Genomic DNA, 144,179 nt, shown 5'->3' on the forward strand with positions numbered 1-144,179 from the left:
GTGAGAGAAGTTCTATTCCTATTGAAAGGTGTCCATAGGAATTGGAAATGTGTGGTAAAACTGATAGTTAAGGAAGAGCTGAAAATGAAATCTGTATCGTTTGCTTGCTGTAGTGTTGCTTTTTGAGCCTTGCCCTCCTGATCTAACTGAAGATATCCCTGCTCATTGCAGGGGGCTCGACTACGTGACCTTTAAAGGTGCCTTCCAACCCAAAACTGTTCTATAAGAATCAAGTCTAACTGCTTGGTCTAAGAGTCATACATAATTTAATGCAGTAAAACAAATTTATATTGTAGGCAAATATTGAATCTGTTAGAATATGGAAATCATAGAATATCCTGAGTTGGAAGGAACCCACAAGGAACATTAAAGTTCAGCTCCTGGCCCTGCACAGGACAGCCCCAAGAATCACAGTAAAATGGTCTTTAAAATATTTAAGATCATTCTAGTTGAAATCATTTCCCAACCATGCCCTTAGCACATGAAAAATTGCTATTGCAAGGAAAGAGTTCTGTTCATGAGAGGAGACTAATTTTTTTTTTTTTTTTTAATTCCTACGTTGGCAATTAAAGACTGGAATTTCCAGAAATAAAAGCATTTGTACAATCAATCTTCATAATTTGAAATAGAAGGAAGTTTGCCACCATCTGGCTTTGAAAATGACATCTAATCTGCCTTCCCTCACATCTGTATTCTCAAATATCACTTTTTATTTTCTGATGATCCTTGAACAATTTTGAAGCAGCTTATAAAAACAGGTTTGCATCTGAGCTCTTCACTCTGTGCCCACACTCACTGCTAAAGACAGTCAGTTGCTTAGGGCTTGGAGTTCAGGATGCTTTTAGGGGATTTGTTGTCTAGAACTTCTGCTGGGAATTCAGCACTGAACTGAGAAGCCCAAACTGGGTTCTCAGAGCTCACTAGCAGTTCCAGTCTCCAAAGGAATAAACATGATGCTGATGGGGTCATGCCCTGCTGAGTAAAAAGTGTGCAGCTAAAGGGTTAAAAATGTTTTGATTAAACTTAATCATCTCTTATTAAGTTAATGTTACCTTAGCAAATAATTCTTGGATGTAATTAAATCTAAAATTTTCTATGAATAATATTTCTTGAGGCAAAGAAAAAATTATATTCAAAAGATATTTTTCCACTAACACATTTAAATAGAAGTCACCTTTTTCTTTGTGTACTTCACGACCACTTGACACTTCTTTAGAAAGTCAGCCCTGTCCACAAAGAGATAAAACACATTTGCGTTAAAGCCAAATACAGTGAGCCTAATCTGTGTTAAGGCTTTTATTACTGGAACTAAAAAATTATCTGTATTTCACGGAGCAATTATTTCAATGGGACTATTTGTGAAGTCACTAACTGCTTGGTATTTAAGTCCCCTAATTTGGATTCCCTGGCTGACCATCTTCTATACCACAAACTGTGATAAGATTCCACGGATCTGAAATTCTGTAGGACACAAATGTATTCTCTTTTTTCCTGTCTCTCTCAGGCCAGCTGTCTTCTGTCAGGCCATACTGATGAGATAGTCAGGGGAATGCCCACCTTGGAAATACTTCTGAGAGACCCTCACAGCTTCTGTTTTAGATTAGGTTTTGAATTTCTTATTAGCTGTGGAATGGTATCAGCATTTGGAGAGTTTATCATACATGCCATATGGCATGGAAACTTAGTAAAATTTGAAAAGCTGGGGAGCATTTTCTGAAGTGTTACCAGAGTCCACAATGTGGGCTTTAGAACGAAAAAGTTGTAATAACCCTAAGTGCTGACATACTTATAAGAAAAGCAGGTATATGAGATCACCAGTTTGTTATGCAGGCACAGACATAGCAAACTTAAACAATTGGAGCTCCAAGCCAGACAACTCCAACCAGGAATGCTGTAAAGTACTTTGTCAGTAAGAGTAATTAACTAGTAGGAAAGAAATAACTCAAGCTGTGATAATTCCTTGTCATAAGATTTTAGTGTCTTCCTGAAGGAAATGTGACCCAAACATCACTTACTTTGATGGACCTGTTGCCTCTGTAATGTAAAAGGGATGGCTGGGATAGCCACAGCTGGTTCAGAGCAAACGGCAGAGATAAGCTTCCTACCACCTCCATTGATATTGGTGTCTTACTCTCCTTTTGATTTAGCCTTAGTGGATTTAATTATTTTAGTGGAAGAAATACTTTAATTTACTCTATGAAGACTGATAGATATATGCTCCTCTTTGTGCTCCTAAAACATACATGTTATTAAAATATATTAATATATTATCACACATTAAATATTAATGCATTAAATCTATATGTATTAAATATTAATACAGAGTAAGTTAAAATAATTAATAAAATAAAATAATAAACTAATAAATTAAAAATCAAATCGCAATCAACATATATTTAAAATTATTATTAATAATATATATAACATATATAATTTATATAATTATATAGCTATATTTTATATAGCATATATAATATGCTAATTAGTGTGCTAATTACACACTTATTAGCATATTTCCCATATTTTGTGTAGTACTTGGGACATAAACTAACGTCCATGTTCTAAGGGTTTGTTCTTCTTTGCTTGTTTGTAAAACAAAACCAGTGGAAGAGCATAACACATGCAGTAATGCCAGAGCCATTACTCCCCCACAGAGTCTTCTTGAAGGGACTGAAAGGAATTTCTGTTTCTTGTCACACTCACCCATGTAATACATTTCACATCAGGCAGATGAATGCTCATCCTTCAGCAGTGCACTTATGTCCTTTACAAAGTTTCATCCTTGATTTGAAAGTTTCAAAACTCTATGTGATACAGATGGTTCAAACCCCATTGATAATTCAGTGTCTGGTTAGCTCTCAAGTAGACCAAAGATCAAGTAATTAATGTCCTGAGAGACCTGAAAAAGCTTATGCACACATTTGTAAAAACATTCCTATTTGCTGTCAGTGTTCAAACACTTTCAGGAAACTGGACTGCGATTTTGAGCATATGTTTCTTGTTCCCTCATCAGTAATCAGATCCACTGGGGGCCAAGCGCTGGCCTGGAGTGAGGGCTACAAGGTAAAGCACTGATTAAGGATAACAGTTGAGATGCAGTTTGACCCACCAATGGGCCTTCATATCTGTTGCTCAGATAGATTTAGAAATAGAGGTGGATTTACAAAGCAAAATAATCAAATACTTCATAAATGGAATGAAAGTTTCCATCTAATCGGCTGATTTTGCAGTATCTATGTAAACAGTAGAGCTGCTTACATTTTAAATACAGAAAAAGTTAACAGAGCACAGATCTAATAGTCAAAACAGTTTGGATTGATTTTAGTAGTTATTGATATGTGTGTTTTGTGTATGGATCTGGAGAGGAGCTCATCACTGTCAGCAAAGAAAAACATTTCTATCTTTTAGCCCCTTCCCTTCTTCCCCACACAAGGCATTGACTTCAGTCTCAGAGTTCTTTGTGATATAAACTATGGGAACTCAGAAAAAGCATTTCCATAACTTGCAATTTCCAACAAAAGCAATGGCAAATCTGCCACAAAGCATGGCAAAGATCAAAGAGCATCTGTTATGAACAGGATCACAACTAATGGCAGTGAGAGAGAAACGGAGGGATGAAGAACAGCTCCATTTACACCCACAGCCTGAATCTTCCAATCCAACTGAAGGCATGTTTTGCAGACAAACAGAGAATGCCTTCCAGGACGCACTGCAGAACCCAGTCATACTGACAAAAAAATGTTTATAGAGCAGTGATCTAGCAGAGAAATGTTTACAGTACTTTGCTGAACAGAAAGAAGAAAGTCTTTCCACAAAGACTGCGGACTTTCACACCTTGACATGCACACACAAATCAGTAAGACCTGTAATAGGCAAAGTCTATAATGTCAAAATTTCAAAGTCTGTGCTGTGCAGCTTTGCTCACTGGGAGACTTGTAGGCCCCAGGATCAGGTTCACAAAGAGAAGTTCAGGTTCACAATCCCTGAACTTCCCATTCAGGTCCATATATCTTTAATGAAAATTAATAATTTAATCTCCATGTTACTAACACATTATCTCCTTCAAAAGGTACCAGTCACTGGCTCATGGGTCAGATCACAGTCTTTCATTTCATAATATATTAACGTAGTAACAATAGTTCAGCATTCAATATGAAACAAAGTTTTTTGTCTATAATATTTTGTTATTTTTCTAATCCTAAATGCTGATGGCAATCATTTCTGCCCAGATTATAAACTGTATCTTCATCTATGGCTGTTCTTATCATAATGTATGTAAGTGGAAAATACAATCTGTAAGTAATAAGAACAATATGAAATTTCACAAGGTCCTTATCATTTTATGTCATTATTCTTATCATTGTATATTTCTCTCTTTTTTAATGTAGGAATATTTTTTAGTTAGTGTGGGTTTTTTCTTCACCTTTTCTTATTCTCTTTGATGACTGAAAGTATTCTGATGTCTAAAATATAAAAATAGCTTGTGGTCTTTTCAAAATGTTGATTTATATTCAAACCTATTATTTTTTTGTTGTTGTTGTTGTTTATCTCCCTCTTTGTTTTTCAGTCATTGTAAGGCTCGAGATTTAAGATGCATGTATTTACTTTTGAAATTAATACAACTGAGCAGAGCGTACCCTGATCTTCTCCCTGAAATGTGATAAAGTTTGTGCTATTGACACTTCATATCATGTCTTTGTTCTTGTCCTTAGAGGATAACACTTCCCTTATCTTCCCAAAATACAAATTTACTTCTGTACTTCCAGGTATATTTGTTTCATTTTGCTTTACTCTTCCTCGAAAATAAATCCCCTTAAAATTCTTTGTGAGGGAAAACTCTGAGGAAGCACAGCTGGTTGGCAGCTGTGAGCCAGGGAAGCCTTTGATTCTCAGAATTAAGGACAATCTGATTTCTTTTGCTACACACACAAGAAGCTTTGGGTTCACAAAGAAAATACAGAAAGAAGGAAATGAATGGAGCAAATAAGCAAGCTTACAAGTGTAGGAAGTTTCTGGTGAAGTAAATATTTGGCTATTTCTTGGCTCACTAGGCTAAAAGCAAAGGAGGTAAATTAAGCTAGGAGGAAGTTTGTACCTCACTCCTCTAAGTAGACAGCCACGGTTCTGAACTGGAATGGGAAGCAAATGAGTTTCAGCTAGAAGCCTGTGCAACACAATTCCACTTACACACCAGTCAATGTCCATTAGGTTTGAATAAACATTCCTTGAAATGTTTTATTTTTAGATATTTCATTGACAGCCACAATTTTCATATAATAATTTAAAAATAAAATCCTAAGATACGCCAACAAAATGGTTACATTCTTAAAATACTAGAACAATCTAGAACGTGAATATCTCAACTAAACCTTACTTTCAACAACTGAAGTATTTCTAAAACATAGTAAATTTTGGTGTAGTCTGAGATCCTACATGGAGCCAGGTGTGGGAATACAGGAGTAAATTATCTGCAGATGGCAAGAGGGAGTACATACGAAAATCAGCCAAATTCACAGCATCTCTAGAATACTTGTCTTTGTAATAACGTATGCAAAAATGTGTTGAATATTCAAAATGGGTAAACACACAATTATACTAAGAGTTCTGGCAAACACAATGGTGGAGATTTTAAAGATTTACTTACTAGGAACAGGACCACATGAAGCCTTGATATTTCACTTTAGAGTACTCTTTCAAGAATTTCTTCAAACCACTGAGAAATACAGGAAGAAATGCAAGAACAGCTCCAGCAGACCAAAGTAATGTTAGCTACTGATTAAGGACAATAGGTGAAACCAGGCACTAGGACTAAAAGATACTCAGCATCACAGTTCAGTGCTTATACAGTAGAAAGTAACATGAAAGTAAGGAGAAAAATTCCTGGATTCTGAAGGGTGGAAAGGATCCTAAAGGCAGAAAGTGGAAAAAAAAAAATCCCATGATCTCCCATTAATATTTTAATAGAATAATAAACATGTTTCAAAGGACAGATTGTGTAGATGACACACTACGGTTTGAAAAATGCTTCATGATTACAGAACACGGAGTTTTGTTACCAGCAATCGAAGAAGAAACAAAGTCAGCACAGAATATTTGTCAGCACACCACTTGCATCAATTACAGCACAGAGTGGCTGCCATTAGGAAAAAAATAAGTATAAGTACAGGTCTAAGCCCACTTAAGCAGCATACATTACATGAGAATGGAGAGATCTTGAGTTTCTTATCCAGCACAAAAGTACTCACTCGTGGTGATGAGTTTTAACATGCAAAGCCAGAAAAAACATCCAATGCCTTTGCAAACTGTCCTGTACTTGAGACTTTGTGGGTACCAACCCAGCTCCATCATGTACCCAGTGAATACTGAACCACAAAACAGAACAAATCCTTCATGTGGAGGTATGTCTTTGCATAATTCCATGCACAGTGACATTTACATTTGCCTATGAATGATACTTAGCCATTTGGACAAAGTGGTTTTCATAGGGAGCACATCCAAGATCAATGTGAAAATTCTATGACAGATGTCAGTCAGGAAAAAGAGTCTATGTGGAAATAGAATCGATGGAGTTGATGGAAACTGAAGCATTTTTCCAACATGAAGACAATTTTGTTTCAAAAGATTTTGGCTTAGCATTCAAAATACATGAGGGACCTGTGAAGACATATGTGAGTCAATATACATAAAGAAACGACACAGACTTTATGTTTAGAGATAAGAAGAAACACAGAACATCATCTTGGAAAACTCTGAAAGACTTTTCTTCCCCCTCACTTCTGATCACTCTAGCAAACAATTATGTAAATCTGTGAAGAATTATGCAGAGAACAATTTCTGGAGAACTGACATCTTGAGACTGAAGATACAGGCTTTCAATTTACATTGCAGACACACGGGCCACAATACCCTTTATATACATAGGATAATTTTTAGTATTAGAAGCTAATTTAAGGCACCTGCTCCTGCCTGCCTCAAAACAAAAGGGACAACATAAAATTTAAGGATAGAAGTGTAGCAGAATTAACAAACAATTCTCAGGCATGAAGACCAACAAAGAAATTCAGAGCTGATATATTGCTGTTTTGTTTTCTTTTATCCTGTCATTTAAAGTGGCTAAAGAGGGCTTTCTAAGACAAAAAGCCCCTTCTTTTCCTTTTTTTTTTCTCCCTTTGATCCTTACCTTTTTCTGACTATCAAGATATTTCTGCATTCCTTCTATAGCTCACAGTGTACAGATCCTCATGCTTCCCTGCAGGAAATACTTTAAAGACATGAACAATTGTATTGTTGTCAATATGCAAGAAGGTAATGGTTATTCACCTTGATCACATGAGTAATCACAGTGACTACTAAATCAAATTGCTTAAACAAAGCTTGGCTCAAGTGTTCATTGCGGATGGCTTGATCTTTATCATATCAGACAACACCTTAAAATCTCTAAGCTGGGAGAGCTACTAAAATTGTATAAACTGTGTAAGAGTAAGAATGGAGAGAACATAAATAACCATCTTTACTGTATTAGAAGAGTGGGATCTTGAAAATGCTCAAGAGAGATTGCAGTATTTCATTCAGGCAGTTTTGGACTGTTCACAAGATTTAGCTATAGACTTAAAAGAAAACTGATTTCCATTTGTCTAAAAACCAGAGATGCTGGTGTTTTAATCAAGTACTTTTTCATGTCAGTGGTCTTAATACGAAATATGTTTTATGCTCAGCTACCTTCCTGGTTTAGAACCCGTCATTACTTGCACTTAGCAGGCGTGCCTCCATTTATGCATCCAATTGTGCCTGACATTCAAAGAATCTTTTTGCTGTCTTCCCTAAGTCTCTGCCTGTAATCATCACTAATTTTTACTGGTTATAGAAGTATTATAAAGGTTTATTAGTCTCAAATCACAAACATATTTGAGATAAAAATACCTTTTTGTACCTTCCCCTGTAAGATATACCCTTTGCCTCTCTAGCTCTGGGAGTACTTAGGGACCAGCAGATTGCATAGGAATCTGACTTCAGTGCAAGATCTTCAGCAAAAACATCCTTCCATTTTTGGTCCGTTGCTAAAAAAACCAGAAATGGCAGCTCATTACCTGTGTTTCTGAATCCAGCACAGTACTAGCAGAGGTTAAGAAATAACCAAACTGAGGGCCTGGCTATCTAGCAAAACACAACAATTAAGTTTCTACAGTGTTTTTGCTGTTATTGTTGGGTTTTCTTTTAAGTTTACTTAAGCAAAAAATAGTACGCAACAGAGATTTCAGAAACACGAATTTTATTGAGATTTATTTCATAGAAAATTTAAATACAAGAGATTAAATACAAAGTCTTGTCAAGTGAAAGCCTGTGAAACTGAGTTCCAATCACTGAGCAAAGTCTGATGGAATTGCTAATTAGATCACATATTTCTCCTTAGCTGTAGAACAAGGAATCACACCAACGATTCCACTTTTCATCTGCAGAATAACTTTTCAATCCCTTTTGTAACCGGTTAGTACAGTACAAGGTACAAATTCCTACTGATGCTGAACAGAAACATTTATGCATTTATAAGCTAATATATGCCTGGGGAATAAAAAGCGTCCAACTTTTATTTTTTGCAATATTTACCATCCATTGAAAAACAGATGGTAGGAGGTAAGCCAGGTTATCTCAGATTTCTTGTGATGGGTTCAGTGGCAGAGACCCAAACAGCCTCGTACGCAGCAGAATACCTACCCCACCGGCAGCCAGCTTTTTTCCCACTTAACTCCTTTTTTTTTTTTTTTCTGCTTGGAGTCAATCCAGCCCAGTTCAGCTCTTTTGTAGGAGCTGAGGAACCAGTATTGATTTCCCATTTAAGCCAATCTTGCATGAGCCCACCGCTGCCTCCCTCGCTGTGAGTGCGGGAAGCGCTGGAGGAAACCAGCTGCAGCGTTTTTCAACGCGCAAAAAAATTGCTTCTCCAGGCTGGATGTGAGCTGAGTTGCAAATCAGAAAAAAGAAAAAAAAAAAAAAAAAAAAAAAAAAAAAAAAAAAAAAAAAAAGGCGAAAATGGCAGCATAGATAGGCTCTCTTTTCAAGTCTAGTACGCATTCAGCGCTGCCTTCCTAGAAAGGATTTCTCCGAAAACAGGGAATTTGCTTGTTAGAGCGAAAGGAGAGGATTCTTATTATAGGCTTCAGTGCAGTTGTCAGCCAAGATAAAAAATCCTTATACCAAAGTGGCCTTAGAACAGTGAAGCAATGAGGGCTTTAAAAAAAAAAAAAAAAAAATAATCAAAATTTTGAGGTTTTTTATGTGTGTGAAAATCTGTTATAACTGCCTTTACTGAGTGTTTATGGATTTGAGATGAAGACTGCAGTGATGCTTGAGGATTCTCAGTCAGGCTCTGTATCATGAAGGTTTTGTTACCAGATTTTGAGTTTTCAGCAGGCGTCCATTGCAATCAGAAGAAAAAAAAATCTCTAGCATGGATATTTTTAGGGAGTAGCAGTGAAGTTTTTCCCCATGTTTTACAGGATAAATAATGCTAATAAAATTGATGCAAACTTTCCAAAGTCACTCAGCAATGACCCTCAAATATCAAGATGCAGTTGCTGAAAATTGGAACGTCGTTTGGTAGAAAATTAGCAGTTATACTTCCTGAGGTACAACACAGAAATCAAATAAAATTTTGAATCGTCGATTGAAAGTCAGAGAGAGAATATTTGACCCCTACACAAAATTACCAAGCTACCCTAAAAATGATACTTTCAAAGTTCTCACTCAAAATGGCTTCACAGCTCTCTGACCTAATTCACTCACTCTCTGTTCTTAGCTGTTCACAGCCTCTAAAACGGGAATCTATATCTGGAGTTTGTCAGGGACAAATTGTTGGAAGCTCTTGCATGGAAACAGGATACTTCCCTCTTTTCCTGGCATATCTGTAAAACATTTAAGGGTAGCTATCCCCAGACACTCCTGTTCCTGATTTTCATGGAGAAAAAAGCCGCCAAACCCAGGTCACGACTGCTCCTGCCCCATATAAACACCAGCGCTGCTGCGAGATTAGTCCACTGTGATTAATAAAGACTGAAAGAACAATCTGCAGCAGCCTGATGGATGGAGCAATTTCGAACTGTACCACATGGATGTAAGAAACCAAAAACAACTTCAGCTTCCTGACGTGGCCTTTCAGGCTGTTAGCAGCCTTACATATGAAGGTGCGAGCTGCTTCTGCACAGAGATTTTGACTAATGGAGGGAAAAGACCAGTTTTGACTGGTTTCTTTTTCTTTACAGAAAGCAACTGGCAAAATGGAGTCCACTAGGATATTATGAAGTTTAGATGTATGTCAGCAACTATATTTTTTTAGTTAAGTGTTCTTCATCAGAGAACTTTATGCAAGAAGATTTCCCACGAGAAAGAAACTGAGAGTTAGGTGGATTATTTTCATGCAGTGGAATCAATAACTGAGTTTCCTTGGTGAGTGGTCAGAAGAGCCAAGGTATCCACACCAGGGAATAATTAGCAGCCTAAGCTGCTGGTTTGATTGATGAGGCTGCTGAGTGATTATTTCTTCAATTTTCCCCAAGTTCAACTCTCATAGACTAGGGTCAGTGAAAAGAGAAGTTAATTTTATGTTATCAGGTACTGATACTCAGCTTCTTTCTGTATTTAATAATATATCTTATTTGCATTTTCAAAGAGTGATCTGAAGGCACTGCTGAGAACGTAAAAGACTTGACAGGAATTTTTTGTGGGAGTTTTGCTGAATTTGTGGCAGCTGGTAGACTTCAGGAAGAATGACAGAACAAGTTCTGCCTAGCAGAAAAAGTACGAGGAGGAGGCAGTAGTAATATTTGGAGAGAGTGAGAAACTTGTGGAAGAAGAGATGAACATCTGAGCTTTATTTGAGATATAGTGCCCAGTGTGAGAGAGGAATAGGAGCAAATGTCAGCAGGAACAAACCAACCTTTCGCTCTTTAATGTAGTCATAAAAAACTTACATGTGGATAAGGAATATTTTAAACAATGTCTCAGATAGGAAATGTCATTCACATCTACTGAAAAAGAAAAAAAAAAAAACCAAGTAAAAAACCTGATGCCTGGGGCTATGCTAATTCTTTAATGTGATGGCATTCCTTTTCTGAGAGCTCTGTAAGCTTTCCAGGCTGCCAAGCATGCTTGGTGCCCATGTCTTCAAGCACTATTCCTGCAAGGTTCCCGAGTATATTTTCATTTTAATGGGTTCTTAAGTCAAGCATCTCTGGCAAAGCTTCCTAAAAAATGAGTGAGAGCTCATGCAAGGGACAATGACATTCTTTAATATTTACTGCACTAAAAATAGCTTCTAAAAACAATACACGGCATACAGAATGTTCTCCTTGTTCAAAAACGATTGTTTTTACCAGTATTTGATGGATTCAGAGGGCTCTTGGTAAGTACAGTTAATATATTTTTCCTATATATTCCTTCAGTATTAACGAGGAAATTGCTTAATATGTAATCTTGAGTAAATATTTCCCCAGTTACATTCACTCCCACTTTCTGATGTGCTTTATTCCTGCCTGAGTATTTTTTCTCCTTATAATATTTTCAGCAGTGTGGATTAATGAGCCTGTGAAAGCAAAGAATAGGAATCCTCTTCCTCTGAAGCCAGCTGCACTAGTGAACTTAGTGGATATCTGACCGAGTCCTGAATGATGATTGTATGAAGACAAGGACATGAGAAACAGAATGAGGCAAAACCACCTTCATTTTCCAAAAACTTAGGAAGTACCATCACTACACAAACAGAGAGAGAGAAGAAGAAGAAAATTAGGGGGAGCGAACCCACAGTTTGTTTCATTTTCCATTCTAACATCACTCCAACTATAAAGAATGACAGTATAAATGATCAAACAACTGTTTGCTAATGCATTATAGATAGTCATACACAATATGGCAGCTTTATACTTGTATATTTACCCACCATGAATACAAAATATACTAAGAGTGACAGGTAATGTAGCCAAAGCTTCTACTCTCTGTAAGCATCTGTGTACTATGAATTATAAATGAGAGTCTTGTGTCCAAAGGTAGCGAGTAATGCAGATAATGCCATCTGAGTAAATGAATAAATGTGAAACAGATGCTTTTTGCATTCAGGGCACACAGGTACAGCCAGGAAGCCACCGGTACAGATTATGGATGCTGGTGAGACAGCTGCTGTCTGCATCCAGTGCCAGGTGCATTCCTACCTGGGCTGCGTCGAGCTGGTTAAAAAAGCCTTTCTCTCACTCCTTTTTTACAAGTTGCTAGAAAGATGAGGTACCTTCTTATGTAGATTACTCAGATGCTTGGATTTCCTCAAGGCTTTCCTAAAAAAACAAATCGGCAACAGTTTTAGGAGAGTCCTGTATAAGAGGTGGTGAAATGGATCATTTAGTTTAAAACAGTCATAAAATAGTTTTTCTTTGCCTTTTATGCAAGCTTCTTCAGGTCAGCCATTACTTTTCATATCAACAAATATTTTGCCTCAAAATGAGATTCCATGTCTGAAAAAAATTACTGCTTTTAGAACTGATTTTAGCATTCAGAATTTTTTTTTCCCCTTACATGTAAATTGATTTATTTTATAAGCAAAGAGACAGGAGCTTGGACTATGGCTAGGGAATTAGAGGGTTCTTCTTGTCAGTACAGACAGCTCCCTTGATACCTAACAGGTAGGTTGAACTCCCTAGATAAAATATTAAACCTAACAGTGCTGACAGTTTTTACTTGTGAGATACAGCTACTGCCATTCCTTAAGTTCAAAGAAGCTCATAAGTTTATATTGCTCTTGCATCTGTCCCTTTTCTGCCTAATGCTACAGTTGTGCTGTGTCCATTTTCATGTGTGCTGAAGAAAAACTTCTGTCCTTTTCACTTGGAAGCAAAAAAGGGTCTCAAACCCATTTCCCTGCAGATTTGTCATTCATGAGTTACTTATGTCCTGTAGGGTTGGTAAAACACTGGTTACCAAGTGTGGAATGAAAGCCTATCCTAATGCAATTTTAAGAAGAAAATGAGCAAATGCAGTAATAAAATGTGTTTCTTGTCTAGCCTGAGTACTTTGAACTATACAAAACTGTCAAAAGGAAAAAGTTTCGAGGACCAGTAAATACCTGTGCCTATTTTACAATGTGCTTTCAATGCCTCTTGCATAACTGAGCATTTCAGTATAATCAGAGATTCATGTAAAGTTTTGGATGAGCCTGACAGATAACATACAGCTTCTCAGAATTTACTGAGATGGTATTTCAACCCTTAAGAGTATTTATGCAAAGCCACAAAGACAGCCATTGCAGTAATTTCATAGCATTCCCTCAAAAGTAAGTTATTTTCCTTTCACACCAAATATCCCTAGCTCTTCAAACTTTTTGGCATGTGTGTTTTCAATCAGGAAGGGGGTTTGCCTGTCATTGGCAGATTTTGACATCAATCCAGATTAATACAGATGATATCCTGAGGAATTCTGCATTTATACAGATGTAATAGAGAATTGAGCTTTGTAAGGCAAAAGCAAAGACTGAAACCAGCCGTACAGATTCCACTCTCTACCATCTTTTTTTTTTTCCTTTTTGTTTCATTGGCTCCTGTGCAAAGTCAACATAAGACACCACCATCGTTCCAATTTGGCGCGTCTACATCCCAGTTTTTCCCTCTGCTTGCAGAAGTGGAAATGACAGTACACCTCCTTTGGGTGTGCAACAGTGAGACAGATGCAATCCAACGGGGACAGCCAAACCGTTCCCTGTCCCTTCAGTGACCCATCTCTGCCACTGAGACATCCCAATATTTTGAACCCAGCAAATAAAGCAACTCTTTATGAGTTACAGGTTTTGACTTAGAAAGCAAGCAAGCATCAAACTATGCAACTGTGAATACCATAATTTTGCTTTCCAAACAGCATGGGTTTTTTTAGAATTATTGAATTTTAACCACAGAAATGTCAATAATCCACAGGTGGCTTGTTCCTATTTTCTTCATGTCCTTTCCTTTCTTTCAGCAAGTTGCCCTTGCATTTATTTCAGTGTAAAAGTTGGAGGGGACAAAAAAGAGACTGGAGGTTTTTAAAAAGTTTGAGGAGTAATTTGCAAAAGTGATAGTTTCTGGTAATGAAGGTTGTTACCTTTGCCCAGGTCTCTCAGTATGATAAAATTGTTTCAGAATGTTAATTACTGAATAATCAGATTCCCTTGAAAATGAAACCTCAACTTTTACTAAAATATCATATTCCTATATTATATTGGACTTGTAGCACAGTCAAATCAACAATTACATTAAAAGAACTCATGCAGTCTTCTCTTTAGAATGAGACTCTATTATCTCAAAAGAATTAGAGAAATATCTGTGATACATTGCCAATATGGAAATACTCATCCCATTGGCCTCTATTATCCAAAAGGAAATGAGAAAACACTTCCATTACATTTTGCAGTGATCCATGCCTTTCTCTTTTTAAGTCAATAAATATATCTTTCACTGTAGCAGTTTGTGCATGTGTGCAAAAATGACCTTCTGCAGTTTGGCTGCTGAGACGTGCTGGGAGAGGTGGCACAGGAAATGTAAAAAGAGATGCAAACCAGTTTATACTGCCAGACAAGTCCTAGCACAGAGCAACAAAATGAAAAACCTGCAAAGCCTCCTGCTACATGCACTATTTTGTTCTTTGTATTATGAGACAGAATCCCTTCCTAAATCAGTCACCCCTAATCAGTTTAATTGAGGCTGATGCTCAAAGCACAGAAAAATGCTATGAAGAGAAGGTCCCTCAAGTGACTCTTGGCCTCTGTGGAAGCACAGTCCCCTCTATCACATCATATCACTGCACACAGCCTGTTGGAAAAAACACGGATTCATAGAAGAGAGGGCATTGGAGGGGCACTCAGCACTCACTGCCTCTTCAAAAAAAAAAAAAAAAAAAAAAAGGGGAAAGAAAAAGAAAAAAAGACTTCAGAAAAAGTGCTTTGAAACTGTGAAATAATCTTTTGAATAAACCACCAGTGGGGAATACCCACAGCCACTGAGGACAGCATGCTGTTCAGCATATCAACAAAAATACATTTGGCCTGCGGCAATGCTGAGGGCAAACATATCCCAGATGGGCTAGAGAGGCCCAAATACCTTCAGAGATGAAAATTTAATTAGAGGAAATGTCACTGCAGTGAACAAAAGGATTGCTTTAGTGATTTTTCATCATTGTTTACTACAAGTGCAGTATAGTTTTAAGTGTTAGGACAGGCTAAGTACAGGAATATTCTTAAGCGCTGGAATGGATATGAAAGAAACGGATGTTGAAGGTCAGAGAATCATCTGCACTTGAGCAGTGATCAAAAGGAGTTGCACCATCAAATATTGGCAGATAGCAATTTTTAATTGCTTCAGCGATGGTAAAAGGTGGTGAAGGTGGGGCTTTCAAGCCACTATGATGGAACAAACTGACCTTATTTTGTTGATTGGGTGAGGGTTCTTGTTGCTTTGCTGTTGTGAAGTCCCAAGGATGATAAAAGCTTGGGTCTCTCTGAAACACAGAGTTATCTCTGAAAGCTGAGATGGCTCACTGCCTCCTTACCTCTTTGATAATCCACTCTCTTATTAATCCTGATTCTTGCACAAACCAGGGAAAAAAACAATCATTGCAGCACAATCACAAGGAATCAGCCCCCTTAAATGAAAATATGTGAGTTCTCATATGAGTTCTGAAAGCTGCTTGGGATAAATTAAGAGAAAATAAGACAGAGTACATCATAATATACTATATAAGACATTATAGAAAGTCTGTCAAACTATAGAATTTTCTGCATTTGGATTTTGCATCTTCAGAATGCAGGGTTTAGGTTTTAATGTGTTAATTTTCTGATATTTTTCTCATTCAACCTTTATTCAATATTTTCTGTTGCACCTTGAGCAAAACAAAATAATCACCTTAAGTGAAAGAATGATCATGATTTTCCATCATAGTATTAAAATACTGTTACTTATAGAACTCTTTTATTTTGCTATTATGTAAAAGGAATTATTTACTATTATATGTTGTCAAAATAATAACAGAAATGGTAATTACCATCAAATATCTCTCACAGAGGTCATACCAATTTCAGTCAATCTTAAGAAGATCTAGACATATAGACAGCTGGAGGGGAGATTAATTAAATTGGGCCACAATATAAGTAACAAAAAGTGAAGGAAGCATTATATAATTACATACAATTATGTATTGATCAGTATATTTTTTGGCTAATAAGGCCATAAAGATGATTAATTAAGTTAATAAAACTTTTTTTTTTAGACTAAAGATTTGTTATTATTTACATTTTTGGTCTAGATCCCTCAGATTTTACTCATGCTGTTGTGAGTTTGTTCTTCTGACTCAGATACAACGATACATAGATCGATTCTCTTTGTGCAGCAGGTACTGTGGAACTTGAAGTCTGCTGAAGAACATTCACACTGATTTTAGCAAAGTTTGGATCAAGCATCTGGAGTACTTTATTTACTTACAAAGTTTACTGGGTAATGTGTGCCTTAATTTCAGGTGATTGATTTCGGCTTCTCTTTGTGCTTTTGCTTATTATCACCTGTTACTCAGACTTCTATATTCTAGCCCAAATAATCTCCCTAGATTTTCACTGCCCAGAGGCACTGTACTTTTTCTGGCAAAAAGAACTGGCTTTGTGTTCTCCTACATTGTCATGTTAGTCCTTCCTCTTTTCCTCACCAGCTTCCTTGTTTTGATCTTTCTGTCTCTTTCTTCCTTTTCTCTTTCCTTCCTTCCTCTTTCCTTCTTTTCTTTCTCTCTCTCTTTCTCTCTCTCTGCCTGTCTGCCTGCCTTTCTGCCTTTCTTTCTATCTCTCTTTCTCTTTCTTTTTAGCAGATACAGCTCTACACAAAGTTTAATCATGTGCAGAAATTTGTTGGATGCCAAAAGACCTGCCCAAAGGCAGGCTCTAAACACATTATTGTTTGAAACCTGCAACCGAGAGTCCAACCAGCCTCTGATTAGGCAATGTGCCATGCTAAGCAGATATTAATGAATCTTGGCAACCAAGTATGAGAAATCAGCTTGCCTGCCATCCTTTCTCTGTTACAGATGGTTATTTGGAAAACCGTCCAAACAACAGAAATAGACCATATGTAAAAAAAAAAAAAAAAAAAAAAAAAAAAAAAGCTTCCCTTTTTATTTTCAGGTTCACAGACTATCAGCTTAAGATTTCACAGTATATATTATTTTTTAATTCAAGATGAGCAAGTACGTCAATATCCAAATGCATCCAAATTGTGTGACACTGAAGAAACCAATACTTTGCTTTATAGCACTGCAATTATAATATTGGTATTATGGACTTCTGGACGATCAACACAGATTCCATCTACAAGCTGAAATGACAAATTTCTTCTGGATCTGCCTATCAACACCCATAAAATGGAAGTACTGAGGTCAAAAATGCTGGATGAAACAAACAAATAGATGTTTAAAGAAATATATCACTAAACTAGGTGAACACTGGATTACATTACTGAGATTCTGAAGAACTATTAAAGACACAGTAACAAAGAACAGACATTTTACTATTCTAGTCTTACCAAACGAGTAGATAATAAATTGATCTTCATCTGATCAATTGATAGTAAATCCATCTTCATCTAAAAGACAAATCTGAAGGGAAACTAAGTCTCCGTATGTAGCCTTCTTCTTCCACTGATTATCAACAGAGTTGATCATCCACTAACTACACAGTGATTAGAAACTGAAGTCAGTATAGTACCTGACACAAGTCGTGAGACAAATAAACCTCCTTAATCAGATGTGGGTGACACCCTCTGCAGAGACACAGGAAATGTAAACATGGGTAGAAAATATCTGTGTGCATCCCATACGTAATCTCCTAATGCATTTCTTGCTAATTATTCTTCTGCAGACAATCTTCATGGAGTTATTTCCCGAACAACTGGACTAGAACAGAGAAAAAAATAATGCCTGAGAGCAAAACAAAAATTCATAAAGAGGCAAAGGGTGACACTTACTAAGAAAAAGAATTCAGAGATGCAAAATATTTCTATTTTTTTTTACATAACTGTGGAGGAACTTGGATAATTTTTCAAAATATTCTGTAACTTATGCACTACATGAACCATTTTGTGACTCTCCTACTCACAGTGAGCAGCACCTCTCACCAAAGTATTTGATCTGAATTAATTAAGGGAAAAATGCTGGCAGGTAACTAACCAGCAACAGGAAATCCCTGCAAAGTATCACTGAATGAGGGAAATTTCTCACATTATGTACAAAGCAGGAAAAGAGGTGAAAGTCTGGTGCAATAGTTTGAGAAGCAACATGAACAGGAATTTTATAGTCTTGTTATAAGGGCCATATCCTAAAAAACTCCCTCAGTGCCAAAACCAGGATGTATGAGAACTTTTGGCATGTAAGTCTTCGCTCTGAATTAAACCCACTCACCATCTGCATAAGTCTGAAGGTAATAAAGTTCACTAGGTGCTCTCATCTAAATTTTTCACAGACCAAAATCTATCTCTTTTTTAAAAAAAAGATGACTGACATTTTCCCCTCTTATTCTAAGAGGGGAAGCATATTGAGAGTCCTAGCATAATCTTCAATGTGTTCTACCTGGTGTACACTTCCTTCAGCACTGTAGAACTTTTATTTTGTTCTTAGTTTCTCTTCTTTTCATTCCGGAGTATGTCATCACAGGAATATTTTTACTATATTGACTTTATAACTTTTACATAGAAGAAAAACCAAATTAAAAAAACCCAAACAGTTAAAAGAAGAATACACACACTCATCTGCAATGAATGTCTGCAATCTATTATTTTGGCTTTATGGACTTTGAGTTGGATAATTTAAACATTCAAGAAGTAAAAGCTTTTCATCATGAGAAGACACTCAAGAAGAGGGCTATGGATTCAGGAAGGTTTCCTTGGGTTTTTATCTGCCACTTCAGAGGAGCAGAGCCTTTTGTGGTGATAGCGAGGAGGAAAACATTATATACAGCAGACGATTTGCTCATTTGATATAATATGCAAAAATCCATATGTTGTCTATAACATCTTCCTTGGTTTTTAGATTCTAACTGTGAGGTCAAGATTTTTCCTTTATGTATTTACAGCTCAAATCTGTACATCTAGAGATGTTGGAATTCTCCAAGTTCTGGTACTGTTTCCTAGAAGTAAGAAAAAAACCCATCTAGGATAGACAGTAGTGCTTAAATATGAACAGTGAATAAATCTGATATTTAGAGAAAGCTTAACAAACCCTACTGGAATAATTTACTCATAAATCCTTTAATATGAAATTCACCTGGGCAGGTAACCCAAGCACTGACACTGGTGTGGACTAGAGGAACATAACCCCAGCTATGCCAAATTAAACCAGAGACCAAATAACTTCTACCAGCTAAATCAGAGGACTGAGCTTTAGAAGCAGTTCTTCTGTGGCTTCTCTATGTGACTGCTTGAACCCACGTGCCAACCTAAATAATTACCTTTTGCTAACAAAACAAGCTTTGGGAAGTTTAATATTTGTAGAGCAAGTTGGCTAGGTCAAGCAGAAGATACTACCAAAGAACAAAGTATTGTTTCATACCAAACAAGCATAGTCTGGCACAGAGTGAATCAAAATGCAGTCCATCATTTGAAAATGAACACTAACAGAAACCATTGGATAATTCTTCCTACACCGAAGGGAAGAAAAAGTTTGTTAAAAATGTCTTAGCAGAAATCATCCAGGAAGTCAAATCACCTGCTCTGAAGAGTTTGACAGAAGAAATCAATATAACTGTGGGCTGGAGAAACTGGAGTCTGTTTTTCACACTGACAAAAGACTAACCCAAACTGACTACCAATGCTATGCCCCTCCCCCCAATTCCTGGGGTTTTTTTTTCCTTTGCTGTAGAAAATGGCATGTATGTCATCACTGAAAGTTAGAAAACATATTCTTAATGAAACAGAGAGAGAAAAACTGTCAAAATGTAAACAAGTTTGTAATGTTTGCATAGAAATTCCAGGTATCTAGGGAGCAAAATGATGAAACAGAATTAATGCTGAAATGCATCAGGCTGAAAGTAATAGAGTTACAGTGCCAGAGATATGTTGGAGGATGAGTTTTAATGAAGTGGAATACTGAACTGTGTGCCCTGAACATAAGAATTAAAGCACAAAGTGATGGTGCAGAATACACAGGAAGCTAATGGTGTGAAAGACAGCAAGAGGCAAAGAGGGATGACATATAAAACTGGTGTTTCTACGGTCAGGATCTGGGCAGAGAGATCTGTGTACTCTGAAAAGGAATGAACACATTGCCTCAGTTTGCTGTGCGGACAACTGAGCTAGGGAAGAGAGCAGGAGAGACATGGGAAACAAAGTTATGCAGATGGAAATTACCATGGTAAAAAGAATCATAATTTGGTTGTATGTACTCATAAAGTAGTAATCCCCAAGTAATTGTATGTACTGAGGTAAAGGAACGGGAAAATCTCAAGCCAACAACCCTGACAGAACTGGTATGTAGGATTGCAGGATTGCAGGTGAGTATCCCAAGCAAATCTATAAAAGCACTGAAGAATCTCAGCAATACTGCCAATGTTCAGAAAGAGAACTGAAGATCATGGTATTACAGCCTGAAAGCTGAACATTCATTACAGGTGATTGAGAACTAATTTATCATTGCAAACATACAAGGTAAGTTTGGAAAGGAGGAAAAAAAAAAAAAAAAAAAACAAAAAAAAAACCCAGAAAGAAACGTGTGATAATGCAGAAATTCTGCATTAACAGAACATAGAAACTGTCAAAAGTTTAGGTACTATTAACGTCTGATACAATAATATGTGACCAAAATTAATTAAAACAAAGGATGAGATGTAGCTGAAGATAGCGAGGTAAATGAGCTGCTATTTAAATGATAGCATATTAGTATGTATTAGCACACATACTAGCATATTAGTATATATTATTAATACAGTCTGTCTATAAACCCAAAGTAAATGTAGTTGCTTTTAATTAAGGCTGTTTTATCCTATCTCAGGTAGCTAATACAGCTCTGAATTGCTTCTGGTTGCTATAGCTCTCTGATTTCAGCTTGTGATGATCTTGGTTCTAGCAGTCTCCTTTCCCACATCTAACACTATTGTGGTCATTGCTTTTTTCACTTGTACGATCAAAGCTAAACTGAATATAAACTATCTTGGTAGTTTGGCTATTTTCTTACATATATTCTTATCTTAATTTCTTTTTTTTTATAATTTAATAGTGTGTACTACACCAAGGTTTCCTAGAAAAGGTAAAATCATAGGTCTGTGCTGTTCAGCTGAACATGTCAAGTAAAAGAATTTTTTTTCTTGGACTGTACATTTAAATCAAGTGTCCATTGCCAAATTTCAATAGAGTCAGAAAAAATCTTTTCCCTCACTTAGGAGATATCGTTAGTTCCTTACTTGGACTTACTGCCTTTCGGTGCTTTTAGCTTTTAATTTTGAGTGGAGATAGTTCTCTTCTATATTTTGAACAAATACCATCTAGCAGAATTTTTTTATTTTATTTTATTTTCATGCACTTCACCAAATTCTTTCATCTCTCTGGCACTTGCTTTTCTGCATGTCAGGATCTCAGCCTTTTTTTCAGCTTCAGTGACATCGAATATCATTTTTTCAGTCTCTGTTGTTGTCTGCTAATTTCTCTATTCAGCCATTCTGCGGCACTCACTCATAGCTAGTTAAATTTTGGGTTGGGGTTGTTAGTGAGGGAATGAAATAAATCAACTCTTTGCATCTCATTAGTGGTTTGAAGGTCCCCCTGGTCAACTGTATGTGTTGATTTATACCACCTCCCAAGCAGCATTTAAATCTTCCTTTTCCTACAGTATCAACAGAATTGAAACCTGTTATTCATGTCAGAAATGTATTGCTCTTTCAGTAGGTTTATGTCATGGTTTCTGCAGCTTCATTTTTGAGACCACAAGTCTCAAGCATTCATTAACCTAAATCAAAGTAGTGCTTGGACGAGTGTCCAGCACATGATCAAGCTGAGTTCCAAAGAACCAGGATGCCCATGAGAGCCACCTCCACTCTCAAGAGAGACAGGCAGCAGGCTCCCCATGGAAAGCCCAGTTCTACTTTCAGCTGACTTCCTTTCCCTCACTCTGAAGGGATGTGGCATTCTTTAATTTCTTGATTTTATTAATCCCTCCTTCATGGCAAGTCACAAGAAGTTAGAAGCCTTTGGTGAGAACCAGAGTAAAAATTCATAAATTCCTTCACTTCCTCTTGTGAATTAAGAGCATAAATACCCACATCACTGTGCTTTTCATCACAATTTGAACACCCTCTCATGACAGCTTCCTGTGCAGTCATTCAAAGCTCAGAGTCGTTTAGTAGGTCTCTGCCTCTGACAGCACCTCTAGAGTGCAGTGAATGCACTGCCAAAGTGATAAAATGACCCTCAACAAACCCCCTCCAGCCTGCTGTACCAACCAGGCCACGTTTTTTACCCAGCCCTTTTTCAATTCTGACTTTCTCACCTTGTTTAGTTGTCCTGGCTCCCTTTTCTTTTACAGTGTTTAAATCCAGTAGTCAGGACAGAGCCTTAAAAATCACTTGCATTGAAAGATTTTCCGGAAACATTTTCCTTTGCTTCTCCAGTGATGCACACATTCCTGGCTAATTAATGTCAAAATAATATTTCTATTCATGCTGTTGCCAGTAAAACGTGCTGCAAATATCCAAGGAAGGTAGTGTACCAATGGCAGCAACCTTAACAGAGCAAAGAGGCAAAGTGAAATTGCACAGGAAGAACAGCAACCCAAAACCTCGATGGCAGAAGCACAGAGAAAAAAGGCACATGCTTGACAATATTATATTAATGCTTTCCATCAGTCTCCCGTGGTCTTTTAAAGAGAGTTAAAAAGTTAGCTCTACCAGGTGAAAGAAAAAAAGCATTTTCTCTGCAGAATATGACACTTCTCTAGACAAACTCACAAATAAGACACCCTGTTCTATTAAATTTTGTAACTATTCGAGCACTGCCATCTGCAAATGAGTGATGGAGGATACCCCAAGCATGTTTCCTCTGCCAGAAAAAAAAAAAAATACATTGACATTTTCTTTTGGTTTTAGAAGAGAGAAATCACTCTGACCATATTACTTGGGTCCTAGAATACACAGCAAAGAATCTGAGGTGCTTGCTTTCCGCTTACCTTGCCCTCAGGTATTTAAATTCTTTTTATCTTCATTTCCATTTCTCCTCTTTCATTTTTACCTCACATTTATATAACTTTCCTTCAAAGCTCCCCAGTGTCTCCATGTCATCTCAGGTGTTTTTCTTGCCAGTTCCATCACATAAATTGCTTCCAAATTCCATTGCAAAAGCTTCTCACCTAGTAACAAGAAATTCATTTTTAGTGCTTTTTCTAATTTTGAAGAAATTAAATGGAAATACATATTTCAAAGCATTCATGACAGGCAGACTATCAGTCTCCACATGCATTCGTTGCAACTTATTTTATGTTTTCAGTGTATGCTTCCAGCATCAGATCAAGATTTGACAAATGTATCTCCAACAGTTTACTTCTCCTAAAAAAAAGATCATAGGAAAAAGTTGGATTATTTTTTTAACAGTGTAGAGGCTATATACTGAAACCATATGTGGTGTTTCTATTAGGGAATATGTAAAGATTCCTTGGTTTTAATTGACATCACATACACCATAAAACATTTTTTTTTCTCTGTGAATATTGACTCAAACTAGTTGCTTGTACAGAGTTACTTTTATTTTTTCGTATTTCATTTGTTTTTTAAGGAAATCAAGGAAAAGCAAACATACCTTGGTTGTGAAAATAAATTATCTTTCCCTTTGAATCAACACAAAAAAGATACTTTGAACAAATCTTCTTTTTGCTGATTTTTAACATTTTCTCTCTTGAATATAAACATTTTAAACCTTCCTCATTTGAATAGCCATGCCAGTTAGGGAAAACCAAGGAAATTTAACAATTAACCTGAAAATTGTAATACTTAGGTGAAGGGATTAGAGGATGGGTTGCAAATCCTGCTGTTGCACCCTACACCCGTGAATGGCAAAGTATCCTTTGGAGTTAATGCAGGACAATTAAAGGGATATTGAGAAAATTAAAGAACTCTGATCTGCTACATTTACGAGTCCAAGCTACTCCTTCAGGTTGTTAAGATTCAGTCAGCCATTAAAGCCTTGGTTTTTACATCTCAGGCGCAATCCCCAAGCTCCATAACTCTAGTGGTCTGAGAGGGTGGGAATGGAGAAAGCAAATGAGAACTCTTACTGGAATTTCTCAACTTTGCAAGAAGTTTGGCAAATGTAAGTTTGGTCTGAGCACCTATGCTCAGCCCCAACTTTCATGGATTTGATCACTTCCTCTGGATTCAATGTATTCCTGTCATGACACATATTTTGGAGGTTAACTGCTAAAGGTCAGAACTGGGGTAGTTCAAGGCTATGTGAAAAGGTGTATTCAAATGTTCTTTGAATATGAACATTTTACCCCTGAATCTCCCAGACCATGAAATCCTCCTTGCTCATGTAACAAGAAAAAAGGCCTCCACTGGTTCTCCATTCTTCCACACAGGAAAAGTGAATCGTGTGACAAACAGAAATCGACAGAAAGTCCTGGGAAAATGAACAACTTTTCAAAACATTGATGACAGCTCTAATTTGAAGGCACTGAAAAAAATAAATATTAAGGAAAGGACATTAATTTCTATTCACAGCATTCTCACGAATTAAAGGTTAAAAACAGGCAGTGCAAACTTACTAGCAGTTGCCAGCTCATATTTAAAACATTGTCACATCAACTTATTCTTTTGAGATAATGTCACTACACTCACGCTATACACAAATCTTGCTTCTTTCCCCTTGCCATTTATTTGCCTTTGTGGCAGTAATTAGCAAAGGTCTCTGATTAACTCAGAGAGAACTGAAGACATAAAACAGGAGCATGAAGTGAAATGAAATTTCTATTGTTATATTTAACCTCCCTCTTACATTTCACTATACAAATAGGAATCAGGAAAAAAGAAATTGAGAACTTTTTTTTTAGATTCTTAATAATATTTTTCTCTTTTTTTAAATTTCATATTTCACATCTGAAGTTTTTTCTGCCTTTTGTCCTTTTTCCACTCAGTAACCTCTCTTTATGGCAATTTTGTTCTGTCCAAATATTAGACTATGAATTTCTAAAGCTAGCTAAAAAGCTCTGAAACATGACTTGAAGCTCCTTCTGCTGTGGGTTTTTGCATCTATTAGATGTCCTGATAAAACCAATTTTCGAGCATTAGTGAAAGGATCAAGCTCAGGAAAATAATTTCAGGAAAGGTTATTGTTATTTGTTTTGGTCCAGGTTTAGCCATATAAGCACAGCATAAGTAATTGATCCAGCATATTTTAGGAAAGCATTCAGGAGATCAAACAAGAAAGAACATGAAATCAAAGATGGAATATGGCAATAACCTCCAAAACCAACTTTATTCTCAGAGAATTTAACAGGGAATCTCACTTTCCAATTTAAGTACGTACTTACCTCTCTCTTTTGCTGCTTTTTCTGGCATCCCTGGGGCTTCCATGAAATGAAGCATTAAAAAAAGCCCAACAAACTATGCAATTTACAGGAAACAAATGACTTGTGATTCATAGCCTGATATCCTGCTTCATACTTAATTGATTCCAGTTAGGCATAGCGGGACAGTAGTATTCTGCATTTTATGGCCTAGCAGAAATGTCAGCCATCTGTTTGCACCTGCTGAAGTTGCTAGGGATAAGCACTACAAATCCTGTGAGCGTCTGGGCCTAGATTTCTAGAGCAAGAAAGTGGTTTTTCTTGGTGGCTTCAACATGAAGGTATTAATAACAAATGTTCAAATGTTAGAGACAAGTTTGAGAGGGAATTCTCCCTCCAATCCAAACAACGTGATCATTCTCATCTAAACCCAACCTTCAGGAGGATTGAACAGACATTTACTCATTGCAATTTTGCAGCTAAGCTATGGTGGATGAACTAAAGTGTAGAGTCTGTATTACTTGGGACAGATGGGAAATTAGCATGTCATAAAATTCATAAAAAAGTGGTTGATGATGCTGTCTGCCTCAAGAAAATAATTACATAATGATTGTCTCCTTTGAGAATACCAACAGACTAGTTAGAGATCAGCCAGTTCTCTGATTTACCTATTAGTAATATTTTTAGGTGTTTGGTATCCTTCAGGTAAGAGTTTTGTACTGATAATTAAGAATTCTAATCCTTAGCTTTAAATTTTTAGATACTTTGTGTACCGGAGCCATAGTGAAACCAACTTAGGGACCTTGTTTCAAATATTTTGTTCTAATTTAGAAGCTGATTGTTTTCTTTTAATGTTTCTCAAAGTGGTTAAAAATTTGTACAAATGTACCTTTTCTTAAAAAACCTCATTTTTTTCCCATACAGCATAAAAGGTGGTGGTGTTCAGCTGGTTCATTAAGAGCTTTGCCTTTGTCTTAAATACATAACCAGTTATGTATTTTCTGGGCTAAATAAAAAAGACCAGCTACACACAGGTTCCTGGGTACAAGAAATATAAACAACTAAAGGCAACTGAAATTCTTGGAAAATATTAGTATTCCTAATGATTTTTTAAAATGCACCTTCAGAATGAAAATTTATATTAAAAAATAACCCCTTTGGAAACTATACAGAACAGCATTTTGATTTACTTTCTGCTCCAGCACAGGTCTCAGTGTTTTGGAGGCAGGTCTAAATGATGGAGCTGACTCTGGAGTGTAAGGGCCCATGAACTAACTCATCCCCTGGAAGAGGGATCTTGGAACACTCTTGTGGGACAGTTTAGATCAACCATTTTTATTGAACTGGACCAATTCTAGAGGAACTATTCTTTCCCACCTGCCCACTTTTCAGAGGTGAGCTTTAAAGCTGTAAGGATGAGAGCACCTAATTTACTTCAGTGCAAACTTTGTCTGGTTGGCTCAAATCAACCTCATCTGCAATTTAAAGTAAAGAAGCGAGCTTTGCAATGAAATAAACGACCAATGTTTATGGAGTTCTGCCTGGGTTTGCTGTCTACCAGCTGTGGGAAACTATCCAGTACCTGAGGGATAGTGCAAGTTGTTAAATTGAGACATAGTGAATGAAGCAGGATTTTTTTCTTTTCTAGAATCCACAAGTGTTCTGTCCTTGTGCTAATGTTCAGATATTAAACTGCAGTCTGATAATCCTTTGTTGTGCTCTGGAATTATAAATACCTTCAAACCTGAAGTTTAAGGATGCTGGTGCATGTGAGGGTTGTCATTAATATATTATGAACTGTTAACAATGGGAAAAAAAAATCTATTTCTTTTTCTGAGAACTCTTCTGTTCTGGGGTACCAAAGACGATCATTATACCTTTTGACTTATTCATAAAGTTAAATAACATATACAGAAGAGACAATGCATTCAACATCTCTTTTGTGCAAGAAATTCAATGTTAAAATCTGCAAAGAAGTAAGTAATTCTCTTAGGAGTGATAAAGCTCAGAGAAATTTACAGAGAAATGCTACTGCAAAATAAACCAGGATAAAAAGATAATGTTAATAATATAAAATCTATTTATTTGCCTTTTGTTAAAACTCTTATTTTTATTTGGGAAAAGAGGAAGTTTCCTCCTTTTGGAAGGAGGGGACTCCATTAGCTCAGAGAAGCCCTTGCAGTGGCTCCAGTGAAGCTTGCAGTAGGCTGTCCTTGGATGCCAGCTGTGAAAGCAGCAACAAATATCTACCTGCTTCTCATCTGCCTACAACTATCCATCATTCTAACATAATATAATCCATTACTAGGTGAATTCAAATAGCCACAAGTCATCAGAAAGGCAGGGATAAGGAAAGCTGCCTGGCTCAGGTCAGACAGCACAGCTGAGGAGTAAAGGGAGACAAAAGGAGTTAAAGTAGGCAAGGAGGCAACAAAGTGTTTTAATCAGGTCAGGAGGTTATAAACCAAGAAAATCAGCTGGTAAAGGGGAAAGTCAGAAGTGCTTATCTGCATCAGTGCAGTCAAATTAGGTCAAAAAGGTGTAAGGAAAACTAAAATTTGGGCAACTGGCATTGCAGTTTGTGAAGGCACACCCAAGTCAAAATTTTACGAAAGCAAACAGTTTCTGCCTGGGAGTAGTGACTCTCAAGGTATTTAAACTACTCCAGCTCTTTTTAAAAGGAACACGTGGCTATTCCCTGAAATCTCATAGGCATCATCAGAATGAGGGGTCAGATTAATGATCCAAATGTCACTTAAGCTAAGGACTGTCCCAGCAGTCAACTGACATACACAGGTACATAAACACACACCCACCTCAAAGCTTTCCTGAAGATTGACAGATTCTCTCAACTTTGCATACACAGATGACATTCAATCCATTATTCCAACCAGCTCCCAAAGGTCTCAATCATTCAAGATTTATATCTTAGCTTGTCGATGGAATCCACTTTATTTCTGGCAAAGAAATACTGAACAAGGAAATTGGAGCTAAGCAGTTCACAGAAATATGAACCTGACTCTTTGAAGAAAATATTTTGTGCCATATTTGCATTTTTCGGACAAAGTTCAAGGAAATCTATTTCTATACCCATTTACTGGTACAATCAATGCAATGGGAGGCTAAAATAGGGAATACAGGATATCTGTATGCACTTTTTTTTCATCATATCTAGGCAATGATAACTCAAAGATTGTCCTCATATCACACATTTTCAACAATTAGCTTTTTTCAGGAAAAACAATTTACTATTCAGGGAACTTGTACGTGAGATATAACCACAAACAGTTTTCTTGAGGAAAATCCTCACTGAGTTGTGTTAGCTCCAAAGAATGAAACAGAAGATTTGCAAGACCGATGGCTTTTCGAAGCTCAAATATTTGAATGTTCTTTAAACACTGGAAGAGCATAAGATAAGAAAGCCTGACTTAATTATAGGTTCTTGATATAATTGCTACTGAGAAACAGCAAATGGGTTTTTTATTATATATATTATTAAAAATATTCTTTTGGCTCTTCTAAAAAGGTTTTAAAAGCAACACTGAAGTTCTTATGACTTTTTTTTTCTTACAGCCTTTTTTTTAACTTCCATGCAGGATGATACCTTCAGCCCTGTTTTCTGACAAGACTGTGCAGAGAGGTCACTATATTTCGGTGGGGAACACAGAGATATTCCACCTGACATGGCATTGTTAGCTGACCTCTAACCACATCAAGATGCCAGCAAGCTGCTCCACTGCCAGTCTCTCTCTGAACATAACCCAAGGCAGTGGTGATGGACTTCATGAGAAATATACAGCTTATTAAACTGGAAATCAACAAGTCACAGAATCACTGATCCTTATGCAGGGGAACAGATATCAGAATTTTTATGCTGGCTTTAATGCTCATTACAAATTCAGCTATTTCCCATTTACTCTAGAGATATAAAGGGAAGAGTCTAAATAAAGTTTAGTCCTTTGCAGGGCCCAACAGTAAAACCCTTCAGCTTATTAAAAAATTAATTCTGTTTGGCATATTCTGTCTGTGTTTAACCCTTCTAAAGAATTCTTATGTAAAGGTCATTTTTAATTTCTGAACAATATCTCCCAGAACAGGCTATTTAAGAATGACAGAATCTCCAATACTTAAAGCCAATGAATATATGCAATATATGCATGCCACTAAATTTAAGCATTTGTATTAGATTTAAAACAAACAGGCAGCTTACTAACCAGATCAGTACAAAAGCAGTTTCTGTAATCGAGTTGGCACCAGTTCACAGAAAATATAATTTGAAAAGGTTCACATTTAAATGAAACTTGCTTTTCATGCTCAAATGTCATTCCAAACTCCAAGGATGAGGTATTAACCCTTCATTCTCTTTGATTTAATGAAACTCAGCACTGAGCTTGAATAACCTTGACTGTACTTACTCACCACAATATAAAAATTAAACAAAACACCCATCTTGCAATCACCTAATTCTAAGAAATACCAACCAAAAATATATGCATAAACCTACAATTTGCAGCTAAACTTGTGCCTTTAACTTTCATCAGGGGTGGGGGAAACCTAATTCCTGACTTTATCAACTGTGTCCTCAAAAATGAGCCACTCACCCCTTTCCAGCAGTGTTTTTCCCCACATTTGGGGAGCCAGACAGATGAAGGCTTTCTCCCCCCCAAAAAAGAGCCAAAACCTCCCAGCAAGGGCAGCTCCACTTCTAGCTCCCCCTCTCATGCATCTGAACGGAGGAGAGGATTAAGCTCCAGACAATGCTGATAGAACTATTCCAAATACAGAGCTTTTCCAGAACATTGCCCTCCAGAGAGACTCGGCTAGTCCATAGAAAATGACCCCATAGGGAAGTCACATGTAAATCCTCCTCTTCTTACAATCAGTCAGACCACTGGAAAACATGCAAACATACAAAGGCACATTAAATGTGTGTAGGTGAGTGCAGAGTACGTACACACAGAGATCTAGTTACACACATAGGCATACATATATATATATACACACACGGATATACACAAACTCATGCACATTTGTGCCACAGCCTAATTTGCCTCGAATTCTGTCTTTCTGTAAAAACTACAGAAGGGAATGGAAAGCAGCTTCTGCTGTATATATATTTATATGCACACACACACACATATATATATACATATACAGCATATTCAAGTTGGCAGGAATATTAGAAACCCAGAATGATTTGTGTCTTCACTTTCTACTTTGCCCCATAGCCACCTGGTTTTGTCATGAGCACTGAACCCAAAATCTGTCAGGAAGAGTGGTCTGACACGTGTCTGCTGCTCACAGTCAAAAGCAGCAGATACCAAAGGACACAGAGGTTTATCTGTGCAAATTTGTTTGCAGAGTTAGAGGTAGATGGGTTTTCTGTGACCCCTATCCATGGCCATCCTATGTAATTTCCAGCAATGGAGCTGAAGAGATCTTACAGTTCCCTCAACACTCAGATTTCTTTTACGAGATGTAGAGCTTGTATTGGTATTTCTAAAACCACCTCCAAATATTATTACTGGGTGCATTTCCAGTGGCAGAGTGGTCACACTGACTTGCTGCAAGACACTTTGGTTTCACTCAGTGCCTTTTCCTTCCACAGGCTCTCTTCATTCTTCAGAACTGAAATGCTTAAAGTTTTGCATGATTTTTATTTTTTTTTAAAGGATGGTACTTCTCATTAGTCGAGCTTTTGAATTACTGAAAGGCTGTGTAACATTTAATTAGTCTTTATCTTTACAAGTAATAAAATGAGTACCTTTAGGTAAAAGAAGGCAGTCCCTGGCGTGCTGCTGGATAACAGCAAGTTTTTGATTTTTTATTCAAACAGCTATCAAACAGATTATAATTTTAGCTTCATTATTTGGCTAATTCACATTTCCTTAAAAGACACATGAGAGCAGGTTTATAAATATTGCAACAAAGAAATTTGGAGTCAACAGTAGGAGAGGTTTCGAAACTGACAGATCAGAACAATACTTGTAAAAATACAGTTTGTATTACCTGTAAACTGTTTGGCATCAGCTAGTTTCATCTAAATAGCAATATTCAAAAACTTCTGATACTTTTGCAATTTTTCTGTTGATTATTGACACACCACATCTTTGTCTTGATTCATCTTCAGTATGATCATATAATTTCCAAATATTAGAGGCCTCCTTTCAAAATTTAGGAATGTTTTAGACTTTGTCGACCAACCAGACTGCAAAACAAAAACCCCACAAGGAAAAACCTAAATTTTAGAGTTTCGATTTAAATTCAAAGTTAGTATCAAGAATGGCTTCTCCCAAAGACATACTGCGAATTATTTCTCAAACCATCAATGTAAAATTTTCTCTCTGAAAATCTATTTCAGATGGAATGCAAACTAGAGTGGTGCTTTTTACCACATGAAAGGTATTTGTGATTCACATCAGTAAACAAACGACCAGGAGTAACTTCTTCTTTAGTACCCGCGACGCCTTGAGTTTTATCTTTCATGCTTTTCAGATTCTGTGCTGCCTAGGGGTGCAGTTCTGAGCCTCATAATAAGTGTTAGTCAGCTCTCTTCACAGAGCAGGGAGACAAAACAAATCCTTTCCCTGTTGAAGACCGAGGACAATGAGTACAACTTTCAGGTCCAAAAGTACAAACAAGGGTGGACTGAAGGGAGGAACAAGAAGGATGAGACCTCACAACCTGTAATTGGACAATTAACCCAAATATGCAAATGGACCAAAACTTATAAAAGTTTGAGACCTCGTGACCAGCTGTGAATTTTGTGACCATTCCAAGTCCATCCTGGGTGTAGCCCCGGTCAGGCTCTTGTCCTGCCCAAGGTGTATCCTAAAGGCCTTTCAGTAAATATCTACTTTATTCTCTAGGTCTGTCCAGTCTCTGTTTCATGTCAGCCTTCCTAAAGGCATCACCTGCATAGAAGTAGTGAAGAACTACTGTGCTACTTGGCAGGTTTGGAGGTTTTTAGGGAGAGACACTCATGACAGGTGTCCTGATGCACCTGCAGGAGGTTCTGAGTGCATAATAAAGAAGAATTTCACTGGACAAAATGTAACCAACTGTGTGACTCAACACAGGAGAGGTGACCAGGGCAACCACAAAACCCTAGCTGAAATGCAAGGAGCAAATTTATTTCATGACCTCAGTAACTGGAGGATCACAAACCAGCACCCGGGTGGAGATCCAGGAGTGGGAACACCATCTGTGGTTTCCTCTGTGTGCTCCGTGACCTCTGAGCTTTCATCTCCCTCCAAAACAGGGAGCTCAGGTGTGTCCCCGAGAGTGCACCCAGGTCTCTCCAAACACTGATGTGATCTTTACACAGGTACTTTACTTCTCAAAACAGAGGACAAAGAGCAGTAGGTGTGATGTGTGGGGTTTCCCACTTGGATATTTTTAGGACCAGGGTATTGCCAGCTGCAAGATCACCTGAGGGAATCTACCCTCTCCTCACCAGTTTTCCTCATTTAACCCTTTCCTCCCAACACCAATCTATGTGGTGCTTGAGTTTAAAACTGTGGCATATGCAAAATGTACATAATCTAAAGTAGATTGGGGTAATCTCCATTTTGGTGACATTTCCCTAGAGGTACACCACAGGTCACAAATACAAAAACCAAAAGTACATTTCAAGACACATAAAAGTACACACGTTATTATATCCTTTGGACTCAGCCATGCTAATTCATAATTCTGACTACAGGATTTCTCCAGACTTTTAATGATCAGACTGAATAAATGCAATTAACATCCACTTTCTGAGACAGAAAAAAAAACTTGCCTAATTCAACTTTTACAATCTATACACAGTTTTTTAAGCTGCAAGTTCATTTCATTGGACTAGTTGGTGCAGAATAAATTCTACCTTTTAAAGTAATGTGACATTAATATTTTGTAACAATGACAAAGAGTGGCTAAAGCAATAACAGAACACTTGCACTTCCAATACACTGAGACACCACATGGAAAACAAAAGGACTTCCAGAAACCCTTTCTGGTGACATATTGAGGTCACAGTGAATCTGTTTCTGGCAGCACCAGGATAACATTTGCAAATTCTTAACTTGTGGGTGTTGTGGAGAACAAAAATGACTGATCATATTAAATAATTCTTGTGGCTAGTCAAGCTCATCCAAGTACTCCTAGTAATGCACAGCACTGGTTATCATTGCTGCTCATTTTGGACTGCTTAGATGATAAACATTCCCTCCACCCTCCTGTTCACTGAAGAACAGGTAATCTGTTCCAGCTCTAGTACCATTTTTGGGTTTTAAAAGTGATCTTCCATTTCCTTTTTGACCACTCTTTTGATCTGTTCCCTTCACTGTTCCCCTGAACTTTCAGTGCAGTCCTTAAGGTTAATGTTCCTCAGGACACAGTAAAAACAGAGTGTATCATTTCAGTTTCTTCAGGAAAAATATAAATAAGAACTACAAGCACAGAAAACTTAATTATGTTGCTTTTTGTTTAACATTGGACAGCTTGTTCATGTGCACAGAAAAAAACTCCAGCCTCAACAATATTCAAAGATATTAAATGGGAATAATTCCCTGATCTCAGTATTTGTAAAGATTTAAAACATGAAAGACAGTTATGCAGTGCAAAACAGGATTTAAATCATATTTTGTGTAAAAAAAATATGTCAGCCTAGTATGTAGTAAATAAAACACATTAGGTAAAAAATGCAACTTAGCAGTATGGCATTTCTTGACCTAAATGTAGAAATGTTCTAAAAGATTCAATTTAATTTCATTTCTAAAAAATCTCTAATTGCTATAGTTCTAAATGGAGACACGTGTAAGCAAAGCAAATAATTAGTCTGTAATGCATACATGACCTGGAATAAATAAATAATGGTAATGACAGGTGAGAAGACACAAATTATGCTACAGCGTTAGCAGTGATCTTTCCACCTTTAATTTGTTTTAAAACAATGAATTTACATTCTAAATGAAAGCAGGAAGATTTTTTTCTCCTTTTTTTATCTTTTTCTGAGAGAGAAGAGACTTCTAAAATGCAACAACGTATGGCAAGAAAGAAGCCATCAGGATGAAAAGGAATTCATTTTCCCTCTCTTGCTGTACTCACTGGAGCAGCCTCGACAATTTATTCTGCTGGGTTTTTTCCCTTCTCTGGGTTTTACATTTACACATGAGTTCAGCATCTTTCTAGCTGATGAAAAAAGAACGTATAAAGGGAACACTTTATTTCTGTTTGAACATGAAAGGTCTGTGACACACGGCTGCTTTTTCTAGCATTTGGTCAATATCTGCAATAAACAACAGCTGGCAGTTTTTTGAGAGGGTCCAGTAGGCTCTGTGTAACCAGGATTTGCTAGACAACTTTTCCCTTTAATTTACACCTATAATAAACTAGTTTTTAATCAATAGACATGGCCAATAGACTTGTTTTTTGTTGGTCTTTAGGTTGTTTTTTTTTTTTTTTTTTCTTTTCTAGGCAGTCAGGAGATAGGAGGGAATAGTTTAATATTAATAACATTCAGTGTATATAAATACAATTTGACCTAGGTAAATGCCAAAAGAAATTTGAAAGCAAAAGCAATATACAACCTCTATAAAGATATATTGCAGCCGGTATTGCATCAGTATCTTTCAGATGTTTTAAATTACTTTTTTTGTGAAAGCTATGGGTGTAGACGGAGAAAATAGTCAGTTATTCTTTGTTTGGTCAAAGTTTGTTACTTTTCCAGTGTCCTTGTTCTCATAATTGGTTAAAGCTTTAAAAACAAGGCCATTATTTCAAATTTTATATTGCATAAAGCAGAATAACATGGAAAAGTCTAATGAAAACGGAAATTGGTTAAGCAATTTACAGCTGGAAAGAGAGAGAATATCAGCTTCAGACTTGTTGAACCAGTATTAACCACAAGGATCTCAAAAAATCTGCCTTTTTTAGCAGAAAACTGCCTTTTTAGTTTAAATATGGCTCAGTGTAGTTCAGAAGAGAGAAAAGTTCTCATTTCTCAACACAGAAGGCACAACATAACTTTACAACTAATTATTAAAAAGAAGACACAGTTAGAAATACAATTACTTGCTACCTTCACCTTAGGATCATTACTGCCAAGGTAGACTAATAACACAATTACTTTCATAAGAAGTTCTTATTTTGCTGAATTAACAGAAACTGGTAGATGTACAATTTAATATGCAAATTGAAAAAGGGAGTTGTAGAATTCTGGCAAGATTTCCCCTTTTATTTGTGTGTGCTCATTATTTTAAAAGGAGCCTAGATATATATCTTGAACTTAACTAACCTTTCTTTCTTTCTTTCTTTCTTTTTTTGCTTTCTTTCTTTCTTATCAGGTAATGGTTTCTCATCATAATTGCTACAAATTGAGATTTCCAAAATTGTTGAAGGGAGTTAAGTGTTCAATTCACTGTAAAAGCCAGAGGGAGAAAAGTGTGTTACACCAAGTCTGAAATTCAAATGTTCACCATCACACTGTAAAATAAATGCCACCTGCATTTAAATTAACTCTTTTTATTAAAGGACTTGAGAGCATCTATGAAATCTTTCATATTTAAAAAAAAAAAAATTGGATTTTTTGGTAAAAAGAAATTGTCATCTAAGAGGTTCAGTTTTTATATAAGAGGTTTCAGTTTTTTATATATTAATCTATCTGTTAAAGACTTTCAGTATTACAACATTATTTTAGAATATTTTTAAAGATATATATATATTAAAAACAACTGAGGTATGGCATATTGTTTTCAATGTTATATGACTCTAGAACCATACTTTGTTTCAAAACAGATTTCAGGTTCCCTGTAAGCTACTTCTTCCCCTTAAAAGGTTTTTAAAGTGTATTTTTAGTGTGTGTTAGTGAAAACAAAAAACACCAAAGAACAATAGATAGTTTCACAGACATGTAATTGTGCCAAGGGACAACTGTGGACATGCGAGGATACAGTGTTACTTTAAGCTTAGAGGATAAATTGTTATGTGAAATATGGCAGTCAGAATTTAGTCCTTGCTTCCCCGGTTGGACATTTTTCATTTCAGTATTCAATTTAATTTTGTTCATTTAAAATTGGAACACAAGCTGAAAGCTAATTTTCCTACATTCCAGCTTGAATTATTAAGCTACCAAGCATAAGTAGTATTTTTTTTTTCCATTAGGAGAATACCTAAGTTGGACCTGAAGACCAGACCTGAGGTCCGTAATGTCAGAAGCATCATTTTTTTGATATCTGCTGATACAACAAAATAGCAAAACCTATGTGTCAAGGTTCTTGATGAAATGTTTGGAGATTGTTTTAAAAGGCCTGCTGTCATTCTGACTGCGATTTTTACTGTAGACCTTCAAAAAGGACATGCTCTTGGAAACATTGCATCATTTCATACTGTTTCCTTAAAACTCAGCTGTCCATTCTAGGTTACTGAGAGAGGATGCCCCTGGAAAACTCTGCTGGAGGTAGGGAGGGGGCTTGTTTCCACTCCTTAAGATACATAGTAAAGAGTTATAAAAAAAACCTGAAGGAAAAGGTCTGCTCTATTTTTTTTCTATTTTTCCACACGAGGCCCAGGACGGAGTTGAAGCTGGTGCTGAGGCATCTTGAGACTTTTTTTTAGACACCGCCATTTTAAGACCATGCCTGCACAAGTATGTGGGAGCACATACAGCAGATTTGATGTTCTGGTTCCTCCTTATGTCGATACATGAAAATAGTTATTATTATTATTGCATTCATGGTGAAGCTCAGATGCCTTGGATAAGGCGTCTTTAAAAAGATGCAGTCATGTGCTCTAAACCTGCTCAGACTTTGAGAAAGTTTTAGTTAGATATGCTTAAAAGTCAATTTATCAATACCTGGAGATTCTTCTGATTAAAAAAGGTTAGGTGTCTCCAGACTTAAGCAGTAGTTGAGCTAGGTTTTAAGATTACACTTAGGTGTCTAAGATTCCTCTTCAAAAATCAAGTTGCTTCTTTTCAAAAATGATGACATGGACTAACTGGCCCTACCTATACCAACAGAAAGAATTTTGTGGAATATGCCCTCCACAGTGTTTTGATATTTATGGAATTTCCCCAACCGGCATTGGTAAAGGTTAGAAGCAGTCCAATCAAATGGGATACATATTGAATCTTACTCTGCCAAATAAAAGTGCACATCACTGCGCACTCTTTTGTGCTTTCAAACCTTTGGAGAAGTCCTTCACTTATGAAAAGTGTAGCACTGTAACTTTCCCATCCTTGTCCCCTGGTGTGTAACATGTACTACTGCCTTTCTACAGACTCATCATCAGGCACTTAGTAGAAAGGTGATGAAGTAATGAGAATTAAAGAATGAAAGTGTTAATAATCCTAGATAAACACAGAGTCCTAACAGTGATTAGAAACATCATTTATTTCATGATATTAGGAAAACCAGTGGATGGCAAATTTAAGATGAACTCTTTGTTGTGAAAAATAATTCCCAGGTTTGCAGCTTTTCAATAGCTACTATGCTCAGATATTTTTTCCTTTTTCTTACTTTTGATAGATATTTTACTATGACCTGATCCTGCTGGATACTGTTAGAATTTTTACAGCTGTGAAAATATTAGGATATTTTCAGGCCAGAATGACAATAGGTGCAAAACTCCTCTTTAATTTTCTCCTAGTGTTTTCAGTTGTCATGGGATCAGGTCTTGGGAGATTAATATTACTGGATAATGTATCCTTAGGTGCCAAAGGCCTAGATCCTGGAAAACCAGATCTCATTAATTAAGAGCAAGAATATGAATTTCTGAAAATAATTAATGTTGCTGAAACTTTCAGCAGGTTAACAGATATGGCTACGAGCATACCTACAAAGAGAACTCATCTCCCTCTCTGACCATTTTTCATGCAATTGACCATAAAATAGCTCAGGATTGGAAGTTATAGGGCTTCATTAACAGTAGTAAGACTGTATTAATGCTCTATTCTCTTCAAGTTAATTAGCCATGCTACACACCTTGAGTACTGTCCAGGCACAAATAACTTCAAACACTTATTCCATATGAAAATATTAGTCAGTACAGTAAAAAAAAAAAAAAAAAAAGAAAGAAAGAAAGAAAGAAAGAATCACTTCAGCGTTCCCTAGAGTCTTCTTTTATATAAAATCCTGTGTCATTATCATCGAGTTCAGGCTACTCTTGCTGAGATCATATCTGTTACTTAAGTATAACCAGGGAGTGCCAGCTACCTCATGTATTACCAGCAATCTAAGAAGTAATGTTCTTGTCAGGAGCAACAGCTGCTCAATTCATCTTACTATGCCCAATCACAACCTTGTATAATAATGCTGTGCTCCTCCAGAGAGGAACAGAATGTTTCCTTTTGTCTTCATTTAGTGTTTGCTATTTTCCCCTTATAAATAATATGCCACAGTTAGGAACCCTCACGCTGGTAAAATTAAAAAAATTGTTTTCTATTTGGCTTTCAAGGACCTGCAAGACAACATGAAGAGCTGGAGCATGTGACCCTTTCCAACAAGAAAAATTGAAAGCCTGAAGTTTAGACTTGGCTACTAATTTGCCTTTTAACAAATGACACATTTGTCTTCTACCACACATGCACTGTTCCTTGCTCTGGTGGTGTCCCTGCAATACCTGTGGGGAACCTACTGCCAGGGAAGAGGGGACTTTGAGATAATATATCTTACTCTGACTATGCAACACTGCAAAGGAGGCTGCTACAACCCTGGCAGCCTCCAAGGAAATATTATTCATTATGTATTTACAGTTATTGGATTAAAACTCTGTAATGTGCTCTGTTCAATTAATAATAATACAGAGCAGAATGAGCTATGAGATGCATTGTGCCTTTTAAAAGATCTAATATAAGAAAAGACAAGCAGTTTGTCCTAATGAATGCATCTAATTGGTGTACTTTATTATAAAACACTGGAACAGCATTTTTCACGAGGCAGTTCTATTTGTAACAGGCTGTCTTCAGCACGTCAGGGTGTAATAAATGTGCTAGAGACTAGAACTGCTGATTAGTATTTCTGGAAGCCCAGGAAGTTAGTAGAGATTGTTTGCCACTGCAGACAGACCTTCCAAACCCTCAAAGGGGGGACCTGCAGCACTGTGATCTGTTAGGGATACACCTATGTTATTGTCCTTTAGAAGCCAGCCCACTGGATATGTGTGTGAAACTGTGGTACCTGAACAGCCAAAACAACAACAAAAAAATTCTAGTACTTTGTTGTACCCCTGGTGACTTCCATAGCACTGATATATAAAAGGGGCTTTCAAGAAATACTGCCTTCAACACAGCTTTCACAGCAATAGCTTGGGACAGAGGTATGGTTTATGTATGACTGTAACTCACTGTCCACATCATCCTTTGTTCATTTTTGATGAATGTAAAGAGGAAGAAAGAAAAGATGCACATGCAAGATTTCTTTTGAGGTATAAGAAACAAAAAGCCCTAGAGGCACTTCTGAAAACACACCTTAAAGCCTTAGAGGGAAACAGTCAACAGTGAATATTCCTTTGGCAGGACCCGTATACACAATGACATGACAGCATTCAAGCAAAACAGTTTAGATAATACCAAATCTATGCAGAAATCAAATCTATGCTGAAGGAATAAAAGACTATGAAAGGAGTTAGCTTTGACCCAGAGTTCTTTTGTTTTCACTCTCAATAACTAACAAGAAGCTTTTCAGGCATTTAAATCCCAGAAAACTGTACCAGTAAATGCAGTTCATTTTATTTTCATGTTTTTTGAAATAAAGGATATGCAAAAAAGCTTCCGTTGGAAAAAATAAACATTCTTTCAGGTGCAGGAGACACTTCAGTCTTTCTAGGATGCCTTTTGTTCTCATCAGTATCTTCATTTCTCTTGGTATTCACTGTTTCAAGACACTCCCCACATTTCTAGCTGGGGCTGGCAGTCCATTAGCCTGAACCTGGGAACGTCTCCCAGCTTTATGGTGTTATTCAGCCTAACAGCATTAATCTGCCTTAATACAGTTTCCTATAATAAGATGGATCCACCCCATTACTTTTACTAATTTATCTGAAAGAACAGAGGCTTCCACCCTGGTTGCTCGGGCATTGTCCTGGTATCTGTAGTGATCGAATCCTGCTGATTCTGTGTAATGTAAAAGAATAAAATATTACAGCCATACAGGGTGAGTATGACTGTGTATTTACCTCCATTAATACTCCTGTCCCTGAGGAAGGCAACTTTATGAGGAGGGAGTAGTACAAAGGAGGTCATGGGTTATAAGTAAGCATGCTTTGTGTATGTATTACTCTTAGGAGTCTAAGTCAGAAATGTTCAAATAAGGTCAAAGGAGAAAGAAGGCATAAGGCTAGGTACAAAATGGTCCATGGTGTGATTGTTTACTCAGCTCCAGTTTAGATTTTGGCTAAGCCAGCTCATGCTAGACTTCATGTTCTGCTGAGAGCAGCGGCATTAGGTCAAAGTGAGAGCAGCAGGTAGGCAGGACAGGTGGTCAGAATGAACTGAAAGGCCACTATTCATCCACCATGGCCTGCAAATTGCCACCTCCAGCAGTCACTGTGTTTTGTATGGCAGTGCCCCCACAATCCACTGGCTTACAGAAATGGGATAGACTGAGCCTCCAAGCCTGAGAGTATAAAACATCTGCCTGAAGATGTCCCCCCTCATTACAGGGTGCTGGACTGTAAAGGTTTCTTTCAACCCAAACCATTCTTTGGCTCTATGATCTTCCCCAAAAAGCTTTTGAAGTGGATTCAGCGGCAGCTGGGCTGCTGAGGTTTTTCTGCTTCCTGGTGTGATATAGGAGATGCACTGTGATGGAAGAGGAAGGGTCAGCACTTTCTCTGTTGGCTAGGAAACCAAGTCTCTTCTTTTCCTCACAGGCATATGATATCAAGAGTTATAGCAAGCAACAAAATCTTATGAAATCTTCATCTGAATGGTGAATAAGTTGATTAACGTGATAGACCAGTCTGGGTAAAAGGTGGTGGAGCCTCTGTTTGTCGTGTTTATTATATTCCTTAATAAGCTAAGGAAATGAAGTTGAAATCATTGAGTGTATTGTCTTGTAAATTTGAAAGATCTGAAAGGACCATGACACAGGGAAAGCTGCATGCATATCCTGCTTTGGTGCCACTCAGTCCTGACTGCCCATTCTGGCCTCAGGATAAATCAAAGTTGATAGATAGATATTGACAGAAAAATGGCAAAAGACATATATATTTCACCGCATATTTACTGTACTCCTTCTACCCCTTTCTGCCCAAGGGTGGGTGTTGTGGGACTAATTATGTTGATTAAACAGGTCCAAGTAACCCTGCAGCAGTGAGCTGTGCTGTCTTTGAGACACTCACTACAGTATCTGGACAACTATGATCTTTTCTTTTCCTTTTCTCTTCCTTGTCTATTACCTACTTTTCAGTCTAATTCCTACTAATACTGATCCTCATCGGTAGACACTCTGTCCCAGATGTCTATGGGCTTGTGTTCTTCCACCTCCATCCCCATTTAGGGGCAGCAGCCAGGATATGGTGTGCCAGAAGGGTGAATGGGAATGAGTTTGGAAGGCTTTCTCCTCATGCCATTGTCTCTTCATGAGACCTTGGGGCATACATTAAACTCCCAAACATTATTTAATCCTGTGCCCCCCGTACTCAGAGTAAGACAACAGCCCTTGCAGATGGTTTGGCATCACTGGTCCCTCAGGAATCCTGATTTCATTGGGGAAATAAGTATTTCAAGAGATAAACTCTTCAGGAGAATTCTGAAATTCTTTGGGGACTTCAACGACCTGACTGTGCAATAGCTGGTGTACAACCTCTTGACATCAAACAGACAGCAAGGAGAAAAGAAACAAAACCCAACAAAAACAAGAACAAAAGCTTTCTCCTTTGTGCCTTTGATGATAGAATATAAAAGAGATTGTGAGTTTACTTTTTAAAAACAGTGGTCTTAATTAGGATTTTTTACACGCTGGAAACAATCTCCCTAATAGATCATAAATAAATTATAGATATTCTACATACACAGTCAAAACACAAACTTGAATTAGCTCAGCCTGATGTAAAATACCTGTGTATCTTGTAAATCAAACTCCGTCATCTAAAGGCATATTTTGCCCTGCCTTTTCAATTGATTGAGCCTGAACTTAAATGTTCCCTTTTGGGTCAGAGGCTGGGATTGGCCTTTTTAACTTGCTTTGCAAGAGCTTCCAGGCCTGAACTTTCTCAAGCATAAATGTCAATACAGTAGTCAAAGTGCTTGGCTTATTCCAGTTAAGACATATACGTATTTCCATATATGGGAAAACATAAATTAAAAAATAATACAATCCCCAAATTCTGTCTATTAATAGCACATATGCCAACATACAAAATAAACTAAAACATATGGGGGAGATTCCTCTACAAGTTATCTCAGGAATACACACTGTACTGCAATTTCTTGGAACAAGTACATAGTACATAAATATTTCTGATGGTAGCTTATGAAAAGGACATGTGTGGTGTATGATTATTACAAACTAATTTTTTTGTCTCTGAAAGGTTCAAGATAATTTTGTTTTCCTCAGAGTTTCTGAAGAAAAGTACAGAATGCAAAAAGATATCTGAAATACGTGCAGGTGGGTCAAAAATAAAATGGAAAATTATACATTGAAAAGAGATGAGAATTCTTTAGTAAAGGGACTATTATTTATATTTCAAATATTTTATTATCCCTTGGCTTTGAGCTAAAACTCAGGTTGTTTTTGCAGCAGGGCTTTCAGAACCTGCACAAATCTTCTCTGGCTGAACAAAGGAAGAAATGAGTAACAGAGGTGAGAATGTGCTCAAATTTCCAAGTCTCTTGCAGTCATCACTTTATTCTAAACACCTTAGAGAACCAACTACATCTGGAATTACTGCTCCTTAAACCAGCACAGTAAGTTTAAAATGCAAGAGCTACCGTACATCGAACTGTGAAAATAGCCACTTTGAATGATTTTCCTTTCCCTAAGAAAGAGACACAGGTCTCTTGTGTTTTGGGAAGTGACTCCTCCCCATCCCAAGTTTCTTGTTTATTGAAATTGAGCTAATACATTTTAAAAAGACTGAAATGTCTGTTTCCTGCTAGATTACAGAGCTTGATTAATTGAAATTTCATGCATCTTGATGTTCATTTTTTACAGTATCTTTGTCATAATTAGGACCTTTTCTCCCATGATCCAAACATGGTCACTTTCTTCTACATAAGTGAATAAAAATGAACTTTTTTTATTTAAGAATTTAATCATTTAAATTCAAGAGTTCCAGTATGGTTTCCTCATATGAGTAGTGAAAGTGCCAAATATTAAATATATTTCATAGCTAAAGTATTTTTTCTTTCAAAAACTGAAAGCTTCATGACTATATCATCACATTGTGTGGATTATTAATAAGATTTTAAAATTTTGGGCTAGCTGGAGTGCAGGGCTAAGAGAGCCTCCCTCTGTTCAGGATACTAGATAAAGTTAAGTCCCATGTGACAGACAACATAATTTTTCCAATTTACTTTATATAATTAATTTCCATATAAATTATTGTGCACAATAAAAGTCAATTTCTAAACTTACCTATTAATTTTGGAACAATTTGAAGAGAAAAAACATCCACTTGAAATTGTGTGACAGTAGATGCAGGGAGAGAGCTTGATGTCTTTGAATCTGAAAAAAAAAAAAAAAGGATTTCTGAGAATTTGTGTTTAATAAATATTTGTCTAACACCATCCCAGAAACAGTCAAGCTTCTCACTACAGTTTTCATTAGGTGCTGTTCACCTTACAGCTCTTCTTCTTTCTGATTGCCAACTGTTTCTGTAAAAACCCAAACCCAAATTCCAAGTGCTCAAATGGGGAATAACAGGTTATTTTCATAATCTGTGCCCGTCTGAGGCACGACACAATGTGAAGGATCAGCTTCCCCAGGCCTTTGTGGCAAAGGTCTCCATATACACAGTGTGAAAATACATAAGGCTATAAATGGGTACCAAAATAGATCTCTGTCTTTCCTATACATTTATTCATGAAATCACTAAGAAGGTGATGCTATAGGTATGTGTGCTTCTGAATACAACAGGTACACTCCCACACCAGTCAAGCTCATATTCTTCTGAGCCAAAAAAACAGATTCCTGAGTGTGCTTTGAAGCCCATGGCCCTTTAGAACTCAGATTTTCAAAAAGAAACCTCTCCAACACCATATCTGCGTCCACATTAATGCATGTGCGTGTGGCAGCCAGGCTCTTCTAGCTCTAAAGTGTCCAAAACACTGGGTGTCACCTCTCTTAAGCCATAACTCCCAGTGGGTTGTGGTGGCTGCATCCAGCTTACTCTGGACTTTGGAGCTGGATGGCAACAGAGTAGTTAAGTGCTGTCTCTAATGGTGACCAGACATCTTGCTGCAATGCAAATACAAATAAAAGTCAATTATCCTACTCTGTAAACTGTGGACAGCCCCGGGCCTGCTGAGCTCTGCTGCACAGCAGCAGGCTGCATGCCAGGATCTCCCCTCCAGCAGGAATGCCTCCCAAGGTTAGTCCTTGAGGCTGACAGATTTTTTGCCACAATAGATTCTCTGCAAGTGATTAATAGCATGCTAAGCTTTGAAATCTTACCTAAGTGGTATAAAGTATTGATTGTGCACATATAATCCTTTAGAAATAAACCACTGACCATGTCTGGGACTAAGAGTGGATCTATCTGCACCCAGACTCCCCTCTGAGACAGAGTTTGGAAAACAAAACTTTCTGAGCCTCATGGCTCAAGCAGAGGGTTTCTCTGACATTTTTGTCTCACCCTGTGCTCGATGCAGTAAGTAACCAAGCATACCCTCCTACTAAATCTTCTCAAACCACTATCAGATTTACCTCTGAACTTGGTTTACTCCCTCCTTTCTATCAATAAACTGTACTGTGTCTTCTTTTTTGTGAGAGAAGTGCATGACTCCATCTGTTACACAGTCACATTGTTTCATAGGAGTTCAGAAACTGAAATAACCAGGCTGTGTCTTCTTCAATTATTTATTTCTCATCTACAATCACTTCATCTCCAAGGATATGAATGTGATATTACTCAGCTGTTTATTCCTCATAAACCATTTTACTACACTTAGGTATGTCAAATCAACATAGAAATCTGTAACAGGCTTATTAAAACAGGTCATTACGGTCATCTTATTGCTCAAGATTGATAACAGGACTGAAAGATAATAAAACAAGATGTTTCAAAAGCAAGCAATAAAAAAAGTCACAAAAGAAAAGAATAAAAATTTTTTATGCAGTGTCAGGAATGTAAACAGTTTCAGAAGCGATATTGTCAAGCCTTGTGGGACCCATCCCTTGGGGCAGACTCTTCTCAAAAAAGACAAAATAGAAATAACTTCACAGTGCAGACTGATAGTTTATTAAAAAGTACAGACAATATTCTGCTCAATAATCTATATTAAATTGAATCAGCTTAAGTATTGGACAGCAATTCTGAAAATATAATACAGAACCAAAATTTGTTCTACCACAGGAACATATAAAATTTGTTACTTTGGCAACTAACATCCTGACACAGCTAAAATTATTTATATATCTATCTATACTCTGAAAACCTTTTCGGGTTTTTTTTTTTTTTTTTTGGGGGGGGGAGTTGGTTGTCAACACTTTGGAAATACTCCTTATCCATAAAAGCAACATACCTCTTTTTTATTGCACGATTATGTTCCAAGCTTTATTTATGGAAAAAGTCTTCCCAGCACAAATATTTACAAATAGGATGATGACATTCTGTTTCAAGAATATGTTCACAGGGGGGTTTGGAAATGCACTTCCTGAGAATATTTTGAGGAGCTGAATGCAGTTTCTTAACTGCTGCAGGTCTGTGACCTTTCTGGTACCTGCATACGTATTCCAGCTAAAGTGAATTTGGAACTGAATGAAAATTCCTGTGGAAAGGAGGTTTCTGTCCTTTTTTTTTTTTTTTCCTTTTAATTTTGTGTCTCAATTTCACTTGTGCTGCATTTTAGTTATATATGGAAGTCCCTTTACAAAATCTGGCCCTTATGTAACAGTCAAAGCTGCCACTTTATTTCTAATATTTTCCATTTTTTTCACATTCAGTTATATGCAACAAATAAGAAAGTGAATTAGATTAACACTTATCTTCTACATCATCATTAATAACAGAGCAACTGAACTCAGTCTTTTTTGGCTGCTGAGATGAATAAATCAGTTTTGAAAACTTCTGCATTAAAAATTAATTTTAGGGAAAAGGCAGGTTAATTTAAACAACACATAACTTCTTGTAGCAGAATAAAAGCAATTTTCATCTTTGAAACTGTTCCAAGGTTTCTGAAGAAAAAAAAAATGAATTTTTTTGCAAAAGGATATAATTTCAATTAATTTTATTATTATTATTATTTTTTATGTTTATCTTGCCATCTTGCTTTCCTAACTGTACATAAGTATTACTGGAAAAAAATGGTTGCTCAGCTTTCCCACCATAACAATTGCTACAAACGCTAAGCAACTTGAAAGCTGTCATTTCATCAACTCTGCAAATAAGACAGTATTTTTTTTTGTCTGCTTTATCTTTGAAGACTAAACTTGATCATTTCATAAATTGAAACAAGGAACAAACCATTCACCTTCTCCAAACTATTATGTGATAGAATACTAAATGCATCCTAAAAAGTGAGCAGAGTTCCAATCTGATGCTGAGTGAGCTGCTTTAAAACAAATTTTGTCTCACTGGTCTTTGGTTTATGATATCTGGTTGAAAGATGACATGTTGTTGGAAGTAGTGATGCACAAGCTCCATATATGCATCAGGAAGTAATAATAACTGTGGAAAGTGGAGGTTGACTGATGAGACGTTGGCTTAAGATTGTAAGTTTTGATTAATTAAAAAGCATAAAAATACATTCTCTTACACACTGGGAATTTAGGGTGCATTTTATCACTCAGAGGAGCCAACACTTTGCAGGATTAGGCAAATACCAATTCTGCAGCTGTTATTCATCAATTTTTGCAGATACTAGATAAAGCTAAAGCAGAGCCTCACCATCTTAATTTTTTTTTCCTAACTCCTAGGCCTTCCATTTTTCATCTTGACAGTGTTTCTTTAGAGAAATGATACAGTATAAACGCACCTTCTGAAGGAATTAAGAGAGACAAATACTGAGAAGTACCGCAGAATTCCTACATTCTTGCCTGAACGGAGCCCACCCCACAAATAAAAGGAGAGGGCAGCTTGCTGCTCTTGGATTCTCCAAGTATCCCTGCTCTGAGAGAAGCAAAGGAGCCAACAGCAGGAGCAATGGAGGTGAGCAAATCACTGTCAATCAAAATAAAAGGGAAATGGACTCACATCAAAATTTTTGGAGCAGATATAAGAATCATTTTCTTATGTTGTCTGACTATAATTCAGGCACGCTTGATGTTTTACCAGAATGTAGCTTTCTTTATCTGATAATTTTAGTGTGCTTTACACATTAAAAGTGCAATTAATAGAATATGTACTGAGAAATTAGATGACCTGTTGTGACCTTTCAACTTACACTGTGACAAAGACACACACTTGGAATTCAGTAGCAGACCACTTTCTGGCATTCACACAGCTGGTTTAATGGAGCTTGGCAATATTTAAATCAAAAGGGGAAAGATGAAAGCTAATTAAGGCCAATATACTAATGCTCAAATAATTTGTATTAATAGAAATTAAGAAGAAAGGGGCAGAAAGAATCCAGCATTACAAGGAATGAACATTTTTTTCCTACTAATTTAAATGCCACTATGGGATAATTTCAATGTTGGCGTGTGCTCACATTGCGTGACTTTTATTAACATGAATTGGAATGCTGAATTTATCAAGAGTAGACTGTAAAAACGTACCACATTATTTTTGATCACAGTTGAACACAACACAGGTTCCCTCTTCATATCCAAGTATCTCAACCACACAGTAAAAACTCTCCCGAATCTTTGCATGACTCCCTGGTGTGCTAAATACTGTATTTGAGGTTAAAAATGTCCTCAAACCAGGAGCAAATGGTCATTTTCAGAGGAAGATTCTCTTTTGCACAAAGGCCCTCCCTTTCCTAAACTCCATCAGCACTGCTGTCCCACAGGCACAGCAAGTGCAGGACTGATGTGGAAGGGCTGTGGTGGCACCCCTGGGTGCTCTGGGGATGCCAAAAGGACCAGCATTAATCCTGCACCAGGTGCACTTTGGTCCCTTGCCCACCACCAGACAGGGCAGGGACCTCACTCTGTACTTCTCCTTTTCACCTCCATCAAAACGAGGGACAGTTTCAAGAGAGTCAGTTTGTCTCCACAGTTCATCTTACTAGGAAATGGCAAGAAATTAGCTGTTTTGGTTTGTTAAAGAATGGTACTGTTTTTCGAAATTCTTGTACCTGCTTTATAGTTGGTTTAATAAAAACATCATGAAGTTTAAAACATACAATGAGGTATGATGAAAACATCTCTGCTACATCCCAGCTTCTGATGAAGATACAAAGAAATATTTCTAATTCTGCTAGTTCTGTTTGCAGTCAGATGTTCTTAACTGTTTTTGAGATGTGAAATATTACAATGATACTAGGAGAATGAAGTAATGTGCCAGTTATCAGTTTCCTCCAAACAACCCCCCATTTTGCTAAATAGAGAAGAAAATTGTGAGTAACTGAAAAACTGAGGTAAGTTTCCACTATAATTTATGTTGGGAATTTACCATCAGTAAATTCAGTTCAGTCTCAGAGATTCAATGACCTTTTCTTCTCTTTTTGTAGTCTCTACACAAATCAGACTACCTCTATGGACACACACCTTGCTACAGTCATCTTCTTTCTTCCAACAAGCACTCACTACAAATGAATATGGTTCATTATCTGTAAAGAAACTTGGTAAAAAAAGTCCCTACATTATTCCACAAGCCAAGATTTTAATGATAATCTTTCACCAAAATAGCGTTTTGAAAACAGATTTACTACCATTAATTTATTAGGGATGGGAGAGTCTTACTTAGAAAACCAGCACCGAATCATGCAACGAAATGAAGAAATGTTTCCTTTTCACCCATTCTGTCTCTCTTGAGTTCACTTAGGGCTCAGTTATGCAAGTCAGTGACACAGCTGGCCCTTGACTCCTGTGTGACAAAATCCAGCCTTACAGAATTTCCTGTTTATATCTGTAACCTGGTTGGTATTCCTGCCATGTGCCCACAAACACTTCCAGGACTGCCTGCATGCTTTCAAAAAGAAGGTCGTAGTTCTTTCAGGATCATCAAACCATCATGAGTGAACCATGAATCAAGATGAAAAACATGAGGGGAAAATGTTCTCCTGAAAGATAAGAAAACCTATAACTTGTGCAGTGCAAGTCAAATGACTCATCCCATAAAAGGAGCATCATTTTTCTAACCCTGGAATGGCAGTTTGCAGATTTCTGTGGCAATTCTGGTTCTCACTGATCTTTGATTAACTCAGGACAGCATGAAGTGCTTTTGTTTCATGGCCAAGGTCAGGCCAAATATTTCTTGTCATCTGCTTAAATAAAAAGATCTCTTTCCAGACAGATGATCTGTCTTTGCAGAGCACATTGCAAAATCTGATCCAGTGTGAATTTCACCGAATTGTACTCTGATATTTATATAGATCTGTATAATAGTGTGTTTTGGAAGGTAAAACTCACATGCTGAAAGGTTAGGAAATGGTAGGATAGGGAGAAGTCAAGGAACTAGCGATTACTATTTTTTTCTAGGATCTCTATTTGCTATCTAAGTCTTGAAAAGTTGCATACAGGGTTATCTAACGGTGCTGTTTGAAATACAGTTTATTCTTTATTAATCTGGCTTCATTTCCCATGGAATACTTCAACTGAAGTTGTTCAAATAATTAATTTGGTAGTAATGGTTTATAATGGTCATAAACTCTATAGTCTCACAGTATTGCATATCCACCCACGGGCCAGAACGAAATTTGCCCTATCTTGATGAAATATGTCATTTTGATTGCACATAAACCTTTTAAATGTTTTAAAAATATGTTTATCTTTTCTATTCTCAAAGCAAAATCTGACATTAAATTAGGAATACAAGTATTGAAAATTTCACAGTTAAAGAAATTATAAGAAAAAGTAGCAACAAAAAGAATTCTATTTGCTTGGTCTACAAATAGCAGTCTACAGCTATTTAAAGAAGCTTTCAGAGACAGTGGCATTTATTTATCATGCAGAAGAGAATCTGCTGTCTTCATGAAAGCAAAAAATACAATGAATTTGAACTGCAATAATAGCTGAGCTAGACAGTACAGAAACATTTCCCTAATAAGACATAGTAACATACCAGAGTAGATTCCAGGAGACTTATGCTTGAGGCATTTTGGAATCTCTGATATTGGAAATCCATAGAAGGAAGTTAGACAGACATCTTCCAGTAGTCTATATTTTCAGGTAGTAATAGAATTATCAGAAGCAGAATGGGTTGGAAGAGATCTTGAAGATCTTCTAGTTTCCACCTTCCTGTTACAGGCAGGGACACCTTCCACCAGGCTGAGAGCCCCATCCAGCCTGGCCTTGAACAATTCCAAGAATGAAGCATCCCTAATGTCCCTTGGGGCAACTGTCCCAGTATCTCACCACCCTCACAGTAAGGAATTTCTTCCTAACATCTAACCTAAGCCCACTCTGTTTCAGTTTGAAGCCATTCTCCCTTGTCATGATACTAACACACTCACTTCAGGTACTGGGAGGCCACAACTAGGTCACCTCAAAGCCTTCTCTTTTTCAGGCTGAAAAAAAAAAAATCAATTCTCTCAATCTTTCCTCATAGAAGTGCTGCATCCCTCTGGATTAGTTAACCCCATGGCAGGCCCTGCAGCACTGTCTTGCACTAAGATTTTTACGAGGCAGAAAGAGCTGCCGCTAGCCAAAATGGGTTATTATCTAAAAACATTTCCAGGTCTTTAGAAATGCTTTAAACATTCTTTTTTTAGAGCACCTAGAAAGGTTTTGAGAGTTTTAGAAATACAACATCAAGCTTATTCTAGTCATTTTATAATTGCTCATAAGCATTTGAAGGTAAGTGGAAAGACCAATAGTTACACTGTTTTTTTATTTCATCTGGCGCTTCTCTGCTGTTTCAGGTTTTGCATTCTCCTTGTACTTTGCTGTTAAATATCCTTTTTATTCAATACTCTGCTCTGCAGTTAATGGCATTTTGAGAACTTGAAGGCCTTTCATACATTTGAATAAACTTTTTAAACTCAAACTCATTAAAAAAATCTCTAAAAACAGTAAACAAAATCTCTTTCACTTACAAGGCACACTCATGTGTTCTCTAGTTTAATACAAGGTTGAGGACATCTTTTTGCCTGTTCTTAAACTCTGCCATTGATGCTTGAAATATGTTCAGCATAAGTCTCCCACTTGGCTCTTAACACAGTATTTTTTAAAAAATGCTTTCAATGTGCCTTCCTGTTCTTTAATGGTGAAAAAAATTATGACATTTAAAAGCGACCCTTGAGATAAGTACTGTGTATAATATGAATTATCAAGCATTTTTTGTGGTTCTGTAAATTCTTCATATTTTTGTGCTTGCTTACTGCTTGGGGAAGGTAACAAAGCCATTTCACTTTTCCTGCTTTCCAGGGGCTTTCTCCCACCTGTGAGAAGTGTGCAGAGCATCCCCAGAGCACAGCAAAGCTGTCAAACTGCTTTGAGCCAACACTTCAGTCACCCATGTCTGTCGTGGCAGGCAGAGGCGGCCGGTGCCATGATGTCCCCAGAGAAGAGTCCTGAAAAGGACACACCTGGTCACACAGGTACATCTGCAACTGCCCAGGTATTTCAGCTCAGCCCAACGATTTCAGCTCAGCCTAGGGATTTCAGCTCAGTTGTGAGCTGAGCCTTCAGGGCAATGCAAAAGGAGAGACAGAGTCTTTGTCTGGAAATTCCCTGGAGCCTTTCTGCTGCTTCCTCCAAGGGGTCCAGGGCTGGAGAACCAGAGAGAGCAGGAAGCCAGGGGGCGGGGTTACACAACTTGGTCAATGCGGTTAAGGATTGAGAAATGAACCAATCAGGGCAAGGATTGAAAACAGACCAATCAGGTAGGGTCAAAAGGAGGAAGTAGGGAAAGAACCAATGGGGGATAACTGATTAACATATCAACCACAAAGCTTCATGGGGGGAACACACTTGCTCCCCCTGACAGAGAGAGCATTCTCCCAGGGTTTCTCCTATAGGGGAACTACCAAATCCTTGAAACCTAAAGATTGCTTTCTCTTTGTCCACGTTACCAACTGGCCTACTGAGCTCCACAGTCACCTTGCGGCCAGGCCGTTTCCAGCTGACCTGCTGGTGCCACTGCGCAAGCAGTGGGTGCAGTCATCAGGGAAGGCGTTTGTGGGGTGCAGGGGCAGCACAGGTGCCCCCCAAAGGCCGGAAGTGCAGCGGTTCGCTACAGCAGCCCACTAAAGCACAAGGCTCGCCACACTCCTGTTCAGCAGCACTCCTCGAAAACCCCACGCAGAGTGTGTCAGCACATGTGCAAGTCATCACAGAAAGAAGTAAGCATCAATTTTGTCATTGTTATCCTTTTTTTATTTTTTTAACTAGCCAGGTGTCAACCTTATTGTTCTGCCAATTCACAAAGCTGGATTGAGGAACCAGCTGAGATCTCTCAGCCAGAAATCCTCATTGGCAGCTTTTCCTAGCACAGGGAGCACTCTTGAACTTGTGAGAGGGTGGCCTGATTACAATAAGCATCTCTGAAAAAAACACACTGCATCAAGTGGTGTCTGGTCCTAGAAGCCCTCAATGTCAGCTGAGAGGAAAAGATAAGTTTTTCTCTCTGTAGGTTTAAATGCCCATTTAATTCTTTTTCTCCAGAAAAAAAGTCCAACCCATTGTTTAACTATTCATATTATTATGATTTCTAATGTTCTTCCTTCATTTCTGAATGCTCACATACATGGCACCTGGCTGTGTATCCAGCAGTTCCCGGTTTGACTTAAACCCACCTGCTGCCATCAATGGCATCCCAGGGAAGTCACTGTTTCTACAGTCGTCTTTCTAAGACGCTGGTCATAATGGTAGACTTTGCCAAGAGGAGAGAAACAGTACTGCAAGATAAATGGATTTCCTAGTTTCATATCTGGATGAAAATAAATTTAACATTTAATGATAATCATTACACATTTCCATCTCCTGTCACAGAAGGATCCTGCTGTTTTGTCTTTTACAATTCCATACCCTCTCCTACTGATGCTACATAAAAAACACTCTGCCATTAATTCCATTTCTCTCTCAATTCCTACAGCAACTACCTTAAATTCAACCAAAGATTTTTATTATTTGATTTTCTCAGTTCAGTAGTTTACTGCAGTTATCCTATTCGGATCAGAAGTAGTAACGTTGTTAGGTTGAAAGCTACCAATGGTATGTCTGTATGATGTATAAGCTTTCAAAGCCTCCTTGAGGAAACTGTGCAGTCTTTTAGTTCTGAAAATTAAATCTCTAATCATGACAAATTTGATACACCAGTGGAAGGCATCATCTAAGGTATGATTTAGATTTAGATCTATATTTATACTGATTAAAGTTTTGATATCCATTCACATTAGGCCTTTGTTTCTTCAAATTTTTCATATATATATATATGTATGTGAGATGTACAGAATGATCTGCTTTGTTTTGAACATATTCAAAAGGCTGTACACAACTACACATTTCTATTTACATGAAAAGCCACCACCTTATGAAAAACGTGGTATCTTCTCTCTCCTCCTTTTCCCCAAAGTCTCTGATATATAAGGGCTTGTATTCTTATATTTACTCATTACAAATTTTTCGGTTTAGGGTCCATAAAATTTGTGTCTGTTTATCTCAGTGGAAGCAAGTTCAGGTCTGTTTACTCATCCTCATAGCTTACACTTATTTTACCCATCTGTTAGGAGGTTTGTAAGAGACCTACACCTACCTGCTTGTGGCAAGTTACATTTTCCTGGTTTACTCTCTCTGATTCTGTGGTTTATTAAAAGCCTTTCAGTTCCCAGGGATAGTAACATCAGTGGTTCAGATTAATTCTTTTTGGTCTTTAGCCAATCTACCGGCTAATTTTGTCACTTGGCTAATTTAGTGATGTGCCAGCAAAATCCACAATTACAGCTAAAACTATTTGTACTTCTATTGCTTGCTAAGCTAAGGTGACTCCGTGAATATCATGTACTACTTCTACCCTTCAGTCCAGAGGAATATATTTAATAAAAAAAAGTGGAAGTGTAATCTATCATCTAATCATTTAAATAAAAAAAAATATTGGTTTTGTTTTTCTCTTAGCAGGACACTAGGCCATATCCTACTCTGAGTTACTCAGTAAAGGATTTTTTCCCCCTGGTTAGGAAATACAGCTTGCAAGAAGACCATTTTAGCCAGAATTCAAAATCCAACAGTGTTAAATCACTGTTGAATGGGGGCAGAGCATGCCTTTATGTACGGTGGCCTTACTGAGATGTGGTACTTTGTGATTTTGATGTTCTTCACAAGAAAATTGTGATTTAAGGGATGTTTTACTAAGCTTTTCCCTAGTTTTAAATGAATAAAAGTTTCCAATAAAATGTAAAAAAAAAAAAAAAATCTTCCATCAAAACAAAGAAATGTCATTTCCATACAGAACCTTTTTTTTGGAAGACAGGATTTAAAAGGCCACAGTCCAAATATGAACCTCATTATAGTATCTGTTTCACATCAGTTTCACCACCCTTCCCATGCAACCTCCATCTTGACCAAAAATGGTTGCATGTAGGACAGAGAGATTTCCCCAAACATCGTTATTGTAGGCTTTTCAATTGAAAATATTTCATAAAAACTTAGAAGCTAGTAAATTAGGAGCCTGGCTGTTTGCTAAAATTCTCCATGATTTCCTTAAGACTTGATAGAACTGCTCAGCACTTTGAGTTGGCACCTGTCAACTTCTAGTAATCAAAACCAAGCCTCCAAAAACATTCAGCTGGCTAAAACAGAGAAAACATGCCAATATCTGGTGGCTTTTTTTTTTTCTTTTCTTTGCTGCTCTGTGGATGATAATTCCTCTTTGCCCTTCTTAGTAAGTGCAAGCATAAAATAGAGAGGCAGGCAAAAAAAGAAGAGTGTCTGGGGAGGAAGGACTGGCAGGGAAGATCCTGCAGCCTGAGCCAGGAAAGCACAGTTCCTGGGGCTGGAGCCAGAAGCAGCAGGTTTGGTACAGAATTAATCCCTGAGCACCTTCTGTTGCCACTGGAAGTATTATGAAAGTGCTAAGGGCTGCACATGTCCACAGGCTGCTTCCCCAGCTGCTTTGGGATTAAAACCCAGCTCCAAAACTCAGGGGATGCTGAAACGTGCCATGTCCACATCTGCAAAGAGCACTGGGGGCTGGTGCTGGTCTGCCTGGGGGGCTGGAAAGCATCTCTCCTCAGCCAGCATCTGAGGCAGGGCAGCAGGGAGAGCCTGTGACTTGCCAGGGGCTTGGCAGCCTGTTGTGGGGAGTGAGAGCAGGGGTGAAAAAGGCCCCTTTCCCAGAAGCGGGAAGCAGAAATAAGGACCAACAGACGGTTATAGAGGAGGGCAGATAAGCGCCTAGAGTGTGAAAAGGAAGAGCTCCCACTTGTTTGCATTGCTGACTCTGACTCGATTTGGAAGCTTAGCTGTCATTATGAGAATTGGATCAAAAACAGTTTTGGAAGATGATGGTATTTACTTGCCAAGCCAATCCCTATCACTTACTCTCAGTGCCAGCTCCCTCAGCTCTCAGAAATAGCCTTCTCTAATTTTCCTTAGGCTGGAAGCAAATACCAATTCAACAGAAGTCGTGGGTTCTCAGCACTTTTCAGGAGTAAGTATTAGATACATGCTGAACTTAAAAACTGACACGGAAGTCGAGATGGTTTGTTTCAGCATTCTGCCTTCTCTGGAAAACAAATTGTTGTAATTCAAAACCGTGCATCTCACTTTGATAGTTTATTTTATTTATCCATGCTGATGCTCCAGGTAGTTCTATTAGGCAGAATTTGACACAGGTTTTTATGGCACATCATTTCTGGCGGAGCTGTGATTGAAGTGACACAGCAGGCTCCCAAAGTGCTCGCTGAGGTACACAGACTTCACACAGACTGATTGTGAGCACAGGTACGGAGGGATTTTCAGTGACACCAGAAGCATTCATCCTCTTTTAGCCAAGCCTTGTGAACTTCCCCTTTCTGATTCTGCCAATTAGAGGTGGTACCCGTGTGCCTTTGTAGGCTCATCACTCGAGAGTCCGGTTTTCATCACAGTAACAGTGGTGCTAATATCAAGTAAGTACATAAATAAACAAATCCAGTGAAGCCTTTATGGGTATGGTTTGTGCTGCAAACTGAGTGGATATTCTCGCTGTTCCTCACTAATTGTTTTCTGTCCAGAAAGCTTTACATTATTCATAGAACCTGTTCATTACTGCAGCACTTGCCTGTATCTACAGATGATCATAACCTTGCCTGTGGTCAGTGGAATTTGCTGGATTTTACTGGTAGGGAATCAGCATGAGATTTTATTTATCTGTTGACAGACTTACCACAGCAGAAGCCCCATGAATTACAAATCTCTAAAAGCAGAGAGGTATATAGAATCTTAGTATATTGACTAAGGGATGTATTTTGCCCTAAAAGATATTTCAGTCCTTAATCTTAAGTACATGTTTTAGTGCTTAGCCCTTCTTTCTTCTGTAGCCCTGAGTCATGTATTTAAGCAAATACCTTGATTAGTACAGTCCTATGCTACATCAGACATTTTAACTAATCACAGCTACTCCAATTAAATTAATGCACTAGGCAAATGGCACTTACCTTTATGAACATAATGAATATACAAAGACATGTGTACTAGAAATACAAAGTGGCTAGCAAACAGTCTGTGGGACAACTTGGGAAAGAAGTCTCACACTTCTGAAAAACACACTCATGCTTTCTGGTTTTATTCATGTTCTTCAAAGTACATTATGTACTAGGTAGGATAAATATACATCTGGAAATGGCATTTGTCAAATCAGAAAGGACAGTAAGAAAAAGAGGGGGGATGGGAACGTTCTATTGCCAGTACAATATTTCAAGTAATGACTGCAAACAAATCTAAACACAGACAGGGTGTAACAAAAAAAGTAGTGGGAAAATGAACTGCACCCTAACCATTTCTGCAAGGAAGAACAATGCCTTTATCTCTTTTTCCACCTTTTTCATTTTGACAGCAACAAACTATTTTCCAGATATCAATGGGTTTCTTTTTTCTACACTCAAAAGTTTCACTAGATTTACATATTTGATATAATTTATGCAAATAACATTTCTCCAATAGTCAATACATTTTACCTCTCAGATAAGAAAATTATCTAAACCCAAGCATTTCAATCTATAATATAATCAGTGAATATTCAGACACAATATTTTAAGGAGTCTAATTAGGGACTTCTAATCATACTTTATTGTTACCAGCCAAGCCCTGCCAACTAGCATTAATGAAACTCAGACTTCAGATGGTTTACTATCAACACTGGAATATGCAGGAATTAATCACCACAAGTAGCCTACCCACACACGTGTCCTGAAATGCATCAGTAAACTTCAAGACCAGCAAGATTCTGTATTTTCACTGTCCCAGTGGAGTCAATGGAAAGTAGACTTCAGGATGTTTATCTTAAATTTATCCCTCTTCCTTTTTTTGGGCGAATTTTGACTTTATGTTTCCTTTCCCTCTGCTATATTTATTTGTATTCTATGAGATCTGCTCCTCTATCCATTTCCTTCCCAGGTCAGTATCTTGATGCTGCAGTAATAGCTCATGAAACCTGACATAAACCTAGAGAACCTTATGAAAACCAAAAGACAAACCTCTATGGTTCCAGTTGGGGGTTTGGGCTGACACTGCCAGTTGTATTTCAGGATTTTCTTTTTCAACTCCCTCAATCTTACTTTCTTTCCCTCCCCCACCCCACTTCTCCTTTTTCCATCTTGTTATTCTATCTCCCAGCTTCTTGGTTACTTCACTTTTACTTTCCTCCCTCTGCTCCAATGCCTTTCATCTCTCCTAAACCATCTTGCAGATCCCCAGTCCAATTCTACCCCTCACTGTTCTAACCCTACTCCATCACTAACCTGTTCCCTCATCTTGCTTTCAGTCTCTTTGACTTCTGTCTGTGCACTTTGAATATTTTCTGGCCATCACTCTGTCAGCCTTCAGGCAGTTTGTTCCACTCAGCATATAGCTTAGCAGATAGTACCTTAGGTGGCTAATTTTGTAAAAGAGGACATATTTCCTACTCATATTCAAAATCCCAGGAACTGGGATATTTTCCACTGCTGGGGTGACCATAGAGGCTCTGTTAGAGACATTGGAAGAGTTTAGTGGCATGTTTGCTTTCCTGAACAAAGCAATCTTGTTTAATAGTTCTGATAAATTATACAAAGATAAAACATGCAAGTACTTTATGGGAATCAAAGACTATTTGCAGGTAAAAGAAATGTGTATAGAGCTCATTTTATTTATTTTGTAGCCTTTTGCTATTGTTATAAAGAAGTGTATGAAACCATATTCCATCAGAAAGACTGTGAGCAAAGAGAAGAAAAAAAGAAAAAAAAAAAGAAGAGGATATAAAAGTAAAATCAGTGAAATTATAAAATAATTTTAAAATATCTGTTGCTTGTATGCAAAAGGATCCTCTAGATAGGAACATGGTAAAAGAGAGCTACAGTGGCTCTCCAAAGAGGAACAAAAGGAAAAACCTGAGGAAACACAAAATAAAGGTGCTGCTCCTGCAGGAAGGAAAGTGGAACAGCAGAATTCCAGTAGCTGAAGGGTCACCTAATCAATTACCTCTGGCTGAAAGAACCCAAAACCTGGGGCTAAATTAACCCATCCAACCCCCAGATGGGGGCTGTAGCACCACCTGTAACTGCTGCTGTGTTCAGAGAGACCAAAGCCATCCAAAGCAGGCAGTACTTCAACTTCCTCTGTCTCTTCGAGTGGCTGTGGCATTCTTTATTTTGTGTCTTAAACTGTTGGGTAGCAGGTGGTATGTACTGTTAAGCTGTTGTCACATCTCATCCCAAAGCTGCTGGTATTTCACTGACTGATAAAGTGTGACCCTTTAATTCAAAACTTCAGGGACAAGTATTGATAGCACTTTATCCTATTAGGCAATCTACCACTCAGAAGAAGATACTGTTCATTATAAATAAGGTTATCAGAATCTGACCCACGGAGTAGTGAGGTAAAACACATTACTATACTAAAAGTGTTAGTTTTATTATCAGTTTTGCTATGCAGGTATTGACAGGTTGCTGTGATAACACAAGAAGTCCAGCACTTGACAGGAACAAAGAAGAATTAGAGAGCAGGTGCATACTGCTATCACTGGGGCAAAGGGAACATGGCTACAAAGAGTTCAGGTAGAATCTTTATGTTGTTGGCAGATAAAGTCTTCAAAATGACAGAAAATAATTGCCTAATAAAGAGTTATAGTACTGCCCTAAGCTGCCGAATGAAACAATTATTTTTATGTAGCTCCTCGTCTTCAGACTCTAAAATACTCTTTGTTGTTCTCTCATCTTTCCCTTGATCTTTGAAGACTTTTCCCTGTATACTTAACAAGTACTTTTTGTTTGTTTTCTCTCCCCCCGATGCTTTCTCTGTGCCTCTCTCTGTGAGTGGCTTCTGCAGTGCTGTTACCTTCCCTGGCTGTAACACCTCGTGGTGGGCTGATCATTGCAGGCATCTGTTACCCAGCACTGCCGACGCGCTGCCCTGCAGGTGCCCCCCTGCTCTCCATTATTCTCACAGGTCAGCACAGTTCACTGGTACCCCGTGATAGATGATGCTAAAGGAGAGCAGATTAGAGCACCAGGAGACAGGAGAATGACTCTGAATCTGATTAGTTTAGGCAGAGGGGATTTCATGTGATCCTAAGATGCAGCTGTAGCATAAAACGAGAGATACTTCTCCCTGTCTGTCATAGTGACTGCAAAATCCCAAATGAGCAGAGACACTGTGGGCAGTTGCTCATTTAATTAACCTGCCCTGACTATTGGGTTCCAGGGTCTAATGTCATTTGATAGAGTTTTCACTTTGCTTCTTAGATGAGATCACCCATGGAGACAGTGGGTGGGCTGGATCTAAACTGTATTTCACATGAGGGCCCAAATGCAGGTCACCTCCAAAACAGCCCGTGTGTCTCTATTTATCCAGAGTGCAGCAATGGAGAAGTGAAAGCTCAAGTCTTTTCTGTTTGCTGTTCAGTATCACGGCTGTAGGCCTGGTAAACCTCTATTCCTCAAAATGACAAATATTTCCAGGTGTGCCCTAACAGGCTTAGGTGCCTCAAGCACACAGTGGTGAACACAGAGGCTGGACAAGTAGAGACAGAAGAGACACAGCCATCACTCTTACAGCCCAAGTCTTATGTTGGAGGATAATTGCAGGTTCAAACTCTTAATCTTTTTTTTTTTTTCCCCTAAGGATTTTTAGATCACCATGCTTTATAAAGTTTTGAGACTCACAGGCATCTACACGTACCTCTAATATAAAATAAAAAAGTTATAAAAGTTAAACTGAATTGAAATTCCTTGGTGTTGGGAAATAAAGCATATCATCCACTTCAGTCCCCTCCCAATCACTACTGAAAAACTTATGCACTTTTTAGGGGATTCAGCAGAAGAGAGTATTTCCTAAGCCTTCACACCTATGGAAATCTTAACATTTCCTTTAAAGTCTACTATGCTCATATTGTGTATTTTAAAATTAAGAACACTGCAAGTAACAGACTTCCAGTATAGCTGTCACTTGCTTTATCTCAGTGAGAGGTTTTTTTCTCTATTTTCCTGATTAGAAAAAACAAAACAATGCAGCTGAATGAAGAATACAAAATAGACAATTTAGCCTACAAATTTTACCATAACTTACTCAGTGTTTATTGTCTGCTTTTAAAATACTGATAAGAAGATAACGATATCCTGAATATATTCATTATCACCTCTCTGGGTCATTTCTTAGAGTATTTAAAATTCACTGTTCACTCTGTACAGTTTGCCACTGGTCAGTCAAAGCACACAGCACCTCGTCTGTTCTCTGACTAGCAGATGGAAAAGAAGAAAAAAGTTCATGGACATGTCAAAAAATTTAGTTCTGCACATGGTAATGCCCACTTGGTAAATTCTTTCTACAGCTACTCATGAAAATAACATTTCTATTAAAATATGATTGATAAGAGGAGGGCCTAATAATGGGAACCAAAATGCATTAGTGTTTGAAGAAATATTCCCTGAAAGTGATATTGATCGTCACTCCAAATTAAGAAAACAAACTATCCATGATATTCAAGGGAGAGGTCTGGCTCTGGCTTACAACGTCCTGTGGGGTAAAGGCAATCATTGCACCTGATTGCCAACCAAGTGCCATATTTTCCCCAAGAACTGGTTACTGAACTAAATATGGATTACTGGCTATTCAGAAGGCTTGAGGTGGCTTTTGTTGCCACACACAAAAAATACGAGAAAGGTTACAAAAGGAATTGGAAACTTTCCAGTCAGCTTTTTTTTGTGCCCTACTGTGCTTTGTTAAGGATTAATACTTTAACCCTTGCAAAGAGAAGACAAAATGCCAAGTTAGATGAACACAGAAGCACAGCAAAGAGCAAGAAGGTCATAGATTCATAAAGGCTGAAGAGAAAATCTTTAAAATCTGAATAATACAATTCTAGGCTCATTGATTTTAATGGACTTTGTATCAGGACATTATTTCTGTTGTGATGGAAATATCTGTATAATATATTCATTTTTACAATCATGACAAGGAGTTAGTGTTTGAAAAGTGCTTTTAATTTTAAAGGAAAAAATATGTCAGTAATTAGAAATTATCCCTTGGCATTAATTTTATAAAGAGTGCCATAAAACCCTTTTTCACATTAAGAAAGAAAATCTAGGCCAATATAGTGCCAATGAAGAACTTGATATGAGTTAACAACCCTGCTAAAAGACGAGGAAGAGACAGCTCAACTCCCTGTTTAGTTTTGACCCCACAGGGATCAACCTTTTCTTAATGGTGCCCTCTGAAAGTACATCATCCAAAAATACATTTCAGCTTCACTGCAATCCAGATTTCTGGCTCTAACAAATAATTTTTCTATGCCAGGCTGATAGTACAAAGGGCTAGTATAAAACCATTTACTTCTTTGTCAGCCTCTTTTGGTTGACAACAATTGAAAGACATCTTTCTTAGGATTTAATTTTTTTTCTTGATACCTGAATTCATAATGGACAGAATTTCAAATACCTAATTTATTTTTGTGAAGCAGGAGAAAACAACAAACCTCATTCCATAACTTACCTAACCAAATAGCAGTGTCTCTTTCCGCCACCTAAGAACCACTAAGTGAAACATTTAATGCAAGTCAAAACGGGAAAAAAACCCAAACCCCTAAAATAAATAAAACAAACAAAAATCCAAACCAATATAAAAAACAAGGAACCTGAAGATCTTTGCTTTTAGAACTATTGCTAGAGAAAGAACTAGAAATATTTGAAGGCAACTTTAGAACTGTTGCTGGTCCTATATCTGTCTTGTTTGTTGCTCAACTTATTTATATCTATTTGGCAGAAGGAGAAAAAATATGGATGTAGAGCATCCACTGGAACATGACATTTCTGTGACAGCATCTCTGTAAGGCAGGATTCAAGGCAATTGCTCCCAAATCCATTGATCCTAGTTATGGGATTGTATGAAGAAGGATTAGCAAGTCACAATTTTAAATGGGATTTAAAATTTACAATGTCTTGGAGATCTCTCTGGGACTTCCATACTGCCTTGCCTCCCCCAAAGCAAAACTCAGCCAAGGAATGGAGAAGACACCAGGCTGGTTTGCCTCCATCACACGCAGGGGATATTGGCTGGAAGGAACAAGGCAGTCATCTGCTAGCAGGAACCTCAGTGGTCTTTCCTGGTTAATTTAAAGACCAAGAAACCATCTGAGGAGACAATCAAATATGAATAAATTCCAAATGCTAAATCTATCTTATAGAAGCAAACACAGGGCCCTAAATCCAGATGTTTTCCATTAATGCAACCAAAGAACTTCATCTGACAGCTGGCTCATTGTGAAAAACGCCTATGAATATAAGTAATAGGAAGCTAATTGTGTTCATTTACGTAATATGAAGTGTTGATTTAAGTAATAGGATGATATAATCATTTGTGCTTGTTTTAAGGAAGATTTCAAGGAAATAGGTACAAAAAAGCGCACCCTTTTAGCCACACGCATAAGGGATTTTGCTACTACTACGTTTTATGCACATGAACAAAGATGCATATATTCATATATTTTCTATATAAACTCTTATTGCCAAGGATGGAGAACAAAATTAGTGTGTAGGCTATAAATCAATGGTCATTTGCCATTCTTTTAGTCTTGAGCAACTTTGCATGGGTTTAACCACTGCTAACTTCAACAACTACAATATACTGTGAAAGTTATTAATTTTCTTTCTCAGACTTCAGAGATGAAGATTTCCACATGTTTTTTATATCGATGGTGATTTACATGGAAACTACACAGTCAAAAGACAAAAAATGTACAGAAAATACCAAAATACATACAGTATAAAACACATAGGACATCTTCTCTTAGCCTAAGGAGAAATGACAATTTTCCACCAGAACTAGTGAAGCAGGAATTCTGATTTATTGATCTCTGAGGTCAGATGTAAATATTTTCAGTTGGCTTGTTGATTTTTGTTCTGCTTGTTTTGTTTTCTGTTGACCTTTTGAATTTATGGAAGGTAAGGTCAAACTGTTAATGCATTAATTCAGTCAGTATTAAAAAGCCCATTTTACATCTTTCTGAGCATCCTTCGAAGCTGATATTCTGTTTAATATCTTTATCGGCCATCTCTGATTAAAAAAAATATCATGGTGGAACTTTCAACTGTCATACAATAGCAGACAGCATATGATAGTTGTGGTCCTGTTTTTTACTTTACCAGAGTTCCACTAGGAAAGGATAACAGGAAAAAAACCTGAAGGGGAAAGAGATAAGTTTGCTTTCTTGAAAAAATGTTCTTTATTAAAGATTCAGGCTTCAACAAATCTGATGGAATTAAACTTAAGCAGTGTGAACACCACGTTTTTTATGGCTTGCAACAAGCTCCAACTGAAAGGCAGGTAGCTAGTATCATAGGTCTATATCTGATATTACGTCTTTTTGCACACCAAGGACTTAATTATCAGAGGACATGCAATTTTTGAGGTCCGTTTTCCTGTAGTTTTAATCTTTTTATGCCCAAATCACTATTTCCTTTCAGAATAGCTGCATGACATTACTGTATTGCAATCCTTAGGTACCATATTAAAGAAAAGCAACGTTACTACTGGTTTACAGTTGGTAAAGTAAAACTGTGCCCATGTTTCCAAGATGGTTGTTTCCCTTAAGTGCTTGCAGTTTCCCACAACAAGAAAAAGTAACTGTAATCTCCCTCTTGAGGTAAGAATTTTACTTCAGTAAAATTTTACTAAATACATTTTTAATGTTCATATTTTGTATTTGTCTACATACATCTATATTTACTTCTATTGCTATTTATGTAAGCCCTATACACACACAGATTTATAAATCAACAGTATTTTGACTCTATTGTGCTTCTCAGACCATTGATTCGGGTTGAAAAGTACTACTTGATATTTCTTAGAGTGAAATCCATCATTGTGTGATGGTCTACAAACTACTTGAGGCTCACTTATTTCAGGGTTTAAGTAGCACTTCGGTGATGCATTGCCTTGTACAGATAGAATTTTACCTTTAGAGAACATCCCACGTCTTTTCTTGTGATAGTTTAACTATGCAGTAGGACTAAGTGTTTTGTGAGATAATACCGTAAAATTTGATGCTTCCCTCCTTCTCAGTTATATATATGTATTTATTCTGAGTGGACTTTTTTCTTATTTGAAAGAAGAAGAAAAAGAGGGATGATTTTAAAGAAAAACATAGTCCTTTTTTTTTTTTTCTTTATATTACCAACAGTGCTGAGAATGAAAATCTCAGGAGAAGTGAGGTGCAATCTGATGCGTAAGGAAACAAATCAACGACTTTTTTTCCTTAATTATACCATTGTGAATTCCTGATAGCGGAAATATCATGTCATTTTTCAGGAAACCAAATACAGAAACGTTCTGAAAGGTGGCTGATGCACACAAATTTATTATCGTTACAGCTGGGCATAGCACCAGGTTTTCTTTTTTCCTCAGAAAAACAAACCGGCTTTTATCTACCATCAGCTTCAAAAAACACTGAATAAATCCTGCAATTCCCTGGGTGTAGGAAGTTGAAATAAGATTAAGATTAGAGAAATGTGTGTGAAAAGGAACTAATTGAAGAACAGGAGCACTGAGAAGAAAGGATTAAACAGATTATAAATTGAATGTATAGGGAATTGCTTCACGTATGACCGTGAGTTACACAGAATGAACTGCTATGTTGTGGAGGGGCTCCTGTGATGGATCAACAACTCCCAAGACAAAGCAAGAAATTTTTTTTCGTTCCTGAATGTATCCAAGTATTTTGCTCCTTACTGAAGATATAAGAGGAAGCTGAGTGAAGTGAATTTTAGACAGCCTGTCAGAATTTATTTCCATAAACATAAGGCAAATAGTTTCAGGTCCAGATGAAGAGGTTCATTAGCTATGCATCTTTCTGTCTAATGATCTATAAAATTCTATAGATTTTTTCACCCTGTGAACATTTAGATATCAATAAAAATATCTTGTACTAGTTCCAAAATTTGTGGACATATTAATAATTACAGGTACAAGATCTTGATGAAATTAGGTTTCAGAATTTGACAGCTAGGGGTGTTTCTGAGAGACTGCTCAGGACATCCTTAAAACTTAAGACATTTCCTGAAGGAAGCAGATTTCATGAAAGTCTAAATGCGTACTAACCTAAAAAAATATCAACTGCCAAAAATAAATAAATGACCTGGCAAACAGCAAAATATAAATACTATGTGCATATACACACCTGCAGAGTAGATAAGCAATATCTATTCTCACTCATATATAAATTTTAGATAAACCAAAATAAACATCCCATGTCAATTAGAGATTTACAGATGCTGCACTTCTTTCTTTTAAAAGACGATTTTTTGAAAATCATGCAGAATGAGAACACAGAATCATGCACACAGGGAAAGCAGTAGCAGAAAATACCCCCTACATAATTTATTTCAGCCTATTTCATATAAGCCAGAAGGTAAAGTTCATTAAATCTCATGGCTTCAGTGTTGCTGCTGGTATCAGACTATCAGACAGACCAACAAAAATTCAGATCCTGATAATATACTCAAATCACCCATGGCATACCCATAATTTCCACACTGGGTAGTAATAAACAGATATTTACACACTATGACTTTCCCACGTATTTGTTTTTGCTTGACAATAATTCCTTGATTTGGGCAGGCATGCGAAGAGAATACAACCAAGAAACATAAGGAGCAAGTATCCAGACTCTGGCTCAGGTTAAGGACACTGTGGTGGATAATGATGGTTCACATGTTATGAAAAACTAGAATAATTAATTAAACCATTAGAAAACAGACCCATGAACATACCATCTGGAAATGTTATTACATTGTGTGTCTAAATTATCCCCCAACGCTTAGCACAAATCTTGCAGAGTGGCAATTTAATTATAGAGAGGGTAAAAATTAAATTCCACAAATGATTGGAAGGCCTCCTCTCCGGCACAGTACTGACAAATCTTAGTAGAATGATGGTAGTTGATTAGTCTATTTCTTATGCCATGCAGATGAAAGGAAGCAATGCCCCTAAGCAGCATTCACTATGGTGCTTTCCTGTCAAAGCTGCCTGATGAAAAAGATCTGGGGGTGCTGAACCTACTTCAATGTACTGAATGAAATAATATTTCTGCCATAGTACTATTAAAAGTGCAGTGGTTGCTAAGTGAGGTTGCAGAGGGCAACAAAGAAGAACAAGTCAAAACCTGCTGCTCCACAATTTTCATGCCTGCGCTCCAGAAGATTTATAAAAGACAGCCCACCTTCCCACACTACAAAATGGATGAATGGACACCTCAACAACAAAAGACATCTCAGAATACCGCTAGACTTCAAGACAACTTTGAACTTGCCTGTTGTTTGGAGTGCTGCTGTTCCTGTTTGGTTTTCTTGTTCGGTTGATTGTTTGATTTTTGTGTTTCAATATGTTTGCGTCTTTGCCCTCTCTGTTAGAAGTCGAAATGAGAAGCAGAAATAACACGAAAAGGTGAGAAAAGTCAGTCTGCTGGCAGTTTCAACCTGATTTTTCGGATCAGAGGTGCAGGGAGGAATAGGCATTGGGTAAGTACTGGAGCATGTTCCCAAACTTTTTTTTAATCAAAATGTGCAAAATGGAAGAACCCAAAGACAAAAGCTGTTGTAATAAGGACAGGAATACTCAAATACATGTGATGTGTGTCTTGTTTCATTATGCCAGTCTCATTTCAGAGGTGACAACTCAAACAACAAAAAGAAAACCACCATCACCAAACATGGTTCCCAACTGGCATTCTCCAGATACAATTTTTGCCTTGTTAGGTTGAGGTTATAGGTGGCACTTCAATCCTGTTCCGTCTTTCCTCTTTACTAGAAGGTGCAGTTATTTACTAGGGAACAATGGGGAAGCATGGTTTGATACCACCGAAATATACTTCACTGTATTCATGTATTATTTGTTGTTTCTGAAGATTCGGAAGAACTAATTCAGTGCTATAAATCACTCATAAATAAGGAAAGAATTTCACCAGTAGGGTAAAATTTAAAATATTTTAGACTTAATTTTTGCAGGTCCACATTTTCTCTTATACATATTATTAGACATTTCAGATTAAGTGTAAACTGAAAATATTTTGGTTGAATGAAAAGGTATTGCACTGTCTGATTTAAAACTCAAGCCATCAAGTGACTTAAATACATTATAAAATGTTAATTGTGTAAGCCACAAACTTTTTTAGCGAAAACTTTTCAAGTTTTTTGTAAGCAAACCAAGTGTCTAGTGAGCATCCTCCAGAAATAAAGATATTGTTTTTATAAAAAGTGAGGGGTTCAGCTTGATTCCCTAAATAATCCCAGTCCAACAAGTTCTTTAAAAAAACATCTACAATAAAAAGAGTGTTGAGTGAGGAAATGGAAGAGTGTGGGAGAGCAGTGTGTATGGAGACAGAATTGTTAGCCTCCCCACACTTTACTGAACAGATTTTACTAACCTAAACAGTCCAATTTAATTCATGGCATGCAAAAGCAGAACAGAGCAACAAAGACCCTCTTTCACACACATGAGTTTGTATAATTGCACCTTCTAATGGCTCTCCTGCAACTGCCCCTTGGAGTTGGGTCTGTTTGTTTACATTTGCCGGTTGTTTTTCAGAAGGAGCTGTAAAAGGCATAATCACAGCGGCAACACCAACCAATGCTATTAACTCTGCTTTGTAAACCCTTGATGTAGCTCCGACAGTCAGTCTTACTAACTACGTAGTAGAATTTAAGCTGGATCATTTAAATAATGATAAAGCTGTCAAGACTGATGTGATTTTCTTCTTGAGCAATTCACCTTCTATTACGGGTTTTATTGTACTTTATAGTGGGCATCTGTAAATCTGAGGATCAGCTTAGCTTCCTAATTTACACCCATTGCACGTACTACATGGTTTTAACTGACTTACTTTAGAATGATTCACAGTAGTTGCTAGGAAACCTTTCTGTGTTCTTTTCACTTCTTATATAGCATTAGCTTTTCAATTGATAAGGCTGTACCTTTAGGTACAGAGGGATTTAAGCAGAATCAAACAATGACAGTAGGACTGCAGCATAGATAAGCCAAAAAAAAAAGGCGGGGAGGGGGGCGTGCAAATCCTTGTTCTTTGTACAGGTAATACAGAGGATTAGAGCAAAAGAAAGGACATTGCACATTTTCCATGAATATTTTTTAAAGATATTCAGCATCATATTAAGAAAAGCCTCAAAACAAAACTTCTTACAGTAGTTTGAAGTTTATAAATTTGTAAATGACTGTAGCAGAGAAGCCATTTCATTGTTCTGTGTTTGTTACATGGCGTGTCATCCCAGGGATAATTTCCAATGGTAATATTGTAAAGCATTTTTGTCTATGAGGGAAGGATAACTCCCATGAAGCTTTAAGGAAGTAAATGTTCTTGCCAGAAGTTACTCTCTTGCAAACACACTTCCACTAAGATAGCACAACTAAGTCACACCTTTTCCTGCTGAAATCGTCTGATAGATGTCCTCAGGTTAGCAGACATAGAAGCCTGGGTGAGAACAACATAGAGACACGTAGAGACTGGAGAGATAAAAGAAAACTTCACCCTTATCTACTGTAAACTGCATTATCTTACTGCTTCTCATCTCTACTGGGATAAAAGAGTCTCTTTTTCATTAGAAACCTTTTCCCAATCAATTCAAGTATACAAATATGTATTTGATGCACAGCAGTAACTATATTACTTTCAGATGCAGATTTTCCACTATGCCGTGTTTTCCTTTTCTGAAGAATCCCATCTCTTCTCAAAAGTTTCAGATGTTATTTGAGCAGGCAAACTGTGAAGGGCCCACGACACTCCTCCATCTGCATACCTTCCTGTTCCCACCACATCCAGGTGCCTCACTGTCCTCAAAGCCTGGTGGTGGCATTCAGCCAGAATCCTAGGATACTCAGTAGTCTGAACAGCACCACAACCATTTTTCAAGAGGCCTTATAGTAAAGGTATAAATAGTGGAAGATTTTTTTTTTCCTCCTTCACAACTGAAAGAGGAAACAAAATTGTCTTTTCAGTCTAGAACACATAAAACTGTAAGTATCTGTAGTTCTACAGGTATTTGGGCTGTTTGTTGTTTTTGGTTTTTTGGGGTTTTTTTGTTTTGTTTTGTTTTCCCAAGGTTTCTGAAAGCAAAATACAAAACACTTTTTTTTTTTTTTTGGCCTGTACTGTCTCAGAATGAATAGAGAGCTTCATAAGATGACAGACTCACTTCAGCAAAGAACCTAACTTATTTTTTCCAACAGCCTTAACTCAATTCTCTTGGGTTAGCATTAATACTGTCTTGGGTAGAATAAGTTTTTTAAACAGCTACTTTCTACCAGTCAATATAAAAAAAAAAAGGAGAGAAAAGTATTCCCCAGCATCTTGCTTTCAAAACAGCCAAATCAGAGAACATAAAATCACGTGACATTAAGAAGCCTATCATATCTTTGGTCCTAATATAGGCTGAAAAAATAAATATTTCAAACAATAAAACCATGAATAGTATTTCATAAGTGAGTCTAAAGTTCATGAAGTTTGAAGGCAACCAGAACAGTGAACAAAATAGGGGTGCATTCCATAGATCATTAACATCAACCAGTAATGCCTGTACCAAATCCATATCAACCTTTTAGAAAGCTGCATTTGAAAAGCAAACATCATCTCAGAGTGATTTGAAAATACCTTGATGTAAAAGAGAATATGCCACCTTCAACCATAAAGAATATTGTTTCCATTTAAAACATTCATCAATTCCAATTATAGGTGGTGGGTTAATGTTTTAGTTCTTCTCTTATTACCCCTTTTCCCACTGCTGCTAAAGAGTCCTTAAAGAGTCTTTAGTACTCAAAAGTGTCTTAACATCAAAACATTCATATATATACTGCAACCAAATCATCTCTCAATGCTTTTGAGTCAGCTAAAGGGATCGACTTTTAAAAATCTTTTGTTGAAAGGCACTTGATACAGTCTTCTTTTTTTCGTAACTATTTTCTAAAATACATTCAAATCTTTTAATAACCTTTAGAATAGGGACAATAATTTTATATGTAAAATGGTAATATCAATCTCTGACTAATGCAAGTTAGAGTCCCCATCCCATTTCCAAGACAAACTCCTCATTTAAGCATCACAGTGCTGCATAACTCCTTTAGCCACAAGATGAGACAGAAACCTTCCTATTGGTATTGTGAAAGGCAGGCTAAGTTTTAAAAGAGCTTGTAGAAACTGAGCTATATAACACATTACTGTATAGTTAAGTATTCAAAGGCCTTACACTATTTATTACTTCTCATTGAGGCCTCTTTCCCCTTGAAACAGTAGAACCAACTGAAGAGACAAAATACTAACAAAAGAACCTCCAAAGCAAAGAAAAAACAGTATTACAAACCCCAGATCTTAAAAGAACAGCTCTCCATACAGGATATGATATTATCAACTCTCCTAAGGGTCATTCTGAAAGTAGCAGGAGAAATAGTACAGCACAGAGGCTGAGTTCCTCTTCTATCATCACAGCTGACTTTGCATTGGATATTTTCTGTTATTCTTCTGTGCATTTCCAAAACATCATCTGAATTATTTTACATATCATTGATTGATGTTGCTAACAATAAAAGAGAAATGAGGAGGAAGAGGAGAAGTGGGCTGTAAACATGATTTGAAAGATTAAAAATAATCCTTCATCTGAAAAGGAATTTTTATCACCCGCAGATGGAAACTTAGAAAATAAAATTCTGTGGAATAACTATTAAAGGCTACTTTCATCTTTTAGTAAAATAATTTGAATCACATTGACCTGACAAGATCACTGATAAAATATATAGATGATTCTACATTTAAAATGCAGAGAGCCAGCAAAAATCCCCACCAGAACTGATGCTAAACAATGTAGCAAGTCCAAATCATAAAATAAAGGAGAAGTACAAATTAATATACCTAGAATAAAGTTAGCTTGTTTCTTTCTAAACCAGAGAGAACTTATATTAGTTAAAAATATACAGGAAAATGTATCATGTTGCTCAGAACTGTGTAATGTTGCAAAGCACTCTGAAAACATACAGAACTAGACTAGCTCTTATCTACTTTATTCCCATCTTCTTTAGAAGGAGATATACAATGCTATGAAGTACCATTTTCTTCCAAGAGGAAATGCCTGAGGAATGTTGCTGTACTTCTCAAACCAGCCATGACAGACAAATTACTATGATTTTTTTATGGCGTTAGCTTATATTGTGCAGATAAATACAAGAAGAATCTAGCACCCTTGCTATAGAACTGATTATTTTTGGGGCTACTAAATGTTAGTGAGTTGGTGTTAAAAAGATCAGTGGTGAAGAGGAGTCTTGTGCTTAATTTCTGCTCACCAAAACTACATCACACATTCTATACTTTGCCATTTTTTTAAAAGAAAATGCTGAGTAGAAAAGTTAATTAAGTCTTAAAATTGCTTTAGAGGAGAATATGGCTACTAGAGCAGTCTCAGTTACATGTTCTCTTCTTCACTTACTACAGTATAATATGCCAAAAATAAAAACAATACAGAAATCACATTCATATGTATGATAATAGCTCTCACTTGAATACTTTACTAAGAGCTTAAGAGCTCTTATTCAGCCAGTCAGATTATTTCTATAGATACAAAGACATATTGGTGTATTAATTCTATAAAGGATACTTCTGAAATGCCCAGAGACCAACAATCCCTCTAACCCTACATGTTAGATGACTTTACTAACCCATTAGTGGGATTCCTTTACTTCCAAATACCTTTTTGGTCCCTTAGAAGCAAAATTTATAATTTTTCTTTTATTGCAACTTGGTTTTATTATGATTCATTCTGATTTTTGAGATTACAGATAACTGGGGAAGAGCATAACTTGGATATCATAACTCTCACTTTTCCCTTTTGTAGTTTTTAAATATCTAGCAGCTGCTCACAGATTTCTCATCTTTCACAAGTTCTGCTGGACCACCAATGAATTAACAGAACTTGCCTTTTTTTTTTGTATTCTGCTAGAGTCTCAACAGGTAATACTGCATTCCCCACTGTTCAAGGCTGTCAGATATTAAGTATTCTCATCCTTCAGAGAAATGCTACTTGTGCCAAAGGAAAAAAAAAAAAAAGAAATAGAGAAAGAAAGGGTTCTTTAACAACCAGAGATTAAAGGCACATAGAGATAGACTATTAGCATGTGCAAACTATGTTTCCACAGCAAGTGCAGTGGTCCTTATGTGCCTCAGTTCCCCCCACTGCTGCTACACTTTCCTGTCTGTTTGACTTGTAAATCTCTCCACCACAAGTCACCCCATGACTAAGGTGCAACACCTTGAATCCAACGACAGCTCCAACTCAAGGCTAAACAAAGGCCTTCTCAGCTACTGAGAGGGCTGGCAGACACTGGAAAAAAGAAATCTATTTCTCACATCCTAACTCCCCTTTATTATCAAACTTCCCTTCAGCTTGTGAGCATTTCTTGTCAGTCCCTGTAACACAGCAATATTCTCATTGTCAAGTGATACGAGGACCTCATGAGTTTTCATTTCATCTCCCAACTACTGCTGCCTCATCCATCATACTTTTGTGGTGTCTTTATAGAACTATAACTTTGTTTAACTATACCAAGCTGAAGGTTTTCTCACCCTCAACAGAGTAACAAGTCGAAAGACAGCTTCTACACTATTTTGGCTTTTGTAACTAAAAGAGAATTCCAAAACTAAACCTAAATGCTCTTCCCTGTCTTCTTTTTTTCCTCTCCTCTCTTCAATGATCAGCTTGTTTAAGCAATTCTTTCCAGAAAGGCCCTCATAGTATGTTCTCAACTCTCCAGCTCTGTGAAGGTTGGCAAACCCTCCACAGCAAGTCAGAAGCAATCAACCAGCACTGTTCTATAAATTAAAAAAAAAAAACAAACAAACAACCCTCTATGGCCTTTAATTTCATAACAGCTGCAAAGACACTGGATAAAGGTGTTGTTGGTTCTTTCCTCTTTAGGCTGCTGGGCCTGACAGGGTTCCCATGGAAATGTTTGTGCACTTAGACAGGTAACTCCTAAATACACATCAGGTTGTTAAAAGGAGAGAGTGTCCCACAAAAACCTGCTGATGCACTTCTCGAGGTAGTATGCCTTTCATCGATCCCAAACATTCTATCAGGCTGTGGTGACACACATGGTAAGCATTTGAAAAGTGATGATTAAACAAGTTTGTTTTCCTATGCCAAATGTAGGCTTGAGAAGGAAACAGCTTACATGGGTAATCAGGTTTGTTTTGGATCGATACGCAGTAAATTGCCCAGTGCTGATTATTTTGAACAAATGTGCAGCTCTACCCCATATAATAAAAATCTGGCTGCCTTTTGTTACTCATGAAACTCATAAAGGTTAAACCTTTAGCCTGAAGGAAAAAAGATCCTTTTCATCCAATGAAAATTAATAGGACTGAGCATCCCTCCCCTTGCAGGCAGCTGTAATTTTTCAGCTAAGAGGCAGAGAGGTCCAAGAAGAATCGATGATGGAAAGTTTTTGTCACCACCATAAACACATTTTAAAAGCAGCTAGCAGTAGGCTCACTCTGAGAATTGCACGTCTGAGGCGATGCCAGTGGTACTTAGCACAGCTGCTCATGGCTGTGAGCCTAATTCAATGTTGTTTGTCTCAAGATTTTCCAGTGGACCAATTCAAGTGGCAGCACACAGCTGATGGGCCATATCAGCATTAACACCTCACCTGCAAAATACATAATTACATTCAAATCTGCTGATTAGAAGCAAAATACAGACACATACTAGCGGCTGCATTTCAGTGGTAACCATGCCCGGTGGAGAAAAGGAGTGGATTGTTATCTAGAAACAGTGCCACATTCTGCCTCTCAAAAAAAGATTACTGGTAGCTTGTGTAGGTATTAAAATTTCATATGATCCTTTTTTTTGGATGATGGTTGTTTTAAGGCTAGGTAAATGCAATTGTTTGTTTTCCACATATTTATTTTGCATCTTAAAGTTTTTAAAATATATTTCTGTGATGCTAAGAAAAGGAAATTGGATGACTTCCTTCCTCTCTATATATATATTTGTATATGTATATGGAATGAGCCAAAAAATTGTGTGATTAGAAGATGTTAATCTAGTATCTCATAGCATAGCTGCTACTCTCATGCCAATCTTCTTTACTGGAGCATGTTTGTTCCAGATTTATTTATTTTTAATAACCAGTGTTCACTTCAGAGTGAAGTTCATGTTTGTATTAAACTAATTTACATTCATTTGAAAGTGTTAAATCCAAGCCATTCCCTTTTTTCAGCTGGGAATACAGTCAAGCACAGTTGCTGCCAAATAACTATTTGGAAAATATGTTTTTATTATTGTTGTGTCTTTAGGTGATTATTTGCAGTGGCTGATCTGAGAGCTCACTGCAGCCATTGTTATTACAGTGAACTAAGCTTTGTTCTGCCAGAGCAGGTAACAGCTAAAAAGCTCCAAACAAAAATGAAGCTTTGAATTTAGGAATAATTTCTTAAGTTTTAGTTAAAACACAGCATCACGGAAGAGGTAAGGGTGGAAGAAACCACTGAGGGTCATCTAGCCCAACCTCCCTGCTTAAGCAGGGTCCTTTACAGCACGTTACTCAGGATTGTATCCAGACAAATACATCCGGAATACAAATACATATGAAAACGAATACATCCAAATAGATCTTGGAAATCTCCTCAGAGGGAGACTCCTCATCCTCTCTGGGCAATCTATGATCACACATAATCCAGTAAAGGAGTTATTCCTCATATTCAGGTGGAACTTCATCAGTGTGCATCAGTTTCTGGCCATTGCCTCTTGTCCTGCTGATCAAAAGCACAGGGCAGAGCCTGGCTCCATCCCTTTGACACCCTCCCTGCAGGCATTGATAGACAGTGGTAAGATAATATGACAAGTAAATATATATCACACATCAACATCACACTATACATCAAATATAAATATTTGATGAATCAATACACATTGATAAAAATTCACTGATAAAATAACACATTTGTATAGCATAACCTATCAAATTGCCATCCACAATGAGTTATGAAGCATGGTTTTGGGTTTTCTACCCTAGAAGTGCAGGTAGATAATCTAGCACTATTTAGTTTTGCTAAATTCCCTGTGTTCTGAGGTTCTCATCTCCTTGAGAATAATGAATTCCTACATTGAAAAAACTATCATTGCTTCAGATATGCTACCCCACAAAAGAAAATTAACATCGAAAACCCATATTTCATTAAAATTATATCTACTGAACAAACCCAACCTCTTTAGAGAGATTTATGACAGAGGTAAAGCTTATAAACATTAATAGAGATGCTGAGAACTTACACAAGATCATTTGTGTCTTCACACTCCTTCTAGGAAGGAGCATTCCTCTGAGGAAAAGGGTCATCAGGATGCCTAACGAAGTCTGGATGTGCTCTATAAAATTGTAAAAACTAAGCCTGGATAGACATTTATAAGGCTGATGCTTCCTAACTTTACCAACTACACAATCTACTTCTACTCTAACGTTTACACAGACTCCTAAACACGAGATTCTTGTTGAGCGTAAAACAGGAATAGTTATGTGTTTGGGTTTTTTTTTACCTATCTGCATTCTAAAACAGATCAGCTGAACGTTTTTCCTTCAGTCACTTTGAAACCAGCTGCTGCTGCTGGACTTGTCTGGCCAGCTGTGCTTGGGGAACACACTGCTTGCTGCTGGCAACACCTCAAAGAGGTTGGGTGAAAAAAGCTTCTCCTGCCCTGCTTCTCCACTCTCATCCCCAAGCCACAGGCTTTGGAGCTGGCTATGTATTCTGCAGGTGGGATATTGCTAAAGGACAGCAAAATGCTTTTGAGATGTGCAAGATTTGGAAATAAAAGCAAGTTCATTTCTCTGCATTGTTTCTTGCAGATGTCCTATCCCCAAAGCTCCAGTAACTTCTTGGCGACCCCACAGCAATGAGGAAACTGCCATTAATGCTTTGAAGTATGTTCTCTGTTCCAGAAGCATGGGCTTATTCACTCCCTTTCTAATTTTTACAACATTAATACATCTCTTAGAGGTTTTTCACATTTAAATCTCTTACTTTGTCAAACTAATTAGTGGTTGTTTTAATCATTTTCACATCTCTGAGCGTCCACATTCTCATAGGTTGCTTAACAGAGCAGTATAAAAGAATGGCTCTTTCCCTGACAAGCTTGAAGTTCAAGAAAATAGCTGCTTTACAAACTGTATTATAAGAACTTGTAAATGACATAATGAATTGGTAACCCTTACATTGCACCCATAAGATTTCAGCATCAGATCTTTCTTTGATAAACTGATCAACAATTCCTTTTTAATAAACTCTCCTCTTGTGAATATTTCTTACCTTGATCAAATAATAGACAGTTCTTTTACACGATTTGTGTATTTCTGCAAAGTATGGCATCACCAGGAAAAAGAGAATGTCTTAAAGCAACTTAGGTAAACAAACAAGAGAAAAAACTGCTCCAAGGAACTTACTTCACCAACAACGCCCTTTGGTAAGAACACTAGTTTCCACCAAGATTAACGTGAAGCAAGGCACTATGATACACATTGATAACATGCAATGTTAAAGCCTTTAGAGAACAAATTACTGAGTTAACATGTTACTGTAATAAGATGAAATTAGAAAGGTATTTTAAATTTCTTAATTAGAAATGAATTTTAAGAGAAAATCTGACCAAGAATTATGACTCAGACCTTTGGGAAAGCCCCGTATTTAATCTCCTGAATGAATTTGAAATCAGGATTTATTGTCTGCCACGCAAACTCTGTTAGCAAAGTAAATAAACTGCATGTTTTTATAAAAAACTTTATCTATTATTCTCAACACACAAATGTCTTTTTAATTTTAAAATTAAATATTCAGGAACTGCAAAATATTGCCTTTAAAAATGCATTTGAATGTACTAATAAGATAAGGTACTGATTACACTAGTCCAGGTGTTCAGAACTGCCTAGACATCTCCATGGAGCATGGCTCTGTGCTGTATCATCATATTCTCTCTTTTGTCAGGCTCATTATGTTTAACAGAACATTTCAATAATGTACCAAAAAAACCCCTAACAAACTAAAAAAAACTTTTATGTTTCACTTTATTTCATTCATTGCTGTTCTTATCCACACCAGAATTACAGTTTTTATCTGAAGATCTTGTGTGGGAGGTGATGAAGGGCCTAATGAACCTGCTTTATTCCCTTTCTTCCCACTTGTGGTAACAGGTCATGGTGGGGTTTAGCTGGAGGGAGAATCTGAGCAGCCTTGCTTCAACAGGAAAATTAGCTGTGCTGATATAACTCCCCCATGTGGATACTCTATTCTAAGGATAAAAAATATTTTATTCTAGTATAATTACTTTGCTTTTTTTAATTCTATCTGAACAAATCCCCCCGAAGGGAAGCATATCAGGATATCTACAAAGCCTTGTTTCTTCCTGTGGTCCAGCACTCTCAGGGGAAAATGAGATGCTGGGACAGCACTGACTCCAACTCACCCAATCTCCTCTCTACTTCAGTCAAAGGAAGAGCATCATCTGCTATCTAGTCCAGCCAAAGAGCCCCCTCCAGAGAGAAGATGATGATTGAAAATTGGGTACCATGAAATATGTAGATAGTAGCGGGTAGGGGGAAGGCACAGATCTGTTTGCACTTGTTTCCTAGTGCAGAATTTCTGGACTCACAAACCATTTCTATAATTTCATTTCATGTATCAAAAATACTTCATGCATTAAAAAAATTACTAAAAAGTAATTTACTAAAAATTAATTTCTAGTTAATAGAAATGAAAATAAATAGGAATGTTCTATTACTTATTCAAGCCTTTATTTTCTCTCTTAGAAAGACTGAGACTCTTCAGTGGTGTTACATTAAAAAAAAAAAAAGAAATCACTCTAATTGATCTAGAAATAGCATAAAAGGTTTTCTTCTGCTGCCATGATAGATAATAATAGTGTGGATAATCTGGAACTGGCTGATCACAGGTCATTCACTGATCAAGAATACATTTTGTATCAACAGCATGGAAAGAAATTAAATTCTCTTTGTTAATAGAAGGATGCCTACCACAGCCTGAATACAAATAGTTAAGTCCACAGCACCTGAACTTTTCAAATCACCAAGACAGAACTATTTTTAGCTATAAAGCTATTTTCTAGCATTTGGTTTTTTTCTTAGGAGTGTGATTTTTAAAAAGAAAGTGCCTTGGTAACTGTTTTGCAGCTTTACACTTCAGTTACTAAAGTGTCACAGATTTTAAAGACCATCTAAACTTCTCCTTGAAAGGTATGAAAATACTGCTGGATGACTTCTAAACAATCGACTTAAGGGCAGACACACAGCTTGTGTAAATCAGTATCACTCCATTTAAGCTAATGGAACTATGCCAGGACATCAGCTTTCATCTGGCACTGTCTATTTTTTTGCCCCCAAGTATTCTTTTATGGGAGAGTTAAAGGGTTTCAGGAGAGATCTTTCTGGGTACTGTCTGACCTCCTTGAGCCTGGCTGATGCTTTAAAATAGAACTTTAGCTGATGAACCAAACACTGCATCACATTTCCTCCCACAACAACAATCTGAAATAATGATCTATAGGCGCTTACTGTTGCCAGCACTTTTTAAAATGTTTCCCCTGGTGCCTCAACAGTTGAAATCCCAGGAAGTTAAATTAGCTTGCAAATTTGACTGAATCAACACCTGCTCATTCAAAACATATTTTAACTACAGGAAGGAATTCTTCCCTCTCATTTGAAGCAGTTAAAAAAAAAAAAAACAAAAACAAAAAAAAAAACACCACAACACAACCACCTACTCAAGAGCACAAAATCATGGCCAATTTCAAGGCTTTGCTGGAATACAGAACTAAGCCATAGCAAGTTGTTGGTGTTGCATCCTGTTTTCTGTGGTTCCACCACAAAAGGCAAACCTAGGCTAGCAGTGAAGTTATTATTTGCTATGTTTCTCCTGAAAAACAGTCAAATCCAGCCAAATATCTTCCCTCAGGCAATGTGAAACTAATTGAAATATAGAAATTAATATCACAGGATCATTAATAATTACCTGCCTTTTCATGAATACACATAATAGCATGATATACTGAATGCAGAGGGAAACATTCATATTTACAGACCTGTTGAGGAGCTGCCGCTGTGCCTCTACACACACTCAGCTGGGGCTGCTACATGAGAATGCAACTGACAAGAAAAAAGACCTGGAATCAAGGAGGGAAGGAACTAGCACTGTCTGCTAAGTACCAAAAAAGTGCCATGGCAAATGGAACTGTGGCAGTTTTAAGATCAATCTCTCCCTCATGAATACATAGTTTTAGCTGTAATAATTTAAAGAAGAGATAGAAAACAGACTTTTCAGCTAAAACGTTCAGGAAACAGATGTTCTGTTTGCCAGGCAGCTCTAGCTGCCATCATTTCACATGATACTTGGGCAGCTGCATTTGAAACACCTGAGTAAACTCCAGGGAAGAGACCACATATGCAAAAATGTGGGTACAAGAGTTTTAAACGCATTGTGTATTTATTTGCCACACATAAGTATCAAATGTGCTCTTATTCCTAACTTAGGAAACTGCATGGCATTCCTTAAACCCACACTTGGATGAGGGCAGTGGTTCCCTGACATACCCAGCAATCATTCTGTCACTGTTGAGTCTCAGTACCTCAGGTTCCAGGAGCACACCACTGGACCCCTCATAGCCACCAACACACTTCTGACTGGGTTCACAGAAGCACCTTATCTTGAAAACAGTCCCTTGATTTTAAAGTGATTCACTGTTGTGAGCACTGTTAATAGTCTTTATCAGTGCATTGCCATCTCTCAGCCTGCAGCAGAGAAGTCATCCTCCCCAGAAATGAATGACAGGAAAGAGTGAAACTGTTATGCTCTTATACACACAGAGAAACAAAACAAACAAAAAAAACCCCAAACAAAAAAACACTAAACACAAAGAAAAAATAAAGGAAGAAAAAAAAAAGGGATCCTAACTGAAGATAACTTTTAGTTATTGATGATAAATACCTCAAGCTGAAGTTTAATCAGAGGAGTGGCACAATCATAATTAGGCATACATACAAATAGTTACAAATATATTTTATATATATAAACAAATATATTCTGCCTATATTCATAGATTATGCAATATTTTTACTCAAAATTTTGCTACTGCTTTAATTTTGTGCCAACTCTTTATAGACCCTTGTACTAACTACTATTTATTGTATTTTGTTCCATGTAGAAGAGGGTGAGGATTACACTAAGACTTTAAGAAGAGGAGAGATAGCAAAGAAAAAAGGCAATAAAGAGCAAACATTGGAAAAAAAAAATCAATAATATTGAAGTTCTCAACCTTTTAAATCAGTCAAATAAAGATGAACAGTAATTTAATTTTCTAAAACTAAAAAGAAGTGAATTCTGAAGGCTGCACCTTTCTGAATTAGAACAGCCATTTTTTTGAAAGCTTTTCTAGTCCATATCAAGTTTCTGAAACAATTTAATAAACAAAAGTTCAGTGTTTCTGAGTTTCAGATTGTCATAGCAGCTAACACTGTGTTAGCTGCTGCGGTGCTTGGGAAGTACAGTCACAGGGCTGGTATGAGATCTGACTATGAAGAGAACCATAGTAAATGGGCCTATGCTGCTGATGCCTTACATCAGGAATCACTAGCTGAACAACAACTTCTGATCATGTATCATAACAGTAGCAGAAATAAATAAGAGGGCCTTTGTTTAATCAGGCCACAACTGCAGCACAGCATTGCACAGGCCCATCCCACTGCTTACTGCAGCACTACACAGGCACACCACAGACACTGAACTTCTCCATCATAACTACAAGAAATAACATTTAACCCTCCACAAGAAAAAGTATTTTCTTTCCCTGATAGGTTTTTGAAGACAAACACCTCAAAACACTTAAACCCCCAAAATAATCCATAGTTTGAGTCAAGATCAGAGAACAGTGCACATGTCTTTCTAGTCAGAGGAACTGATCAGATGAGCCTACAAAGGATCCTGTTGGTCACAAAAGAATCACCTGCCCAGTGATGCACACCGACTTGTGTGATGCAGGGAAAGCACTGAACCTGCCCAGGTTTCTTGGACAATAGAACCTTGCTGGGTTTTACTGTGCCAACACAACAGATTTAGTAATGAGCCACGGTGCCTCTGTGCCAGTTTTCAGTCCCACAGTGTAACAGATTCCACTGAAACACGTGAAATTTAGAAACTGTGGAAGACAAAAAGTGTTCAGTTTAGGGATGCCAAACAGTGCCAGGGTCTTCTAGGTGTTCCTGGGACAATTACAAGGGATGCAAGCTGGTATTAGACCTGCAGTGCTTGAGACAAAAGACAACTAAATCCCAAATAAAAGTTCCAGTCATGGAAGGTAAAGACAGACTTAGAGAATAGTGACATGATGGAGTGACAACCTGCCCTGCAAAGAGGGAAAAGAGTGTCAAAACTGACATAGGAGCTGTAAGCCTGAATGACAGGGAAGATGCTGAAACCACTGATGGACAAGTAACAGTTGATGTCAGGAAAATGAAGTGCACCTGCAAAGAAGAGCTAGATCTAAGCCAGTGTACAGAATAAAGCTCTAACAGAACAAGGGCATGGGAAGAGTAAGACCATGTAAGACCCAGGGTAGGAAGGCTTTTTCCAGGAACCAAGGGGGAGAGGAACAGAAGGAAAATTTTGATATCTATTCAGAAAAGTGCTAGAAGCAGAACTTACATTTTTCTGTCCTGAATTGCTGAACCCATTTTAGATAACCTTATGTAGAGAATGCAGTTTTGCCACATACTGCAATCTTGTCAAAATTAATTCGGTATAGCCAGACTCCAGGAAACCCACAGTGAACTCCTATATAGCAATGCACTTGATACATCATCCCATATTAGCATGGAGAAACTGGATGGTGATATGGGCACACCGACCCTGGATGTCTTAGTTGACACTCCAGAGGCATGTATAGTTAAAATATAGAAAATAAATAGTTATTTTAGTACAGTATATTATACTTTACGTACTACATTGTAGTATAGCATCTATATATAGTACAGTGTATATATAGTATAGTAAACGCATAGTTAATTCTGAGTTTGTTCTTGGGCAGCCTAAACCCTAATGTGGTGGACATCAAGAACAAAAAAAAAAAAAACCAAAACAAAACAAAACACAAAAAAAAAAAAAAAAAAAAAAAGAGAGACTCTTAATCTACATCATAGTTTGAAAAGTGACTGAAATGTAGACAGCAATAATGGAATTCCAGCAGCACAGGGCTCAGTGCCCATGTCTCTCCTTGCAAATACAAACCTTTGGGATATAGAACTGTTCAGCTGTGGACTTAATTCTAAACAAACAATAGAAAAGGAGGAGGAGTCCCAAGTAACATGAATCACAGCATGGTTGAGGTAACACCCGGGGTGGAAGCTGTTAATGAAAATTATCTTTTTGTGAGAGACTGCAAAGACAGATGCCTTGAGACATTTCAGGGTGTGCGTGTGTATGAGAGGGAAGGGACAGGTCGGGCCTTGCCCAGGTGAGGCAGTGCCCTAGCCTGTGCACCCCACCCCAGAGCCTGTATCCCAGCCTGGCAGTGGCTGCCCGTCCCTGGCACAGCAGAGGCAATGCTCCACAACCCCCTCTGGAATCCCTGACCAGCTCCTGAGTGGCCAAATGACCAGAATTCCACCTGGGGAAAGGGCCCAGGAAAACCAAGGGATATTAAAGGCTGAGCACAAGGCAAGAACATGTCTCAACCCTACCTCCTCTTGGAATTTCTCTCAGCTGAACACTGCTGGAAACCAGGAGTTGGCAGCTATATGTGGCCTTTTTTATATCTTTCCTGTTGTTCTCTCTTTCTCCTAATTCCTTCTTCTCAGAATTTTTGAGTAACTTAAAATCAAACAGCCTTAGAGTTCACTAAGTTGAATAGGACAAGGGAATGCTTTGAGAAGTGTTCCATGTTGATTGAATATTTCACCAAATCTTTAGCCAAAGTTCTTTGATTTTCCAAAGTTGCCAGTAAAGTCTTTTTTATTGTTTTGACTTCTTGAGAATACCCCGTGCACCTAACTCAGAGTAGGCAAGCAAATGTAAAGCTCTTTTTAAAGCCTCATTGAGCACGTTGTCTGGGGCCTTGTGTTGTTCCAATATATTTATCCTTCAGTTAAAAATAAATTCCTTCCTGACTTGTACTCATTGCATCCCTGACATGTGTTTAATTTTACTTTTTGCTTTGTTCTTTCTCAAGTGTTAAAAGGAAAAGGAAGTATACTTGAAGTCCAGTGAACATAAACTTTGACATGCAAGTCCAAGACCTTAACTTCAAAGACTGACTACACAGAAGACAAATACAGGTCAGCTGGAAAAGTGTTAAAGGAGTGAGCTAAGTGGGTGTTTGATGAGGAAGGCTCATCAAAACCTATCTTAAAGTACAGCAGGAAGTCTTTCCCTACTATCACTAAAAGACTACTCCAGAATGTTGCACTGCCAGAAACCTCCTTTGAATCTCAACCCAGGAGTTCCTCAAGGCTTTTTAGATCCAGCGTCCTTTTTTAAAGTCTAACAGATTAAACACTAACAGTGCTCACTTAACCCCAACAGTTGCTAACCTCCATGATGTAGCTGTCTTTGCTGGTTAGTTTATCTTTGCCTCTCAGATACTACCCTAACAGTTTCTTTTAAGTTATTATTTTTCTCTTCAGCCCGAGGTTCATCCTAATAGCTTTTTTTCCCTTACAATAAATTCTGAATATGCTAGAAATTAGTATTTTCAGTTTACTTCACCCAACTGATTTCTTAAATTTCTTTTTTTTTTTTTTTTTTACTTTTAATTTGCATGTCTTTAAAGTGAAGCAATAGACTCATCTCTTAACCTCCAGTTTAACTGAATTATTAATCAGGCCATCAAAGTTGTTTACAGTTCTTTGTGTTTTGCATTTTTAACAACTGATCTTCTACAATATGCTCATTACTTTCAAAAGCTTTACTGGTAAGGAAATCTACGCGAAAATATGTCTGGGTCCCACCATTACTTGTAGGATTTTTCTTCCTACCAACACCTGGAAATTAGATAACTCTTGGGAACATTTATCCTTGTAAAAACAGCATAGAGACTTTACATACCCAAGCCTAATACTTGCCATATGGTGGTTGGAAAGGTGACATGAGGGTTTTTTCTTAAAAAAGAAGAGAGGAAGAAAAAGGCAAGAGCAAAGCAAGGACAGTGTCAGAACAGCTGCTGAGAAAAATAAGCAGAGGAATCAGGGAGGAAGCAAGAAAAAAATGTGATAGAAGAATATATTGAGTAAGATTTCTAGCTGGTGTCTGTTTCAGGGCTGGAAATAAGGGAGCCTTTCTCTTATTCTGTGTAGATAAAAGGCCGTTAAAATCAATACACAGGAGAAGAGAAGACACCTCAGATGATACAATACTTAGACAAAGTATTCTACAATGTTTTGGCCCATTTGACAAATGCATACTAAGGCACTGACTTTATAGCAACCCTAAAAGTCAGGTTTACTCACCTCTGTAGTAGCTAGCAGCCAAACAGGATGACACTCCTGTAGGTCAGGAGAATACAGCTTTGCTGTAGTGGCTGCTACTAAATATCCCACGTGCTCTTGAGAAGACTTTCCCAGAGGGTTTAGGCACCAATTGACACATGGAAAGCAGGGATTTTTAGTCGGTGTGTGATTACTAAATACAGGGACACTTGCATTCTACCAGCCTTATAGCTATGTGGATCTAGACTGTGATGAGCTTTGGCTTTAGCCCATTATCTAGCTTAGTCTAAAGTGTAAACATAATTCTAGAGTGGAAGGTGAGAAAATAAAATGAGAGAAAATCTTATGTAGATACATTAGAGGTTGTATAAGTAGGACAAAAGACAGAGTTCAATAGACAAAATGACAAAACAAGCTGAATATTAAAGAAGAGAAATTTGAAGCTAGTAGACCATGAAGAAAAAAAGGCTAATAAAAGTCCCACATCCTGAAAAGACTATGACTGTAAGTGAAGGAACTGATCCAGAACTACAAATAAAATGAAAAGCAGCAAGATGAGGCAAGGTGCAAAGCTAAATAAAAGCTAAGTAACAAAAAATTGAAGAGAAATGGCAAAGAACAGAGAGTTCCAGGAGTCAAACTCATCGAAGAAGAAAGAAAAAGACAGCTGAAACTAAAATAGGACCCTAAAATATAAGAGAGCCATCATTATTTATCAGTGTTTGAGAAGGGATACAAAAAGAAATGAAAATGATGCCTGACCTACTATGAGAAACAGATCATATTAATTCTAAAAGAAAGGAATTATCTGGCTGTAGCTAGACAGTGCACTAATGGGACTGGTACAATTCATCTTACATACCCATTACTAGGAGTAGTACCTAAATACAGGTACTATTGCACCTATCTAGTGCAATTGTACCAGCAACTAATTTAACCATATAATTTCGAGTGAATGTGCTAAAACCATCTCAGATTCTTTTGAAAAAAAACCTAATTTTTTCTACACTGCAATACTCTATGTATCTCTCTGGTAGAAACACCATTTAATCAGATTCGTCTCAAATATTAATTTCTACACAAATGGATTTCATAAAAATACGTTGAAGTGAAATATATTTGAGAGGGATAAGGATGATTCCTTGTTCCCCATCAGAAGGTGTAATATTTCTAATTTTAGAAAAGATAAAGTATATTCCAAGTATTAGAATCTGAAAGTGAAGTAGACTGTAATTAACTATTCCCATTTCCAAATCAGAAAAGTAGGGATAGTCATAGCAAAAGTAGCAGCATAAAATATTGTGTTTACTTTTTCAATTTAAATAATGTAATTTGTTAGTTCCAACACAGTCTAAGTAAAAGATATTTACATTAAAAGTATGAAGCTAAATTGCTAGTATAGGCAGATACAAGTCCCACAAAGTCATGTAAATCCAGATCTTTGCACACTCCCTACGGAACATCTCATCTGGATGGCACCTCTTAAAGTCAACACTGTGCACAGAGCATGGTAGGATATTCAGTCACTGGAACTTCTCAGCATAGGTGGGAAAGCTAGAATTTTTTATCAGATTCCTTCATTCATTTTTCTTAGCCCTTTTTCCTCCTAAAGTGGATTAAAAGACGTACACCTGTCTCAGTATGGGAGTAAAACATAAAACAAATTAAAGAAGCTCATTTGCCAGATCAACCCTATCTTCCAAGCTGGAGAGTTCACATCACAGGCTTGCATTTCTACTTCTGAGCTGGCACCAGACAATTAAATGAGTCAAAGTGTGAGCAGAGCACTACAAAATAACTGGTCGTCACTGGTTTTCCTTCCTTACTTCTAAAGCACAGAACACAGATCAAGCTGCAAATCAAATTAAAATTTATATATGTTTAATCTTTGTCTTTGCACAGAACTCTTCATGTGACCTACTTGGTACACATAAAACTCATGACTGAAAACATAGGCATTACACGTATACTGCTATGACCCACATCAAGTCCAAAAGCTTCATGGTTACTTCAAAAAAATTGATTCTAAATAAGATGCAATATATATTTCAGAGTATACATGAAAAACTTTTATGCACAATTCAGGTGCAAAACTGTACTTCCTTTGCTCCAGGTTTTGTGATAGATATGTATTTTATCTGTCTTTTCTATGGTGCACCAGAATGATAATTCTTCATCAGGCTGTAAGAGCCCCAAGGAGTTACAAACACAGCCATGGTCAGAATGAGGTCAGGTTATTCCACATCCCTTTTCTCTGGTACAGCAGCCATGAGGAAAAACATATGGCATAACAGACATGAAGTCATATTGCTTGTTCTAAACATAGTTTTCTATTTCTGCCACATGTGGAAAGTTCCATGTGTAATAAATGTCAACAGCCCTTGCATTGCCCCAAATTTTTGAAAATTCTTCCACTTGTTCTGGCAGCTGAAGCAGGAAGGACAACAGACCACAGCCTGTGCACTCACACAAAAGCACCCAAAGACTTGTATCTTCCTTTGCGCTGCAAAGGAATGAACTTACAACAGCAAACCAGAGAAGAGAACCATAATCAGACCTGAAGCACCTCCAGCTTTTTATTGACACCACTGATCACATAACTATGATAAGCTAAGATAGCCACATTTGGCCTCCTTTCCTCCACTGCAGGATCAGCTAGCTCTGAAATCACCCTGGAGATGGCACTTGGTGCCAAGAGTGACAGGAAGGTTTAAGACAGGCTGAGGTGCAGTTGGCGTTTGTGTTGTCCCAGGCAGAGCTGGTGAGGCAGCACAGTGCCAGACACAGCCAGGTGACCTCACCACAAGCTCTGGACTTGGGTTCCCAGGATACAGGGATGGGAAGGAGGCATTGCTCAATGTGCAGAGATGCTTCGGGCATACATGGACAGACACGGCTTAGAAGTGAATTACAGCACATGCTACATGGATTTGTAAGAGACAGGGTGTGAGAGCCGTCTTCAGCATTCAAGCACTGAACTTAGAGTGTTTCAACTTGTACTAGAAACTGCTTATAGAGAGCTAGGTTCACAAGCCCATTTATCATTATACTGGCAACTTCTTCCTTTGCATTCACAAGGAATGGGGGAGCCTCACCAGAAAATGTGCTGCGCCTTCTGCAGCGTCCTCTGGGACAGCACGGCCCTTTACTCATACTCAGAAAAATGCCTTAAACCCCTTTCATATTATATATGCTTCACTGGGAACCTTGCACAGTCATTGAAGAGGAAAGAAAAATAATGGGTAATTAAAAGTATAGTCGTATATTTCTTTAAGAATGGTTACTTTTATATATATATAATGCAAACATAATCAGAATACTTTTATTTGAAATATCAGTAATAAAATCAAGACTCACTGAGGGAACTCCACCCTCAGGTGAAGTTTTCATTAATTTCAGTGGTATATCTGCCTGAGTAAGGCCACAGGATTTGGATTCGATAAAAATGAAGCTATGAAATATTCCCTCACAAAAAATAAAACTGTGAAAGAGCTGCTACTCTACTACCATAACACTGTTATTCCAAGCATGTGCTATCAGACTGTTATTATGCCTGCATGGAGAGTTTCAGGGGAAGCAGTTCACTATATTCCCTTCTCCCAACACAGAACTCCACAGGTAGTTTTAATGGGGCTGTTAATAAGCTGGCAACCATCCCAGCCAGATGTAGCACTTCTGAACATTGTCCTTACAGCTTTGTCAGAACTGTTGACATGGCATGTCAGCAATGGAAAATTGCCACAGCACCCAGCAACCATCTTCATTATATGGAATCACATTGTTAATCTACAGCCAAATGCAACTTGAGGCAGAAAGAGGGTTTAGATTGCACCCATCTGTATACTATCACTCCAGGTGGCAGGTCGTTCTTCAGGATTAGAGATTGAATCAGTCTTTCCATCATCAATAAGCCCTGCTCCACAACAAGAACCTGTCAATCCAATATTTTACTTTCAGCACCACGAGGACCGCACAGCATGGTAATGAAATTTCCCTGTAAGGAGACCACAGGGATCTATACCAGAGAGATACATCTCTTTAAAAAGCTCAGGAAAATCAGACAGCGTGCTGCACAATCTGGACAGTAACTCAGTTTCCAGCACCACCCTAACTGTTTTATCTGTTTAGGAGTGAGATCTACCAGATAAATCAGCATTTTAATGCTGGGTTATTTCTTATTCTTTGGGTAAAAATTAGTATTGGGTAATTATTTCCCATTTGGAAACATTTGACAGCCTCGGAAAAGACATTAATTTCTGAAACAAAACAAGCTTCTTGATACACAGCTGCTACATCACATTTTTCATCACTTATTACAACTATAACCTAGGCTAAAAAAAAATGTTTTAAATTGCCCCTTATTAAAAGCTGCTGGATATTATATATTATTTTTTCAAGATGCAGTTTAGTATTTTCCAGAGACAACTAGAATTTCTTCGGAGCTCATTTGCTACTTGCAGAAGGAATTCTGTTGCACTGAGAAGTTTTCTGCCCCCTTAAATCACCCATTTTCTCTCATGTATTTATAATATGCCTACAACTCTGGCACCTAATCACCATCTCCAGAACCTTCCTTCGGAAGTTCACTTTAATACTTTAGGCATTTTGACTTTTTGATATGTTATAGTATAAAAATGTATACATGCATGCTAGCAGCAACATACCCACTTTCATTATTACAAATGAAACTGTATTTGCAACAAAAATATCGTGAGTGCAAAATTCTCATAATTGTAACAGGCATCTTAAATGTATAGTATCTGTATTGCATTTATTCCCACTTGGTTATATTATAGATCATAAATTCAGCTTCCCCACCTTATTTTTTTTTAAAGTGTTCATGTTTTAACTGATAATGGTTGGTTACAGTATGTGGCTCAAAGCAGATCGAAATAGGAATAAATTCATTTTCTCACTTTTGCACAATTATTGATTTTGGTAGGTTATACATTTGTTAAACATCCAACAAGTCCAAGCTAACAATTATGATCATTGAACAGATATGACTGTGTGACACTATCACAGAAACTGCTGAAAAGAGGAAAGCGAAGCAGAAGACATTACAACTGTGGAGATACAGGAACAGAAGAAAGACTCTAAACCCCTGTTTTCTGAAGCAGTAGGACTGGTAGAAATATATCCTAGAATGTGTCTTTCACCTCAGTGCATCATTTGCTTTTGGTTCATCACATCCACAAATACAGAAAACAAATTTGTTTACAAATATAATTTCCAAGGAAACAAGTAATTTGATTATTATCAACGTACTACTGTTGTATTTACCCAGGGGAAAAAAAAAAACCAAACCCAAACCTAAAAAAAACCCCCAAAAGACCCACCAGCTTTCTTTCTTGAGCTCTCCTTTTAATCCTACTGACACTGTGTTTGGATCGATGCTATTTCCTTCCCAACTACAAGGACTACAGTCCACTATGTATGGAGGGGGCTCAGCCCACAGGAGTAAGTTAGAAATCCCTGCTTCAGCTAGATTAAATTTTGTGACTCACGAAAAGAATATTAGTAAATATTCCATAAGTGGCACCTGTTAAACCCACCCTGCACTGAGAGGACTGCAGTGATTTATTTCTTCATGCTCTGGTCCTTTAATGAGAAATTTCAGATTCAAAAAATCATCAATATGGACTTAAATTTAATCTGAAGGATAAGGACAGAAATATGGAACTTTTCTCCCACATTCCTCAGTCATTTTACCATTTATAAAAAAAGACACATCCTTTGCTATATATCCTGCTTTTTTTTTTTTATTATTTTTTCTGGGAGGCTCGCTAACTTGATACCACAAAAGGCAACATCATATGAAAAGAAATTCCTCTGCCTCAGAAAAAGTTTCTTGTCTAGAACTCAAGCTCCTCTATTTATTGTCAGACCCCAAACAGACCTTTTTGATGACCTTGGTCTTGCTTGACAACACTTATAAGAAGATAAAGGTTACATTTACACTACAAAAAATATTCTCTGGCATCACACCACCTGAACCAGCACACTTGCATCTACATTTCCTTCGGGTTCAATTTCATCAATAAAGGATTAACACTGTCCAAAGCGTACTACAGCCCACAGAGTTCAGCGTTTGGCTTTAGTCCCTTTGGCCCCTTTTGCTGTTCTCTTACCCATCCCAAAAAAGGGTTTGTTTTTGCTGTTCAAAACATACAAAATAACAATCTTAGCACAATCTGCCAGAAAGGTATTTTTGAACACGATGCTGAGTCTATATTATGTGCCATGGGCATAGCACATGATGTACAAAGATATTGTAAGTTGCAAACCTTTCCAAGATAGCGTGGAAAGACCATGGAAACAAAGATACCGAAGTTCTACACACATGTGAAAAAGAGTTGTCCCCAAAATGAGCTAACCGCAAAACCACATTCAGATTTGATTTGAAAAGGAAATCACTGGTGTACTCCAAAAAAAGCCTGTGAATATGTAACCAGGTATGTGTTGCAGCAGCCCCCTCATTAGGGGTTGAAGTGAGCTGAGACACAGACAACTTGTTTATCACAGCATGAAAAGGGTCCTGGTTTATTCCTCTTCACAGCTCAGCCATCCTGACTCCAACCATTCACTGACTGTGGCTGCAGCAAGCTCCTGCTGTAGGTTTCCCTTACAGCCTCTGACTGCTGGTTATTTCCTGCTGTACTCTGACTGCAGGGATCAGTTTGCAGATTCTGACTGCAGGTTCTAATAACAGGCTCTGACTGCACACCCCGACTGACCTCACTGCAGTGATTCTCTCTCCTGTTTTGCCCAGTCCTTCTGGATCATTCCTTCAGGAACAATAGGAGATGCCCTTCCTCAGGATCCTTCCCCCAGCTTCTCCTTCAATATCTCCCTCTTCAAAGTCTTCCCTCTGACCAGCCAACCCACCCCTTTTATCACACTTGTCGTTACTAGTCACAGCTGCGACCCATCAAGGGCAAGGCTGTTCCTCTTCTTTGGTAATTAGTACAGCTGTGACTTAATCAGGGGCCAAGTCACCTGTCATCCTTTTTTCTACACCTACAGGTATGCGCTATGTATACTAGTCAAACAGGCTCTCAAGGGTCTACTAAGTCTTTGGGAATACTCAGGACCTCAGATGGAAACATGACCTTGCTTCCAAGCATAAGGATTCCCCTTTTCTCAATTCCAGTCCATTTTTATCCACTAGTGTCTCCTTGCCTGACTTTCCTACACACAACTGTAGAAAGAAAAGATTTAGAGTGCCCCTTTCCCCAAGCTGCATGTTACCACCCAGTAACAGCGAGAACCAGCACAGACCAATCACTATCACTGCTATCCTCTGGCTGAACTTCTCTTTTTGATTTGTCTCCCCCTTTCCACTGACAATTCCATGATAGCCAAAGCTTAGTGCAGCAGAACCAATATTCCTCTTCTATCCCTTTCCAGAGGCCTGTGAATTGGTTCACTGCAAATCCTATCCCATCCCATCCCAGTGTGGTAAAAAATAACTGACCAATGTTTGAAGGACCTTTTATGTCTTTAGATAGACACCAACTTCAATACCATTCTTTGTAAAAATGAAACTTACAACACAAAGAAAGCGCAGAAGGAACAAAACTTAAAGGACATGAAATTGAAATGAACAGTCCATGTGTCATACCCCAAGGAATTTTGGCTCAGTGCTACAACATCTTCCAAAAAAATTATGTATCAAGCATTAAATCTAGCTTTCCACTCCACACACTCAAACTCAAAGTATGAATTTTGTAACTGAGTTTCCAGGGGGGCAAATTTACTACCAAACTTTCAGAATCACCTTTGTATTTCTTGTATTTTCAGGTTGCCTGGGAACCTGTTGAACTTTTGGCATCAATTAGAGAAAGCTTAAAGCTACTCTTCTGGCTGCAAGCATCCCTTATAAACCCTCCACCCATCCAGAAGAGCCAGATAATGGACCATACCAGCCCTGTCTGTAACCCCAGAACCCCTCCCAAGTAAGAAGTATTTCTAAGGGCTTTTACCTTTTATGACCTCCTTATAGTGCTAAAGTGATGTAATTTGGATGAGTCCAATACAGACTTAACTCTTTCATGTGCATTTTAAGATGGTGAGAGCAGAAACACATCCTACCACAGTCCATGGTGGATTTATCTGCCATTCAGGCCTAACAAATTTCTCCTCTCACTAAGCAGCATTGTGATGCAGGAGAGATGACTGACACAGAAGAAGGCTCCAAGCATCAGCTAGTCAGTAACCTCATAGTTCACTGACCTTTTCTCTGTACCCTTCCCATAGGCAGCTCCGCACAACACAGGCTCCTTCTCTGCAGCCTTTCTTCTGCAGGACCACCCAACCCTGCTTGTCCCTTGTAGAGCATGTTACCTGATCTGCTCCTTGCAGAACTGCTTGACCCTTCCTCCTTACAGCACAGGACAGCCAGCCAACCGACTCTTTTATGACAACCCCTCTCACTGGACACAGGCTGTCACCTCATGAGGGGCAAGGCTGTTCCCACTCTTTGGCAATCAGTACAGCTGCAGCTCATCGGGGGAGATTGCCTTCGCTGCTATCCCTATTCTCTTACAATCCATCCTCCCACAGGATTTTTTTAGCTGTACAACTAGAATGAGACTTTACAATGTATGCTGTCCAGTTACAGTAATTTAGTGAACATACCTGTTTAAAAGAAGATAGAGGAAAGGTGGGTGATTTGTGTAGAAAGTAGCACCATCTGAGAAATCATTTTTAAACTATGATTACAGCCACGATATGTGTGGAGGCATAGTGAAAAAAATTGACTTATATGGCCAGTTATGATATATTTCACCTAATGGAGGAAAAGCTGAGTCAATGAACAATTTTGTATCACCGTTATTGCAAAATGATTACAGCCCCCTTTATCACAGCTGTACAATATGCTGACTGAAGAGGAAAACATGCAGTACACACAGTGTAGTGATTTCCACCACCGTATAAGTAAATGTCAGACTTGTTCCATCTATTCAGTGATTTTCTTAATGAAAACGTCAGCATAATGCTGGCATTTTCCTCCTTTCATTTAATTCCTGCTCTCCTCTTTCATCCACTATTTGACCTTTGCATGCACTTGGTAGCTTGCCCAAGGTGCTGTCACACCTTCATTGCTCCTCTCTAATGATGGTCTTTCACTGCCAGATTCAAACAGGATACTTGGGAAGGAAGTGCAGGGCCCTGTTCCCAGCAGGATGATGAAAATCTGAACGCTTCACTACTTAAGGTGACTTTTCACTTCTGCTCTGAAAAGACTAACCAGTGATTGTTTACCAAAATTAACCTGTTCAAATGGCATCCTGTTTCAGTAGTCTAAGACTCCAGAGAAGCAGGCACAGCTATTGCAGCAGCAGCACAGGCACACCAAGGGCTAGTAACTGCTGAATATGCTTTCTCAGCACAAAGTGATGACATGCAATTTAAATGAGGGGAGTTTTACAGAAAGACAATGACAATGAGGAGTAATGTGCGTTTTAAACGATAGGAACAAATATATGCCACATTAACCAGTTTTGGTCCTCACAATACAAGAAAGATATTAAGCTAATAGAGAGCATTGAAAACAGAAAAGCAAAGATGATGAAGGGCCTTGAGAGGAAACCATATGAGGAGCAGCTGAGATCACTTGGTCTGTCCTGGAGGAGGCTGAGAGGAGACCTCACCACAGTTACAACTTTCTTTGTGAGGTGAAGAGGAGGGGCAGATACTGATCTCCTCTGTCTGGTGACAGTGACAGGATCCAAGGGAAAGGCCTGAAATTGTGTCATGGGAGGTTTAGGCTGGGTATCAGGAAAAAGTTCTTCATCCAGAGGGTGGTGAGGTGCTGGAATGGGCTCCCCAGGGAAGTAATCACAGCACCAAGCCTGGCAGGGTTAACAGTGTTTGAACAACGCTCTCAGGCACATGGTGTTATCCTTGGGGATGGTCCTCTGCAGGGGCAGGAGCTAGACCCAATAATCCTTGTGAGTCCCTTCCAATTCAGCATATTCTCTGACTCTGTGAAAGTCAGGCCATGTTAGTTACATTTACAGTACCCTGTTGCACAGAAAGGACTTAGTAATACTCTTGAGCTAGTAGTTGCCCTGAAAGATCAACAACACTTCACCTGGGTATACATTGTTTCCAGTAGAAATACAAATGAACCATGGTTCAAGGAGCTGAAATAGGAAGAAAGATAAAAATCTTTTTTTTTAATACACATCCTGATTGTGCACCATTTTTCCTGGTTATCTGAGGTGATTTGTCTCCACTGTACTGTGCTTAACAGCCTCTTGCATGTATTAGCCAATAACTGACCTCACAGCAGAGCCAGCAAGGAAGGGCAAAGTGTACAATAAATTCTGGAGTGACTTGAAGAAGGAATTAGTAAAATTTGACCAAATCCAAAGTTTCCTTCCTCAGCAGTGCCATTTTGAGGCTTTGGTCTCTCTTTCCAGGGTCTCTACACTCTCAAAGACAAACTTTCCATCACAGAAGCCCTTCTCCTGCCTCCTGGAATGAACGGAACAGATGCAATGACCTTTTCTACATCACCCTCCCATTTCTTTATGATATTCTTTTACATTGCCTGTGGGTTAAGAAAGGAATGGGCTAAGTGCAAGAACAAATAATTCATAGCTGGTAGATTTCACAAGGTTCAACAAGAGCCAGACTTGCCTGGGCTACTCCAGTACCTTGGCAGATATTGTGCTGTGTCGGCATGCTGGTTTATCTACATACAGAAACACAAGGAATTCCTGCCTCAGGCAGAAAGTAGTTACTAGTAGCAGTTAAGTCTAAACCAAAGATAACCTGTTTGGGGAACAGAAGTATCATCTATTTAATTCTCTTTCTACATTGCATAACAAATATGTATCTCATAAAAGAACTAGGTTATGAATTTGACAAGTTTTTTCTATGTCACCTCTCTTACTGTTAGTCAGATCTCTACCTGTAATACCTATAATCAGCTTTTCCTCACAAAAACATGGAAAAAAAAAGAAGTTGAAATGAGGCATGCAGCAAAGTATTGGACATAATAAGTAGGCTAAAATAGTTAAAGCTTTAGCTAACTATTTTTTACTTTTTATCAGTTCCCTGCATGCCGGGTAAAATAACATACAAAAGAAGGAGAAGTGTTTCACATGCCACAGCAAAATGTTCACGGTCTGAAAAAAGAGAGAGCAAAGGGATCAGAAATCAGCAAAAGGACTGCAGTAGGCTCCTCTCTGCCATGGGCAATAGCACACAGGCACCTCAGCACCAGATCAGCATCTCCGAAGTTTGGAGCCCCGACAACTTCTTTAACCAACTTTAGACACCTGTGATTGAGATTTTTGGCCATGTGCTCTGTACAAAAGCATAATCGAATGACAAAGTTCTGAGGTAATAAATGACTCTGTGTAATGGCGAGTGCTACAGAGCAGATTGCTTATTTCTGGGAGTGAAAGATACAGCACTCGTTCAAGGATAATCTGATAATACATCACAAGGAATTCCAATGCCACAAAAGACTAAGCAGAGCCTTAGAATTTCACCAAGAAGAGGGACATAACTAACCTAACACAATCTAATGATGAAGGAGATTCACTGCAAGCTGATTTACTGTTCTACAACCTTCTCTTGTCTCGCCTCATCTTAAGGAACTGAAATGTTTTCCATAACGGGTCATAAAGCCTGTGTTTTCCCCTGCAGCAAAAGCCAACAGGTTTTATTTTGTAGGAAGGAAATCTGCACAAGCACCCTCAAACTAAGAAAACAAACCACTTCTTTCAACTAAACAAAATCAGTGCAGTAATACAAATTTCCTATGTCCTCCATGAGAAAACATTCTTTATCAAACCCTGCAAAATCAACATGAAAAAGATGATCTGATTGTAGTACATCCTTAAAAACTACCAATTTTACACCAGCTCCTATTTTGTTAGATAGCATTTATTTGTTTGGAGGGACAGGCTGCACTGTCATGGTAGTGAATTTTACACACTGGGAAGCTTTTATATAAAATATTATCTCCTTTCATATACATATATTGGCAAAACTGAGTTAATGGCAACCAAAATGCCACTTGGCTAAACAATATATGAGGAAAGGCAAAAGGTGTAAGTCTTAGAGTCACTGGAAGGAGAGAATTTGGGATAGATTTCTGCATCCTCCAGAAGAGGAAAATGCATAACTAGTTGATTTTAAATAGGAGAAAAAATTAGGAGAATAAAGCCCTAGTAGATATAGAGAAAAGCTGAATTCTTTTCACAAGTGACATTTCTATAGAAGGTTTTCAAAGGAAAAGAGTGGAGCACACAATTTTCCCTCTCTCTTCAGAGTGTGGGGCCATTATTCCATAATGATCAAACGGAAAGTAGAAAGCTTAAATAATTATAAAACTGTAAGCATCACCATTCAGACCTGGATGAACGTTTTTGTTTGTCAGGAGATGTGTTGTGATTAGATTTAATCTATGTCCTATTTCATTCAAAATAAGCAAGTTTGCCTTCTACATTCAGCAATTCTTTCTTTCTTTCTTTCTTTCTTTCTTTCTTTCTTTCTTTCTTTCTTTCTTTCTTTCTTTCTTTCTTTCTTTCTTTCTTTCTTTCTTTCTTTCTTTCTTTCTTTCTTTCTTTCTTTCTTCCTTCCTTCCTTCCTTCCTTCCTTCCCTCCCTCCCTCCTTCCCTCCCTTCTTCCTTTCTTTTTCTTCCTTTCTTCCTTCCTTTCTTCCTTTCTCTTTTTTCATTTGCACATTTACCAAGGTTTGTAACCTTAAATTGATAGATGATCTTTTTAAAGCTGCATACTTGGCATTGCCAGCTACGTAATGCATAATTGACAGAATTTTTCAGGATCAAGTTCAGTATTATCCGACCTGTACAGGCAGACAGAAAGTTTTTAGTGTGCTGTAAACCAGGAGGTTTCTCTGATAGTCACTCCTGCCGCTGAAAAGTAAATAACTACGGGGTTATATTTCTAATTCAAACTTGCACCTTCCCATCTGTTTGTTATCCCATGACATAGTTGATCAAGACTACCTGTATGTCTTTTGCTGTGGAAAAATGAAAAAAATAATTTAATCTATTTTCTTTTTTCTTTTTCACCCAGTTCAAGATACAAAAAATTCAGTTTCATATGCTTCCCCTCTTCTCTTTCTCTTTCCTGATCCTGTAAAACTTTACATAGTTTATACACTAAGAGAAAGGATAGAATTTAAGGAGTTATAATGACTGAGAAATTTTTGAAATAATTGTTTCTACTGCAACACATTAATGAAGTTTGCCTATGATATTTTTTTCACTACACTAATTGTTAATCTGACTAATGGCTTGCTTGTTAATTCAAATAGCTTATTCTGTTTTGTTGCTTAAAGCCCCACATTCTCTTTTAAGATGTTATGAAATTAACTATGAGCAATCCTGTAAAGTTTCAAATACAAAGCTTATTACCATTTGAAGTAGATAACCGTAGGTAGTTAGTAATTTTATGACATAAGTCAAGTAATTTTACAGAAATTAAGGAAATTTTCATAATTTTCATGAAAATTCTCCATGTTACAAAGAGATTGAGATCTGCACTTCACACATTCTTTTCCTCTTGCTTAAGAGGTTGTGTTTTATTCATTTGTAATAATATGCCACTTTATAGAATATTATTATTCTCAGTGAATAATTTTGAAGGAGAGCATAGTAAGGATCTAACAAACCATGAGTTCAGAATTAGAAGATCCAACAGGAAAATATATTTCATAATATTTCTTTACCAAGAAAAAAGTCTTAAGTACTATTTGAGAACTTTCTTGATTACCACTTTCATGGCTAATTCTACACCCAAACAGCCTGACTGACAACTCATGTGCTTAATGTTAAGACAGCACTGAAGTGCTTTAAACCAGGATCTAAATATTTCATACAGATATGATCAGAAGCATATATTCATCTTGGACAAGGAATCACACTCCATTTACATACCTCCTTTTCTTTGAGTATATGGTCTGAAGTTCAGAGCCTTAAAAATACATTTATTTCAAAGGGTGCTGGATCTGGCACTAATGAATAACTCTGGCTGCACTAATATGCTACTCAAAAATATTTAATTGAGGTCTGAAAACTTTGTGGAATGCCAAAGCAATTTTTAGTACAGTTTGACTGAATTCAATAGCCAAAACTTTGTGACACTTCTGGGTCAAGCACTAAAAGAGCTGAAACTAGGTGACTTGTTGGCATTACCCTGATTGCAAGAAAACAAAGCATCACGATGCATCCACATTGCCTCTGGAAAAGCACTGTTTACATTCAAAGCCATCCAGTGGGTAAGCGGGCCCATGGGAATTTCATGAGGTTTAACAAGACCAAATGCTGCTGCTGCTGCTGCACCTGAGTTGGGGCCATCCCTGGTGTCAATCCAGGCTGGGGATGAGCAGATGGAGAGCAACCCTGCCCAGAAGGACTGGGGGGTGCTGGTGGAGCAGAGGCTGGACGTGCCCCAGCCATGGCACTCACAACCCAGAGAGCCAAACATGTCCTGGGCTGCACCAGAGCCCCGTGGGCAGCAGGAGAGGAAGGGGATTCTGTCCCTCTGCTCTGCTCTGCTCTGCTCTGCTGAGAGCCCACCTGCAATGCTGCTTCCAGCTCTGGGGTCCCAGCACAGAAGGGACATAGAGCTGCTGGAGCAAGTCCGGAGGAGGGACACCAAGTTGATTAGAGGGATGGAGAACATCTGCTGTGAGAAAAAGCTGAGAGAATTGTTCAGCCTGGAAAAGAGCCGGCTTTGGGGTGACCTAATTGTGGCCTTCCAAGTACCTGAAGGGAACTTACAAGAGAGATGGAGAAGGGCTATTTACAAGGGCCTGGAGAGACAGGACAAGGGGGAATGGCTTCAAACTTAAAGAAACTTTAGATCACACTTGAGCAAGAAATGAAGATGGTGAGGCCCTGGCACAGGTTGCCTGGAGAAGTTGTGGATGCCCCATCTCTGGAAGTGTTCAAGGCCACACTAGATGGAGTTTTCAGCAACATGGTCTAGTGAAAAATATCCCTGTCCCTGGCAGAGGTGATGTTTAAGGTCCCTTCCAACCCAAACCATTCTATGATTCTACTCCTAGGACTTATAGTGAACACACAATAAATTTGCTGCCTTGGAAGGAAATACTGGCAATAAGCAATACTAGCACACTACTGCAAGTTTTCAAAGTTAATTGAATCAGCACATAAAAATGTTTTCCCTGTGTAATAAATCTCATTATAATCAACCTCTATATGGCAGGCACTTCCCCATGATATGCAAATTTCAATTATTTATTTAGAATATATTCAGCATTTTCATATGACTCCATTTTCTGTTTAAAAAATTTGAGAGTTGCAATAAATATCCAGTTCTCCTTTGGAAAATGTTATTAGCAACATTGTATGCCCACATAATAGTGGAGCTTTTCAAATATTCAGACTACAAACATACTTTGGAAGTGAAAAAAGGATTTCACTCAAACGTCTTTTAGGATCTTCCTGGTTAAATCTGCTATGCTGACTTCTTTACAATATGCAACACAGCAAGAGATAAAGGTTTAAGGATATTTTACCTATTTTTTCCCCAGCACTATAAAAAATTTAATGATGTAATCATTATTTATTTCCACTTTAAATTTTAGTCTCAATGAACTTATGCTGGATTTCCAAGTGTAAAAACAGCAAGGTCTTGAAGGAGAAATACAGACCACTGACAAAAATGTACTAGCAATCCACTGATGCTATGAATCTGTTTCTCAACCAGTGTTGTTAAACATTCTGGAGAAAAGCTAGATGACCTTATTCAAGGTGAAAAAATAAAAAGGAAGCACCAGAAAACAGATGTTATCTAATGGAGCTTTTTCACAGTTTACTGAGTTTCTCATTGTTTCTTGTGAGACATGAAGAACATGGCAAAAAAAAAGTCAAAACCTAAGCCACAAAATGAGATTGCAAATTCCAGAAATATGGAGTTCTTATTCTTCCCTGAGTAGCAAATGATCCTCCTCCATCACAGTTACTGTTAATATAGAACAATAAGACCACAACTTGTCCCATGGATATTTATTATTTAAATTTGTAAAAAGCATGTTTTCTTTTGTGATTCTTATCATGTAATCTCACTAGGAATGAAAGAACTTTCATGATGATGGCCATCTCTTAAAATTGCAAAACTCAACCTGTGAATTTCTGTTCTTTTTCCTTTCTATTGTTTTTGCAGAAAATGGTATCAAATATTACATTATGTCAATTCAGACTAGACTGTCACTAAAAGTAGTTTCTAAAGAAGTATTAACATTTAATAAATTCTGTATGTTTGTTTATTTTTTGGGATTCACATGGAAAATTAAATTTATATGAAAGAAATAACTGAAATATATATATATCACATGGTCAAAGAACTGATCAGCAAAACATACAGCAGGAAAACAAGGATTCATAATTAAAGTAGATTAAATTATATGCTCCATCAAAATGAGTGGTGTGTACTTAAAACAAACCTTGTAGACAACGCTTTTATATATAGTCAGTGTATATAGACCCCCAGGTACCACAGGAAGTTTTATTATAGACACCTAAATGATGAATGCTAAACTATGATAGAAGAATACATCAAAAAAAGATACTTGAATGTCCATAAATAAACCCCAGCTAAGAATTATTTGACGCTAAATTCAAATAACAGCATGTGAATGATTTGTTGCATCCATCACAGATATTTCTCCTCTTTTTTCTTTCTGGCCCTTTGAATATTTAATTGCACTGTTCAAAAGAAAAGAAATTCAAAAAGAGCAGGAATTGTAGAAAATGCATAGGACAAGGACAGCAGACACATAGAGGATGTGGATTTCAGTGTCCTCTGATCCCACCTCTCTGGCTGTGCCTCATTGTGAACGACATAAACAAAATAAGTAACTGCAGAAAAGGCAAAAGTCTGGTAAGAATATGAAACACCATCTGAAGTTGTTTATATGGATTCTTACCATCAGCATTTCCTATTAAATGGAGATAATTGCTCTGGGTTCCCTGGATTCTGTTCTGAACCCTCCCCTGTTCAAGGGAGCAAAGGCAACTCATAAATTTTTGACTCAGTGGCTGGTTTTGAGGGTGGTTACTACCATGTTTAATGCCACACTGCTGAAATGGCACTGGAGACATGCCCCTTGGCAACACATGGGCAGTCAAACAGGAACCTCTTTCCTAACTGGTGCAAGCTAAGAGGAATTTCTGACTGTTACTAGAAACACACTCTGCCAACACTGTATGGACTCTTAACTCCCGTGAAAAGTCTCAAACTATTTCTGAATTCCATCCCTACGTTCAATTTGGCAAGGACAACAAGAAACTCAGGATTCTAGTTTAGGTTGGTAATATCTCTTTCCCTGCAGATGAAAGTTTTGCCTGTGATTTTTTGCCTTTGCAGAGGAAGCAAAGTGATTTTTTTTGTCTGCCTGTGTGGCTTTGAGGTCTGCCTTCTCCCTTTCCAAACTAATCCAATAAAATAAAAAGTGCTCTGGAAAGCATGACTCCTGTGAGAGAGGCACAGTCTGACTTTGAGGGAGAAAAAGTGTCTGCATTGGGATGATAAATGACTGACTATAATTAATTGATCAATTAATTGATTTTACTACAAAATCCAGTATTAGAAGTAGTGGCCTTAAATACACCATGACCTGCAGTTTTATCTGATAAATTACGCTCCATCAAAATCCACACTCAGCAGTTATTTATTGTGCGAAGTTCCAAATTGGATCTCCTACTTCTGAATTAATTTGGAACCTAAGTATTTTGCATTTGTATTGCTACCCAAAAGAGTTCTTGTAAAAATCATGTTTAAAAAAGGGATGTACAATATTTACAGTAGGAACATGCTTGACTTTCTATGATATTAAAAAAAGCTTAGGAAAAGGGAACAATGCTCATCATCTAAATGTCTGGTCTAGAAAAATTATTCCTGGGGTAATTTCAGGATGCTGCTCTCCCTGGATTCAATTTATGTTCTGCATCTACAATAAAGGGCAAATGTCTCTGCAGTTCCCCACTGAAATCAGTGTTGGGCTTAGATTTCTCAGTCTCACCGCTTGGAAGAATGCCATTGCAAAGAAGCACAGAAAAGGGAAATGAGCCACTGCAGAGAAAGTCAAGAGTGAAGATGCACTTCAAATCAATTTTGCCATGAAGTTGAGCTCTTGTTGTGTCTGGTAGGAATGGATTTTAACAGATAGGAGAGAATAACCTCAGGGCTACTATTCTCCTAATCATACAGATTTTTTTTTTTTTTTTTACATTTCTGGAAAAAACAAAATGTTAAATTTTTTTTTTAATATTATTTTAATGGTGCTAAATGTCTAATTAAAATCTCAGAAAAGAGGTTCTGTCTTGGGAAAAAGATATTATTTAACCTATGAAATGTTGTAAACAGGTTATTTAAGTTGGACTCTGTTATTCTTATTGCTATGTTTTAATGGTGGAAGAGATGATTGAAGAGACAAAAGATGATGGAAGAGACAAAAGAAGCATCAGTCTGATGAAGTATTAGAAAGAAATTTGAAATGGCATTTGACAACATATCAAATAAAAGGCACAATTCAATAAGGGATCACAATTCAAATATTCAGTAACATTTAGAAGACTACACCATTTTAAAACCCACTAAAATATGTTTTTATAAGTGCTATCCTACTGCACAGGACAAAAACTGAGGAATACGATTTCAGAATAGCTGAAAAATCACAGAAATTGCTCATAACCACTCCAAAGCTTTTCTACAACTAACTGAAAACTAACTGAAATATAGGTCATAAGTCTCAAAAAAAAAAAAAAAATTCAGCTTCAAATACTTACCATAAACCCAACAAACCCAACACTACAGTTACACAAATCAGCATCTTTGAGTTCAGCTGGCAGCAGCAAACAGTTAGGTATTGTTTGCAAAAAAAGAGAAAGCCAAGATTGTTGGTACGAATTTCTGGATTATTGCTCAAAATATCCGTGTCTGCAGTCTGGTTTATAGCAGCTCCATGGGAGGAATGTATTTGGGATTTGTTATCATTTGGGCAAGCATGACAAGATAAGATCTTAACAACTATATTCAGAACATCGAGAAGTTCGTTTACACTGCCTGCAGTGCTGCATTGATTCCTATCTCTTTCCTGGGCTGTTTCACTAACAAAAGGGTCATAGCAAATGTACACAGAGCCAATAAGCCTACAGACATTAACTTCCCCCTGCTCCCCAAAGTCTTTCAAGAACAAAAATTGTGTGTGGTTGATTGTGGCTTAGATACGTTGCCAAAAGAGTTTTCATCGACTCGGCGTTTATTCACATTGCGACATTCTCAGATTCACTCCATCTATTTTTAGAGACAGATAATAAACATTTATGTGAGCAAAATAAATAATACAGGACTACTGAAACATCTCAAAGGCTTTGCTATTCAGAATGCCATCAGCACCTGCCAAGGAAGTACACTCAGCACTAGCCACAGTTCAGTTTTCAGCCATTTATTTTTTGACATAATGAAAATGCCTTCTCTCCGAGTGCATGGCCACTCTCCCTCTCTTACGTCAGAGTCTACAAGCTATCGAGGGTAAAAGATGTATGAGCCTTTTCAGACTGAGAGAGCCAGAAACTTAGTCAGTATGTTTCTTTTCAGCATTTAATATCTTTACTGACTGCAGCAGATTTAGTGTGCTTGGAAGTTAACATTGGAACATTTGGACTTCCACTGTTTGAGGGCTACTGAGAAAGGATAGTGAATCAGATTTTTTTGCTTGTTCTGCATTTAAACACATTGTTCATGAGATAGGATAAATACTTTAAAAAAAAAAAAAAGAATTCCACGCATTAGGCCACTGTACCACTGTGAACACACCTTGCTACTCACCAGACACGTCTGTGTAACCACAGCTGCTCACATTCTTTTGTGTATGCTCAAAGCCTGTAGACTGAAGGTCCTAAAATGAAGAGGAAAGGGGGAAAAAACCTGGATTCCAGATGATCTGACCAGCTTCAGACCGAAGAATCTAAGGCAGCAGCTGCTTAAGGCTTCAGAAGGGGTTATCTAAATAAACCTGAGGGATTAATATATTACACAATTCCTAGATAACCTGTCTGCAAAGGCATTACCTAAAAGTTTGGAACACAAGTAAAAGCACTCACCACTTCTACTTCAGCAGCCCAAAACTGCAGCTAAGCCACATGAGGGTGCATACTGACATCAGATCAGTCCTTTTTAAAGATCTATACAGAACTGCATTGTTTCCCGCAATCAGCAGTTTTAAGCCAAATTCTATGAATCCCACTGACCTTGTCTTTTATCAAATAACATGTGAAGCACTGGTGAATTGAATGGAAACTTTAACTAAGCTCAACAACAGATTAAGCATTCCATGCTGGGATATGCAAAAGAACAAGGCAATTCTGTAAGAGGACAAGCAGACGTGTAGTAGATTAGATTGTCTCTACCAGCATCCCTGAAATTCAATCCTTTCTTAAATCATTTCAAAGACAGATGGACAACGTTTTGCCAAGTCTGTAATTTGGTGCTGATGAAATTGCCTCATGAATGTGAAGTTAGATGACTACTTAGAATTTCATATGTTTGTGAGAGAACAGAAGCAGAATTATCTGAGGTCTTCTAAACTGCAAGAAAAGGGAGGAAATTGGCTACATGCTGAAGCATCGACGAAAGGACAAGTTGAATCTGTTCATAAGAATGCTGGCAGAAGATTTAAGTGCCTTACAATTTCAAATCAAAGGCCTGCTTGTGGAGAAAAGCTGGAGAAAAAAAAAATCTGCAAATACACTTATAGGTTGCTTCTGATATGAGACAGAAAAGTGGAACAGGGAAACTAAGAGAGGAGGAGGAATATCAGTAATTTTTATATAGATAAGGATTTCTGAGCTCAAAATTGCAAAAACTTAGGAGGTAACAAGAAAAAATAACTATGGTAAATTCATCTGAAAGAATCCCCTGACATATTAAAAAAAAAAAAAAAAACCAAACAAAAAACAAGCTATTCAGTTTTGTATGATACCAGCAAGGATATACAAGGATATTTAAATACTTAGTGGTTTGACGAGTTTGTTAGAATACTTGCAGTATAAGCTGTGCAAGCTGCTTGTAGTTCACTTTGCCATACTACCCTTCAGTTTTTTCCTGTGTTATATTTAAAGGAGAGGCTTTATAAGACATTTTCATCCAGTTGGTTTTTGTTTGTGCAGAGAGTACCTGTGCAAAAGATGGTAACATTGGTAGATAACAAAGCTAAAACCTACTTCTATCATATATATAATTATATAATCTATGATATATGATAATATATCATATATTATCATTATATAATGATAAAAAAATCTCATTACTCTTGATATGCTACACTCGGCACTTTTCTACAAGGCAGACAGGAAAAGAAGGACATCCCCAGACAACTTCTTGTTTGGAACATCAACATCCCTGCAGTTACTAACCATTAATAAGAGCACACAAAAATGGCAGATCAGTCCTGAAGAATGGGATGAAAAGAAAAACCTAAAAACAATTTTAAAAGGATTCAGACTTCTGAAATAGATGTGGCTTTAGATATCTGACTTCAACTCTGTGATCCAAGAAATTTGTGTTCATTGTCTCCTTAAATAATAAGGCTTTGCAAACACTGACTATCTGATTTTGATCTGAAGCTTTATTTCTGCATTTACTTGTCTCAATTTCACCCTGTTTCAATGCCAGCAGGATAAGAAAAAATGACAGTATAATGTTTAGGTTTTTAGACTCTCATTTTAGAGCTCAGAGCATGTTCACATGCCCGCTCATGGCACGCTTGACCCACAGGTTTAACCCACTGCCTCTTCAAAAGCCACTCAGTAGTTTAGCTGACACTCATTTTGAGTAATAGCTTCATGCAGAAACACGTGTGTCCAGCTCCACCTCAGCCTAAGTGCAAGGAATTCCACCCCCAGCTTCCCTCTGCAATGCCTTAGCCAGGAAACAAGGCAGCCTGGATCAGAGCAGTATGGAATGATTCAGTCTGTCCTGTAATATCTGGACCTGCCCAGTTTCATCATCCTCAGCAGGCAGAAAGATCACCGTCTGGTGATTCAAGAAACATCTGTGACTTATTTTTAGAACTTATTTCAGTCCTCTCCATTTTCTTCCATCACAATCTTTTGTCTTTACTCCCTGCTACTTACTTTCATTTTACCTATCACAAAACCAGAGCAGTAACTTCAGATTTTGCTAGTCTCAGCTTTTATTCCCTCTTTTAATCTTTGCCTTACTTTCCCATCCTCTCACTCACAGCACAAACACCCTTGTCCCTCCCCCCAGCCTCTTTAACTACCATTTCTCCTCTCTATTTAATCTCTTTACAATCAGAAATAGCACTCTGTGTCCTGCCTTGAACTGCCAGCTCCCTTCAATGCAGCTAAGTCACTCTTGAAATCAGTCCCCTTTTGGCTTCTCTGACTCTGCATGATGATAATTTTCTCCAGCTGTCTTTCTTCTACAGATCCCTCTAGATTTTATTGCAATTCTTGGTGGGAAATCCAAAATACTTTTTATTTTGCCCCCTTCACTCTTGCCCTTAAATCATCTCAGGGTAACCTTACCTGCAAATTTAAATTTAGTTACTTTTTTAAAGCAACCCATTCCCTCTTTGTCTCTCTGACACCTTTTTATGAGTGACCAGCTATCAACATTTTAAATTCTACAAAATTAAAACAGGCACCTTGACATTCATTTGCATCATTTTTTAATTTGACTGATCAGCATTTCACTGCCATGTTTGTTTATAAATACAAGACATATTTGGACTCCCACCGCTTATTAAAATACTGCTGCAAAGACTGGTCTTCTACTACAAAGCTGTATCCATGTCACCCCTCTCCTTTCATTCTTCTACCACTGGGTCAATTTTTTTTTATGAAACACAATCTACTCGTGTTTATTCCTTATGCCAAGACCGTCATGGCCCCATCCAATTCCCCATTCAGCAATTTCCAGTAATTCAGCAGCAGAAACTCCAAATGACTTCTCATCTCAATCTCCATATTTTAACTGCTCTCCTGTCAAGAGACAAAGTAAAAAATATCCCCTTCATTCTATACACCATTCATTAAAAAATTCCCTTATTATGAAGCCTCAGAAAACCTGATAGTGCATCTCGTTAAGGTCTATGACTACAGGATACCTTGACTGTGCTTTTCTTGTGCACTGCACCTTTTAGCACCTGGTATTTCATTTTTCTCTTGGATCAGCTGGGCAGGGATGTTCATTGGTGCATTCATACAGGGCAGGGCCAAATGCACAACTCCCACATTTATAATGCTGCGTAGGGATGTTCTCATGGTGGGGACACCTGGTTGCAGCTCCTTGTTAATGTTCAAGACCGCTCCATGTTCACGTTCAAAGATGGTCCTAAAATGTCTCATGGGAAGGAGAGGGGAAATTATAAGGAATTTTTACAGTGATAGAGGCCTTCATTAAAAAGGTAGTCTGGCACAGAAGACAGAACTGACACAACTTGCACAGATTGAAACAGAAAAGTCAAGTGAAGAATCTTTCCACCAAGAAAAACTGGCCTCCCAGAAGGGCTTCTAGCAAAAAGCCACTTCTTCCTTTTGCTCTTCTCCCTATCCTAGCCTTGCAAATGTGCGTCATCCTAACGGCAGGAGTCACATTCATGTTCACTATGAAAAGTAATGCAGAATCTATTGTCATAACCAGAGGGCAAAGAGAGGGATGAGGGATAGCTAACAAACCTATTTCTGTTCTAGACACAGGTAGGTATGTAAATAAATTACTTTAATGGTTTTATTCTAAACTGATGTGCCTATTAACACTGTTACTGCTGCTCCAAGAAACTACAAAATCTGTCCAATTCTTTTCAGTGTAAATTTCTCTGACTCTTTTCCTCTGGATTTACAGGATCAGCATCACCTCTTGAGTTGCTCTCCATTTTGAAGTAAAAGCTTAAGGTATTTTTAATACTCTTTGTGAAACAGTATTTGCAGTGAAATGGTACTTGGGAAAGTAGTAGGAATATGTCACAGAAAGCAAGCATGTTTATACTGAATTACCTGATTTCTGTCTTTTGTGATTCTGCATATTTAGCATCATTTGGTTTAGGATTAAAGACCAGCAGAAATGACTGCTAAAGACTTATAAGTACATTTAATCCTATTTTATACTGAGGCCTTTATTGAATCATGTATTTTAAGTTACACTCACGAGAAGTGCAGAGAAACGCACACTGAACTGGTCTTATATAGCAGTTAAAAGCCTTCTTCAAATGCTAATCATTTATAATTAGTCTACTTCAATTAGTAATGAACAAATTGCCCTCTCCAAGAAAAGAGAATATATTCCATGTGCTGATTAAAAGGGAAGAGTGATCTTCAGATTCTGAAGCAAATGATTGATGTAAAGCAAAACTCTCTCACAATTTTGTTCTTTTAACTCTTTGATGAACTGATCAACAAAGGCAAGTTTCCCAAAAGTCTTAGAAACATTATTAGCAATTCACATAAAGAAAAGCACATCTGTGTTCATACGTTCTCACTTTAAAAACATCCTTACTTTAGCGCTATTTTATGCCATTTACTGAGCAGGTGTTATATTTCCTCTTTTTTTTCTCAAGGAATCAGCTTTTAATTGGCTACTTTCTAATGTGGGAAAAAAAAAAAAAAAAGAAAAGAAAAAAAAAAAAAAGAAAAGCAACTGGCTGGTTAGGAACTGATTGTTAGGCAGTAGTCCCAAAAAGCCTTTGGGCAGGAATAAAGGCATCCTACTGATTCAGCACAACTTCAATCACTAAAGATTACACAGTTTAGGAGAAAATACCTAAGCTGAGTTTTGATACAGGACTTCTTTCACTTGCTCAGTGTCTATTCTAAATAGCCCAGACAGTGTTTACTGGAAGAGGGGTTTTGCTTAGTCCTAATGCACAAGTTCTTTAGGCAACAGTGTGCTTCAAGCATATGCAAATCAAATGTTTTGAAACACCTATTCTGAAATGGGGTAAGGACGAGGGAAAGAATATTGTACAATTCATTCAGAAAGTAAGTTTCTGCTTTCTGCTGATATGCCAACTGGTGAATTACAGAAAATCAATGTTCTGTTCTTTATGTTCTGTTATTAGGCGTTCTGCTTCCAGATCTTTGGAATGGTCTTGTATAACTGGGGTTTTGTTCATTGGTTTTGGTGGCATTTTTACTTTATCAGAAGTGTGTGTGGGAAATTAAGTGAAAATATACAGGACAGTGCTACATCTTAAAAAGTAGAGAAAACCCTTCTCACTGATACGGTTGTGTAGGCAAATGCTGTAGGACTGGAAAGGACTATATTAATAAAAAGATTGCAAATGGAAAAAGGCAGACCTGACAAAATGAGATAAATTTCTTCAATGACAAGTCTGTCTCAATAAGAGCAGCTGAACTAGGGAGAGTGTTTCTCTAGTAAAAGTAATGGCATTTAACAGTTTCCTAGTGCTTCATTTCAGTTTTACCTTCCTTTCACCAATTAAAGCTGCATTCAGTCCTTCCCCTGAGGACCCATGGCATGGTTTATGAAGGAGGAGGTGATATTTCTTTCCAGAATCTTCCACAGGCATTGACTGCCATTCATTTGAGGAGGCAGGAGAAGGCATTGAAGCATTGCTGGGAACCTGATATAAACTGCAAAGCATTATAATATTGTAACATAATTTGAAAACATGTAGGCATATATTAAATTGTAATTGCTCTCCTCTATATGGGAATAGGGAAAAGGATATCTTACATTACACAAACCTACAGCTACAGCACTAATTAGTTTCCTGATTAAAGCTGTAGATAACTCCATAAAATAATTAGCAATACCTTCATAGATCATTTACCAAGTATCTGGAATTTAGACAGCAAAACATAGTAGCTCTAGGACAATGGTTAGTTTCCCTGTTAGTCTGCTTCTTCTTTAACTACCAGCTACAATAGTAACATTATGGTGAGCTCATAGCAACTCCAAAAATGTTTTATCAGACATGAATAAAGATCATTATGTCATAAAACACCAGGGTAAGCAGCTCTCATTTCGTTCACTTAACCCTTTTGTCTTAATTTACTTGAAAATTTAATGATTCTGAAAAAGTCATGTATTGTGTCCAAGAACAACAAAAAGCTTCTTGAAGGATTTGTCGTTTGATTGCAGGTGATTTCACATCCTTATCAAGATGTTAGGGTACCCATATTCAGAAGTAGACTGAATTTTTCTTTCTGTCAAGGTTTCCAGACACAGCACCAATAAAATGTTCACAAGACCCTGGACTACAGGTGTAAAGTAGCCCTAATATAGCTTACCCTTTTGTACTTTTATACAGAATAATTTACAGAACCACTGTTTATTCAGGGATTATTCAAGAGGTTATTTAGGGAGAGACTTTTGGTCAAATGCCTTAGTTTTATCACATGGAGTTAGTTTTAACTTCTTCCCTAGACATTACATCTGACTTTTATGAAGGAGCAAGTTTAGGAATTTACCCTCTTGGGCAAACACAGCTATATGTGTTACTACGTTACCTCCTCCACCTTTGGAAATGCAGCAGTGAAAAAAAAAAAAATTGAACATACAATATATTTAAAGAAAAAAATCTGTACCAGCCTTCTCTCTGGCCTCATGATGTGAATACTGTTTTGTTTGACAGAAAATGTAGTAGTACTGTGTAGTATTATCATCAGACTATTAATGGACTTCCAGAGCCTTCATCAATAATACTACTAATTCTGCACAAATGAAAAATTATTACTCAGGAGTAATTCAATTTGCCTGGTGTAACACACAGAGTACTCAGAGAAGGAACAGGAAAAATATCTTTTCAAAATGAAATTTTGTAATAAAAATTTAATATCTTTAATGAAGGGATTTTTACATAACAAAATCTCTCACAGCACTAGCTTCAGAATCCATGTCTTGTTTCATTAAAAAACATATGTGGAAATGGAACTTTGTGCACATGAAATACTCAGTAGACATGAACTTTGTATGTTCTGTGAAGACAAGACAGGAAAGAGATCTGTTCCAAAGAATTAGTGAAAATACACAAATTTCAAACAGGAGTCTGGTTGCCTGGGAATCCAGCGAGAAACCCAGAACAGTTTTACAGCTGATCAAGGTCTATTCAGAAATAGATAAATAGTTTTGATCTAGAAAGAAATGAAGATGCATATCAACTATACACAATATAATCAACGGTTCAGGCATTCCATAAGGATCTTCCCTTATCTTGGGAACATCCCCATGGTAAACCTTATGAATTTTTTTTGTGGCAAAACATCACAGAGTACCTCAAAACAACTGGAAAATTTGTCTTTATATCTAAACCACGGAGAAGTAAACACCTAAGTAAATACTAAGAATGTAACACAGTGATGGATTTTTGCGGAGAGAAGAATGGGAAAGAAAATTATTACTTCATTGGAGTGATACTCTAGAAGTACAGCTAGTAGTACAGTGAAAAGAAAATGAAAACATAGATAAGAAACTTTTTCTGATAACAAGTTCTGGATTATGGAAAAATCTTTGATGGAAATTACATCTCCTTGAATTTGGACTAATCACTGTAAATGCAATAAAGATATACTGATGGATTGGCAGAACAGGATTTGGAAGGGTTTTTAGTATTTTTCCTCTTTCCTAATTCTTTACTCTTGTTATTGACAGCATGAAGTATTCCTAATATTTTTGATTTCTACAGTAAGAAAAAGTTAATTCCACATTTTTAGTGAAGGAGCTCCCAATTTCTACAGGAACATCTTGCAGTGAGCTACCAGATATTAAAAATAAAAGGTGAGAACTATCAGCACTGACTTTAACATCTACATAAGAGCTATTTCTACAGAATTCCTTTATACACGGTAGAGAAAAGCACTCCTGGTGCCTACATCATTTCATATTGCCAACAGCTTATTTATGAGACACATAAACCAAACAACTCGCAGCCAGAGAGGAAAAAAACAAAATAAGAATTGTACAAGCTAGAGTACAAATGGTAAGATTATTAGGATGTAATTAGACATTAGGACACAATGACATTAAATGGACATCAAACATGGAGTTCCTGCAGCATGGGGCAGGATGGTGTGGGGTTTTTGGAGTGGGGTGAATGGATGAAGCCCTCCTGAGGGCTGCCAGGACCCTTGTGCTTTCACACAAGCACAATGTCATTGTTAGCAGCAACACAGATCTCCAGAGAGCAGCAGGCTCCTTCTAGATGAGGTAGAAGCTGTCTTCAGGAGCCAGGCTTCTGGTAAGAATGTGCTTTGTGCTGCCTTTGCTCTAGTTAACAGCCTGAGATAAGGAGAATATTTTTGGATCTTTCCAGTTGCTTCAAGAATCAAACTTCCTAATTTGTCTCCTACTTGTTCTTCAGCTACACCCAGCTGTGAAACAGACTAGCAAGCAGACTCCACCATAAAGGAACTGTCTGCTCTTTGCATAAACCAGGATTGATGATTCCTAATAAACCTGTAGTTTGAGCTGTGCACATTCAGATTCAAAGATGTAAAGCCAAGAGAACTGACTGTGATCCCATCACACAACAGAGTGCTTGTGTTCTGCCAGGATGACATTTCATATAGTTATGTCTTCCTGCCACAAGAAAAAAATGAAAATGTAAAGTAAGCAAAGATACAGAGGTTTTACTCACTTTTTGCAGCACTCAAAACTCAAATCACCATGATTATACAGCAGTGAATTTAGGTATATTACAGAAGACATGAAGACAAATACAGCCTAAAATCAATCTTTGCAGGAGGCAGGACCTTGATTTGTCCATTGGACTTCAATCTACTCTAAAAGTTGTATATTCTTAGGGTAGGTTTTGCAGGTCCAGCTTTGCAAAGAAACAAGATGCATTTCCTGGAAAACTTTTTTTCATAATTTTTCATCATGTAAGGGAATTTTCATGAGGTTTGTTGTTTTTGTGGGGTTTTTTTGGGGTTTTTTGTTTTGTTTCTTGTTTTGTTGGGTTTTTTTTTCCTGGTTATCTACATTATCAGGCATCAACAAAAGTCCTTCATATATTTAAAAGAAAAAAAAAAAGAAAAGAAAAAAGGGGGTTTTTTTTTAATTTTTAAGTAAACGTGTAAATTAAAAATGTGTCGTATATTTTGTAAATGTGTAAACTAAAGATGCATTATATATTTATGGAAAGCAAGAGTTAACTTCTCTTCACTACATGTTTTAAGTTATTATTAATCTTGAAATGTAAAAGGAAGCCCAAGTGTACTACTGCCAACCAAAGGTCTTTCTCACTGGAAAAGGGGAAGTTGCTGGCAGTTTTTCAGATTGTCTAGGATCTCAAAATGACTTTTACATCATTCTATCTCTTAGCCAATGATGTAAGGAATGAGGCCAAGCCAAAGAAGATGGACACTCCCAAATCTGGATGACCTGAAGCTCTCAGGAGAGCCATCCAGGGCTACAGGCAACCAGACACAATTTAGTGTAGACTGACACAGCTCTAATTCCAGCCAGCAGTAGAGATCTATCTGGAACTTGGCCAGCATCAGGCTTGAGACAGTGAAAAGCTCTTTTTCTTCTCAGTCTGTTTGGGTTTGTTTTTTTTTTTTTTCCTTTTTTCCAAATAAAGCCTGTACACACTACCCAACATGATTTTCTATTTATATCCCTATTTAGACATATATAGGTGACTCTGCAGACCTTCCAGGAAACACATACTTTATGGCAGACACTTTGCCAGGGCACACACTGCCTGCAGAGCAAAGCTCCATCAGCAGTCCCCACAGCCCTGCTCCCTTCAACACGCATAGCCCAGGTCTTCTATGTTATCCAGCTGGCTTTCATTCCTGTTTGAAATGAGAATGGATATGGGGAAGTGACGCATTTCCAACCTAAATTTTGGTCTCTTTCAGTTTAGAGGCTGCATGCAGTGAGTACATACTCAGGCTCAATGAGCTGGGATTGCTCGTGTACTGTTGTTTATATGTAGCAGAAGCTGCTGCTTTGTGAAGTTACATACACTGTGAACATATTTTACTTTTGAAATATTACTGTTTACAGGATTAGAAATAATAAAATAATAGCATGCCCAGCAGAAATAACAGAGCTTGTGTTTAAGTACGAGTTTTCCTCTCCTAATGGGTAGTTATTTATTATTTACTAACCCTGCAGTGATAATGAGGGGAACCTGCCACAGCAAAGTAAGCTCTCCAACTTTCCAGCTTAGTGTTCTGTTTGCTCAGGTAAGAGAGCTGGTTTCCATCTCAGGTGAATGTGTAACTCTCCTCACAAGCTGCACAGCACAGGAAGTTTGGTCTCTGAAGTTTCTCTGCAGACAATGTGCCAAGGGGGTCTCAGTGAGACTCCTTCACACAGCCCAGAAGTAACTGGGACACAGTGGGAGAAAGGATAGCAGCTGCGAAGTGTTGGGGGACAGAGAGGACCCAGCATGGGTGTCACACTGTGCAGGGAAGCTGCAGGTGGCCCTTGGCTCCTCCTCAGGTACCATTTTTCTCATGTCTCTGTTACTGGTGTCACTACAGCACCAGTTCCCCCAGCATATTTGAGAAGGCTGATACATTGACAAGTACTGCTGAAGGTGATAATTGCTGTCTGGTCAGTCTGGCATAGCCCCACCACCCAGGCTAATAATATTTGTTCACTTTCTCAAGCTCCACAACACACAAATTCAGACACGTTGCATCCTTTTCTTAATGCTGACTTGGTCTCTGGTGACTTGGAGCCTGCTGGACATCACCTCAGTGCATACAGCTGGACCTACTGATCTCCAATACTCTTGGCAGAAAAGACCTGCATCTCCGCTTTCCAAAGGCACCAGATTTTTAGGTAAGAGGTAGCCTGCATGAAATATTTGAAGACTAAAGAGTGGTGGGTTTGGAAGGGTGTAGGAGATGAGCTGTACTTGAATCATCCAGACTGAGCAATATGCCAGGCCTCTAGGCCGTGGCACTGAGGCCTGTGAGGTTGTGGTGCAGATAGAAATTAGTGCCAAGTGTGTGTCGCATTAAAAATTTTCACTTAAGGTGTTGCAAGAGTCAAAGGGTTTCATTATATTATATTACTATACAAGTATAGTAATTGGTGTGGACATAGTAGCTACCTTAAACAGTTTATGAAACAATGAGTGTTTGCATTCTTCCCTGTGCCTTGTACCAGTGAGAATGTATCTGGAAGTGTAAACTATAGAGAGTGTGTAAAACCTGCCATCTTACACAGAATAAAGGAGAAACGTAGCAGTGATCATATTGATTGGATGTGCATTTGCTCTGCCGACTTCCCTTCATTATTTCGGGGTTTCCCTGTGACTTCGGAAGGGTTTCTTGGGTAGAGTCTGGTGTCAGCAGAATACAACACATAACAGACATGGTTCCATCCTATGTCTGTATGCTATTATACAGGATAATCTGGCTTTTTGCACAGGTATATTAGAGTCACTCTAAAAAAAATCACAGTGTCTTGGTGTCCATACTACTTCCCCTGTATTTTAAAAGGAAAATAAGCCTCTAATCTTACCTAGACAATACTTCTAAGATTTCCTTCCCATCATGTCCAAACAATCAACATTCCTGTTATAAGTAATGCCTTGATATTAACTAAATCTCTAAGGTATCTTTTCATGGAGTTTTCATAGCATGGACTGATTTATTTAATTGATGAATAGCTTTGTATGTACTTATTTTTAATCCTACCCATTTATCTAATGAAGAATTCTTGTTTGTAATTATTCCAAGGACCTAATACCAATATTTTTAACGATAATAATGAATGACATAGCTTTTAGCAAGCCTTTTAATGTTTGTAAAACAATACCCTCTTTATTCCGAATAAAATATTTACTCAGTTAGTACAAAAGAGCTTGATATTTTACTTGGTCTCACATGAATACCATTAATCCAACAGGCTGATTTTCTCTTTGAAATCCATGAGAACATACCTTTCTTTTAATCACATTCTCATACTTCAAAATCTGTAGAATACTCTTGAAGATCTCCATGTTATGAGTCAAATATGAAACACTGCCAAAAAGAACCCCATAGCATTTTACCTGCTCTATCATCTTCTGCATCCAACTGTTGTGTCACATTGAGAATTTAAATTGGAAGGTCTTTCAGCCAGGGGAGGTTTTTTCATTAACTGGCAGAACAGCTTCATTGTCCATTGCTAAGGCTCCTTGTACTAATGCACTACAAAGAATTATTATTATTTAATGAATACCTGTAGTCTCCAGGATAGTTCACTGAGGTTATCACTGTCAGTTACATTTCCTAAGCTTATATTAAAAATTACAGGAATAGCTACTCCCTCGTTCACTAAAGAGGACAGAATATTTTACCACTTAAGCAAAGAGTGTGCCCAGATACCATCCATAGTTGCAGTCTCAAGAGTTCTTAAAAATAGCAAGGAATCCATATCTGGGTGCCTGATCTTGGCCTGTGATTGAAAATCCATTTTTAGGGCCTTAAATAGGCAAAGGAGTTTATAAAAGCCCTTATTATCTAGTCATGTCATACAAATCACTCTCTGCCAGTGGAATCCATCAGTCCCCTATCATTGGAGATGAGTCATTTCTCTTTATCCAAGTTCACAGATTGTAGGGGCTATTATTTTGATAATAGCCTTCAGGTGTTTCCATTTTGACAAGTGAAGCTTTTCAAAAGACTTCTGAAGACTTTCAAGAAATATTCAAACCATCCAGACTCAAATATGAAGAGAGACTCACCTATTGCTTTCCATTCTCCCCATCTTTCCTCTTTTCTTTTGATTCTTTCAGAAAAATTTCCAGGGAGATTTGCATTTTTTCAAATTCTTTTTGATGAGTTATTGATTTAAGATTGTAAAGCACAATTTTAATTACTTAAATTTTGGCTGGTCTAATCAATATTTTAGCTTGTGAAATGAAATTTTGTTTTATATATCATGCTTGTAGGAAAACACTAAGAAAAATTAATTTCCACATTTTTTTCCAAGTTTTCATTTATCTGTGCTTCACTAGCCCATATCCTTCTTCCCAGCTCATTGTAAAGATTTTTGATGATTAAGGAAATTGTCATCACTGCACTTAATATGACTTTGACTAATCTCATAACAGAGGCTTTTATGAACGAGCAATACACTTTCTATCCATTATTTTTAAAAAAATATTCAATGGCACAGCACATTTATTGTTAGAATTTCTCATCTCTGTAGCATTCATGCAACATACAACCAACTTTAAGCAAGAACTGAGGTGTTTTGAACATCAATGTGTACTCAAAACTGATAAAAGCAGTATGGAAGTTCTTTCAGCCGATGGAAAAGCATCAAGCAAATCCTTCCTTGTGAAAAAGCACTGGAAATTTTGCCTCAAATTTCAGGGAGCTTTCCTTCAATGGCTCCTGCTGTTTAAACACAATGAGATTTCAGATTATCATGTCTATTAAACTAAATCTCACCTAAATTTTGCTTATTCTATGCTTTGTGTCTAACTGCATCTTCCCATAAAAGCTCTCAAGTGGAAATACAACTACTTGACTTTTTAGGTTATAAGAACTTATTTCTCTCTCTTCTATTAAAGGAGAAAAAGACTGAAAAGCCGTAACTGTTCATCAAATTTATTGTGCTCGTAATCCCGTAAATTCCAATTCCACTGTTGTTTTTTTTGGCTGAAAAACTTACTCAGGCTTTACTCATGAATTATGTATTTAAGAACTGAGAACACGCAGGATCTTCTGATCCATAATTACAAAGCAAGTCTTATACAAGAATCTCTTCCTGTATCACTCTGGTAATTCTCTCAGCAACACAGTTTTGTATCTCCAATATTAGGGTTTTTTTTTTGGGGGGGGGGGGGTCTGTATATTGTTAATCAAAAAATAATTAAAATTTTAAACAAACAAACAACAAACTCACATTGACACTGCTGCAGTCCACATCCGCATACTTTCATGACTTCACTAGGCTAAATGAGTGTACTCACAATTGTTCCAAAAAAAGGCTGTGTCCTCCTCACTTCAAGTTCTTGCACAAATTTCCAACTTGGCAAGTCTACAAAATTTAACACTGTGCCTAGACATAATCACAGGCACACCCTGTAGACACAAGCAAAAGGTGGCAAGGAGGTGAAGAACACAAACAGTCCTGCAGCCCTACAGCATACTTAGCACTGGAATTGCTGGAGGAATAATTTTCTGAATGCAACCCAACACAGCCATTTAATCAAGAATGAAGTTGGACTCAGAAGGCTCTTTAGACAGCTGGTCACAAGAGATTCCTGTTCTGGATTATCCCCTGGAGCAGCACCCAGGGGTCCTGCAGGCTACAGAAAAAGCCTGAATACTTCTAACACAAGTGTTTAAGCTCAAACCCAAAGTAATATGAGTGCTCGTATAACATGAAGAAAAGGAAAGCCTCACAATCTGACAGTGTTGAGTGGGAACTGTGTGTTCTGGGCATCTCAGTAGGTAAAAAATAGTTCAGAAGTTACCAGTTGAAAGGGCAGACAATGGAAGCATCTTCTTTAAACATGTCAGATTCCACTCAACAGTCTGACAACAGTCATCCTAGATTTAGTCTGCCTCCTTTCCCAAAGGGAGTCTAAAATACTGTAGCTCTGTAGAAAACTAGATGGCCAACCCCAGTGTTATTCAAACAAGGATCACTATGCTGTGCTCAAAATCAATTACAGGAGCTTACTGATTAACTGAAAAAAAAAAGAAAAAGACTGATTATTTCAGTATTTTATATGCAATTTATTTTAGAATCATAGAGCCTTTGAATATGTGGAAAAAAACCCCGAACACCATTTTGATGGTATTTTCAATATTCTAATTTTAGCATAATGATTTAAGGCATTTATGACTGCTTTAAACCAGAAAGCACATCTCCAACTTTCAGATCTATAAAACGCGACACAAATGCGTCTTATTGAATGTTAGGTACCAGTCTACAACTTTTTTAAAAAGCTTTGAATATTAATGAACAGTTTCTGAAAAATTGCTTAAAACCTTATGAAATCATAACTCAAATCACAACATTAACAAATTTGAGTTCCCTGTAATGATAAGGGTCCAAAAGATTTAGGACTTTTAGAATTAAAAAAAAGATTTAAGCTTTTAGTTTGAAAAGAAACAGAAACACTGAGAGTAAAGCTTCTCTGATGCCACTCAGGATCAACTTATTCCTAGATAACAAAATACCAGCCAAGCATGAGATTTGCACTTTCACTTCAGATTTCTTGCACATGAACTTCTTCCTGCCTTATCAATGCAGCCACCAAAAGGCTTAGTGAGTGCAGTTGGATCGGAGTCTCTCACTGTAGTTCTGACTGAAAACTTAATTGTTCGTGTCCATGTGTAGCAGCAAGTCATGCCTGCAGACTCGTGATAAATTTAAACTGCAGAACAGGAAAAAAAATGGGGGATAGATAAAATATTAACCTCCATCTGTAAGAGTTAATGTGCCAAATTATATTACATGTATTATGCATATAACTTAATTTTATTTATGCCGTAAATCAAACGCCCTGATCAAAAGGAGAAAATACTCTACCTGCACTTCAAGCAATATGGGTCAGTTTAAACATGCTTAATGCTACCGTGTCCCTAGCAAATTTATTTCTGTCATTTAGATCAAAGGCATGTATTTGCAGCATTTTCTACGCCTGCTCCATAGATGCAGATATGTTGCTTCCATAAGACCTGCTGCAAACGCTATTGTAATTGCTCAAAAATTGCTAAAATCACAGGATTTAATTCTGTGAAAGATTCTCTTTAATAAAATATTGCTGGTTTTCTCTTAAGACTGGGTCATTACTTATTCTTTTCATGCAGTTCATTTCAGAAGTTTCAAAGTGTTTGACAATAACAAAAAAATCAATTATAAGCCCAAAGACAACACTGCAGTAACATGAAAAGAAATATAATAAAATTAAATGCAAATTTCTAAATTATTCAAATTAAAAGTTTTATAGGTACCCACAGTAATAAAAAAAATAATAAAAAGCCTTCAAAGGAAGAAAAAAAGGCAACAGAGGGTTTGAACACTGATATTTAGTTTAATATCTGTAATTAGTTTAATAATTTGGCAATACTTTTGCCTCACAGGATAATAGCAGTTGTCTAAAGAAATTGCATATGCACTTGCTCAAAACTACAGTTTTTCTTTTAACTATCTATGTGCCAATGTACAGCTCCTTTATGCTGTAGCTACTGAACATGGAAATATTTTGTGCTTTTGTGACACATTTGATCTATAAAGCTCAAGGTAACTTAAACAACCACAGCATTCAGCAAGATGAAAATTATTTTTACTTTATATCTGGGGAAAACTGAAGGATGAGATTCCTCCCCTCAGACATTTCACGTGCTCCTGAGTGAAAATTAGAGTGCCCAGAAGCACAGAGGTGACAAATCTCCACGGTTTGCAGTGATGTATGTAGGAGTTCCAAAGCCTCGCTGTGTCAGCAGCAGCAGTCCTGCTGCCCTCACTCAGGTATGAACCTGAAGACCTTTGCTTTTGCTGCCTGAAGTGTATGAATGTTGGACTGCATGGTTTACTCCCTGGCTGGACTGCATGATTTATTCCCTGATAAGTTATCATGCCACTGTGTCTAAAACCCCGTGCTATGGAGAATTTGATGGCCTCTACTTTAATACAAGCTGAGAATCTCACAGATGGTGTATTTGCCATCACTACTTCTCATGACAGCATCCCAGTTTTACAGAATGAGAACCCACAAACAATGGATTTAAGAGCTGAATGTCAATTCACCTGGATCAAGATGCTGCACTACCCCAGAGATAATGGAGAAATTAGCATAATGAGGCAAACAAATGCTTTAGAGTCATAACTTCCCCTCCAATGCCTCTTGCAACGCTTCCTTTGCTCTGCTGAGTTCTAAAACCATCTCAGGGCTGCTGACAAGCAAGTGATAAAGGAAAAGAATAAAATGCTGTAAACAAATGCTGCCCGTTCTTTTTTAAGCTCTCCACACACATGATCTGGGCTACAGAAAAGCAGAAACAGTCATGCTGGGTTAGAATGAAATGGCTAAATCCTGCCTCCAGCTCCAGCCTGTGGCTGATGCTTAGGAGACATGGGAGAAACAGGGAAAGGCCAGACTGGTGCTGCTCAGCAAACATCACTGCTTTTGGCAGTCAGAAGGTTAAGGATTTCCTGAGCTGCCTATCCACCATTCATCTGGAACCAAGTTCTAAAATTTAGTTACAACTTTATGAAAAAATATTCCCTCCTGCTTGGTTTAGACCTATTCCTTGAAAAGAGAGGTAGGTTTTATCCTTTTCTTAGTAAATCGTTCACAGTCACATTTGTAATGACATGCTTTTATTGATATCCCTGTGACCCTCTTTCTTGCACATTTTGTGTCCTCTGTTTCCTCAGAAGAAATAAATCTTCATATATTTGGTAACATCCATCTCCAGTAAATACTTCCATTATTCATAATACTCTACTTCACCTTTACACCAGGCATTAATCATCAAAACTGATAATTACTAGGATTAAGAAACAGTGACACTCAAGTAAAAACATTTTTTTTCTCATTTCGTAAGTGCTTAGTTTCCTAAAGGAACTTTCTGTGTATACTGTCAGAAATCCTAGCTCACCAGCACCACAGCTATTCCAGCAAACTCAGGAGCCAAAAACATTCCAGCCACAAAAATTTCTCTCTCTGCAGTTATTAAACTGTTAAAATTGCCCTTGTCACACCTTCGGTGCAGTGACCTGGCACTCCCTTGGACAGTACCATCTGCAGTGCAGGGCACTAGGTTAAGTGTGCTCCCCAAGGGCATTTCTGATGCAGTCCCTCCACCTCTGGATGTCAGGAGTGTTATTGGTACGGCCAGATGCTGCCTGGTAGCCCCGGGGCCCGTGAACGTGCCCTGGCACTGCTCGTTGCCAATATGGATTTAATAAAAGCCCAAAACAGGAGGGTTATGAAATGAACAGCAACAAGGCATGATACCTTCCATGTCCACTCCTACTTGTTAGAAGAAGTTATATCTGATCAGCATGAGCCCACACAAACAAACCTCCAGATTTTGGGTGTTCTTGAAGATATGGGGCTCCTGAATCCTTCTGCAGCCATCTAGGTCAAGCACAGGCTATTCATAAATGTTTAACATAAAGAGAGTGAACCACAAAGTGAGAGCAGTATTCCTACAGCTCAGGTCACTGCCACAATCATATTTTCCTCTGTTTCGTTCTTAAGGTGCCCTAAAAATTTTGGTCAGAGTTGTTTGGGTTTTTTAAAATTAAAACACTTAAACCCTTTAATCACAGTTTGGAAGCTCTATAAGTAGGAAACTAATTCCTGTACCAACTAATATCTTACTTTTTTATTTTAAATTATTATAAAATAATGTATTAATGTCTTTTTTTTTTTTTCTTCCCCAGAAAGGAGGTCAGAGATAACATATTTCTTCTACTTTAAAAATTAAAACCTAAAAAAACCCCAACCCAAGCCCTTTCCTACGTGTGGTCTTTCCAGGCAGCCCTTTATTAAAGATCTGCTTTAGCATGGTATACTTCCTCACACTTTCTTGCTCAGTTGGTAAAGCTACGCAGCTGATCATCCAGGTTTTCAGCTGTATCCTTAAAGCCACACAGCATTTCATGAATTGAACTGAAGGCCTGTTGAATAATGAATTCTGCTCTGACATTGTGAGCCTTCTCATCCAACAGTTATAATATTGACAGATTCCATTTACAAACCTAACAACCTTCTTACTGAAACACAGTCTTTTATGCAATTTTTACGTATTAATGTGAACATTACTTCTACTATATGTTCACACTTTCCTTTGTGTTTCTCCCATGCCTGTTGGTTTCTGTAGGGTTTGGCTGCTGCACTGCTCCAGAAAATTTAAAAAGCTCCAGTTTTGCTGAGCTCTGCAGAAAAGTGACTTGTTCAATTTAACTTTAGGTGAGATCCATCTCACTAACTTTGGATAGCTACTACATAAGTCATCTGAGTCTGCATAAGAAGGTCCCTGCTAAGTTTGTGGAGAAAAAAGGCATTTTATAAGACAGAATGCTCTAGTCTTGTGAAATCACAAGAACCAGCTAAGATACAGACTTTTAAACTCTAGCCATCTAAAACTAGCTGAATTAATTCTGTTTCACTTACATATCTTTTTTAATACCCCCTTCCTCATAAGCACACGAGGAGAGCCAATTCTTTGATTGCCCTCAAAAACAACAGCAGAATAACACTCAAGAGCGCAATGTGTTGTATTTTCCCAAGCGATTAGCAGTCCATGAGTGCCAATCCACAAGTGCAAATCATATCCAATTACCATCAATCTAGAGCAGAAAATAAGGACATGATTGTTTGCAGAGGTTTAGTGTGTAATTCTGTCTTTTCCAATGATTTCTCCAGAACACACTACACACCCTATGAAAATCTTCCAGGCAATTAACTTATAGTGTGGTCTAAAGAACAAAATTGTCCTCTTTGATGAGCTATCATCAAATACAGCCTAAGATGGAATGAATTTGAACCAGCAGCGTGTTTCCTGGAGCCATGAAGGAGGAAGTGGTATTAAGAGATAGCAAGGCTTGCTATGTGCTTTGTTCACATTCAATCCATCATGCCCCTGCTCTGTGACTCAGTTTACCCTCTCTGCAGACTGAGAATTCATATTCTGTGGGAAAAACAACAACAAGAACAAAAAAAAAAAAAACAGCTGTGAAGTTTTATGGCACAGAATTACACTTTGTTTTCAAATACACAGAAACTTCTGTTTGTTTCACATCTGGAACTGAAATCAGAGTTCAGCCCTTGAGGACCACGTAAATATTTTGAGACTCTCAGTTTGAAAAGGGCTAGGAAGGTGTGCATTAATATTTAAACTTGTTTTGCATGGCATTTTCTGGGACATGTTTTCTAATCATTGACATTATCCAAACATGCCACATTTCCTCTTTAGCAAGGTTTTACTGTGGGATTATCTTGATTGATGTGGATAACAGCATTGCTGTGAAGAGAGGTTTTTTATGCATGCACTCCAGCTTCTGTTAACAACTGTAAAGATTAGGGGTTTATACAACAGGTATTAACAGACTTTCCTGTTATTAACAATTTAGGTCAGTATTTTGCTTTTTATTTTATGCATGAAGGTTTTCTGATTATGTATTCCAAGTGATTCTGGTTTCTTGCTTGATTTATTGTTGAGCAAGCTTACTTAAGTCTTTGCTCACTTTTTAATATTTGAGGAATTCAAAAAGGCTGCAGGCTCAAGGAGGGTCAATACATAATATTGTACATTTAGGATGAATGTTAAATGTATTTCCATTTTATTTTGTGTTACTAAAAACCTTATCTTTAAATTCATCAACTTTATTAACATTACTGGTAAAATGATTTTCTATATGAGACATCACCAGGGTCAGAATGAGACTGTCACAGCTGAATGAACTGGGCTCTGCTCAAGGCTGTGAGTGGTACTGGGTGAGAGAAGGAAAGGAAGGCCACTCAAATACATAAAATTACATATAGTTCAAAGATTTTAAAAATATTCTACTTTGAGTCCCACATATAATGTTCCTCCCTTGCCCATCTTCTCTCAAAAACCTCCATTAAGGCTTTAATTTTTATTTTTGTCAAAGAACTCAGAAATCTTTTGCATACTTTTCTGAAGGAAAATCCATGCCCCATCTATTCCCTACTATCTGCAGATCTGAAAGTTAAACAGATATTTTTTCTTCATGATACTAGAAACATCAGGGAGTTAAAATGAAAAAGAAAAAAAAAATTTAAAAAAATAGAGCAATAACATTGGGTTGAAATACGTGCATTCACTCCACTTCGAAGCCTGTAGCTTCCAAAAAATTTTGCGTTTGCATAATAAAAGGAATGAATTTTCAACTGAGAAATTTTACATATAAATAGGTTTCTTACAAATCACATGTGTATATAGCTTAAAAAGCATCCCAGAATCTTGATGGCTGTAAAATGTTTAGTTGTTGACCTCACTTCATTCTTCCTAAGGAGAAACAGATGTATGTAATTGAAATTATATGTGGATTTAAAGTTGTGCCTAATTTATGGATTTTGATACATCTCTTCACTATTATACAACAAAAGAGGATTTCTTTCTTCCTCTTAATTTTTTTTCTAGTTTCTTTCATTTGGATGTAGCTGGATATTTTTTGAGGCTCAATGCTACAGGCAAGGGTGTGATTTTGCCACAAATCCTTGCTCTTGGATGCGTAAGCATTGTGTATTTGGCCCAAATACAGGGTAATGACATCATCCACTATCTGGACAATTAAAAAGGCCAGAAATATAAATTATGCTGCCCTGTATTGTTTTTGAGCACTGCAAATCCAGTGAGGATGTCTGTCTCTCTCTGCCCATTGCCAGCCACTGTGGGCAGTGTGAGTTTTCTGCTGTGAGACAGGTCCAGGCCACCTGGTGACTTTGGCAAAAATATATAACATGAATAGAAGGGAATTAGAAGCTCTTATGAGAAAATAATAAGTATTCCAGAGCTAGGATGAAAAATCTAAAGGAAAAGAACTAGCAATAGTTCCATGAGGTAAGATCAGTGGCATTTTAAATGCTTTTTTCATTTTATCAAGCAAAAGGTACAGAAACGGAAACTAAAAAACCTCACTGTTTGATGGCATCACACCCTGACATCAAGGAGAGCAGGATCTGGCTGACCTAAGCTGCTGTAATTGTCTTGCATCTCATTTGAAATAACTAGGAAGGTTCCCCCAATATTTTCGCAATTATTTCAGAAATATGTTTTCTTTTACACAAAAACAGGGAAATATTCTCTGCTGACGCAGAACCATTCCAGTGTGCTCAGTTATAAGCAAAGTGTGTAACTTGCATTTGTTTGGCAATTAATTAAAAATGCAGTTTTCTTTCACAAATTAAAGAACAATTAAGTAAAAGACAAACAGCACAGTTCCCTTTAGACTCAAGTGATAAAATTTCGTTTAAAACCACAGGACAAAAACACCTTCCCACAGGATTAAATCTCCCCTGTCACATCAACATTGACCTAAGGTCTGTGGGATGAGTAATTTCAACAGCAAAGCCCTGTTTGGCAATATTACATAGTATTTTCTGGAACCCTTCCCTGCAGCCTACTGAGCTAACACCACGGCAAGTCTCAGGATCTACTGCATTAGACAAGGTTAAACCTTCAGAAACCTTAATTAGTCTACTGAGCATTTGCAAATAGGTACATAGACAAAGAGCAGGGGAAAAAAAAGCAAAGGGAAAAAAAAAAAAGCCTACCAAGTACAGGAGGGAATATAGTTAGTGGAATAAAATACATTTTTCAAAAATTTGAGACAGAATTGGAAGTAATACCAAATAATTGAACATTTAAGGTAATTTTTAGGCAACTCTATTCACAGTGGGGAATCACTGTGATTTTGCATGACTCAGACAGACAGTATACTTTAAAAAATCATTATATTTTTAAAAAGCTAACCGTCTTTCTTCCACTTTCCTGCTCAAAGAATGAGAAAAATGTAACCCATGTGCCCATAAACACACAATTTTGGGGTACAGTCACAAGCTGCTTGGAGTTCTAAAATGAATCCCTAAGCTTCTCGTCCCCTGAACCTTCTGGCAGGGAGGAAAAGGAGTCAGGACCTACAGAGCCAAGGCAGCTCAAAGAGGGAGCTCGTAAAAGCTGTCTTGAGCTGGTTTTCATACACTGCAAGCAGACAGAGCCATCTCAGGACACTGTGCAAAAATCCAGTGCCTGGCATCACAGGCTCACACAATGAAGTACTACCTCCATCCTGAGGAGCTGAACATTCCCAAGGATGCTTTTCCCTACACCACTGTCTTTAAAGGCCATTGGTTATGCAAATTCTGGGAAAATGCAAGAAGATAAATTATTCAAGGTCTTATAAACAGATTTCTTCAGCAAATGTAAAGCAAGTGGCTTGTGGCTTCAGGCTGCCCACCTGAAAAGGATAGGAAAATTATGCTAGAACAGAACCACAAGGTTTAAATTAACTGTCACACAAAGGAAGACTGTCCAAACTGAGTGAAATGTCAATGTTAAAAGGCACAGTTCAGAAGCTATTTGAAAACACCATCCCAGGAACTAGGAGTGCCTGAAAGATGGTGAGAGGGGATCTCAAAAGGAAACTGAAATCATGACAGCTTCTCCACTGACTTCAAATCATTATGCCAGAGTAGGCAGGTAAGATTTTGCATTAACTTTTCTCAACAAAGGAATGGATAGAAAGAATAATGACTCCATTCAACCAATTGTCTTCACTTATGAAGCTTAGATTCAAAAATATTTTCTGGAGCTAATTCTCACGATTTTTTATGAGCATTACTTTCAGAAACATCCTGTGTCCTCTTACTGCATTTAAAAGGGAAAATATCTTCTGGATACGTAAGTACAGTAGAGAATTCTGCAAAAATTAAAATACCACCATGCTAGACTTATAACAATGCAAGATAATGCCATTCTCATGACCAATAAAAGTTTCACCATACATTTCAGAGATATTAAACTCTCTGACTGGAAGCTATATGTCTTCACCTTTCCAAACTCAAGGAAATGGAAAATCAACACAAGCCCACTCTGAGTAACTCCCACCGAGTAATACAAAAGAAACGAGAGTTCCAATGATTAGTTCATACAATCACTGAAATTTTTGGTTTGAAAAGACCTCTGAGATCGAGTCCAGCTGTTAGCCCAGCACTGCAAAGCACTGCCACTAAACCATGTCCCCAAGTGCCACATCCGCATGTCTTTTAAAAGTCTGCAGGGATGGTGACTCAGTCACTTCTTTTGGCAGCTTGTCCCAATGTCTGACAAGATTTTCATTGAAGACATTTTTATTGCTTTCCAATCTAAACCTCTCCAGTGCAGCATGAGACTGTTTCATCTTATCACTTGTCACCAACCTCCTACCTCACCACAATCTCCTTTCAGGTAGCTGTAGACGATGATCTGCTTGTCTCAAAGTGCCTACTTCTTATTTTCTCACAATATTTTAACAAATTTTAGTTTCACAGTATTTTGCCCAAAAAGGAGCTTTCTGGCTTTGCAGGCCAACAATTAGAAAATGCTGTCAGAGCCTCTGATGCAAATCTATATCTCTCTCTGGACCAGATCAAGAGTTTAGGAAAATACCTTAGACCCAAAATAATGAAGAATTGTGGGCTAATGCCCCCTTCGTCTATCATTTATTTTCTGTTGAGTACTTGGATTCACTAATACAGTAACCTGGGAATCCCCAAAATGTTCTTAGCAGCAGGCTGTAGAGCTACTTTTTGTGCTGCTGACCAAGAGAGATGCTTAAGCACTGAATACATAGCGGAGATGTTCCAACAGAAAGTTACAACATTCTATAATAGCATACAACTCCACAGTTAGGACATTTTCTTTTAGATAAGGGAGGGGAAGGGGTAGTGCATCTCCATAAAATCAGTAGAGATTTGGACTGTTTCTGATCCAATACACATAAGAAAACTGCAGCACCTGTTTTGTGATAATGTCTATATAGTCCTGAAAATCTAGCTTTGCTTTTATCTAAAATGCCTGGGAATTTTTTTTTTTTTTTAAAGGCATCTTGTTTAGATTAGCTGGGGGGAAAAAAAGTGGGGAGGAGTAAAGAGAGATCTGTTCCTTGTCAGCTGGAACCATTTTAATCTATTTATTTTTTAAGTCGGTCACTGAACTGACAAATCAATTTATTGTGTAGCCCAAGTGCAAATCTCCTGCCCTGGAGTCGAAGCGAGTTGCACATATGTAGGCAAAATTTGGCCTTTGCTTTCTGAGCACTGCCCTCTGAGCTGCAGAATACCAACTGCAGGCTCCACAGGATCCACGGCAGCCAGTGCCAATGGGTAAACTAATAGGGAGAGGCTTCACAGAGATTAAGAGATTACAGTTTCCCTGTAAAATATAATTAAAAGAGAAGGAAGCTTAATTTCTCTAATTCCTAAAATGGAATAAATTGGAGAAAAATATCTTCTATTTTTATTTTCATAAAAGTAAGGATTCACGAGTGTCACAAAGCATTGTATCACTACACATGTATGCCAACAACAAAGCAAATGTGTCCATGAAGAAACACTTACTTTGCACTATTTTATAATTTCACCTGACTTTCTAATTCAGTAATTGTACAGCAACTAGCAGGAGCAAGCTATGCAATAAAGAAGTAGAATTGTGGAATTTTCTGCAATCTAAAGCAAAACATAAATACCTTGAGCAGATTTACTGCTTTGCCATTTGCTGTGACCAGCCTGCAACTACAAAAAATTATTGCTTGGTACCTTCCTGATCATAAGTAGGAAGAATTTTCTGCTTGCTACTTAAATCCTGTGTCAGTAACTAGCCAAAATCGGCACTCCTGTTTCTGCAGAAGGTATTGATGGTTTCTGGATTAATCTTCTCTGAACACATCATTCTTAATAAGAGGAAGCAAGAAAAACAGCAAAGCAGCTCCTATCCACAGGGGAACCACAAGGAGGTGGTATGTACTGTGGCAGCTCAGTTTGGATCCCTGGAAGGTTTTTGGGAAGCCACGACGCGTATCCTTGGAAAGCACCGCTGGAAATCGCCCCTAGAGCACCACAACACATGGGAAACAAAACCCCACCTCACAGCTGATGCGGGCAGACAAGTTTGCTTTGCCTCTGTGGCACCACGTGTCAGATGCTGCCAGCTTTTCACCTCCCAGCAGGAGGAGTGTGAGGGCAGCCTCTGCCTCCACTCTGGCCCGGAGCACTCGGTGTAGGAACCCAGTGGCCCAACGTAATTGCTACAACTGACTTGTAAAGCTGCTGCACAGCGTGCCTTCAGGAATGAAAAGGACAGAAACAACAAATGTGTTCATCCAGCCTGATAGCATCTATGGGATTCACCTAAAATCCGAGGAATTCTGCATCAAAGCAAAATATGCTGTTTGAATTGCCTATCGTCCTAAAATTGGTTATTTTAGGAGGATATACAGGCGCAGTTTAGGGTTCCAACAGCAAATAACCACCATATTTGAAGAAGCATTGTTTCAATGAAGAATTAAGCTCATTAACAATACATGTCTTGTTTTTATCTGAACTTTTTCTCCCAAATGTGAAATTTACCCACTGGATTCACAATGTACTTGACTGAATATCATCCATTCTTGGATTTGAACTGAAAGACAAATTGTACAGATATAAACAAAAGAAATCAGAATATCGCCACTTCTCTTTGGAACCAGCTGTATACTTCACAGTTCCTGTGAAACCACATGATTTTTAAAACCACCTGTTTTTTAAAACTGCCATTTTATTAACATTTAATCTGGCATTAGAAAAGGTATTCTCCATTAACTGCAGAAGAATTTTAAAACATCAGGAAGAAAACTCTTCTCAGCAAGGAATCAAAAATGATCCAGCCACGGAGTCTGAAATCTGCACCTTGCTGTACGTTTGATTTCTCGGAAAGTGGGGAGGTTCATCTGAGAATGAATTACTATACTGATTAAATTTATTAGCAATGATATTATATAAGAGACATTTTTTTTAACTTTTACCTCCATCCAGTGTAAACTGCCATCCTGTGCGTATACTAATACTAAAAAAAAAAAATCTCTTGAAAGATTCAAGAAGATGCAAGACTGAATGAATAACTGCACAAAGGTTTTAAATCAATTTATGTAATCCAAACTCAGGGTTTAATTTTACAGTAAATTTAAATTCTATCATAAAGAATGTTAAACTCTATACCTCTTTTTTCGCCTCATGCTCCTATCAGTAATAAAAAAATCTGTTTTTCATAACAAGTAATTATGAACAGATCACATTCATTGAAAACATTCTATCTGTGATGGAATTAAAAAAAATAATTAAAAAAAAAAAAAAATAAAAAAAACCAACCAAAACAAACAAACAAAATCCCTCATCATATTTAGTAAAAAACACAAAGCAGTCAAAGTCTTCGCATTCCTATACCTAGGTTAGAACTTCTTCATTAAGTTACAGCAACCTCCTATGCTGCTGTGGCAGAAAAATTCAAATAACTTGAAGAATTATTTGGCATACATATGTAAAAATGAAAGAATAGACAAAAAAATTCCTTTCACCTGGCCTGGATGATACCAGCCAGTCTCAGAGCTAGATCAGGTACCTGAAAGGCAAGCAGGAGTTAATGATAGATTTTAAACCCTCAGTTCCAAAATAAAATTAATTCAGCAAATAGAAATTATCTTTTGGAAGGAGATTATTTTTTCCTTTACCACCTATTTTATATTTCTCCTAGTGCTATCTGATAGAGATTGAAAATTCTGAAAATCATTCTAAGAAGAGAACATGACAGAATGATAACTCAGCTGGTGAGCCAAACTAGCCTGTTCAGCAAAGAACCATTTGAGTTTATTAATAAGAAGCATCCAGAATAGAAGTGTGACTTCACAGAAACCTATCTCAAGTAAGAAGTGAATCAATGTATCTCTTTCAAAACAGAGAAGTTGTGGTGGGTTGTTTTTTTTTTTTTTTGGTTTGGTTTGTTTTGGGTTCTTGGGGTTTTTTTTTTTGGGGGGGGGGTGTTGTTTTTGTTTTTGTTTTTGGTTTTTTGTTTTTAATTAAGCTCCAGGATGAGGTACCTCTTATTTGACTCTACAAAACAGCTCACAGTCAGAACACTCTTCTAGGCTGATTGAACTACTTCCTACACTCAGGGAACTCAACCCTGCATTCCTGTCTGTCTTTAAAGAGGTGGGTTACCATACCCATTCTCCTTCCTCATGGAGGCTATGAAGTTACAGAGGACAATGCTAAACTGGAGAATTCTGCAGCATGTGAACCACCTTAGCTGGAAAGAGAACTTCAAATCCCTGTGATCAAAAGCTGACTTTAGAGAGGAGTCCGTCCTTAGCATGGAAACTGGAGCCCTCAGGTGAATACAAACCACTAAGCCTCATGTTCACATGTATTTTCTCTCTGGCTCACTGAATCATAAATTATTTTCTGCCTAAAATAACCAAGGTCAAGGAAACTCCTTGTACCTGAGAAGAGATTCTGAACCGGTTCAGACCTCAAGTATTGTGGCGTAATGCTTTAACAGCCAAGCAAGCAAACACACAGAGAGAGTTTTGTATCAGCAGCCCTTCAGCTCCCTGCTGTGAGTGCAATAAACTATTTCTTGGCTTGGGGGAGGGGGACAGGTTTGTTGGGTTTGTTTAAATTGACCTCTATTCTTGAGGCAGAGCATGAGGAGAGGGCACGGTGCTCTGTTTCTTCCCGTTCCCTTTCCAATCTCTCCATGAAGTACAGGAGAGATACAGCTATTTCATTCTGTACACACATAAACAGCCAGGCCCAGCCTCTTCTGCAAGCAGGGAAGCAGCAGAGGGACAGCCAAAATAAAGTGGAGCTGGTGCTGTCCTTTAACTTGAGACTTGGCATTTGCTCCCTCCCTCTCTGGACAGGTAAGTCTGTATGATGGCAGAGTCTGAACAGATATCTGGGACCTGAAAGACATGCTTCCCACTGGGAAGGATTTGCCAAGTACCTCCTCACCTTTCATGTTAAACTTAAGAGTGTTTACATCTAATTTGTAGGTTCTACCATTATTGGCAAGATGAGAAGGTTCAATAAAGAGGTGTCTAAACAGGTAAAATATAAAAGCTGATCACACTGTTGCAAGTTCAGTGAGGGTGTTAACCAGAATTTAATGACTTTCCTCAAATCTTTTCTGGCACCTGTAGGAGAATAGGAATTGTTGAGAACAGAGAGCGAATATCACTTCTGCATATTCCAAGACAAGCAGGGCCCTGTGGGAATTCAAAGAGTGCTGCCACACAGCCTGAGTGATGGTTCTTAGAGGAAGAATGACTATAAAAATTCCCAGATTCTGCAATTAGCCATGTTAAAGTGACTGGTAAGCCTGATTCTGTCTGCATATACACAGGCAATACAGAGATTCCACTCTCTGCTTCAAACAAAATTACCTGTTAGTGGTGGTTACTCACTAAAAAACAACCACGGTGGTTACTCACTAACAAACAACCAAGATATATGATTAAAAAGAATTTCATTGTGGCATCAACTCTCTCTAAAAGGAAAAGGAGGGGTGGGCAGAGGAAGAGAGAGTGAGAGAGATGCTCTAAGTTCAGAAGCAAAACACTGTTATTATTCTGAAGCAGGAATGGCATCCTTGCATTAACACAGCATGAAATCATGGTAGCAATTTTCATGCTGTATTATTTTGTTTTTGTCAGGTCACTGACTTTCAATTTCATCAATACTATATAAAACTAAGGAAGATAATAAAATAAAAAGCATCCACTCGGAGTCCAATACCGAAGCAAGAACATGTTGCTTTTTCTGTGAATTTAAACCAACCAATCCACACACAGAAAATATGTGTTATTTTTGTCCCCGAATAACATAAATGCACCAAACTCAGAGGTAACAAAAAAGACAATATACCAAAGTAAACCCAGTACAGTACTAACTGTATGTCACTATGGTTTGCAGGTTGATCTTTATCATCCTCTAACATGCAAAATAGACAAAGTATAAAGCCAAAAAGCGACAGTAGGCTTTGTTTACACTTATCTAACGCCATGTTATTGAGCTTTTCCCAAGCACTATTAATTTAAAGTGAAATTACTGCTTAAATCGTCCCAGACTTAGCTCACTGATTCTCATCACCCTGCTGTCCTTCTGTGTTTTGACTGAATCATTACAACTGACCTGAGGTGTCCTAAACCACAAGTTAAGGCAAGATACAGAAATAAGAGTGAGACACATGCTATTTTCAAAGCAAGCCTGCCAAGCCCCCACCCGTGAGGATGTCACTCCAGGAAGAAAAACTCACAGAACTGCATAATGCTAATTTGCATTAGCAGAGAAGTCCCTAGAGATCCACCTCTCCATTTGGAAGCATTTATGAGGTGCTTTGCCTAGAGAAGGGAGGAAGGGAGAACAAAAACCAAGGAGCTATCACATACAAAACAAAATAAACAGGCTTGGAGTTTGGTAACTTGACCGTGAAGGATGTCAGTATCTTCCTCTCTAATTCACAACTGTTCCACCAGGCTCTCAGTCCCTGAGCACCTTATCTGAGCATCTGCATGAAGCCTCAACCCGAGAAACTTTCTTAATGAAGGAGGCACCAAACTTTCAGTTTTCCTCTCAGGCATACATCTGTGCAAGATCAGAGATGGTTTTCCAAGGAGATACGTGCAACTTCTTCCTTCAGAGGGGACTAGAAGCCCCTAAATGCTTTCCTCAGTGGATGAAAAGGGCATCAGGGAGATGGTTACACCCACTCCAACTCCCTTTATTGTCCTGCTGTATCCATTGCAGGCACATCACTCACTGACCCTGAGTCCATTAGAAAAGCTACCTGCTGCTCCCATTCCCCAGGAGTCTTCTGAAGCACTGAAGAAATCCAAGTGTCTTGGCTGGAAGGGACATAATGCTCAGTCTGGTCAAGCCCTGTTCTGGACAGCCTCCTTGGAGGGCAACAGTACCTTCACCTTCTTTGTAAGAGCTGAAACATGAGCAGTTGCTGTGGTATCCTCCATTGTCCTACAAATAATGGCAGCCATATGTTTCTCTATTAAAATGCTGTGGGAGTAAATTAGACATCCCATGATTTTTTTATAAAACTGGATCCTTCCCATTGTTATTTGAAAATAATTAGTCCTTCTTCAATCCTGAATGATTAGAGTGTAACTAACACCACACTTCTTTCACATGATCAATGTTGGTACAATGAATAGTGCATGAATTAATAATGTCTAGGATCTTTTTCTAATTGTTTCCTAATGTTCTGTTATTATATATTCATTTGATATTCACTGCAATACTGGTGATCACCATTTTTTAATTTGTTCCACAAAAATCACACAATTTGCCTTTGCTTTCTGCAAAAGAATTAAAAGAATGAAGTGTAGTCACCTGATTTCTGTCAGGTGAGCTCCCAGGTGACTGGAAAAGGGAAAGCACTGTACCAATTTTTAAAAAAAGGGTAGAAAAAAGGATGCTGGGAACTACTGACCTGTCAGCCTCACCTCTGGGCCTGGGAAGATCATGGAACAGACCCTCCCAGAAGCTTTAATAAGGCACACAGAGGGCAAGGAGGTGATTCAGGACATCCAGTATGGCTTCACCAAAGGCAAATCCTGCCTTACCCACCCAGAGAACTTCTATGGTGGAGCGACTTCATCAGTGGACAAGGGGAGGGCTAGAGATATCGATTATCTGGACTTCTGTAAAAAAAACCCTAAAAAAACCCGACCAAAAAAAAAGCACATCAATTGTAATTCATCTTTTTCCAAGTGTGCAAATCTCTAGAACATGGTATTTTTCTAGCTTCTATGGTGTCCAAATTTTCCAGGTGGCATCAGATTTCTTATTATGAGCTGCCTTTCTTTGCCTGTTTTCAGGTTGTGAAATATGAAGAGAAAATCAGGTTAGATTGCACATGGAATTCCAAATTGTCTTTTAACAAAACAAAACATTCTAGTAAAACATATTACTGAGCCACACACTTAGTAGGAAAAAATTACAAGCATTGTGTAGAAACACATTCTTTAAAGGCAGGGCACCTGAATGTACTACAAATAATAAATGTGATATTCAGAGGAGTGTGTACAGTACTTGTTTTGTTTGTTATTAGGCTTTGCTAGGCTTGATCATAACTCCCAGCACAAAATCTACTAAGACAGATCACTCAAGACAATACCACAGAGTATCTTCTACCACAGAGTATTTTCTTTACCACAAATAAAATTCCAACTATTGTGGAAAAGCTCAGAAAAATACAAAATACTAAATGGGATGACTCCAGGCTTTGTTTTGTGCTGTTGTTCCTATCTTAAAAATACCTTATCAAAAAAAATAAAGTGCTTACATCAATATTTTATTGAAATTCTTTCAGAGAAGGCTTATATGCATTATATTTTCAAGATTAGATGCAGACTATTTTACTTGCAGCAGAGAGCAATATATTGGATGATAGCTGACATTTGACTCCCAGGGTTTTTCTTTTACGAATCAAAATTCATTTATGGATAGTAAAGTAGAAAAGTGTGGCTAAGAAATCAATATAAATGTTCTGTATTCTAGTTATGGAACATAGAGATAACCTTAAATCAACATTAAAGATGCTGGCCTGTGTAAACATTGACAAAGCCAAAGGAATCATTTTAAATAATAGACTTCAACAAGCAGGTATCAACAAGCTCTGTTAGTGGAGATTGCTGCCATCATTTATGACAGTTCTAATTTATTCAGCATGTGCAAATGATCAGTGGCATGCAGACGATGATGTAATTTAGAAAAAAAATTCAAACTATGTGACAATGTTCTTCTTTCCTCTAACAGCTCTAAAATAATTAAAAAAAAAAATCTCTTTTAAATGCATGACATTTATTTACTGGCTCACCCCAGCTCTGTGCCAGCTGCCAAAGACAGTTTTGTTTTTATTTTACTTATTGGCAATGAACACACTGAAATTACCCTACTGAACACACAGAGCCCATGCATTAATAAACACATGAATCAGCAAAGAACGTAAAATGAGTAGAACAAAGACCTCATATTTCCTGCCTGTCCAAAATATGGCTGCTACTGGGAAGCACTGTTTGTGTTCAAGGACAAAACACCACAGCAGCAGCAAGGGATGAGGATGGGAGCTGTCTGCTCCAAAAATGCACAAATAAGCCCATCTCCCCAGCCTGGAAAGAGAACTGACCCAACTGACCTGAGCAAAAGGGTAAAATAGAAGAAGGGGGTGAAATGGTTTTTACAAACAAGCCCAAGTGAAACAAAGAATCAATATCAACCGAAATTCAGGTAAAGAACAAGACACATTCCAAGCCTATTTTATGTCAAATATTATTTCTGGGAAGACATATTCTTCAATTTTGGGTGTGAGACATTTTGTTTCAGGAAAACAGGAGCCTAAGCTAGCTCTTTAGACATTAAATAAAATCAATAGCACAAAAACTTATTTGGATTCAGTTTTACATGAGGATTTGGTTTTTTTAAAACTTGCCTGTTTGCACACCAACATGTATTTTTTCCCTGATTCAACAGGCTGCTTGAAATAGAGCTGTTCTTGAGATGTCTCAGGTAGAGCTTTAGAACATCCACTTAATTTTCAGTTTATTCGAAAACACTTCCATTCTATTTTTTTAAATGATCATGTGCACTGCAAAGAAAGCTGTCAGGAATACCTACAAGTATACAGTTCATGACTGCAGCACATATCTTATTTATTGTGTCTTCCAATAGTTGTTAGCACATCTTGCTAACAAGGCTTCAGAACCTACATTTCTGAGAATATAAGATTTTAGAAAAAAAGGCATATCTATCTTTCATATATATATAAAATGACTAAAATATGCAACTTTAATGTACCCCAAAGACAAAAGCTCAAAGATTCAAAGAGGGAAAAAAAAATAGAACCCCAAATGTCTTTTTATGTTTTAAGCATAGACCTGATTCTTCTACATTTAACAATATTAGCAATACTGTATATTCAAAACATCAGGAAATCTTGGCAAGCAGGATCAACTAAATGAGAATGAGGAATAAAACATGTCCAGAAAAGAAAAAGTGCTTTCTCTCCCCTTGGTTTGATGTTTTACTAGAAATCAAAATATGCTTATTACTCTCTATTGGGAAATGCATATCAATTTCACCTTTATTTTATGAATATTTACTTAGCTGAATACCTAGTGCTGCTAATCCATATTTTATGAATATGCGTACACACACACAAAAGCTACATGGAAATTGTTTTCCTTATAACATAAAAGAACTTTTTTCTCTTGGTGAGCATTTATTATTTTGATCAGGGAGAAGAGATAAGCCCTGTCACCAGCCCAAAATATATATACGAATTTTGAGAAGTTTTAAAGATTATTTCCAAGCCATGGATTATTTTTTTGTTTTCATATTGCACCTTTTGAGGCAGAAAAGGAGAGACTTTTTCCTTTTATCTTTTATTTTGTCCTTTATTATGTCCTTACCTACGTTATCTTTAGTGAATAGTAACACATTTCATAAAGATAACCTAATTATTTTCAGGACAATAAGCAGCAAAAAGACTCAGTGACTGAGGATAAAAATGCTTACCTTTTCACCAGCCCATCATGTGATATTTTTATATCAGCTATTTTCTTTGCAAGGGTGCAGGGAGAACCATCAGAAGCATTTTCTGCTCACATAGGAGAGGGTAACTCAATATATGTGTTTCAGAAACCATTTCTCAGGATCTTTCAATTCCATTTATTTCAAATAGCACTGCCTCAAGAGTAATAAATATACAACTGCCTGGGGACAAAACAAAGTGTTTAATCTTGATGCAAGAGGTTGCACAGTTGTTAAACAAGAGAACCTCAGAATTTGTTTCTATTAGACAGAAAGAGAGAAGAATTTTATTCAGGATACTTTCTGCCAACCAAAGGAATTAGGAAACGTAGGTAGATTTTAGCAATAAAAACATTAAATAAATGTATCATGCATGAAGATTTCTGTATGCTGACCTTAAAGCAGCCTCTTTAACTCAGCAGGAAGCAGATCAGACAGGGAAAATCAGCATATTTTTAATGGAGCTGTGTGTAGACACTAATGTTTACATCTTTGTTGACTCTGGTTCAGGAAAACATGAACATTAGTACTTCCTTTACAAAAGCCTCATTACTAACCCTTCGCCACTAGAAGGACCTACATATGCTCTTGCTTTTCTCAGCTCAGAAAAACATGCTTGCATTAAAATTGTTGCTTAGGCCTGCCTTATTTGTATTTATGTATTCAGAAGTACCCTCAAGTGAGTAATTTTTTTCAATGCTATTACAGTGCTTTAACCAAAACATATCCTTGTCCTTCATCTAAAATGAGGCTTTCAGTCTAAAAAAGGAGGAAACAGTCTCATAAGACAAGAGAAACACCCACACTTTCACTTGAAAGGTGTCTTTAGAAGTGTCAGTGTTTCATCTAGTCATCTCAGCATACAACCTCTGTCTCAATGAACTACTCATAAATTAACCACAGATAGCTAAGGCATCAAAGATGGTTAAAATGCAATATTATTGTTTAGTTTGAATGAAGCAGTTCCAGTGTACAGAAATATTTATTTATCTAATTGTATTTTGATACACCAGAACAGGCCGTAGATCTTTTTTATCCAAGGGGTGTGGGTTTCAACCACTGTCTTCCCAATTCGCTGCATTAACTGAAGGTAACCCACAATTTAGTGTGGCAAGACATTAGTGTCCAAGTCTGCCAAAAATGATGGTCTGCAAGATCCTGAACAACACCACTGCCGAATCAGACATCCATGTGCCACCAAACTGGAAACCCAGGCTCTTTCCAAGAAAACAAAGATGACAGCAACTAATTCATCTGGAAAAATATGTATTGACAAAGCCCAAGAAATTTATTTCAACGTGACAAAATGGATCACAAAAAGAAAAAACTAAATTTGAAGCTCTCTTTTTAGAAATAAATACTTTTTTTTTTTTTTTTCCCTAGCAAGGATGTGTAATTGCAGGTTTTAGGCAAACGAAGCTAAAAAGGAAAAATGGATTAATTATGACTGTAGTGGTTTGAAAGCAAAACAAATGAGAGGCTCCAAGTCAGAGATACAATTTAATAGGAAGAAAGGAAAGAAAGTAAAATAAAATAGATGCAGTAATACAAAAGACCACTGAGAGAGTCAGAATACAACCTGAGCGGAGTGATGGAAGCAGTCCAGATGAGGTGGTCTTCCTGAAGCAGTGATCCTGTAGAGAGGTCTGGTAGCTCGGGTCCTCTGGGAATCCAGTAGGTAAGGACCCCCCATACTGTCCCAAACCCCAGATTATATCCAGGTGAGAATGCTTGGTTCCTCCCCCTGGGCGGAGCATCTCACAATGGGATGATGAGTCATGCAGGGGGTCCTTGATGGCCCATTAAACAGAGACAACTCCCGGAGGGAATTATCTATGAGTCATGGGCAAGACATTTGATGGGCCATTAACAGAAGATAATGGCCCAGAGGGAGGGGGTCTGGGAAAACACTGCCTCACCTGGATTCAACAGTTCATGAAGATGGTGATAGAATACTTTGGGCACATCCTATACTACAACCCAGGACAATAACACTCCTAAAATAAGGGTTATCTTCAATCTGATGCTTTCATCTCAGGCATAAAACATGGTACAAGGCCTGAGATGAGACAACAGGGCAGCTAAATTCATTGAAAGTCAAATTAATGAATGGCATCAATGATGTAAGCTCATAGAATTAATGCAAGCTTACAGAGTATAAAGTAATTGAGACCTGAAAGCCAAAAGTTCAGCAAGCAAAGATGAGAATAAAGCTTAAAAGCCTTTCTCCTTAAAGAAAACAATGTAATCCACGACACCTAAATACCAAAATAAAAGTTCAGTACTCCTCACCTCTCACAGAGAGAGATTTTATCTGATTTTGGCCAATGAGTAAGAAAAGCAAAGCTGCCTCTCCTTCACATGAACTACAGCCCAAGCACCAAGTTAGGAGTTCATTGGTGAGAAGACTCTGGTTTTGTTCTAAATTTGCCTAAGTTGTAATTATTTGTGTCTTCTCCTAAACACAAAATAATTTTTTTTCTTTCTATTTTGCATTAGCCAAACCAGATAAAAAAAAATAGTATTTGGAAGTGCAATTTTGGGGAACTATTAAAACAAAATAAAAGGTTTTCTTTTTGTTAGAAAATACATATATGTGTGTATGTGTATATATATATATCTATTAATATTATACTCACATACAGAAGGGAAAAAAAATCATTAAGTTGGTCTTTTCTTGGACCAAAAAAGAAGACAAAAAGAAAGGTCCAGGGTGAATGATAAACAACCCTTAGACCAAGGGCAAATTTTAGACTGTGAAAATAGCATGATTCAGTTTAAAAAAAAATGCAACCCAAGGTATTCTTCTTACAGGTGATATCACTACTACTACCACAGTACCAGCTTCTGGTGCTAGTCCAAAAGAAAATGAGAAGAGAGATCTGGAGCAATAGCATAGGTATGTCCAGACCCTCAAAGAAAATACAACTGCACTGCACTGCACAACTGGTAGAAAATCATTCTGAATAGGTACAAACACAAATGCAGAATTTCCTCAGTTCTTCCAGGCATGGCAATCATCAGCATCATCTTTGTTTTTTTCAACCATAATTTAAAATGCCCACTGACACTCAGTTTCTAGAAAAAAAAGTTGATACTGTGCTAAATCTTCATCAGCAGAGAGATAAATTTTTATTGCATCTCCTAGATTTTCAATGTAAGTAAAGCAAAAGGACATCTGGATAGAGGGATGCACACGGACTTTAATTCCCCAAAATGGTGCTGCAGCAGGACTGGCACAGTTCCAAAGCAGAGACTTCTCACAGCTGTATATAAACCATGCTGCACCACTGCAAGAGGGAAACACAAGGCACTATGTGTAAAATTCAACCACAGTTTTAGGGGTGTTTTTTTCCTGTTAGGTTAGAGTGGTGATTGGCATGCAGCTTAGTCCCAAAATAATCAGACCCCCACCTTGTTTGCCTGTTGGCCTCATCTAAAATCCACAGCAAACTGCGCAATTAAGCAGAGAACCAGTGCTGGAAATGACTTCTAGCCTGGCCTTAATGGGATGTGTCCTGCAAGGTTCAGTTCCACCTTTGCCTTGGCCTTCCTCACCCCCTCGTACACTGCTTCCTCTTCACATTGGATTTAGAGCTGTTCCAATGAGACCCACTCGTTCCTGAGCAAAGTCTTCTCCCTCTACTGAGAAAAAGAAATTCCCATCTGATACCAGCATACCTGGCTGCTATAGATGGGTGGTATGATGATTGGCTTTTTCAAATGAGGAATAGATATTATGTGTGTTAACAGAAGCTTTGTTAAGGTTTAAAGTTCTTTTGATGTGTGAGTCTTTTGTTGCAGTTTGTTTTTTCACCCCTTTTTGTCCTCCCTTTAATCCTCTCTTCTCCCCTCTGTATTATTGCCACCAGACAACCCTGGTCATCACCACTGTCAGGGATTTGTGGAGGGAAGGTGTGTACACGTGTCCCTTGCCTGAGGTGGAAACAGTGGAAGTTTGTCACTGGGGGGACTTGGCCTGACAACACCTCGCCTCCCATCAAGTTACAAGAAGGCCTCTACCAATGGATGGCAAAGAAGAGTCAACTGGCAGACTTTGGAAGGGCCCAGAGATATATAAGGAAAATGTTTGAATATGTATGACCATTTGTGAATATGTATTTGGCTGATGCAACACCTGGGGTATAAAGGCAGAGCCTCCATTTTGTGGACGAGCCTCTGGTGGTTGGCCATGTTCCCAGCGC

General features: G+C 37.7%; 1 long non-coding RNA gene across 4 annotated transcripts; it reads right to left on the minus strand.

The window, feature by feature from the left end:
• Positions 1-10,717: 10,717 nt before the first annotated feature.
• Positions 10,718-94,285, minus strand: LOC136291492 (uncharacterized). 4 transcript variants are annotated; one of them, XR_010721572.1, is made up of 10 exons: positions 94,251-94,285; positions 44,079-44,168; positions 31,528-31,726; positions 30,120-30,409; positions 28,335-28,489; positions 24,508-24,686; positions 23,188-23,367; positions 22,513-22,744; positions 12,198-12,317; positions 10,718-11,742 (listed from the first exon to the last, which is right to left on the minus strand). It is a non-coding gene; the product is annotated as an uncharacterized lncRNA (long non-coding RNA). The 4 variants fall into 4 exon arrangements; XR_010721571.1 differs by lacking the exon at positions 94,251-94,285 and adding an exon at positions 92,642-92,752; XR_010721573.1 differs by lacking the exons at positions 28,335-28,489; positions 30,120-30,409; positions 94,251-94,285 and adding an exon at positions 92,642-92,752.
• Positions 94,286-144,179: the final 49,894 nt, after the last annotated feature.

This window comes from Chamaea fasciata, unplaced genomic scaffold (genome assembly GCF_029207755.1).
Source record: "Chamaea fasciata isolate MVZ Bird 193981 ecotype frontalis unplaced genomic scaffold, bChaFas1.0.hap1 SCAF_6, whole genome shotgun sequence".
NCBI classification, from domain to species: domain Eukaryota; kingdom Metazoa; phylum Chordata; class Aves; order Passeriformes; family Sylviidae; genus Chamaea; species Chamaea fasciata.